Source organism: Balaenoptera musculus, chromosome 1 (assembly GCF_009873245.2).
Source record: "Balaenoptera musculus isolate JJ_BM4_2016_0621 chromosome 1, mBalMus1.pri.v3, whole genome shotgun sequence".
NCBI lineage: Eukaryota > Metazoa > Chordata > Mammalia > Artiodactyla > Balaenopteridae > Balaenoptera > Balaenoptera musculus.
The window spans coordinates 897,822-1,020,000 of NC_045785.1; the positions used below are offsets into that span (position 1 = coordinate 897,822).

The 122,179-nt window shown below is 58.2% G+C and overlaps 3 protein-coding genes across 6 annotated transcripts in view; 1 reads left to right on the forward strand and 2 right to left on the reverse strand.

Annotated features, from left to right (window-relative positions):
• Nucleotides 1-6,202: 6,202 nt before the first annotated feature.
• Nucleotides 6,203-106,021, forward strand: PRKCZ (protein kinase C zeta). Of its 2 annotated transcripts, XM_036865144.1 has the most exons (18): nucleotides 6,203-6,443; nucleotides 10,873-10,994; nucleotides 11,955-12,044; nucleotides 13,711-13,761; nucleotides 73,358-73,443; nucleotides 79,059-79,190; nucleotides 79,778-79,859; nucleotides 80,859-80,911; nucleotides 83,542-83,730; nucleotides 86,836-86,933; nucleotides 98,543-98,629; nucleotides 100,073-100,208; nucleotides 100,395-100,482; nucleotides 101,464-101,583; nucleotides 102,235-102,314; nucleotides 102,724-102,813; nucleotides 105,243-105,358; nucleotides 105,625-106,016. In XM_036865144.1, the coding sequence occupies exons 1-18, from the start codon at nucleotides 6,373-6,375 to the stop codon at nucleotides 105,710-105,712; spliced, it is 1,779 nt and encodes a 592-aa protein (XP_036721039.1). In that variant the 5' UTR covers nucleotides 6,203-6,372; the 3' UTR covers nucleotides 105,713-106,016. The 2 variants fall into 2 exon arrangements, with proteins under 2 accessions (XP_036721039.1, XP_036721048.1); XM_036865153.1 differs by lacking the exons at nucleotides 6,203-6,443; nucleotides 10,873-10,994; nucleotides 11,955-12,044; nucleotides 13,711-13,761 and adding an exon at nucleotides 29,070-29,380 and having other exon boundaries at nucleotides 105,625-106,021.
• A 1,766-nt stretch (nucleotides 106,022-107,787) lies between these two features.
• FAAP20 (FA core complex associated protein 20) lies at nucleotides 107,788-113,666 on the reverse strand. Of its 3 annotated transcripts, none has more exons than XR_005021453.1 (5): nucleotides 113,577-113,666; nucleotides 113,181-113,316; nucleotides 112,808-113,094; nucleotides 108,752-109,179; nucleotides 107,788-108,705 (listed from the first exon to the last, which is right to left on the reverse strand). XR_005021453.1 is itself a non-coding variant. In XM_036865169.1 (4 exons), the coding sequence occupies exons 1-4, from the start codon at nucleotides 113,636-113,638 to the stop codon at nucleotides 109,107-109,109; spliced, it is 558 nt and encodes a 185-aa protein (XP_036721064.1). In that variant the 5' UTR covers nucleotides 113,639-113,666; the 3' UTR covers nucleotides 107,788-109,106. The 3 variants fall into 3 exon arrangements, 1 of the variants encoding a protein (XP_036721064.1); XR_005021455.1 differs by having other exon boundaries at nucleotides 107,789-108,705; nucleotides 108,890-109,179; XM_036865169.1 differs by having other exon boundaries at nucleotides 107,788-109,179.
• An 8,397-nt stretch (nucleotides 113,667-122,063) lies between these two features.
• LOC118904058 (wiskott-Aldrich syndrome protein family member 1-like) overlaps nucleotides 122,064-122,179 on the reverse strand; it is a 4,916-nt gene continuing 4,800 nt past the window's right edge. The window contains exon 4 of the mRNA XM_036869754.1: nucleotides 122,064-122,179. This exon is cut by the window's right edge and continues 902 nt beyond it. The gene's annotated coding sequence lies outside the window, so the exon portion shown is untranslated.

Consider the following 122,179-nt stretch of genomic DNA (forward strand, 5'->3'; position numbering starts at 1 on the left):
GCAACTTTCCATCTAAAGGTCATGCAGAGCCGGTGGCCAGGCAGGTCACCTCCCACGTTTGAGCCTGCAGCTGCCACGGGGACAGCTGGTTTGCAAACGTTTGCATTTCCAGTCCTTTCCTTAAAGCAGATTCCCAGAAGTGGAATGATTGGACCGAATGATGCAGACGTGTTTTGTGCGCTTGTCTCTGCAAGGTGGCCCCAGCTGCACCTCCCCTGCTGGACGGGGGCCTTCTGCGCGCCCCTCCCCGCCCCAGGCTGGGGTTAAGGACAAGCAGTTTAGAAGCAATGCTGGGCTTCAGGCCACGCCCACCTGGGGCCGCAGCCTCACGCTCTGATGGGCGGGCTCAGCGAGGCGGTGGCACCTCAGCCCGGTGGGTCCTGACGCAGGTGGCCTGGTGTGGACAGGCGAGGATGGGCGAGGAGCTCGGGCGGAGAGTGGGAGACCTTTCTCGGCTCTGCCACCGCGTCTCCCTGTGATGCCTCATGCGGCTAAAATAGCGCTTGCTCCGTATTGCCATGGTGACCGTTCTTTGGGTGCTGCCGGCACGGCAGGCTCGCTTTGGGTTGTAAACACTATCCCAGGCAGACTTGGGGACAGGAAAGCGGGACAGACTCCATTTCCCAGCGGCCACAGGACAGGAAGCGCCCCTCCCTCCACGGTGCTCCGACCTGCTTGTCCTAGGCCCTGCTCTGTGGGCATGCCTGGCCTGAGAGGAGAGATGTGCGCCTGTCCCCATTGGCCTGGGCAGGTCTGGTCCCAGCCCTGAGACCCTGGACGAAGCATTGGGCCACCCGCACCCTCAGTGTCCTCCTCCAGAGAATGGGGCACGTCCTAGGGGGTGATGCCTGGCGCAGGGTCTGACCCTGGGGATGCCTTGCCTCGCGATCCTCACCCGTTCAGTGTGAGGCTCAGCCATGAACGTGTGGGAAGTGCCTGGCTCTGCAGCCTCCAGCCCCTCCCAGCCAAGCAGTCAGGTTCCCGCCAGCCCCTCTCCAGCCCTGGACACAGCAACCCCCGTCCCTGCTTCCTGCCTCTGCGGACGCGGCCTCTCCCAGCACCTCCTCTGGCACACGCACACGGAGACTGTCTGTCTGGGTCTAACCCGCAGACAAGCCTCGCCGTGCTTTGAAACAGGGACCATCAGTGTAACTGACGGTTAAGCTGAGAACGCGCCACTGCAGGGGGAAGACAGGGCTGAGGCCCTCGGAGGGGTGACCTTGGAGCGGCCCCTCTCGGGCTGGACTCCGGCCCCGCCCAGGACCCCGCGAGCTGCTCCGCGCCTCCGGCCGTGTCCCCGCCGCGCCCTCTGCCGGGACCGCGCAGCACTGCGCCCGCGGGAAGGCGCCTGCTGGGGGGGGGCTCCGATGCGCTCCACACCCCGCAAGGCAGCGGCCCCGCCGCCGCGACGCACCTGCTCCAAATGCCGGCAGTGCCAGGGGAGAAACCGTCACCCTCTCCTGAAGGAAGCCCTTCGGGTACACACAGGCCCCCCCACCCCCGGGGTCTGCCCCACGCCGCAGGCCGTCCTGCTCCCGGGGCCCCCAGGGCCTTTCTCAGGCCGCCCGGACCCCTCTGCTCCTGCCCCACCCCTCCCGCCCTCAGGCCCCACAGCCAGCCTCCCTTCCGGGGCCCTAGGCAGACCTCGCTCTCTCCGACCAAGCTGCCAGGTCTGTGACCTGTCCCCCGCCAGGGTGCAGCGCCCAGTCGGCCCGCAGTCGACCTCCCTTGAATAAATGAAGGAGCAGGTGAAACGAATGTTGACATCAAACCAGTTTCTCCAAATCCCAAGATCCGAGACGAAGAAAGGAAACATCTGCGGCCCATCCTTCCCACAGCTGCGCGTGCCAGGCGCCTGTCCGCGGGCGTCCCGGGCTCTCCCGTGACCTGTGTGCTCCTCGCCAGGCCCCGCCCGGGTCAGTGTCACACCTGGTGGGATGACCAAACACCCACCCTCACCCCACGGGCCCAAGCAGATGCTGGCTCCGGCAGTCCCCTCTTCCTGGGCAGCCCCAAGTGTTGAGTCGGCACAGGTGCCGCCTGTGAGCTTTGATGAGGAAGGTCCCCAGGCAGGGTTCTGAGAAGGACCCCTCAGGAGGGACCACCGACCCCCACGGGAGACCTCTGCTTCTGTCTGATGAGGCTCACCGAGCATAAACTCCACCTGCCTTTCACCTTTCACCTAGAGGAGCTCAAAGTTGTTGAAAGTACTCATAAAGAACATTTAACAAAGAAAATCAGGGGGCGAGCCACACGCTGGGGCCCCACTCTGCCCTCTGCAGGCCCTGCCCACCTCCTCCCCACGGTCCCACAGCGGGTGGGATGCACAGGTTGCAGCCCCACCCTGGGTCCCAGATGACAGGTGACAGGAGGGGCAGAAGGCCCGGCTGGGTTTGGGGGGGCCGGGCAGGGGGAAGGTCTCCTCTCCCTGCACCTGCCGTGCTGTCGGAGCTCTACGGTGAGCCATTGTCACTTTTCTAATCAGCTAATAACAACACACATTTGTACTTTTCACTTTGGAAATAATAGGTGTTTGTGATCATGAACGTATATGAGATCTTTGTGGAAAACTGGGAAATACAGAAACTGCCCAGAGTGAAAAGGACCAGCCCGCAGCTGCCAGGCCCCTTGCGGGTCGGTCCCACCTGCGCCTCCGTCCAAGGGTCACTGCCGCTCCGCCCCAGGTGACATCATGCTGCAGTCTGCCGACGGGTGGGCCCCAGAACAGGTCCGGGGTCCTTGGAGGACGACTGGTCCCAGCATTTGAGGGGTCTTCACCCATTCGTTCATGAATTCATTCATTCCAGGTGTGCCAGATGCCTGACGCAGTGGGGATACAGCAGTGACCCAGGCTGATGGGGTCCCAACCCCGTCAACTACCCAAACACCCCATGCCCGTGGCCCGGATGCAGGGCAAGAAGTGGATGCCAGGCAGGCACAGCTGCCTGTCGCTCAGTCGGGACCAAGCCCTCTGTCCTCGAGGCCCTGAGAGGGATGGCTCAGTGGCCCTGCCCTCTGGAGGGGGTCTGCTGGCCTGGGCAGCAGGTCGTCGTTTTGCAGAACTTGTTGGTGGGGGGAGGGTCCTTCACCCTCCCCCCTCCAGCGGCCTCAGGGAAGTGTTCTGGGCACCACAGGCAACCCATGTGCCCTCAACCGGGCCTGGGGCTAGACATGGTCAGGGACACCCTCCCCTCCTGGAATACGCCTTTCTCCTCCCCCAACCCCCATGGGGAACAGAGGCCCCACCCTCCAAACCCACCTGACCCTGAGCAGGCAGCTACCGGTGCCCCCTCGGACTTCCTCACCAGTACTGGGTGACCCAGCTTCCAGGACAGAGGGTCCCATGTGGCACTCAGGTCTGCAGGCGGAGGCCAGTACCCACGGGGCCACCTGGGATGCCCAGAGCTCCTACCCTGACCAGGGCTTCCCTGGTTAGAAAGGGCTCTTGTGTCTGGTGGGGCCTTGGATGGGGCATGTCCAGGAGATGGTGCCCAGAGAAGGGACCCTCGCTAGCCTGTGCTACCAGCAGGGGGAAGAGGGCATCAAGGACTGGACCCCCTGGCCCCTCCTCCTCTGCCCTCACCACGCTCTGAGGCAGGAAGTCAGAATGGGTGCGGGGACGGGGGGCGGGGGTGGTGCTGTGGGATGTCTTGCTCTTCTCCGCCCGTCAGGATGTGCCCAAGGCCGTGTGCCAGGCTGGGCTCCCGGTGGCCCAGGGGACACAGCCACAGTGCTGGCCATGGGGCCAGGTGAGGGGCTGGCACAGGGCGCTGCATCCCACACGCTCACCTCTGGGCTGCAGGCTCCTGCTCCCTCCTGTGAGCGCCATGCTGCTCCCCTCACGTGACAAACCCTCGGACCCCTCCCCTTTCACATGCACCTGACAGCCAGGGAGCTCGGTGCCCATGCCAGCGCGTGGAGGAGTGCCCACGGGGTGGGGTCGGGAGCAGACTAACACGGGTGTCAGGGATGTTGAGACTCAAGGGAAGCGAGGGTCTGGGCAAAGGTGCCACAGCACATGTGAAGGCCCTGAGCCAGGAGGGAGCCAGGGGGCCAGTGTGGAAAGAGCCACAGTGAGGCTGGCGGGAGACCGGGCAGAAAGGCCTGGGGTCCCTGAGGACGATGCAGACCACTGCAGGTCTTGAACACCAGAGAGATGGACACAGATGGACTTAGGTTTTAGGGAAATTGGAGGCTTGGACCAGGTGGCAGCAGTGGAGGTGGTCGACACGGCAGGAATCTGGAGCTGCCAGGATCTGCAGATGGTGGTGGGCTGGGTGTAAGAGGGAGAGGAAGCAAAGGAAAGCCCAGGAGTTTTGAGGTGAGAATGAGGAAAGAAGGGGTGGGCGCCCTGAGGTGGAGGATGGCATGTCAGGGAGCTCTGGTGGGATGAGAGGTGCAATGGTGGGGGAATCAGCCCAGCGGGGCCATCTGAGCTTGGGATGGTACTTCGAGCCCTAAGTGGACACGAGCAGCTCAAGGGCTTGAGAAGCACCCATGACTGAGGCGGGGGCGGTGGGGACGCATTTAGAGGCTGACGAGGAAGTGGCAGAGGCACAAGGAAGAGACAGCAGCGTCCTAGGGTGAGGACACTGCCAAGGGTCAATTCAGAAAAAGCTGACAATTGGCCACTGTACTTAAAACACAGGAGATGGTAGTGACAGTGGCCTCAGAGAAAGTGGCAGGAAAGATAAAGTAGAGATAAGGGCGGCAGAAAGCTCTGGGCAGGAGTTTGTTGTAGAGAAGAGCAGAGAAATGGGCAGGTGGCCGGACGGCTGTAGGGTGCAGAGGACTTTGTTTTTTATTAGGACGGAGAGTTCACAGCACCCTAAGTAGGTGGGAGGTGGGCTGTCAACAGGTTTCTCTGTGCCCATCTCTAGGGAGAATATGGTTCTCCAGGGACACCCAGCACCCTGTACTAGGAGGCGCCAGGAAGCTCTGTGGAATGAAAGAGTGAATGAGAAATCCTTACAATTGTCCAGGTGAAGAGTGGTGAAGGCTTAGCCGGGACTGGAGTTGGGGGGGGGGGTGGTCAGAGGTTGCCAACGGGCTGGGGTGGGATGGGGAAGGGGAGGGAGGCAACAGGGGTGTGGCCCAGAGTAGGACAGGCCTTGGCAGGGGCGGCAGGGATGAGGGGTCTGTAGATCTCTGAGCCCGGGGTGCGCACCTAGTGCCCAGCTGAGGTCCCACAGACTGCAGATTTGGGCCCCTGTGGATGCAACCAGTAAGGGACGGGCCCAGGATGCAGGCACCTGGTGGGTGGGGGCGTGGATAGTATTCCAAGGCGACAGTCCGGAACAAACGCACGGTGTTAATAAGACCCAGAGAGGATGTGGATTCAGAAGTGAAGGTCACGGGCGAGCTGGACAAACGCGGCCTCCTAGTCCCGAACCGAGGAGTGAACTGGGGCAGAGGGAGCAGGCTAGCGAGTGTAGACAAACCCGCAGAAGGAGGAGGGCGGCTGCGGCCGGGAGAACCCACTGAGCCCGGACCTGCCGGCCGTGACCTTCGCTGGGTTCTCTGCTCCTCGCAGTCTGTCTCCGCAGTTGTAAGCTGGCCGGACGCGGGTCACTCGGTCCGAGCGCGGTTCGGAATCCAGGGTCTGAGCGGCGGGCCGCACTCGTCACGGGCGACCCGTTCCCGCTGTCCCCTAGCCCAGCGGCTCGCAGACTCGCGCTCATCCGATTTACCCGGGCTTGTTAGCACAGACTGCTGGAGTTTCGATTCAGCGAGTTTGGGCTGGGCCGAAGGCTTGAATTTCCAACAAGTTCCCGGGGCGCGCAGCGCAGGGGCCCCGCCTGGGAACCGCGGCCCCGCGAGCCCACTTCACCGAGGGATCAGTGCGCGGCGCAGACAGGTGTCGTCGGTTGCCGGGCAGAGCCGGGCCGCGCGCGCCGCCATTGGCCCCAGGTGGGGCCGTGCCCCGCCCGACAGGTAGTCCGCCCCGCGCCGCGCCATTGGGCTGCGGCCGTGGGGTCCCCCGAGGATTGGCCCAGGTGGCGGCCCCGCCTCGACCTCATTGGCCGCAGGTGCCACCGCCTCCGCCCCGGGACCGCCCGCCCCGCCGATTGGCCGCCGGCTGGGCCTCGGGTCGGCCATGTTCGGACACCCCCCCCGCCCCCCGCGAGGCCTGACGCCGGGCTCCGTGCGCGCCCCCACTGGCGCGCGCGCGCCGGCCGCGCCCCCGCCCCGCCCCGCCTGCAGCCAAGTTCCGCGGAGTTAGCCGGACCGGCGCTCCTCGGTCCCCGCGCCGCGCGCTCCCTTCCGCTTTCCGCCGTCTGCCTCACCTGCGCCCCGGCCCGGCCGCTGGGGCCCCGCGCCATGGCCCGAGCGTCCGGGGCGCGGCGCTGACGGCGGCCGGCGGAGCGCGCCATGCCCAGCAGGACCGGCCGCAAGATGGACGGGAGCGGCGGCCGCGTCCGCCTGAAGGCGCACTACAGCGGGTGAGCGCGAGCGCCCGACGGCAGGGCCCGGCCGGGGCGGGGGGCGTGTGCGCCGAGGCGGCGGGGCCGAGGGCAGAGCCGGGCGCGGGGAGCGGCCCCCGACAGCGCCGGCCGTCGGCGACCGTGTCGTCGCAGCTTCGGGAGGCCGAGGGCTGGGGGCAGCCGGCCGTGGCGCGGGAGGGAGGGGACAGCGAGGCCCCTCCGGGCCCAGGAGCGTCCCGGGAGGTCCGGAGGCGCCAGCGCCTAGAGGCGGCCCCGGGCGAGGCGGGCGCTCCGGGCGCACTTGAACGTCATCGGCGGGAAAGCTCGCGGGCAGGGTGGGGTTGGCCTGGCCCCCGGCGCTCTAGCTCGGGGTCGCCGGGCCCAGCTCGGAGCGCGCGGCCACGCGGGTCTCTCCCCGCCCCGACGAGATTTTCCTGGGCTGGGACTTGTCCGGAGGGGAGGCGGGCGTCTGGCACGCCCCGCAGTCCCGGGCCCTGTGTTGACACTCTCCCTGGAAAGTTGGCCGAAACATTCAGGCCACAACCTGTAAGGACGAAAGTTTTTGTCAAATTGTGAAGACTGCCGGCAGGTTTTAAAAACCGAGGTTTTCCTAAACTTTTTCCAACGTACCCGACCAGGTCTCAGTTTCAGAAGCGTTTCATGATCGGGTGAAGGGCAGGTGCGGTGAGCCGGCTGGTCGCGCGAATGGAGGGCCCCTGGAAGGGCTGGGGCCCTGCGTCCGCGCTCGGCGCCCTGGATTCGACCTGCCTCCCTGTGAAATGGGGCGAGCCGGCGCCCACAGGGGTCAGTGACCGGAGCGCCTGGCCCGGCCCAGAGAGCGCTCGCTGGATTCTCGGCCGCGTCGGGACAGCCCTGGTGGGGGGGAGGGGCTGCGCCCAGAGGCCGGGACCGCGCTGCGCGCTCAGTGCAGGCTGAGGTCGGAGGAGAACTAGGAGCCTTTGCTGCTGCTTCTTTCCACTGGTGTTGGTCTCCGGGAGCCCCCAGATTGGACTTGGCTGCTCGCAGGGTCGCCTCTGCCGGGGAGTGGGGAGGGGAGCGGACCTTGGCCCCGCAGATGAACTTGGTGGTCCCGGCTGCAGTGGCACCGGAGGAGGGGCTTCGGGCTCTTGAGCTGGTGAGCGCACCTTGTTGGGATGTCTATCAGGCCTCTCCTGCCCTCTGTGCTGTCCTCAGCCTGACCCCCTGGGAACGCAGTGGAGGGGGCAGTGAGGGGAATTGGTGGCAGTGCCCCAGAAGAAGGATTTCTGGGGGGGAATGACTGGCCAGCCCACCTGAAGAGGCTGACGGGGTCTTGTCTTTTGGCTGGCAGGGTGGGCTGCAGACTGAAGCTGGTGAGCTGTCAGCCAGGTCCTGGGCCTCGGCTGGTCCAAGGGTCTTGGCTCGCTGAGGTTAAGGAATGGCTGTCATACATCAGAGACAGTCCTTTTCTCTGCCTGGAACCATGGAATTGAGCAACAAGTGACTGAAAATCAGAGTTGATCCTTAGTGAGAGGAAGTCCACACCCGGAGAGGCCAGGGGGCAGGTGGGAACCAGACCCCCAGCCTTCCCCCAGGACGAGTTCAAGTAGGCACTGCGCCAGGGCTGGAAGGCAGACCAGGCAGTTGTCGTGGGCAGAGTTCAGGAGCCCCAGGCAGTTCTGGCTGAGCTGCCTGTCCGTCCCCTCCCCGGGCTTGGGCCCCTGGAGAGTGCTTTGGTTACCGGGGGAAATGTGACCTGTTGAGTCTGGTTTCCCGGCCGATGAGGCCACACCCTATACCCTTTCCTCTACTTTCCCTTCCCAATCTCCCCTCCTTCCTCTCCCCTCCCCTCCCTCTCTCCTCCCCTCCCTCTCTCCTCCCCTTTCCTCTGCCCCTTCTCCGTCCCCTCCCCTCCTCCCTTCCTCTCCCTGCTGCGGCTTCCTCCCCTCCTTCTCCCACTCTTCCTTCTCTCCCTCCCACCCTCCTCATTTCTGCCCCAGGCTGACTGTTCCTCCTCGATCCCAGCTCCTCACGCCTCCCGATGCTTTCCCGAAAGTGCTCCGCACTGGCGCCTCTTCCTGGGATGAGAGAGTCTGGCGTCTGAGTTGGGAGACGGTCCTCAGCGGGCGTTGACCTGATGCTGGCTCTGGAAAGTGTCCGCTGAGCTCCGCGCGCTCACTTATCCAAACCCCGTGGGTCCAAGTGAAATTCCGTCCCTGTGCTGCCACTGCAGGTTATTTTTAAGCAGCAGGGCCGGGAGCTGAGGGTCAGATACATTGGAGACACTATTCTTAAAAATAGGGGGTCGTCAGCCGCCCCCACTGGGGATGCCTTCTCCCTGTCGCCCTTTCCCATCCCCTCCCCTCCCCGCCCCAGGCCCACCAGAGGCTTGAGATCACGGTCTCCCCCTCGCCAGCTGGGCCTTTGGAGGGTGTGCAGTCACCGGACTCTGAGGGTGGGTCTGGGGGTCCGGCAGCTTCTGTGTTTTCAGGGGGTTTCCAGGTGATGCATGCTGGGTTTGGAGACCCTGCTCTGCGCGCTTTTCTGAGATCACAGGAACAACTTGGCTGGATCTTCCTTCTCTGCAGCTCAAGCTTGTCTTCCAGAACTCTTATTGAGGGCCTGCTGTGTGCAAAGCCCGGGCCTGGGTGCATGGCTTGGGCAGACCCAGGAGTCCCGGGAGGGGCCCTCCAGCAGGCTGTTGCCCCAGCCTGGGGCTCTGTCTTGGCGCCCTGAGCTGGCAGCCTCAGGATCCCTTTTGCTCAGAGATGCTGCTTCATTCGGGTTTGGGATGACATTAAGGGTGGTGGTCAGGGGTCTGGCCAGGGGTTGGGACAGTCCCTCCCTACTGGTGCCAAGGTCATGCGTTGGAGGGAAGAGCTGCAGTGCTGTCACTGGGTGATGAGCTTGGGGCCCAGGGGTGCCTCCAAACCACTGGGGAGCTGCCCACCTGAACTCCAGGCCCTGAAATGCTGGGGGGTGGGGACTAGCTGCCACCTGGGGGCAGAACTGCGGGGAGGGTCATGGGGCAGGGAGAGGTCAAAGGTGAAGGGATGGCAGACTGACTTCCAGAGTTCCCTGCGGCAGGGGGACTGGTGGATGCTGGGTCATTGGCGAGTGTGGGCAGCGTGGGTACCAAGTCTGGGTGACCCCAGGATGATGGGGTGGGTGCGATGGGGGCTTGGTCTCTGGGGCCCCCACTGATGAGCCATGTGAGCCCTCTGTGCCTTGGTTTGCCAAGACGTCGCAGGCTGTGGTGAGCTCGGGGCCCCGGGGGCAGGTGCTGTGGGTCTGTGAGCAGATGGGGCCAGTTCCAACGAGAAGGGGTGGGCGGCTGGGGGCCATATCCCCCCACCCACTAGGGTGAGTGACCCGTGGGCCGGGCCCCAGCTGTGGTGGGCGCCCAGCAGACAGGTCTTGGTGGCCCTGGATGTTACCTGGTGGACAGAGACTCTTTATAAACACACGTTTGATAGAATTCAGCAGCCAGCAGTGTTAACGCCAAGCAGATCCTGCATTTCTCTTGTATGGGATGTTTCAGATCTTTCTTCATACGCTCCACGCCCTTGTGTCAGTTGTTGGCAAAATTTCCCCAAAACTTGAGCGTATTCTAAAGTGGTTCTTGCTCAGAGTCTCAATAAGCATACCCGAGTCAGTGCCATCCCTGCTTTGGGTGGTGGGTGATGGGAGGGGACAGTGCATGGGGGGGATACCCCTCCCTCCCTATCCTGGGGGGGTCGAGCGTTTCCCTCGTGCTGACTTGCCTCCCCCCCGAAGGGCCAGCCCTCAAAGGCTGACCGTGAATCCCTGAGCTGTCGCCAATGATCCAGCTTCCACTTCCCTATTTTGGATGAAAAGATAAAAGGTAGTGACATTCTGGGACTGGCTTTTCCAAAAAACCGAACCTGGAATTGTGTTGTGGCCGCACCAAAGGCAGTCGAATGGTCCCTCCAGGGTTTCAAGAAGCTGCGGCCTTGGATTAATAAGTTACTGCCTTCTGCCCGCACCCCCCCAGTTCCCTCCCGTCTTCTGAAGGTATATGACGTGGCCCTGTTGGCGCCATGGAGGTTGGGGGACGGTGTAATGAGGCCGGTGGGCTTGAGATGAACGGGCTGTGTCCAGCCGCCCCACCCTTCTTGGGTGACCGTTCTGACAGCCTCACTCCTGGTGTCCAAGCAGGTCTGCCCGGCCTCCACGGGGGGGTGGGCGGTGCTTTCTGCCGTGCCCACCCTGGTCCTTCCGCCCCACTGAGGCACACCCAGGCACCCAGATAGATCTTTCTGCACAAGGGCACTCATGGTGGTAACTTCATAGACTGCGGGCAGTGGTTCTGGGAGAGGCTGTAATATTCTCTTTGGGGACAACATCGCTTCATTTATTTGATCAGTAACTTGGTTAATCAATCATCAGTACTTCATGTGGCTTAGATATGCTCCATGGTGAGACCTGTGCATCCTTTCTGCCCCAGGGACATCCTGATCACCAGCCTGGACTCCGCCACCACCTTTGACGAGCTCTGTGAGGAGGTGCGGGAGATGTGCCACCTGCACCAGGGCCACCCGCTCACCCTCAAGTGGGTGGACAGTGAAGGTAGCGCCTGGGCGCGTGTTGGTCGGTCGGGTTGTGCACCTCTGAGTCTGTGCGCAGCCCCTTCTGGGGGGAGATGGACAACCCTGGAATTAAACTGGTTAAATTTAACAAGCTTCCCCACTGGGGTCGTTGGAAGCTGTTTCCTGGGAAGAGGCTGCGACAGGTGCGTGGACAAACTGGGTGGGGGGGGTGGGGGGTGAGCTGCCCCTCTGGGGGGGCCAGCCACCCCGCAAGGCCAGCTCTGGGCTGCAGGGTCTCCTCCACGCCTTGCACGGCTCCTTACCCTCCTTACGTGACCTTCCTTCCTCATATCCTGGGTTTTTCTGGTGGGTGATTTGGAAGCTGAGCTCTTCATTTTCTCGGGGAAGTGGGGAGGGTAAGGGTGGCCGGGGCCCCAGGGTCCATCTCTCCTTCCCTCTCCCTCCCTCCTCTCTCTCCCTCCCTCCTTCCTTCTTTCCTGCTGCCGGACACACTTAGGAGAAAGCGGAGGGTTTGGGAGACCGTCCAGGAGAGACTGGCAGCTCTCAGCCTGGACAAGGGGCAGGTAGACCTCTAGCCGCGCCCCTTCCCACTGGAACCTGGCCGCGTGGGGCGCTGGCTGTCTGTGGATCTGTGCCCCTGTCCAGCCGCAGCGGGCAAGGAGCCCTTCCCTCCGCTCTAGGACTGGCTAAGAGTGTGCTTACTCTCACCCTGGCTGGGAAACCTAGGGCGCCTTAGCTCCCCGCGTGGCCTTCTCGGGCTGCGGGTGAACTCATTGCCCTTCTGGGCTTGACTGGTTCTGATGTCGGGCCCTGGCTGGGGTGACCTGCTGGTCAGGCTGGCCGCTCTGGGACCGGTCAGCTCTGCTCTGGGCAGCTGGTCACAAGCAGTGGGACTACCCTCCCAAACTCGGGTTCCCGCCACCGTGAACCCCTCTGCCTTGGGCCTGCGGTGGCCTCATCCATGTCTCTTGTCCACCAGGTGACCCCTGCACTGTGTCCTCCCAGATGGAGCTGGAGGAGGCCTTCCGCCTGTCCTGTCAGCGCAAGGACGAAGGGCTCATCCTTCACGGTCAGTGCCGGCCAGAGGGCCGTCTGGGGAGGTGGGGGGGGACGGGGGGGCGTGGGCGCTTTGTCGGACCAGGAGCCACATGGAGGATCGCAGTTTAAGATCTTAGGATGCCCGAGAATGTAAGGATGTGGAATAGGATGCAATGGGGGTTTTTTCTCTTACATTTTATTATCCAGATAAAATTGCTCTTGTAAGGAGAAGCCCGGGTCCTGGAGGTGGTTAGCCCTCACTGCCCTCGTTTCCTGGGGGCGGCATCGCTCACCTGCCCCCACCTTTTCGGGAGCTCCGAGGGCCCGGGGCCCATGCGCCTGTGGGCAGAGCAGGGACAGTGCCGCAGCCCTGCCCCAGGGTGGACGAGACCCTCCCCGTGGCTTTCTGCAGGCTCACAGCCTTCCTCCGCCGGTTAAGCTCAGCGCGGGGTAGAAATTGAGTAGCGGGAAGTGTTCCTTGCTACCGTGTCAGTATCGTCTTTAAATCGCAGGTTTTCAGACTGTGCCCCCCAGCACTTTGGGGTTCTGCAGGGTGTCTGCAGAGAGAGCATAGTTCTGGCAGCTGTGGCCGCCCTGCCACATCTGCATCCGCTTCTGGTGCAGCTTATACTCTGGCGGGGGCCACGGACGGCTGAGCCCAAGAGCCAGGACCAGCGCATGAAACCATCTACAGTGTTCTTTTTTTAAAAAATTTAATTAATTTATTTTTGGCTGCGTCGGGTCTTTGTTGCTGCGTGCAGGCTTTCTCTAGTTGCGGCGAACGGGGGCTACTCTTCATTGCGGTGCACAGACTTCTCGTTGCAGTGGCTTCTCTTGCTGTGGAGCATGGGCTCTAGGCATGTGGGCTTCAGTAGTTGTGGCTTGTGGGCTCTAGAGCGCGGACTCAGTAGTTGTGGCGCACGGGCTTAGCTGCTCCGTGGCATGTGGGACCTTCCTGGACCAGGGCTCGAACCCGTGTCCCCTGCATTGGCAGGCGGATTCTTAACCACTACCACCAGGGAAGACCCCGTCCACGGTTTTCTGTTGGACCATCGTTCTCTCTGACGCTGGACTAGTGGTTGGTTAAAATACCTAGTTCTTGTAGCCCTTTGTATGAATGCGGATTAAATGTCAAACCTACTCTCGTCCACTGCATGGTGGTCGTTAGCACGTCTGTGTTGACTCGACAGTGAAAGGTTTGGTACTTTCAAAATTCACTCTATTTTCTAGATTAAGAAAGAGGTCATTTTAGCTAGGTTTTAATACGTTTAACTTTCTTTTCTAGTAACTTATTGTGGAAGCCCAGGGTATATTTTAACATGCCTAATTTTGAACTCCATTTTGAGTGTAAAGAAGTGGAACGAAATGTGCTTTCAAAAGTCAGTTTTCAAGGGAATTTCGGTTTTCCCATTTCCATATGGACTTAGTACACATCAGGAGTCCTTCTGGGACGGCTCTGCTCTCGGGACCCCTCTGGTTGCTTTTTCCCCTGGATTTTTCCGTGCAGCTCCGTGTCTCATCACAGGGAGTTTGGCACACATCGATGTGCTGGGTTTCCAAGGTCTTGCCTTAATGAGCATCTCCCAAGAGCAGGCCCTCATCGCAGCGGGGGCTTTGCGGGCAGCCTGACTCCAAGCAGGGCTTGTGACGAGGCCGCAGTGGGCACTGACACGCTCTCTCTCTCTCTCTCTGTGCAGTTTTCCCCAGCATCCCCGAGGAGCCAGGCATGCCCTGTCCGGGAGAAGACAGTGAGTACCGCCTCTCCCATGACGTGTGTCACGGTGATGGGTTGACGTGTCTGCTCTGCAAGGCGCGGAGGATGGAGCTTGGCGGCCCGAGGCTTAGGTGCTCCTCGCGAAGTGTCTGAAAGCAGAGTGGGCAGCTGGTGTGGCCTCGTGTGGGGTTTTCACTGGTGTCCTCGCGCTTGGCTAGGGATGTGTCCACCATCCGACAGGGCACCGGCTTGGTCAGTGGTGCCATGAGGTAAAGCCCAGGAGAAGCCCTGATGTCCCCGGCGGGAAGGGCCCTGGCTGGGATGGCTGGACACTGCTCCCGTGTGTCTGTCCCCGCTGCGGCCACCCCCAGACCTGGGCATCGGCCCCTCCCAGTCCTTCCTGGGCCCCCCAGGGAGGCACCCGTTCCTCCTCCACTGCAGGTCTGTTGGTTGGAGATGGAGTCCCAGGGGCCGTGGGTCAGAGGAGAGCTTCTGACCACGCCCCGGAGGCCCCCGACCCTGAACAGTGTGCCTGCCTCGTCTTTCCGGGCAGGGCCCCCACTGGGTGGGGCATAGAGAAACTTGACACCCATCGCCAGACCCTTCTCGGGCCCTGGCCTGGTGCGGAGGGGCTCTGGACCACGGTGGCCGCTTGTCCAGTTAGGGGGACTTGGCTCAGCCTCCTGCCAGCCGGGGTCCCAGGGCGGGCTCCGGATCAGGTCCCTGGGCCCGGCCTCTGGGTGCCAGCAGCGTCCTGTGTGGGGTGGGAGCGGATTTGAGCAGAGGCCGGACTGTCTGTGGTCTGTCAGACCCAGTGAAGCTGTTCAGTGGGCACTTGGGTGCGTGAGTCTTGCATTTCGGGGAGCAGTCGGGGCTGAGGAGAGATTTGGGAACCCTTAGCGTAGAGAAGGCTGTTGAGGCCACGGAGGGTGTGGCCAGTGATGAGGGCCGGGCCCTGGGGTCTCCCAAAGGGAACAGGGGACCCTGGAGGAGCAGTCAGCAAGGCCATGGAGACATCCCGATCTCGGAGTCCCGGCGGGAGCGGAGCAGGCAGCCTGAAGAGGCCGCAGCAGCCCAGGGGCCGGCGGGAGGTGCTGCCCCAGGGGGCGGACGTGAGGGGCAGGTGTGGGAAGGCTGCGGGGGGAGTGAGGAGTCCCAGCACGTCCTGGCTGGGAGGCAGATGTCCGCCGGGGGTAGATAAAGCCAGAGGTGGGGGGGCGAGCCTGGAGCTTCTGAGACCTGGAAGCCGCCCTGAGAAGGCGGGTGGGGGGGAGTCAGTCCCACGGGTAAGACTTTCTGGCCGCCGCCCGCCCCGTCCAGGACAGCAGGCTCCTGTGCGCGTGTGCGGTTTCGCTGCGAGCGGCCCTTGGACCTGCCGGGACGTGGGTCAAGGCAGGACACTGAGGGGATGGGGAGTGCGGCCAGCTGGGAGCAGACCCCACGCGCAGAAGCCCACCCGCAGGAGCCCCAGGTGGCCAGAGAGGAGCTCGTCGGTGGGGGGCTCGGAGGCGGGTGGGCCTCCCAGGGGTCCTCATCCCCCGCGGGGCTGCCCCTCCCCGTGACCCCCCCGCCCCGGGGTACCCACGTCTCACGGAAGGGGCACACTTTTGATAGTTCACGTTGTCTTTTCAGACATAAAAGGACAAAATAAGGTAGACCTTCCTGCTGGAAGGAGGGTCCCCTCCACCGTGCTCTGTACCAGGCGTCCCCCAGCTCGTTCCTGTGCCCCCTTGATGGCTCTCAACCACCGTGACAGGCTGTCTGTCCGTCTGCCCAGAGCCGTCGCCAGCAGCCCGTGCTGGCCCGCGGTGCGGGGGTCGCCCAAGCATCTCTGCATCTTGGTCTCCGGCTGCCCAGCCATCAGCTCAGGCCAGGGCCCCGGCAGCGCCGCCCCGAGGGCCTCGGGCCTGTCCACTCTGTCCCCGACTCGGTGCCCTCCTGGCTTCATCCCCGCGTGGGCGCCGCCCTGTCTGGGGCCTCATGTAGGGGATGGTGATGGGGGTCGGCACAGCCGATGCGGTGCCCTCCTGGGGTCGTGGGGGTCATGGAGTCTCTGCCGGAGGGTGACGTGGGCTGACGCGTGGGCAGGGGCTGCATCACCGCGGGGGAATGCGGAGAATGTGGGGCCATCCCCACTCGCAAGCAGGTCCTTGAGATGCTCACCAGGGGCGGCTCCGAGCTCCGGGCCACTCGCTTTTGTTGGAACATTCCAGCAGCCTCTCCGCGGCCGGCCGGTGGAGGGTGGGGTGGACGGAGGGTGGGGGTGTCGTCCCCTCCCCGGCTCTGCTCGTCCGGCTCGATTGTGACGCTGACCTTGGACAGTTAGGACGGCCCTGCGCTGGTCCCCCCGATGGCCCGGGTGCAGGCGTGATCCTGGCACCTGCGTGGGCGTTGGTGTTCACTGCCAAGGCCGGGTGAGTGAGAAGGGTCAGGCTGGTGGGACAAGTGGCACCCTTGACCCAGGTCAGGACCGCATGCAGATGCTGGCGGGTCTGATGGGCAGTAGCCAGACAGGGACACACGGCAGAGATGCAGCCTCGAGGTCATGCCTGGGCATGTCCGGCCGGGCCTGTGTTCGTGGCAGCAAAGCCCCTTCCAGCACCTTCTGTGCGGGTTGTCACCCTGAATTTAATCGGTTCTATAGGGTTTTTAAAAAGTGGTGTAAAGTACACCTAACATAAGATGTGCTATTTTAACCACTTTAAACTGAACAATTCAGTGGCATTTAGTAGGTTCACCACCTCTGCCGTTTCTGAAACATGTTCAGGAAGAAAACCTCGTGCCCACGAGCCGTCACAGGTCCTCTGCTCAGCGCCCAACGGCCACCAAACTGCGCCACCTCTACGGAGTTACCCGGTGTAGACATTTCATGTAAATGCAATATATGATGTGTGGTCTTCTGTAACTGGCTTCTTAGCGTGATGTTTGTGAACTTCATCCGTGTTGTAACGTGTATCAGAACTTCAATCCTTTTTTTTTTTTCCCCCAATTTTTTTATCACGGTGAAATACACATAAAATAAATTTATCATCGTAACCATTTTTAAGTGTATAGTTCATTGATATAAACTGAATTCATATTGTTGTGCAGCCATCATCACCATCCGTCTCCAGAACTTTCTCATCTTCCCAAACCGACGCTCTGCCCTGCCCGCCTGAGACACTCACTCCCCACCCCTCCCCCAGCCCCGGGCCCCACCCTCCTACTTTCTGTCTCTGTGAGTGTGGCTCCTCCAGGGACCTCACAGAAGCGGGATCACACAGAATGTGTCCTTTTCTGTCTGGCTTATTTCACTCGGCATCGTGTCCTCAGGGTCCATCCACGTTGGAGCAGGTGTCAGAATTTCCTTCCTTTCTAAGTTTGAATAATATTCCGTTGTATGGATGGACCACGTTTTGTTTATCCGTCATCTGACAATGGACACTTGGGTCGCTTCTGTGTTTTAGCTACTCTGAATAATGCTGCTATGAACATGGGTGTAGGAATATCTCTGAGACCCTACTTTCAATTCTTTTGGGTATGCATGCAATAATGGAATTGCTGGGTCATATGGTAGTTCTATTTTTAATTTTTTGAGCAACTGCCATACTGTTTTCTACAGTGGCAGCACCATTTTACGTTCTCACCAGCAGTGCACAGTGGTTTTAATTTCGCCATATTTTTACCAATGCTTGTTGTTTTCTGGTTTTTTGATAGTAGCCATCCTGGTGGGTGTGAGGTGACATCTCACTGTGGTTTTGATTTTCATTTCCCTAATGATTAGCGATGTTGAGCCTCTTTTCATGTGCTTGTTGGCCACGTGTATGTCTTCTTCGGAGAAATGTCTACTCAAGTTCTTTGCCCATTTTGAATTGGGTTGTTTGTTTTGTTGCTGTTGAGTTTTAGGAATTCTCTACATATTCTGATATTAACCCCATATCAGATATATGATTTGCAAACATTTTCCCCCATTCTGTGAGGTTTTTTTTTTTTTTTTTTAAAGAGGAAATTGACAGTAACACAATCATAGTGGGGAACTTTAAATATATTTATTTATTTATTTATTTTGGCTGTGTTGGGTCTTCGTTTCTGTGCGAGGGCTTTCTCCAGTTGCGGCGAGCGGGGGCCACTCTTAATCGCGGTGCGCGGGCCTCTCACTGTCGCGGCCTCTCCCATTGCAGAGCACAGGCTCCAGACGCGCAGGCTCAGTAGTTGTGGCTCACGGGCCTAGCCGCTCCGCAGCATGTGGGATCTTCCCGGACCGGGACACGAACCCGTGTCCCCTGCACTGGCAGGCGGACTCCCAACCACTGCGCCACCAGGGAAGCCCTGTGAGGTTTTTTTTTGTTTGTTTAACTTTGTTTATGGTGTCTTTTGGTGCACAAAATTATAAAATTTTCATGAAGTGCAATTTGTCTATTTATTCTTTTGTTGCCTGTGCCTTGGTGTCATATCCAAGAAATCATTGCCAAATCCCATGTTGGGAAGCTTTTGTCCTTTGTTTTCTTCTAAGAGTTGTATAGTTTTAGATCTTACGTTTAGGGTCTTTGCTGCATTTTAAGTTAACTTTTGCATATGATGTTAGATGAGGGTCCAACTCTGTTCTTTTGCATGTGAATATCCAGTTTTCCCAACACCATTTGTTGAAAAGACTGTCGTTTCCCGGTTGAATGGTCTTGGCACCCTTGCTGGAAATCATTTGACCATATGTGTGAGGGTTTATTTCTGGGCTCTCTATTCTATCCCATTGGTCTATATGTCTGTCTTTATGCCAGTACCACAGTTTTGATTACTGTAGCTTTGCAGTAAGTTTTGAAATCAGGGAGTGTGAGTCCTCCAGCTTTGTTCTTTTTCAAGATTGTTTTGGCTATTCTGGGTCCCTTGAGATTCCATAAGAATTTTAGGATGTTTTTCTGCAAAAAAACATCATTGGGATTTTGGTAGTGATTGCACTGACTCTTCAGATCACTTTGGGTAGTATTGATATCTTAACAATATTAAGATATTAATATTTTTTTGGAAAAGTTGTAGAAGAATTGGTGTTAGTCCTAATCCATAGACATGAGATGTCATTCTACTTATTTATGTCTTGTTTAATTTCTTTCAGCACTGTTTTATAGTTTTCAGTGTACAATCTGTCACTTCCTTGTTAGATATATTCTTAAGTATTTTATTCTTGATGCTAATATAAATGGAACTGTGTTTTTAATTTCCTTTTTGGGTTGTTCATTGTGAGGATATAGAAATGCAACTGATTTTTATGTGTTGACTTGGTACCCTGCTATCTTGCTGAATTTGTTTGTTCTAACAACGTTTTTGTGGAATCAGTTTTCTATGTCATCTGTGAACAGAGATAATTTATTTATTCCTTTTCAATTTATATGCTTTTTATTTCTTTTTCTTGCCTGAATGCTCTGGTTAGAACCTCTAGTACTCTGTTGAATAGAAATGGTGATGGTGGGCATCCTTGTCTGTTCTTGATCTTGAAGGAAAAGCTTTCAGTCTTTCACCATTGAGTGTGATGTTTGCTGTGAGTTTTTCGTGTATGGTTTTTCTTGTATTGAGGTGGTTTCCTGGTTTCCTTCTAGCGTATGAGAAATGTATGTGGTCCTTGTCCCTAGTTTACAGCGAGGAGCTCCTAAAACCCTTGGAATTTCCTGAGTGATAGGAGTGTCTTGTCATTCATTAGGAGGTGATTTAGGGTGGGGGCCCTGATAGCCTCAGGATGGGGCTGGTCACTGGAAAGACTAAGAGATTAGAGGCTTGGAACTTTCAGTCCCACCCCCTGACCTCCAGGGATGGGTGAGGGGCAGGAGGTTGAACTAATCTCCAACGGCCACCAATGATTTAATCAATTGTGCCTACGCAGTGAAGCCTCCATAAAACCCCAAAAGGATGGGGTTCAGAGAGCTCTCAGGTCAGATTTGGGGGGAGTGGCTCCTGGAGAGCGTGGAAGCTCCGCGCCCCTTCCCCGTGTCTCGCCCCGTGCATCTTCCTTCTGGCTGTTCCTGAATTAATCTGGGAAGTTAAATGTTTCTCTGAGTTCTGTGAGCTGCTCTAGCAAATTAATCGAATTGAGGAGTGGGTGGTGAGCCTCCCACCTATAGCCGTGGGTCAGAAGCACAGGTGTCAACCTGGACTGGCAATTGGCATCTGAAGTGGGGTGGTGGGCAGTCTTGCAGGACTGAGCCCTTAACCTGTGGGATCTGACGCTACCTGCAGGGAGATGGTGTCAGAATTGAGTTAATAGCTTGGTAGTATGGGAAAAAACATACCAGGTACCTCCTATTCCTAGTTTGTTGAATGTATTTATGGTGAAAGGATTTTCTACTTTGTCAAGTGCCTTTTCTGCATCCATTGATATGATCCCATGTTTTTCTTTTGTTCTGTTAATGTGATTCATCACATTGATTGTTCATCTTTTTATTCCAAGAATAAATCCCACTTGGTCATGGTGCATAATCCTTTTAATATGCTGCTGAATTTGGTTTGCTAGTATTTTGTTGAGGATATTCGTGTCAGTATTCTTAGGGGACATTGGTCCTTCGTCGTTTTTTCTTGTAGTCTCTTTGCCTTGCTTTGGTGTTAGGGTAAGTTGACCTCCTAGAATGAGTTAGGAAATGTTCCCTCCTCTTCAGTTTTTTGGAAAAGTTGGAGAAGAATTGGTGTTAGTTCTTCTTTATATATTTGGTAGAATTCACCAGTGAAGCTGTCAGGTCCAGGACTGTTCTTTGTCGGGGAGCTTTTTTTTTTTTTTTTTTATTACTGATTTACTCTCCTTACCAGTTATAGGTCTATTCAGATTCTCTGTTTCTTAGTGATTTAGTCTTGGTAGATTCTGTGTTTCTAGGAATTTGTGCATTTCATCTAGGTTATCCAGTTTGTTGGTGTACAGTTGTTTATAGTACTCTCTTACTGACTTCTGTGAAATCAGTAGTAATGTTCCTACTTTCATTTCTGATTTTAGTAATTTGAGCCTTTCTTTTTTTTTCTTAGTCCATCTAGCTAAAAGTTTGTCAATTTTGTTGATCTTGTCAACAAAAATGGTTTCACTGATTATTCTCTGTTTTGTTTATCTCTGCTTTAATCTTTATTATTTCCTTCTAGCTTTGGGTTTAATTTGTTTTTCTAGTTTCTTAAGTTGTATAGTTAGGCTGTTGGTTTGAGATCTTTCTTACTTTTTTAAAAAAGTTTATTTAATTAATTAATTTATTTTTGTCTGCGTTGGGTCTTTGTTGTTGAGCGCGGGCTTTCTCTAGTTGCGGCGAGCGGGGGCTACTCTTCGTTGTGGTATGCGGGCTTCTCATTGCGGTGGCTTCTCTTGTTGTGGAGCACGGGCTCTAGGTGCGCGGGCTTCAGTAGTTGAGACACGTGGGCTCAGTAGTTGTGGCGCACGGGCTTAGCTGCTCCACAGCATGTGGAATCTTGCCGGGCAAGAGCTAGAATCCGTGTCCCCTGCGTTGGCAGGCAGATTCTTAACCACTGCACCACCAGGGGAGCCCCAAAATCTTTCTTACTTTTTAAGGAAAGCATTTATAGCTGTAAATTTCTCCCTTAGCTTCGCTTTCTCTGCATCCCTGAGGTCTGGGTATGTTGTGTTTTTGTTTTCATTTGTCTTTAAGTATTTTCTAATTTACAATGTGATTTCTTCTTTAATCCATTGTTTAAGAGTGTGTCGTTTAATTTCCACACATTTGTGAATTTTCCAGTTTTCCTCCTCTTGTTAATTTCTAACTTGATCCTGCTGTGGTCGGAGAAGATATTTTGTATGATATCTGTCCTTTAAAATCGATTGAGACTTACCATGTGGCCTGACGGTTGGGAGGGCAGAGTCTTAACCACTGCGCCACCAGGGAAGTCCCCCTCTTGGGTGTTTTGTCACATCTTATGTATCCATTCACCTGTTGTTGGACATCGGGTTGTTTCTGCGTCTTGGCTATTGTGGACATTCATGCACAGATTATAGGTTTTTAAGATACTGAATTGGTCATTTTGTTCTGGCCACAGCATAAAGAATTTTTCGAGTCTGTGTATGTTGAAGCATCATCAGAATAAACTGTCAGCAGGGCCCGGGAGACGCCCCACCTTAAAGGGTTCTGGCTTCTGTCCGGTTCCGCGTCCTGCGCAAGCAGAGCTTGGTTGCCCTGCATTGCCCGCGAGGTGCAGGCGACAGAGGTGAATGTGCCGTCGGCTCAGCTGGGAGGCCGCGCTCCCTGCTGTCGGTAACAGGGGCCTGATGGCAGCTGGGAGACCCGGGAGGCTCCCTCCCACCAAACGGAAGCACCCTTCCAGGGCCTTCCGGGGCGCTGTGGGGAGAGCTGGGCTGGCTGGTGACGTCCCCGGGGCAGGCGGGACCTGCAGGTGGTGGCCGGTGGTGGCTCTGGGTGGCTTACTGGAGTCCAGGAATGACGTGGCAGCACTGGGGCCTGAGGGAGGGCCACCTGCTGGCTCTGGGCAAGGGCGCCAGGCAGCCCAGGGCCAAGCACGGGGCGGTGGCAGCACAGAGGGGCTCTGTGACCTCACGGGACTCCCTCTGTGCCTTGTCCATCCTGCTGGGGGTCCTCCTCTGTCACTGTCCTGCCTCTGCTCACACGGAAGCGTTCATGTTTGATTTTTGTGCATTCAAACCTGTTTCACATTTTCCTTTCTGGCTCCCCCAAATGGAAGAAATATTTCATTTCTTGCATTCTGGTCTTTGATCCGTCTAGAATGTATGGCTGTGTCCCAGGTGGTGTCGGCCTGGGTGTCTGGCTGGACGCGTCTCCTCTCTCACCACATGAGTGGCCAAAGCTCTCGGACTCGAGATGCAGCAAACCCAGGTCTCTGCTCTGCCCCTCGGGCAGCGGGACCCGGGGAGCCTGTGAGATGCAGCAGATGTCGTACCTGGGGGGCGGCGGGGACGTGGAGAATGCGCCGCACACGGGCCTGGGCCGCGGCTCCTCCAGAGCAGACAGTCACGGTGACAGACAGCAGGCCGGTCCCCGCCGGGATTGCCACAATGGGCATCAGGGTCACACCCGTGCGCTGTGCGGGGATCCCGTTAGGGACCCTCCTCGCCTCCCCTTTGCCGTCCCACCCCCATCAGGAAGGGCGGGCGCAGGGCCAGCAGGCGGCCGGCCCCTTCCGGGCAGGGTCACTGAGTGCCCACTGGACGGCCTGCTCTAGACTCTGCTGGGCCACTTGTCCTCGCAGCCCTGAGGCCCGACAGGAGGGAGAGGCCTGGCGCAGGGCAGTGGGGACTTGGGGGTGTGCGGTGCTGCTGGGCGTGTTAGGTCCTGGGGCTGTGCGACCTGGTACCCCGAGCTCAGAACAGCAGGAGACGGAGTCTGCAGTGGGAGCTACGGGGGAGAAAGGTCTGGCTCTTCTGGCCGCCCACTCCTCCCTCCGGCTTCATGGGCACCTCCCCTCTGTGTCCGCCTGTCTTTCCTCCTCTTCTTACAAGGACATGTCAGTGTATTTAGGGCCACCCAGGTAACCCAGGATAATCTCAAGCCCCTTACTTCCTCATGTCTGTGAAGACCCTTTTCTGGGTAAGGTCCCATCTGCAGATTCCAGGGTCTAGGACGTGGACATGTCTCAGGGGCCAGCCCCCAGCCCCCTGCAATCCACTACACTCAGGTCCGATTGCCCAGTCTCCTCGTGGGGCGATGGGTGGTCCGATCCCCCCACTCCCTGTGGGTGTGGTCTGCCCCCGGGAGGTGATCTCTGCACAGGGTCCCTGCGGGCCTCTGGCGTGGAGCTTTGCGGCAGACACTGTGCAGGTTTGCAGGGAGCCCAGGGCCCTTGCAGTGTTTGGGTCGAGGTCCCGTGCGGAGCTCGGAGGGGTGGGACCCTGGGTAGGGCGGTGGGAGGTGGATTCACACCAGCCCCCCTCCTGACACGGGGTCACTGCAAGAAGTGTGGGGGACGGGGACCTGTGGGCTGAAGTTTGTGCTGCGGCCAGGCTGGCGGTCAGGTGCATCGCCTGGGCCGGCTTCTTGCGCACAGATTGTGGGTCTGGGTGGCATGTCCGTGGGTCTTCCCGCAGGGAGCAGGCCCAGCAGGGGCTAAGCGTGGCCAAGACCTTCAGCCCTTCTCCCAAGGACAGTGGGGTCCTGTTGCCCACTGCCCCGTCGGCCCCCTCTGACGGCCGCTGTCCTTAACATCTGGCCGCACTCCCCTCAATGTGACCGGACCCCTGTCGGCCACTCCTGCTGGCCCCTCCTCCGCAGGGGCTCTTCCTAGGGACCTGACTCCGGCCTGGGGGGCTGGGGGTGATTGTCAGCTGGAGCGAGCCCCCAGCAGGGCGGCCGAGGGGTGGAGTGGCCTCCCTGGGAAGGTGCGGGTAGTGACTGTGTGTGGCTGGCTGGGAATCAGGCAGGTGTCCAGGCAGCAGCCGCGGCTCTGCCAGTGGAGCAGACGACAGACCCGTTTAGCTCCTGCCTTTCCTTACCTGGAAAATGCGGTAATGGGACTGTGAATCAGACACTGTTTGTAAAGCGCTGAGGCCATCATGGAGCGAGTGGTTGTTGAGTGTGTTTTAAAGGACAGTTGGGGGCACTTACAGGGCAGGATAAACGCAATAAACGAAGCGCTCTCTGTCACTCGGGAGTGTCCCTGTGGGTGGTGAGTTGGCCCCAGGAGGGCTTCCTGGGGGAGGAGTCTCGTTGGAGGCCCTGTCACACACAGTTAGCCGTGGACACTGCGGGCGCTCGGGTGACCCCCGGGAAGGGGTGTGGGAAGGAGGGCTGCGGCGTCAACACCAGGATCCGGCCGGGGCAGGGCTGGCGGGTCTGGACTCAGCCGGGCTTCTCAGTCCTTAAAGGCCTCGGAGAAAATGCAAATCTGGGGGTTTGGTGCTGGATCCCGTCTTAAAAGCCAGCGGTGTCCTGCGAGGTCCTGGGGACCTGACGCTGGCAGCCTGTGTGCTTCGTGTCATCGGTCCTGGCCTGTCCACACGCTCAAGCGACAGAGGCGTCCCTGGACTGTTGGGTGGGCTGGCTGGTGTAGGAACCCCCCTCCAGCCCGCTCCCAGGGAGAGGCGCCCCACGTTCTGGGGGGCAGGCGGTGCTGCAGAGGACCCTGCTTGTCACCTGGGTGGCCCTTGTGTGGCTCTGGGGCCAAGCCTGGCACCCAGGGCAGGACCGCCAGGGTCGGGGAGATTGTATCTGGGCCAGGAGCCTGTCCAGCCTCACCCCTCAGGTCTAGGAGGGTGCTTGACTGCTGGCTTTGTCTGCAGCTGTGCCCCGTGCCGGCCCCTGTGGGCTGGGCCAGGCCTCCTCACCTGTCAGGAGCCCCGGGCCTTTGGGGGCTTTCGAAGCCCTCTTACTCCCAATCAGTGGCAGCGGGGTGGGGATGACAGCCTGGCGCTGCTCTCCCCGAAGCTGGGCCCCAGGCCATTTCCTCTTCTGTTCTGGGGCAAGAAAGCTTTCACAGCCTGAGGTGTTAAAGGCAAGTACCTGGATACATGCGAGTCAGCCTGTGGGGGAGTGAGCGGAAGGGAGACTCACCTGGGCTCTCACCTGGGCACGTACGTCCAGAAGCCCAGAGGAGTGGTGACCGCGGAGTGGGGCCGGGTTGGGGCTGGTGGGGACAGCCACGGGCTGCAGGGGCCACGGTGGGTTGCAGAGGAAGGGGGCATCCCTGCCAGGGGCTGTGGGAGGGGAGGGGGCTCAGGCTGGGCCCCCTGCCCACCCGCCTCTCTTGTTCACGCTCCCACCCGGTGTGCCCGGAGCTGCTGTCCCGCCTGTTCTCTGGCTCTGAAGCTTCGCGTGCTTCCCGGACACACGCTGGGCGACCGCCCAGAAGCAGAGCTGGTCCTGGAGCGGCCTTGGCTGGGGCACGTCTCCCGCAGCCACGACCCACCCAGGGAAACCAGGGGTCGCTCCGTGCGGCGGTGGCGGCTCCTGAACGCGCGTGTGTTTGTGAGAGCCCAGAGGGCGGTGCTGCTGGGTCCAAACCCCGGCTCCGGGCAGGTGGGGCAGCTTCCTGTGCCTCGGTTTCCCCTGCTGTGAAAGGGGTCTGGAGTGACCGCCCTCTTGGGTGCTGTGTGGGCACTAGCAGAGCTAGAAGGGCTCCGGGAACAGGCTGAGTACCCAGCTCGCCGCCTCCCCTGCCCCCGCTGGTGGATCAAGGGCGGGGAAGTTGCCCCCGTCGTGCGCTCAGGGCCACCCAGCGTCCTCAGAGTGAGAGGACGAGAACGAGGCCCAGCGTGGGTGGGGGGCTGGGGGTGGGCCGGGTGGTCGAGCAGGCGTGGGTGGCCCGGTGACCACCGAATCCTTCCAGGAGAACGGACGCCTGTTATCCCCTGGTGTTTATAGGTGTGTGTACTGCTTTATTAAAAATCCAGTTTCAGGAAATTCCGTGGCGGTCCAGTGGTTAGGACTCTGCTGGGGCCCGGATTTGATCCCTGGTCGGGGAACTAGGATCCAGCAAGCCCCGCAGAGTGACCAAAAAAGAAAAAAGAAAAAAATCCAGTTTTGTTCAGCTTTGTCTCAAATTATTTGCAATAACCTGGAACAGCTACTTTTCCACCTAAAATGGACTTCCAGTAAAATGAACAGTCTCCCGGTTCAGCTTGGGGTTTCTAGAGTTCTGCAAAGCTGGATGTTTGGAATGACTGGAGGAGAGATGGCTGGAGGGCAGCAGCTGTGACACCAAGCTCATCTTATGCGGGTTTTCCCCTTGGACTCAGGATAAATTTGCATTTCCCATCGAAGCCCACTGTAGATGTGATGGTTCCGCGATTTTATGATTTTATAGTCTTAGGGTTATGCCAGCTTTTCCCGTAAAAGCCAAACGATAAATATTTTGGGCTCTTTGGGCCATTTAGCCTTTGTCTTGGGCTCTCAGCTGCCGTGTGGTGTGAAAGCAGCCCCATTGCGGCAACGGGGGAGCAGGGCGGTGCTACCACGAGGTGTTATCGATGGATACTTTCACGGCTTCTGGGAACCTTCTACGCCAGTGGCGCTTCTGGAGTTGTACTGAGTTTCAAACACTCTCGCACGGCCACTCGACGCCGGGTCAGAGAAGCTCCAAGGTGACTTCAGGCCGGAGCAAGGGAAGGAGCTGGAGTCCAGACCCAGAGCTTTGGCGCGGACTCTGTGTCGGGAACACGGGTAAGCGCGGACTCTGTCGGGAACATGGGTAAGCGCGGACTCTGTGGGGAACACGGGTAAGCGCGGACTCTGTGTCGGGAACACGGGTAAGCGCGGACTCTGTGTCGGGAACACGGGTAAGCGCGGACTCTGTGTCGGGAACACGGGTAAGCGCGGACTCTGTGTCGGGAACACGGGTAAGCGCGGACTCTGTGTCGGGAACACGGGTAAGCGCGGACTCTGTGTCGGGAACACGGGTAAGCGCGGACTCTGTGTCGGGAACACGGGTAAGCGCGGACTCTGTGTCGGGAACACGGGTAAGCGCGGACTCTGTGTCGGGAACACGGGTAAGCGCGGACTCTGTGTCGGGAACACGGGTAAGCGCGGACTCTGTGTCGGGAACACGGGTAAGCGCGGACTCTGTGTCGGGAACACGGGTAAGCGCGGACTCTGTCGGGAACACGGGTAAGCGCGGAGTCTGTGTCGGGAACACGGGTAAGCGCGGAGTCTGTGTCGGGAACACGGGTAAGCGCGGAGTCTGTGTCGGGAACACGGGTAAGCGCGGACTCTGTGTCGGGAACACGGGTAAGCGCGGAGTCTGTGTCGGGAACACGGGTAAGCGCGGAGTCTGTGTCGGGAACACGGGTAAGCGCGGACTCTGTGTCGGGAACACGGGTAAGCGCGGAGTCTGTGTCGGGAACACGGGTAAGCGCGGAGTCTGTGTCGGGAACACGGGTAAGCGCAGACTCTGTGGGGAACACGGGTAAGCGCAGACTCCTGAGCCGGCTGCCTGCCTAGAACCGATCAGAGGAGGGAAGCCGGGGCCGGGGCCGCTCGCCTCCCCAGCACACGTGCCGGCCTGAGGGTGGGGGAGAGAAGTTTCCAGCATCTTCCGTGCCCCCAGCGTGAAGCCTGGCCACGCAGGCTCAGCACAAGCACTGGGGGCTCCAGGGAGGTGGGCCGAGTCCCCTCGTGATTTTGGAATTGGAGGGAGAAGCCGGCCAGGGCTGGATGCCAGGTGTGGTGGGGCCTGGGGCGGGTGTCGGAGGTCCGGGGTCCACTCTGACCGCGGCCGGCATGACACAGGCCGCGTGGGGGGGGCCACCTCCCACCTCAGGCTGGAGCAGGTGCGGTTCCAGGCTGGTCACCCCGATACTCGCCTCCTTGGGAGCTCGGTTCCCCCATTTTTGCCCTTCCCGCTGGCCCCCCCCAACCCCCCCAGAGTAGCAGCAGCACCAAGACACACCTCCTGACCTGGGTTCGCTGCCTCATTGACCGGAGCCAGGCCTTCTCTCCTTCCCCTCCCGCCGGGCCACGGTGCCCAGGGCTTGGGACCCGTGAGCATCTACGCTGGACCCATTCTTGGCCTCAGCGATGCAGGTCGGAGGTCACCCGCACTCTGGTGGCCGCTGCGTCCCCGCATCCCGGCCGGTGAGCCTGATGTGGCGGCCCCAGGCCCCGCCGGGCTCTGTTCCCCACGGACGGACGCTGCATTTGAGCAGCTCCGGGAGGCCGAGCCGCTGCCCCGGGCTCCCTTCAGGTCCATTTCAGTGCAGAGATGCTTGTGGTCCTGTGACGTCAGCTCCTCGACATCCAGGCCGTGTTTTAGCTGGTGCCTCAGCTGCCGGCTCCAGCTTCCCAGGGGAGCCGGGTACCACCCGGGCCTGGAGACATGAGGAGGCAGGGATGTGAGAGGCGGGGGACAGGCCGGCCAGCCTTCCTTTAAATATCTGCCCTGGTGTGTGAGCCCCCCTTGCCTATTGTCGGGTCCAAGGGGAGCAGGGGGGCAGCGTCGGCGCGTTCAGGGAAGGAGGATGCCTCCTTTCATGCCCGCTGCTCCGTAGAGCATAAAGGATCCGGCCGAGGAGGCAGGGGAAGAAAGCCCGGTAAGTGATGCGCATCTCCCGGCGGGGCAGCCGCGATGGTCCGCGTCTCGGCCGTGTGGCGCCCGGCCTGCAGCCTCCCTGCCGCACCGATGCTCCAAACACAGGCGCGCCGGTGCCACCGGCCCCGGGCAGGGACGTGGCCGCAGCAGCTCCGAGTGCGCAGGGGGAGCAGCGCCGAGGGGTGACAGGTTTTAGAAAAACAAGCCCCAGGGGAGCGTGCCCAGCGAGGGATGCGGCTGACGTGGGGGGAGGGGTGGGTGGGGAGGAAACCTGCCCCTGAAATCGGACGGTACGTGACCGAGGCCCGGCCGCGCGGCTGGTTGGCTCTGGGAGCAGCCTCGTTTTCATGTGGCAGCCTGGCCGGGGGCCCTGCTCTCTCCCTGGGAGTTCTGCTGCCGGGGCTTAGCGGCGGAGGGTCTGGAGCGAGCGTGCATGTGTGTTGCCTGCTCTCCGCTCCGCGTTGCTGCCGCCTGCGTGTGGGCAGCGCCACGATGGGGCCGCCCGGGGCCCCCGGCTGCCCAGGCTGCCCGCGGCCGGCACCTGTTTCCCAGCCCTGAGCCCCATGCGCAGAGCGGCTGTGCTCCCGCAGCCCCGGCGGTCCTGGCTCCGGCTCCGGCTCCGCGTTGAGGGCAGGCCGGTCGTGTCGGCGTCTGGCTTCTCCGCCCGGGCCTGGGAGGTCGCCGGCCGGGTCCCTGTTCTGACATGGCTGGAGGTAGACTCGGACGCCCCGGGGCTGCACGTAGCTCGCGGGGAGGTGGGGATGTGGGTGCTTTTCTGACGTCCATTTTGCAAAAGGTGTTTTTGTAAAAACCAAAAACACCAGCAGGCAGCCCCCGCCCACCCAGGCTGGTGGGGAGCAGGGCGGGTGGGCTGCTGGGGGGTGGGTTCCCCACCGTGTGGCCGGTGCTGGGGTGACGGGGAGGCTGCTCTGGCAGAGCCGCCCCTCCCCCAGGAGCAGGACTGTTGAAATACCGGCCACCCTGCAGCCAGCCCGGGACGCGGGGGTGACTCATTTGTTTTGGATCCTAGAATCACAGAACGTAGGGTGCATTGGAGGGGTGCACGGGAAGGGGAGATGGAGCGGGTGTTGGCACACACGTGTACCGGCCAAGGAGCAGAAATTAGCTGTGTCATAGTTTCTTCGGGATGTCTTGGCCTCTTTCCTTTCACGCGATCACACGCTGCCCGTGCAGGGCTGGTGGGACCCTCAGGGCAGACACGCTGCCCGAAGACCCAGGACGTGGCTTCCGGGCCTCGGGGTCTCGGCTGGGTTTAGTCAAAGCCGTGAATGGGGGACAGGTGGGAGGAGTGAACGCCCCCAAAGCCACAGCCATCCTGTGTTGGTGCTGCCAGGTGGGGCAGTGGCAGGGCCCACCTGTATCCGTGTGGCTTCACCACTCTCCTGTCTCTGCTGCGTCAGCCACGACGGGCCGCCTTCACAAAGTTCAGAGCTGCTGGCAGTTACGTAAGGAGTGTGAGCTCCGTAACCTTCCAGACTTTACTGCCAGGGCTGCCTATTCATCAGTCGGTCACACGGAGCGGCCGGGAGCCCCTCCGGGCGGATGTCACCCTCCGCCCCCCTCGCTGGGCACCGACCTGGGGGGGGCCCCGTCAGGGTCGTCTGTGGTCCCTGCGGAGACGTCCTGCTTCAGAAGCTCCCCGTGTTCCCGTCTTGTTCCCTTTAACATTTGAGCAGTTGGGGGGGGGCTGCGTTTACCCCCCAGGACGGAGCGGATCCCATGGCAGTCCAACCCTCGGGAGGCCCATCCTCCTTGGAGCTCCGGTCGGCGAGCGCCTGGCTCAGGCTCCAGACCCCACTGAGCATCCGAAGGCCTGGGGAGCAGTTGTTTCCTGCCGTCGTCGTGGGGCTGTCACGGGGCTGCCGTGGGGGGAGGAGGACGCCCTGAGCGCTGCCCGTCAGAGCCAGGGCCCAGCGACTCCCAGCCCCGCGGAGGACCAGCCCTCTTTCCGGGTGTCGTGTCTCTGTTTACATCAAAGAACAGAGAACGATTCTTTTCCATGTTTCCCTGCCTCGCTCTCTGGGAAAGACGCGTTTGGGGGCCGGCGGGTCTGGCCGCCCCCCCTTGGTGGATCCCTGCTGCCGCTGGACCTTTGCTCGTCTTTTCCCTCCACTCTTGCAGGGCAAGTGGCACTTGGGGCTACGGCTCCACAAGGGTCGGATGGGCATTTCATGCTCTCGTGGGGTCCCCGGCTCCCAGCCCAGGGGTGGGCACCAAGCAGGCTCTCTGTCCATAAAAGCTCGTTGCTTTGTGGGAGGGGCAGGAAAAGCTTTGTCCAAAATCAGCCGTCTGAACCAGTTACTTGCCCAGTGTTTGAGTTGTTTTGGTCACGAAATCATGGCTGACATCATCCGTTCAGGAGGTGGCACCGCAAAATCCCCGCCGTGTATCTGGACGTGGCGGTTTATTTTTAGGATCATCCTAAAACGTAGAGTAGGCACCTCGTTCATGCCTGGCTGCTTTTCCTCCGTGTCTCTGAGGCCTCCACCCAGGCCCAGCCGGATTCTGATCCCCCCCCAGGTAGCCGAACCATGAGCTGGTGGGTCCCCGTTTCCTCCAAGAGAGGTTCCAGATCAGGAGAGGCAAGGATGCCGAGTTGACAACTAACGAGCCTTTCTCGGTAGTTATTTCAAAGGTGCCGAACCGTGGTCTGACAGCTGTGGAGGCTGTTTCAGCTTCATTTCAGTCCATGATCATTTATTGGGTGAACAGGAGATTGTACACACGACGCTGGGGAGGGGTGGGGTGGAGGGGACCCTGAATTTGCGTTTGATTGTTTAATTCGGTAGTTTGCATGTGTCTGGTCTTTTTTTTTTTTTTAATTAATTAATTAATTTATTTATTTATTTATTTTTGGCTGCATTGAGTCTTCATTGCTGTACGTGGGCTCTCTCTAGTTGCGGCGAGTGGGGGCTACTCTTAATGGGGGTGCGTGGGCTTTTCATTGCAGTGGCTTCTCTTGTTGCAGAACATGGCCTCTAGGTGCGTGGGCTTCAGTAGTTGTGGCGTGTGGGGTCAGTAGTTGTGGCTTGTGGGCTCTAGAGCACAGGCTCAGTAGTTGTGGTGCACGGGATTAGTTGCTCCGCGGCATGTGGGGTCTTTCCCGACCAGGGCTCGAACCCGTGTGCCCAGCATTGGCAGGCGGATTCTTAACCACTGCACCACCAGGGAAGCCCTCCCTGGTCTTTTCAAAGTTTGCTTTTTTGCCTGTCTCTTCTGTGGGAAGTTTAAGAGAAGTTGATTTGTGGCAGTGGGGAGCATCTCAGTGTGTGGGTGCGGCGAAGAGCGCCTGGGAGGGAGAGATGGGGTCAGCATCCCAGGGCTGCCCTGGTCAAGTGGCCCTGTGGCCCGCTGCCCTGCGCCTGTTTCCTTATCTGTGATGTGGGCTTGTTGGGAGGATGGGACAAGGTTGTGTCAGACATGGAGGGGCTGGGCATCCCGTCCTGGTCAGGAGGTGCACATGTGTACAGTTTGCGTTGTATATTGTTTTCATACCTTGGATTTAATTTTGAGTTTTATGTGTTTCTATTTTAAGGTGTTGAATAGTCCATGTGGTTTAAAGAGAGAGAACAGGTGTCACCACCCCTCCGCCACACTTGGCATGTATTTCCAGATTTCCGGATCACACTTTTCCGTTGGGGGCATTACTTGTTCCGCTCTGCCTCTGGACACGTCAGCTCAGCTCTCCCTCCCTCCCTCCCTCTGCCCCCAGTAGGGTTGCTTTGTCATTGACTGTTTATATCTCGTGGTCATGAGCCACCAGCGTTAGATTTCCTGTCTTGTACAACTTGTAGTTTTTCTTGCTGTTAATACTTGTCTTGATTTTCATCCTTGGAGTTTTCTAGAAGTCCTGCCTCATATTTGCCCGTTATCTTCCCAGCACAGGGACAGCCCTCCCGGGGCCCCCCAGGCCCTGAGCAGCATGCCCAGGACCTCCCTTTGCCTTCATCCCACGATCTCCTGCCGTTCTGCTCTGCCCGCCGCCTCCATCCCTGGCTCCGCCGTTCCCTTTCTTGGCTTCATCTCTGGTTAAGATGTCCTCCAGAGACGTTCTGAAAGAGGGGCCCCGGGGTTGGGGGTGGGAGGTAAGTCTTTTGAGACCTGGAGTGGAAGTGCTTTTACTTGAGCGGAACATGGGTGATAGTTTAGCTGGGTATGGAAGCCTGTTAGAATCGCCCCCCTTGGCACCTTGAAGGAACCGACTGTGGTCCACTAGTTTCTGGTCTGATCGCAAAGTCAGAGGCCATTTTGATTGTTGTGGGGTTTTTTTTTTCTTTTTTTTTTTTTCTGCTGAAAGTTTCTAGGAACTTTTGTCTTCCATATTCTCAGGTTTCACGATGATGTGCCTGGATGTGGACCTTTTTGTCTCTTGTGCTGGAACTTTCAACGTGGAAACTCAAGGCATTCCTGATGGGAAGGTTCTGTTCAGTTATTTCTTTGATGGTTCACTTTTGACGGTTCTGTTACTTTCTCTTCCCACTGATGGTTTGTTGGGACTCCTGGACTGGTCCTCTGATTTTTATTTTCCACTTCTTCTATTTTATTTTCTAGGCGATATCTTTAATTTTTCTTGTCCAAACCATCTACTAAGTGTGTTGTCTTGTCCTTGTTTTTTAACTTCCAAGAGCTGTTTTGTTTTGTTTTGTTCTGTTTTGTTCTCTGAAGGTTCCTTTCTAGAATAGACTGTCCTGCTCTTGTTTCAGAGCTGGACGATCACAGTGTTTCTTTGAGGTTATTAATTGTGGCAAGAGGCCCCATCATGTAAAGTGACTACGTGAGTCACTGAGCACTCCTCTGGCTTTAAGGCTTCGCAGGCATGAATCCTTTAATCGTCACGCTGCCCTATGGGTACCTGCTATTATTGTTTGTGTTCCGTGGAGAGAACGCCACCCAAGGCACAGAGAGGTCAGGTCATTTTCCCAAAGCACACAGCTGTGCCTGGTGGAGCTGGGGTCCATCCCCCGCAGGCTGGGCCCAAGTCCAGGTTCTCTGGCAAGGGTCAGGCCCCTGCTCAGACCCTCGTAAACGGAGTGTGATTGTGGGTGAGAGTCCCCGCCACTTCGAGAATCAGGTGCGTGAATGAGGCGCTGGCACCCGCGGCCAGGTCCGAGCAGAGCAGGGCAGGTGCAGGAGGAGCTGGTGTCTTCCTTCTAAACGTGTTCTTCTGCCCTTCCCACTGCGTGTCCACCCAGGTGCTTTTTCTTGGCTTGTTTTGCTAGGAGGTTTCCCCCGGTCCCGGTGACCCATGGTCACCTGCCCGTGGGGATGACTGGTGCAGCGTCCTGGCTGGGCTGCCCCTGGGAGGCTGGGGGTCTCAAGCTGGGTGACCAGGCTGCCGTCATCCCCCCCAGGCCGGGCCCTCATTCTGCCCGCCGCCAGGGTGAGGCCAGGGGTCTCCTCCTCAGAGACCAGGAGCCTCTGAGTTGCGGCCTCGGGGGGCTCCGCCCTGCCCCATCTCCTGTGACCCCCGGCCGGCCGCCCGTCTCCCAGGGTGCCACGTGGCGCCCCTCCTCCCACGCCCCCACCCCCGCTCCTCTTTGCTGTGACGGGTTTATCGGTGGTTTTCTTCCTTCGACTGTGGTCTTGGGAGGGAACGTAGGAAAATGATTGTGTTCCTGCTGCTGTGTTTACCTGGATACCACGTAGGTGATTCTTTCCCGAGGCTAAATTATGCAGGAGAACCAGCACTGGGACAGGCCTTCGCAGGTGGATGTGGGCGAGCGTGGGCATCTGGAATCAGCCTGTCCGAGGGCCCGAGTGACCGTGGGACGGAGGATGTGGGGCTGACGACGGGGTGGGGTCGGGTGGCCCCCGGCGAGGGGCAGCTGGAGGTGGCAGGGCTGGCGCGTCGCGGGTGCTTCCCAGCAGTGGTCTGTGCGTGTGAGTTGATAGACTTTATGTTTTAGAACAGGCTTGGGTTTAGGGAGAATTGGGACGGTGGCACGGGATCCGGTAGCACCAGTGTGCACGTCAGTCACAGCTAATGATCCCACGTAGGCACGTGTCCACGAGCTCGAGCCCCACCTCACTCGGGTTTCCTCAGTTTCCCCTCGTGTCCTCTTCCCACCCGGGACCCCACATGACATTCAGTCGTCGTGTGTCCTCGGGCTCCTCTGGCTGCGACAGGCCTCAGATGCCCTTTGTTTTTGTGACCTTGGCCGTGCGCAGGAGTGCTGGCCAGGTGTTGGTCGACGGCCCCTCTGTTGGGGTTTGTCTGATGTTTTTCTCACGCTTAGACTGGGGTCAGGGGCTTGGGGAGGACCCGCGGAGGCGCCGCCCTTCTCATCACGTCACGTCGGGACACCTGCTCTCACATCACCAGGTGACAGGGCCTCGCTCACCCGGCTGAGGTGTGTCTGCCAGGTGTCCCCCTGCAGAATCCCTCTTTCTCCCTTGCATCCTCTCCTCTGAGGAAGGCTGTCAGCACAGCCCGTCAGGAGGGAAGGGGCGTCCGCGTGGATTATCTGGACTCCTCCGCCTGGGGTGTTTGATGTCCCTTCCGTTTCTTTCTTTATATCCGTCTGGACTCACAGATGGTAGTTTTGTACCCGGGATTCTCATCCAATATGACTTTCTTCTTTTGTTGCCCACATTGTTCCAGCTTCGGCCACTGGGAGCTCCTCAGGTGGGTCTGGGGAGCGTGAGGGCCAGACCGCCCCCCAAGAGGGTGGTGCTGGGGGCTCAGAGGTGTGAGGTGGACCTGGAGCCCCCGTGGGCGGTGAGGCAGGGGGATCTCTGACCCCCACAGGTGGGGACACAGGCTTTCCCTCCGTCCCTTCACCCAGGAGAGACGGTGAGGGCAGGAGGGCACGAAGGGCAGCGCGATGGTCGGCCTCTTACGGCGGCTCAGCTCCCGCCGTCGGACGCGGGATCTTCCCGGCGAGCATGGTCGGTTCTCTTCCGTCCTGTCCTTCCGTAAAGCAGTGATGGTGACACAGGCCCAGCCCCAGCCATCGCGGCCCCAGGTGAGGCCCCAGGACGGACGCCGCGGCAGTGCTGCCCTGGGAAAGCCCAGGCGTGTTTCTGGCTGCTGACCCGTCGGGCCTGACCCGGAGCAGCTGGAAGTGGCTCCAGTCAACCTTGGTGGCCGCGCCCCCCGCTCTGGCGCTGTTTGGGGAGGGGCCCCCGTGCGGGTGACCATGCGGGGGGGCTGGGGCTGCCGAGCGGCCGTTCAGGACGGACCCGGCAGATGGCACCTCTCCAGGAGCAGGTCCGCCGGTGCCGTGTGTACCTTGGCCGCTGCGGAAGGTGGCTTCACATGGAGACTGTAACTAACCGACCCGTGTGTGTGAGGTTCGCTGGTTGAGCGTCCAGTGACTGTTTTGTGATGTCAGCAGCCGAGCGCTGGGAAAGGCCACGTTCACGCTGGTGTCCCTTCTGCCAGTCTCCCTGGTGTCAATGCTCCCATCGCGGCCAACCCCCAGCCTCCCAGTGACCCGACCGCAGGCAGAGCTGGGGGAGACACGCGGTCATCGGAGAAGGTCAGCGGGGTGACACGGACACCGGGTCCCAGCTGGTTGATGACCGCAGCTCAGAAAGTGCCACCTGTCCCCGGGCTCCGGGCCAGCCTCCTTCAGAGTGGCACCCATGGCCTTTGATGGTCGGCGGGGGAGCCAAGTAGCGAGCGGCTCCCGGGAGCGGCCCCACGGACAGCGGGCAGGGGCAGCACGCCGACCATGGTGACAGGACCGAATGTGAAGCCGCGGTGAGGGTTGGCACACTGTGGACACTGGTCTTAAGCACCTCCTTCCCGGGTTAGCGTTTCACGTCTCACCTGAAAGCGTTTGGGTCTCAGAACGGACCCCCGGACCACACACACCCTCGCCTCTCGCCAAACTGTGCTCTCGTTGATCACATTTTTTCCAAATCCTTTGTCATCGGAGCTGCCTCTCCGAGCCAGTGCCGCCCACCAGCGGTCCTGCTTCCAGCACGGGCGCCTCTCAGGTCCACGGAACGAGGGTAGGTCCGCGGTGGAGCCTGTGGCCCGTGTCCCCCCACGTGGTGTCGGCGTCCGTGGGAGGGTTGTTGCTGTCGTGGAGCTCCCGTGGCCATTTTCTCTTTCCATCACTCCCTCTACCGATATCAGTTGGCATTTTATGCTGTAAGGAAGAGCCGTCCTGCTCCCCTTCCTGTTTAAAAACAGCGTCGTACCCGCATGGGGTATGACATTGAGGGGTTTTCTAGATCGTGAGTTTATTAAAATTCATTTCTTTTTTTAAAAAATTATTTATTTATTAATTTATGGCTGTGTTGGGTCTTCGTTTCTGTGCGAGGGCTTTCTCTAGTTGTGGCAGGTGGAGGCCACTCTTCATCGCGGTGCGTGGGCCTCTCACTATCGTGGCCTCTCCCGTTGCGGAGCACAGGCTCCAGAGCACAGGCTCAGTAGTTGTGGCTCACGGGCCTAGTAGCTCCGCGGCATGTGGGATCTTCCCAGACCAGGGCTCGAACCCGTGTCCCCTGCATTACCAGGCAGATTCTCAACCACTGCGCCACCAGGGAAGCCCTAAAATTCATTTCTGTCATTCCTTTTGAGGCTCTAGTTGGCCGGCAGAGCCTGGGGAAGCGGCTCCCGCCGGCTTGGGGCGCGTTCCCACCAGCGTTTGAGGGCGTCCCCACTTTCTGGCACGGTCACCTCTGGGGTCAGCGAGCACGGTCCCGCTTCCAGCCCGGAGCTGCTGTTGTCCTGAGGACCTGGCCTCCCCGGGGTGGGGGAGGGCCTTTAGAAGCAGGGCTGGGCTCCGTGCGCCCCTCACTCCCGGGAGTGGGACCCGAGCTCGCACTCTGACCCTCGCGCTCCCACCGGGGCTGGAGCTGCAGCGGCTCCGCCCGCCTCCGTGCCTCTCGGGCTCACTGCCCACGCACCGGCCCGGTTCCCTGGCAGCCTTGGTCCTTGGCCTCTGCTCCCCCGACGCTGGTTCAGTTCGAGCGCGGCTCCCAGGCGTTCACCTAGGTTCCGTTGTCATCGTCCCCACAGCTGTGCCGATGTAGTAGTCAGTCGGGTTTATTTATTCTTGTCTGCACTCAGTTTTAGGGTGTGTTCCTCATCCTTATTTGTTTATTTTATAGAAGGGTTGTGTAACACGTGAACATGATTCAAAAATAAAAACTGTGTGCAAAGATTCCTGTTCACGTACCTTCGACCCATGTGCACCCAATTTCATTAATTTTTTTGGCTTATTCTTCCTGTGTTTCGTTTTGTAAAAATAGGTGTGTGTGTGTGTGTGTTATTTACCCTTTTTTGTTGCATAAAGAGTAACCTAGTACACGTATTCTTCTCTGCTCGTACTTTCTTACTCTTGTCTGCTTTTATACATACACGGGTATATGTATTTAGAATGAGAATAGAAATATAAATAAATGATAACTTCTAAAATACTGACAGCATCCCAAAATCTAGAAAAATCACTAATTAGACTCACCATTAAATATCTGCTTGGCATGGTTCTATAATACGTTTCTCCCAATATGTTCTAGCTGCAAACATTTTGATTGCCTTCTCAAATGACAATTTTGCAATATTTCCTATAGAGAAACCTCAAAGATAATTACCTCCGTCTTTCCTGTCATATAGTTGACAAAATTTTACTTTTTGGCCATTTAGAAAATCTTCTTTTTGGCCTCACAAATTATTATTGGAAACATCACGTCAATTTTTAGGATTGTTTTCAAATTTGGGAAAAACCTCAGCTTCTTTCATTTAAGATCTGTAAGACTTCAGAACAGTTCAAATTTTCTTGTACAGTGACTCATCTTACAGATTCTTCGAGATGATAATCACGCATTTACCATTTTGCTGTCCAGGTCCTCGCTGTAGACACACATTGTATGAATTTTGTGTAATCTTCATTCATGTTGTAGTTTTTAGAGATGCTTGAAACGTGTGACTTGACTCAGTATTTCTGTAAATGCGTGAAGCACAGCGCGTCACCCAGAACTGCCAGCAGCCCCTAGTCCTGCTGCAGGTTTGTACCCACAAACGTGATGATGCTTTAAAGCTCTGACGGGGGCGCTGGTCATCGCCCTGCGGAGCATCTGGGACCGGTCAGACTCCTGAGCGTCAGACACCCCGCGTCCACCCACGTCCCTGATACATCTTCAGTTAGCCGTGGCCAAATAACACATGGTATAAAAATTACCATCTCAACCCTCTCTCTGATTCTCTTTATTAAGATTTTATGTTCTAGAGCAGTTCTAGGTTCACAGCAAAATTGAGAGGAAGACACAGAGAGTTGCCATACCCGCCCCGCCCCCAAGCACACCCCGCCCCCAAGCACCCACCAGAGGGTACACTTGTTACAACCCACGAACCTACGTCGTCACCCGGAGCCCGTGATTTACACTGGGGGTCACTCGTGGTGGTGTGCGTTCTGTGTGTCTGGACAAATGTATGATGACGTGTACCCACCATTACAGTATCATACAGAGTAGTTTCACTGCCCTAAAAATCCTCTGTGCTCCCCCCGTTTACCTCTCCCTCCCCCTAACCTCTGGCAACCACTGATCCTTTTACTGTCTCCATAGTTTTGCCTTTTCCAGAATATCTTATTGTGGGAATCATGTAACATGTAGCCCTTTCAGATTGGCTTCTCTTCTTGAGTAATATGCATTTAAGATTCCTCCATGTCTTGGGGCTTCCCTGCTGGTCCGGTGGTTAAGATAGCATGCTTCCAATGCAGGGGGCACGGGTTCGATCCCTGGCTGGGGGACTAAGATCCCACATGCCACGTGGCATGGCCAAAGTAAATAATTAATTAATTTTAAAAAAAGATTCCTCCATGTATTTTCATGACTTGATAGTTCATTTCTTTTTAGTGCTGAATAAAATTCCATTGTCTGGAAGGACCACAGTTTATTTATCCATCACCTGCTGAAGAACATCTTGGTTGCTTTCAAGTTTTGACAGTTATGAATAAAGCTGCCATAAACGTCTGTGTGCAGGTTTTTGTGTGAACATAGTTTTCAGCTCCTTTGGGTAAATACCAAGGAGCATGATTGCTGGATTGTCCGGTAAGACTATGTTTAATTTTGTAAGAAATCACCAAGCTGTCTTCCAGGGTGGCTGGTCTGTTTTGAACTCCCACCAGCAACGAATGAGAGTCCCTATTGCTCCACATTCTCACCAGGTTTGGTGATGTCGTGTTCTGGATTTTGGTCATCCTAATAGGGGCGTCTTAACCGTTTTTAGCGTGTGGTTCAGAAGTGTTAACCGTATTCTTGTGTTCTACAACGGATCTTGAGAACTCTCTCATCTTCTCTTCTGCTTTTAAACGAAGAATTCTGTGAGAAACAGGAAATAAAAGATAGGTTTGGAGCATGATGGCTTATAGGGTTAAGGCTTTGTCGTGGGCTAACCGTGTCCACAGCTGGGAAGGGCCCCACGACCAAGAGAGCAGTGACGTTAGCACCTTTGGACAGTGGCCTGAAATGCCAGGTGGTCCTTGCAGCTTACATGCCACTGATAAGACCTTTGCTCGGAAGGATTTGAATGATTCCCTTATTTTTGCATAGTTGTTGTTTGTTCATTTTGTTCTGTTTTGGTCTCATCATCCAGAAAACATTGGTGTCGTTACCAAAGGACTATGAAAAGATATCCGAGCAATACGTGTATTATGTCATCAAACAGATTTACTGTGGGCAGAGTGAGTAACTCAGAGGTGGTTTTTCCTCTGAAGCTGGCATTTTGTGGGGTCGGGGGTACCATCTTTCTGCTCCTGTGTGTGGGGAGGGCGTGGCTGCTGGAAGTGACCTGCCACGGAAGAGCGTCTGACCTAACGGGCTGGGCACCCGTCCCGTCCGGCCGCCGAGGAGCTGGCACTGGTGGGGAGGCGGTGAGGGCAGCGTCTGGGCGGCCGCAGCAGCGGGCGGTCCGGCCTCAAGGTGGGGCTGCGGGGACAGCGGTGAGGGGCGGGCTGCTTGGTGGCTGGCACGTGCTGGCCGCCTGGACACGTGGCTTGAAGGCGCCCTTTGTTCTGATGGGGCGGAGCCAGTGCTGAATAGCGGCTTTCTCTGCGGCGGGCGCAGTGGGGACTCTGCCACCCGCTTCCAATTCCAGTTCTGCTGCTTCCCTCCTGTGTGGCCTTAGGAAGGTTGCAGCCTTTCCTTACCGACCTGGCCCCGGCTCCGCCTCCCTCACCTGGCTGACCCTGGCCCCTGCAGGCGGAGGGGCCCTGTAAATGGGGTCTCACTGGGCCGTAACCCCCGTCACCACCCCACCCCATCTAGCCGGGCCGAGGGGGCCCTTGCTGCGGGAGCCCCACCTCCCTCTGCAAAGGCAGCTCACGTCAGGAGGGCTGCAGGCCTCCGCCCTCCCACCCCCGTCTCCCTCCCCATCCCATTGCACACCATCCTTCCCTCCACCCTCCACGAAGACTCACACCGGCACCCCCCCCCCCGTTTGTCCTCTCCCCCAGCACCCAGGCTTTTCTGCTGCCCCCCACCCAACCACCAGGGTGTGGCCTCTGTGAGGGTGGGGTCCGCCTGCTTCCACCTCAGGTGTGTCCTCCCTGGGCATTCACTGAACGGACTCCCACGAAGATGTCCCCTCCTTACACCAGAGGTCCCCAGACCCTGGGACCGGTCAGCGATGGGCTGCACAGCGCTGCCCGCTGCCCGGGAGGACTGTCAGCCCCCCTACGTGGGTCAGGCCGCCGGAGCCTCGAGCCAGCCCGGGGCCGGGTCACGTGTGCCGCTCGGCGTCTCGGGAGGGTCGCTGGTGACCGTGAGTGGACGGGAAGGCAGCACCGGAAAGACAGGACTGTCCACTTTGTATTTGAAACAGCATTTCTGGTTGAAAAGCAGCACATGTTGAGTACAGAAAATTTGAGACACGCAATGAAATGGAAGGGGAAAAATTTGAATTGCCCCTTATGTCGCTCCCTGGTGAGCGTACCATTTTAGATTCTATTCTAGCCTCGCGTGCTTACTAATATTAAAGAAATACAGAGGCGTCAGGTTAGTTAAAATTCCTCCCTGTCTTCAGCTCACGGTTCGGGACTTGGCCGTGGGTGGGCAGGCGCTGGGTTCGGGCTGTGCATGCGGTGGCCCCGGGGGCGGCGGGTTCCCCTCGGCCGCTGTGCTGCGCCGGCCCCTCTGGTCCACCCTTGGTTTCCTTGGTGCAGAATCCCAGATGAGCAATCACGCCGTCAAAGCCTGTAAACACGTTTTTATCATTTAAAGTCTCGTAAACTGGCGACTTCCCTCGCGGTCCGGTGGTTAAGACTTCGCCTTGCAATGCAGGGGTGCGGGTTGGATCCCTGGTCGGGGAGCTGGGGTCCCACGTGCCTCGGGGCCAGAGAACCAACACATCAAACAGGAGCAATACGGTAACAAATTCAATATAGACTTTAAAAATGGTCCACACCAAAAAAAAAAATCTTTAGACATAAGTAAATAAAAACCTCGTGAGCCGCTGGCGCCTGTCGCGGTGCGTTTGGGTGCGCTGTCACCTGAGCGCTGGCATCCGCCTCTCGGCTTGGGAGGTGGGACGCAGCGACGGTGGTCCCCGGGTGCCACCCCCCACATTACCTTTTCAGTTTTTATTCCCTTCCTGAACTTTCTGCGTGTCGAGGAGTTGACTCTCCAGCCGGACAGTTGGAGAGTCCATCACGCGTCGGCGTCCTCATGTGGGTGAGGGGCTGGGCGGGTGTCTGCGCCTCTGTGCTGCCGTCCATCATCTGACCGATCCCCGGGGACTGTCCTGTTGCAGGGGCCTTCGAGCCGCAGCCTGGCCGGGGGAGGCCAGTGCTCCCCTTTTGTCCCGCGCCTGCCCCGGCCAGGGGAGGAATTTAGCCACTTGGTCCCGACCTTTCTGAGACGTGGCTTCTACATGTAAACTGCGTGTGGACCCTGGGACTCACGGGTGTGTGTGGGAGGGGGCGAGGGGCAGGTGGTGGGAAGAGGACCCACATCGCCGAGTTCATTATGTGAGACCCTGTTTCAGCCCTGTGGGGAGAGGGGCCGGGGAGGCTGAGGGCGAGTCTAGGGATTTGGGGCCTGTCTCCGTCAGCTCAGCTGCTGTAACAAACATACCCCAGGCTGGGCGACTCAAGCAACAGGAATTCCTCACGTTTCCGGAGGCTGGGCGTCGGAGACCTGGGTCAGTTCCCGGCAAGGTCCTGCTTCCCGGGCTCCCGCTGTGTCCTCACGGGCCGAGAGGGCTAACTGGTGAATCTTCCTCGAGTTTTAAGGGTGCTGATCCCATCATGGGCCCCACCCTCATGACCTCATCTCACCCTAATCGCCTCCCAAAGGCCGCACCTCCAAATACCACTGCACTGGGGTCGGGGCCCTACAGATGGATTTGGGGGACACGGACATTCTGCTTATGGCAGGCGTCCAACCCAAAGGCACCGGGAGGGTGTGGGGGGTCCAGGCGGCATGTCTCCAAGGAGCAGGGATGGGAGGGAGGGGCCTTGGAGAGCAGAGCGGTCACCAGGACACGCGCTCAGAGGGGCTGCGTTTTTTTTTTTTTTTTTAATTTTTTAATTTATTTATTTATGGCTGTGTTGGGTCTTCGTTTCCGTGCGAGGGCTTTCTCTAGTTGCAGCAAGTGGGGGCCACTCTTCATCGCGGTGCGCGGGTCTCTCACTATCGCGGCCTCTCTTGTTGCGGAGCACAGGCTCCAGACGCGCAGGCTCAGTAGGTGTGGCTCACGGGCCTAGATGCTCCGCAGCGTGTGGGATCTTCCCAGACCAGGGCTCGAACCCGTGTCCCCTGCACTGGCAGGCAGATTCTCAACCACTGCGCCACGAGGGAAGCCCGGGGCTGCGTTTTGCGCGGTGTTGGAATGAGGATGTGAGTGTGCGGATGCCCAGGGGCTGAGGTCAGCCGTGGAGACTCCAGGCTCCGGGGGTTGCCTCCCGTCCTGCAGCCCCTCCCCCGTCAGGGTCTGCTTCCTGTTCCCCCGCTGCTGGGGCAGGGCGACTTAAGCCACCCGAGTTTATTCTCTCTCAGTCTAGAGCCCGGTGTGGGCAGGCTGGGTCCCTCTGAGGCTGAGGGAGGGCCCATCTGGACCCTCCTGGGCTTGGAGACATCGTCACGCTCACACGGTGAGCTCCCCCTGCGCCTGTGTCTGAATTTGCCCTTTTTATAAAACCACCAGTCGTTTTGAGTCAGAGGGCACCCTGTGACCTCATTCTAACTTCAGACATCTGCAATGACCCTATTTCCAAATAAGGGCACATTCTGAGGTGCTGGGGGGTCAGGACTTAGCACTTGGATTTGGGGGGACACAATTCGGCCTGAACAGTCCCCGCAGAGGTTGAATCCTGGGGTCCCCATAGGCTCACAGCCTGGCAGGTCTGCAGTCTTCATGGCCAGCTGCTTTTAGTGTCCTCTCCTAGTTGGGAACCAGAAGACCGCCTGAGGATTTATAGTGGACGGTTCGTGACCAACCATAGGACCCCGCTGACCAGGGCCCCAAGCGCAGTGTCCCCACAGGGTCCATCACACCACCCGGAGGACACGGCTTGGCTGTGACATCCTCCCCTGCGGCCACCCCTTCCCGGACAGGAGGCCCTGGTCACTGGGCAGTCCTGAGCTCACATGGTCTTGAAGAAACACCCAGTGCTTCTCCAAGGAGGCCCTTGCACATGTAGGAATGAAGCTTCCAGCCCCGTTTCCTGTGCCCAGTGTGTGGTTTGCTCTCTGGACCTCACACAGCTTAAATGTCCAAGATAGAACCCGCCCAAATATTTCCACGATATTAATTTAACTTTCCGTACGAGTTACAGAACGTCGTTTTTCTTGACGTTATGATCTAAGCAGATTATTGAATATACCTTGTAAATACCGCTTTTAAAGACCACCCAACGTACCATCACATGGATACACTTTAATAAAAGCGTCGGAGAACTATGGGCCACACACCAAATCCAGCCCGCCGCTGTTTTTTGTTGTTTTTTAAAAATTGTGGCAAAGTACACTTAATGTGAAACTTACCGTTTTAACCATTTCTAAGTGTACGGTTCAGTAGCGCATTCACACTGTCGTGTAACCATCACCACCATCTGTCTCCAGAACTTTTTCATCTTCCCAAACTGACACTCTGCCTGCATTAAACACTCTTCAGCCCCTCTCCCAGCCCCTGGCCCCCACCCTTCTGGCAGCCACCGTGTGAATCTGAGTCCTCTGGGTCCTCGAGAAGTGAGATCATACAGTACATGTCCCTCCGTGTCTGGCTTGTTTCAGCATTATGTCCTCAAGGCTCATCCACATTGCAGCAGGTGTCGGAATTTCCTCCTTTTTAAGGCTGAATAATAGTCCATCCTATGGATGGACCACATTTCACTTAACCATCATCCACTGTTGGACACTTGGGTTGCGTCCATCTTTTGACTGCTGTGAATAATGCTGCTCTGAAAATGGGTGTACAGATACCTTTTCGAGTCCCTGTTTTCAATTCTTTTGGGAATATATGCACACGTGGAATTGCTGGATTGTATGGTAATTCTGTTTTTAAGTTTTTGAGGAACCACCAGACCATTTTCCGCAGGAGCTGCATGCACCATTTTACATTCCCACCAGCACATACAGGGTTCCAGCTTCTTCACATCCCCACCAACACTTGCTATTTTCTGGTTTTGTTTGATAGGAGCCACCCTATTGGGTGTGAGGTGGTGTCTCGCTTTGGTTTTGACTTGCGTTTCCCTGGTGATCAGTGACGTTGAGCATCTTTCCTCGGGTTCATCGGCCATCGGTCTACTGTATCCTCTTCGGAGACACGTCTGTGCAAGTCCTTTGCCCATTTTAGAATTGGGTTGTTTGCCTGTGTGGCGTTGGGTCGTCCTGGTCAGTGTGTAATGACAGACCACATGCGTGCACATTGGGCTCAGCCTTCTCCAGTTTAACCCGATGGTCACCACGTCACCAGAGCAGAGCAGGGACGATCCAAGGCATTGGCTTCAGGGTGGAGAGCAGATGTGCGTCTGCGATGTCAGCGCGAAGGTGGACTGTTGTTTTCTTTCTCTTTTACGTCTTCTGATATTTTCCAAGTCTTTCATCAGCTTATTTTTATAGCATACAAATTCATTAAGAAGGAAAAAGACTTTTGTGTGGAGGAGGAGCTCTTGAATCAGAAGGCACTGGAGGGGCTGTGAGTCACTCCATCCCCACGAGGACGAGGGTCTGGGGCAGCACGTCTGCAGTGAGACGTTTCCCCGCTGCCCCCGACCCTCGTCCTCCCGCGGGGTCCGCCCGGTGGCGGCTGCACCTCCCCGGATGCTGCGTCATTCAGCACTCCCGCGCCCCCAGCATGTTTTCCTACGTGCGGCGACTCCTGGGAGAACAGAACGGGATGGAGCAAGCCGGGGGCTCTGGGCCGTCTGTGGGGTGATGGGGGAGCCTGGGGGCGTTGCTCAGCTGCGAGGAAGGCAGGCAGGCAGCGGGGTCCCACTTCGGGGCCGGCCCGGGGGAGCGGAGCACGGGGCGGCCGGCACCTCTCTCTGCTCCCGGCCTCCCTGGGAGCGCCTGCTGGTAAGTGCAAACCACCTTCTCCGCTTTGGGGCCTTAGGAAGCACTGGGGTCCCGTGCACCTGAAGGTCACGGGCTCGTTTAGGACGGAAACTTCCCTGAGCTCCACGCTGATGTTCTTGGAAGTGAACAGAACAAGCATAAATTATTCACGGGTTTTAGCTGATCTGTTTTTGTACAAAGGGAGCTTTTAAGTTTAATTATTTTTAAGCACTAAAGGATGGTTTAGCTGGAGGCCCGGTTTTCAAGGTGAGCGGAGGGCGAGGGCGGGGGGGTGGGGGGGGGTGTCGCGGGCCTGGGGTCCAGGCCTCTGTGCTCAGGAAGGAGGGGCCGGGCGGGCTGGCGGAGTCGGGCGGTGGCTCTGAGTGTCAGTCCCAGCCGAGACTTTGAAACTCAGCTCCAGTATCATAAACCTAGCTAGCCTCAGATGCACGTGCTTCCCACATGGGTGGGGGAAACACCCGCTGCTCTCATTTCCGAGCGTGAGAACCAGGCGCTGCCCTGCTGCTCCCGGTACAGACCCGGCCCAGGATACACAGGGGTGCCGTGCGACGGATCATCGGAGACAGACGCACAGAGAAGTTGCAGCGCCTGCGACGGGTCTCCTGCTCTGAGGGAGGCTGCAGCTCGAGGCCCGGGACCCCCGGCCGGTGGGGCGGAGACGGATGGCCCATGGGCTGAGCTGGCAGCAGCTGTTCCCTTGAAAAGTGTCTCCTCCTGGTTATGGACAGGCACGGGCGGGTGTGGACACGTGTGGACATGGCGTGGTCGGGCCTGGATGCTGTGTAGACAGGTGTGGGTGGGTGTGGACACACTGTGGATGTGGATAGACAGATGTGGACACCGTGGACAGAGGGACCTGTGGCACTTGGGGCCCCCTGTTCCGGAGACCTCCCCGCACTCAGAACTGCACTGGGCACGGCAGCCTTGGCGGGGGTGGGGGGTGCCAGGTAACCGCAGGTGTGGACACATGCTCACCTGCAGGCAGGGCTGTGGGCACGAGGTAGAGAGGCCTCGGTGCTGGGTCCAGGTCCACGTGTCCCTCTCCCAGTCTGACCTTGGGGGCCACATCTCCTGCTGGACACCTCTTTGTCCCCACCCCCTCGGGTGACCTCCCAGCTTGTCACATCGGTGCAGCCACGTTCCCTGGGAGCCCACGCGTCCTCCGGAATGTTCCCTCCGATGTGCGGTGTTGGGGTTCTCCTTTGCCGTCACCTCCCCCACCCCCAGGGGCAGCACCTGTCTCTGTCTCTGTCTCTGGACCCCGTCTTTGGCAAGAGACGGAAGAAACCTGGTTCCAGTCTGAGCTGCGCGTCCCAGGCCCGTGGCCTCGTCCTTGTGTGTGAAGGTGCAGGCCCACGGCGTGGACAGCAGTCACCGTGGGGTATCGGGTCTTTTCTGAGGCTCCTGCCGCGGCCTCCTTTCCCACCCTTGGCCCCTGTCTCCCGTCTCGGCTGTTCTTGGCCTTGAATTAATTTCTTGCTTTCCAGTCATTTTTCTGAAAGCTCGGTTTTGAGCTCTTTCACCCTCCTGTCTATAACAAGCTCTGCCCGGATCCTCCTGGGCCCCCCACCCGTTTGCATGGTCTCCCCAGGCCACCACTGAGCAGGGCCAGGGACCCCGGCCGTCAGCATCTGACTCCCTGATGGTGGCCGTGGAGAAGCGGCTCCCTTTGTTCCTTCGAGCCTGGGACTTCATCCCTCTGATGGGGCAGGGTTTCCGTGTGCCCGGGACGCTCACGCCAAGATCATAGGTTCCTCAGGGTCAGGGCAGCGCCAGAGGCCCAACCGCCAGGAGGCCCAGAGCGCGGGCCTTGGCATCCAGCAGCCCCTACTTCCCACTCTGGTCTTGGGCGAGTCACCTCTTCTCTGGGCCTCCGTTTCATCTCCAGGTGGCAGATGCGGACACAAGGAACTGAATCACGTGGATTTTGTGGGGATTAAATGCAACAGTGTGTAAACATACTTGGCACCAAGCTTGTCTTCAGTAGGTGCTGGAGCCAGTGTGCTAATGTTGATGTATTTCTGAGTGGTAGGTGACAGTTCTGGAGGAAGCGGCTTCGGTGCGCTGCCGCCGTGGTGGTTCCACGGGAATCAGAACGGTCCTGGGCTGTAAGTCGCGAGTCAGGGAACCTGGGGCAGCATCCACTGCGGACGTCAGGTTTGCCCCTGACTCATGGCTTCTCGCAGACACCCAGGGGTCCACTCTGACCTCAGTCTCTGCTGAATCCTCAGCCGGAGTGTCAGCGCGCGCGCGCACACACGCACGCGCGCGCACGCACGCACGCACCGGGGTCCTCACACAGATGGGCTTCCTTCCTTCCACGTACCTGAGCAGCGGCCCCCGGATGCCAGGTCGGGCAGATGCTGGGAAAACCAGTGACCTGGAGGATACACTCCCAGTCTCTCCTGGTTAATGAGCAGATGTGCAAAACCAGATAATTTAAAGTTCCAGGTTGTAATTAATGTAAGTGGCACCAAGACGGAAACACTGGGTAGTGGGGCTGGTGCCGGGGGCTCAGGAAGGCCTGTGGGGCGAAGGAGGTGCCGGGGCGGGGCGTGGTGTGATGCCGACATGGCCGTGGGGCGGGGGTTCCTGGTGGGGGGGGGCGGGCGGGGACCACGGCTGGTCAGAGGAACCGGGAGGACCTGCTGGCGGAACCGCCCAGAGAGGCGAGGGTGAGGGTGGGGGCCACACAGGAGTCTCCGGTCACCCCTTAGTTGTGCATTTTGTGAGCCTGTAAGGCGTTTGTTCAACAAAACTGCATCCTGGGTGTGACCAGTTTGCTGTTCCAGTTAAGCTGGACGTCACTTGTCCACATCCAGCTAGATCAGATGACTTGCAAGGAGCAGAAAGACCTTGAATTGCATTTTCGCAGTAATGAAAGTGAGATGAGGACGCTCGCTGTGGGAGGAGACAGCCCTCGGATTCCGCACCCTGGTGGCAGCGAGCTGCGTGCTCTGCGTGCTCTGCACCAGCTGGTTCAGACCCCGAGTCCTTTCTTGTCTTCGCGAAGCGCGTAGGTACCCCCAGGGCCTTCCTGAGCCCGTGATCATGGCCCAAGGGCAAAGGAGGAGCCGGTCTCGGCCCAACTGCAGTCTTTTCTGTGGTTTAATTTTATTTTGCAGTGGTAGAAGCTGTTTTGCTACAAGTATTTCAAAATCTGCCACCTGGAAAAACACGTCCATCAGGGGGACCATCTGCAGGACCCAGGATTCCACAGAGGCTGCAACTTTTGTGCTGGCATCTAGCTTTGTCATCCTGTTCGCCCGAAGGTCACCAGCTGCCACCAGGACCTCTCCTCTGTCCCCACCCCCGTGGCCCTGAGCTGCCCTTTCCTGCTGGTTGCCTCCCTGGTTTCCGAGCTCTGAGGTTTGCTCCCAGGCCTCTGCCCCTGGATCCGAAGGCTGTGTCCCACCCTCTCCGTGGACAACCTCGTGTGGTCTCTGTCGCGAGGGTCAGCTCCTGTGGACGAGGATATCTTTGTGTCATGTTTTGGCAATTCTCACAATATTTCAAACTTCATTATTCCTGCATTAGTCATGGTGATCTGTGATCAGTGATCTGTGTAATTGTTTTGGGGGCACCACGAACCACACCCTTAGAAGATGGTGAACTTAATCCATGAATGTTGTGTGTGTTCTTACTGCTCCAGTAAGAACCGGAACCAGCCGTTCCCCCTTCTCCCTCCCGCTCCTCGGGTCCCCGTATTCCCTGACACGACGATATTGAAATTAGGCCAGTTAATAACCCTGCAGTGGCCTCTAAATATTCAAGTAAAAGGAAGAGTTGCACGTCTCTCACTTTAAATCGAAAGCTAGAAATGATTAAGCTTAATGAGGAAAGCATGTCAGAAGTTGAGATAGGCCGAAAGCTAGGCCTCTTGCACCAAACAGCCGAGTTGTGAATGCAAAGGAAAAGTTCTTGAAGGAAATTAAAACTGCCGCTCCAGTGAACACATGAATGATAAGAAAGCAAAACAGCCTTATTGCTGATATGGAAAAAGTTTTTTTTTTCTTTGTTTTGGGGTTTTTTTTTTTTTTGCCTGTGCCGTGCGGCATGTGGGATCTTAGTTCCCCAACCAGGGATGGAACCCATGCCCCCTGCATTGGGAGCGTGGAGTCTTAACCACTGGACAGCTAGGGAAGTTCCTGATATGGAAAATGTTTGAGTGGTCTGGATATAAGATCAAACCAGCCACAATATTCTTTTAGGCCAAAGTCTAATCCAGAGCAAAGTCCTAACCCTCTTCAATTCTGTGAAGGCCGCGAGAGGTGATGAAGCTGCAGGAGAAAAGTTTGAAGCTGACAGAGGCTGGTTCATGAGGTTTAAGGAAAGAAGCTGTGTCTCCATAACAACATCAAAGTGCAAGGGGAAGAAGCAACAAGTGCTGATGTAGAAGCTGCAGCAAGTTATTCAAGAGATCTAGCTCAGATAGTTCACCGAGGTGGCTACACTACACAACAGATTTTCAATATAGATGAAATGGCCTTATATTAGGAGAAAATGCCATCTAGGGCTTTCATAGCTAGAGAGGAGAAGCCAATGCCTGGCTTCAAAGGACAGGCTGACTTTCTTCTTAGGGGCTAATGCAGCTGGTGACTTAAAGTCGAAGCCAATGCTCTGAAAATCCTAGAGTGCTTAAGAATTTGGCTAAGTCTACTCTGCCTGTGCTCTGTAAATGGAACAACAAAGCCTGGATGACAGCACGACTGTTTACAACAGGGTTTACTGAATATTTTAAGTCCACTGTTGAGACGTATTGCTCAAAAAAAAAAAAAATTCCTTTCAAAATACTACTGCTCATTGACAATGTACCTGGTCACCTCAGAGCTCTGATGGAGATGTGCAACGAGATTAATGTTGTTTCCATGCCTGCTAACACAACTTCCATTCTGCAGCCTGTGGATCAAGGAGGAATTTCAACTTGCAAGTCTTACTATTTAAGAAATACATTTTGATCAACTATACTTCAATAAAAGTAATTTTTACAAAAATCAACTATACTTCAATTTAAAAAAAAATTAAAAAAAACAAGAAACACATTTTGTGGGGCTTCCCTGGTGGCACAGGGGTTGAGAATCCGCCTGCCAATGCAGGGGACATGGGTTCGAGCCCTGGTCTGGGAAGATCCCACATGAGGCGGAGCAACTAAGCCCGTGCGCCACAACTACTGAGCCTGCGCTCTAGAGCCCACAAGCCACAACTACTGAGCCCGTGTGCCACAACTACTGAGACTGCACTCTAGAGCCCACGAGCCACAAGTACTGAAGCCCACACACCTAGAGCCCGCGCACCACAACGAAGAGCAGCCCCCGCTCGCCGCAACCAGAGAAAGCCCGTGTGCAGCAATGAAGACCCAAAGCGGCCAAAAATAAATAAATTTTAAAAAAGAAAGAAATCGCTGCAGCCGCCCCAGCCTTCAGCAACCACCACCCTGATCAGTCAGCAGCTGTCGACATCAAGGCAAGACCCTCCACCAGCAGTAAATAAACAAATAGGGCTTCCCTGGTGGCGCAGTGGTTGAGAATCTGCCTGCCAATGCAGGGGACACGGGTTCGAGCCCTGGTCTGGGAAGATCCCACGTGCCGCGGAGCAACTAAGCCCGTGCGCCACAACTACTGAGCCTGCGCGTCTGGAGCCTGTGCTCTGCAACAAGAGAGGCCGCGATAGTGAGAGGCCCGCGCACCGCGATGAAGAGTGGCCCCCGCTTGCCGCAACTAGAGAAAGCCCTAACACAGAAACGAAGACCCAACACAGCCAAAAATAAAAATAAATAAATAAATTTAAAAAATAAATAAATAAATAAAAATAAATAAACAAATAATAAAATAAAAAGATTTGCTGAAGGCTCAGATGATGGTTAGCATTTTTTAGCAATAAAGTAGTTTTTACTTAAGGTATGTACATTTTTTAAGACATAGGCTATTGCACGCTTAATACACTACAGTCTAGTGTAAACATTATATGCACTGAGAAACCAAAAAATTCGTGTGACTCGCTTTATTGCGATATTTGCTTTATATTTGCTGGAACCAAACCCACAGTATCCCTGAGGTGTGCCTGTACTGGTATGTAATCTTCACTCCATGCTTTCCTGGGGGGCTGTCCTGCGATGCCGTCCCACCCCCTGGAGGCCTAGGGCTCCTGACTTCCTTGTGTCCGACTTTCTAAGATGAAAGGGACAATGAGGAGATAGTTACTTTTAGTAACTAGTAAAAAGACATTGAAAGATTCTCCCTTGTGGAGGGATCCCGAGGGGGCTTCTCTGGTGCTGGCCCTGCCCCCCTCTTTCTCGACCTTCGAGTCCTCCTCTCCATATGTAAATCCTGCATCAGAATTCAGCTGTGACAACGTGGGCTTTCCCCCCAGTAAATTCTTAAAGCCTTTGAAAAGCTTAATCTCAAGGAGAATCAGGCCCTTTTGTGTGTTTAATTACCAAAGCAGTTTTGAATCTCAAACATGATTGAAGAGACCTAAGAAACTGCACCAGCTGAGTCCTCCACCTGCCAGGAGGCCGGTGGGCATCCCCCTCCCCCACTTCTCGGGGTGGCCCTGGTCGTGAAACCCCAGGGACAACCTCCAGTGGGGGTCTGAGGCTGATCTCCTTGTTCTCTCTTCAGCTTGTGTGTTTCTTTCATTCATTCATTCAGCCCAGCTCAACTGTCACGACCACGAGCCAGGCACCTTGGGCTGAGCTTGGCCCGTGTCACCACTGGCTGCGGGACCCAGGACAAGGCTCCCCATCCTCAGTTTCCCTTCTTGTAAAATGGGGGGCAGGCGTGGCTGCCTTGCAGGGCTGGTATGCGGGTCCAGCACCTGCGGCCGTGCTTGAAAGCTCCTTTCCCTGCTCTTTGCCATTCTTCCCCAGCCGTGGTCACAACTCCCCGACTGTTTATCCCTCACCCACTAGAACGGGGCGCTGGGACGAGAGCTGTGCACGGGAATGCAGGCCTCGGCCAGGTTCGTGGGACTTCTGCCATGAGCGTGTGTTTTCCTATCCACTTTGTGGCCCTCATGTCTGTTGCTGTGTTACTTGGGGGTTTAGGATCAGAAGCTTTGGAAATACTGAAGCGACGTGCAGTCCGGATGCTGCCTTGTAGGCCTGCCTGTGAAACGGAGAGGTCAATGCCTGCCTCTAGGAGGCCTGTGAGGGGACAGGATTCAGCGTGTCCTCGGCCTGGACCAGCATCTGATACAGAGTGGACACGGGGTGGATATGTGGTGGACATGTCCTATATTATGTGTAGCAGAGACAACAGGTTACACCATAGACACTTAGTAGATACGGAGCAGATATATCACAGGTATGTAATAGATACATAATAGATACAGAACAGATACACAGGAGAAATTCACATGTGACAGACAAGTAATGGGTACACCATAGCATCAACACTTGCTAATAATGGTGTATCAAGAGTGTCCTACCTGGGGTTCACTTCGCTGTCTGTGGGATCCTTTTCACAAGGGAGGACTGTTATGGGGGTTTGGAAAAACAGTCCAATTTTCTTTCCCTCTCTCCCCCTTTTCCTTTTTTACCAGACACAGCAGAGCAGCGTTTCCTGTCTGGTGGGTGGAGGAGTGTCCTTCTGGGTTGGGCCCTAAGGAGGGCGACGGGCTGGGGGAGGGGGTGGGAGGGTGGTCCTGGAGCCAGTCCCCCCAACCCCTTGCTCTGCCCCAGGAATCTTTTGAATTTATATTTTTTCCTCAGAGTCCGGTGTGGGCTTTTCGAGGTCTGCTTACAAGTTTTTGTTCTGTTTTTGTTGGTTTGTTTCTAGACTCCTAGAAATTTCTTGTATTTTGTTCTCTTCTTTATGACAACGTTGCAGAAGTCTAAAGATCCCCCCCCCCGCCACCGCCTCACTAAAGGGTCCCAAAGCAAAGGCGTGCAGTCAACTGCGAGGCACGACCCCACCCTCACTTTTTCTTTTCCTGTTTTTCTCATAATTAGGCCTCTCTCTCTGGGGAAGGGGCAGTGCTTCTCTTGAGGGAGGGTGGGATACACTGCTGAGATGTGGAGGAGAAGCAGGTGTATCTGCGGGGCCTTGGAGATGCTCTCAGACCCACTGGGGGAGGCCCCCCCTCGGCCCCAGCCTCACTTTTCTGCCCCTCCCCCCATGCGCGAGGCCGTTACGAACACGTGGCCCCTGCACTCTTTCTAACCATCTCTAATCGATTCATATCAGCGTGACAAATCTTTAATATCATGAAAAAGTCGAATAAGTCGTTTTCTCTGGGAAGCCTTCCCCATCGGGTGGGGCTGCAGTTTGCTTCTTAGTCCCTCTTAGAATGGGGCGGGGGGGGGGTAGTATGGGTACTTGAACATCAGCCGCTTTGTCCGTTTAGCCGTTGCTCTGTGAGACCCACCGTGAAGAGATGTGAATATGGCCTTCTGTGTGCAAGGCCCCTGGTGACCGTGTCTGGTTCAGGGGCTGGGATGGCGCCACCTGTCCGCGTGGAGTTCGTGCTCTAGAGGGAGGGAAGTCACAGGCGCGTGGCGGGACGGGCCCTGGGAGGGCTGCTTCCACGAGGAGACGCTGTTTCAGCCGAGGTAAGGGGTAGGGGATCTGGCTCTGCCCAGACGGGAGGGCGCGGGGGTGGGACCGGCCTGGGCCCTGGTGTGGACGGAGCTCGGACGCTGAGGGACCTGGCATGGCTGGAGGTGGGGGGAGGAGAGGGAGGCTGGGGCCCGTCCTGGAGCCGTTGTGAGGTGGGAGCTGCGGGGTCAGAGCGGACCAGGCCGGCGCTCCATGCTGAGTGGGGTGGGTCAGGGCCAGCAGGCCTGTGCAGCGCGCTGCTGCCCACAGGGCCAAAGACACGGCGGCAGGGGGTCAGGGAAAGGGGGCAGGGGTCCAGCGCTGGGGGAGGTTTGGCAGGACCTGGAAGGACCAGGAAAGGGGGAACTGGAGGGTGGGTCCCACGCGACGCACGTGGGCAGCTGAGCGCAGAGAGATGAGTGTGGACGGGGACACAGGCAGGTTAACACGGTTGTGGGCAGGGGGACGCGGGTAGGTGCACGGACACCATCTTCCGAGTGAGGGGAGCAGCCTTCAGGATCCGAAGTGTTTACTGTCCACTGAGTCTCCGCTCGTGGTCAGACACGTCCAGGTACTTAATCGGCCAAGGAGGCCGACAGCTGCTCGGCCGACCCCGGGTTTACTGCTGTTCATCCGCGCGGCCGTGGTGGGCATCATGGTGCTATTTCGGCTGGGATGCTGAGGGCACGGAGGACACAGCGCTCGTGGGAAGGTGGGCGCATCACGGTGCCAGCCTCTCAGGCACTGAGGCCACGTCCTGTCGCGTGGCTGCAGAGCGCGTGCAGTTGTGTGTCGTGGCCTCGCTGCCCCTCTCCCAGGTCTGGCGCTTCGATCCCAGAAAGGAGGCGGCGCTCTGGCCTTGTGCTCGCAGACGACCAGGAGCTGGCTTGTCCCTGGCCAGGAGAAGCGGCCCGCAGGCTGCTTGCAGACGTGGACCCGGAAGGAGCTGAGGGGCGGTGGGGGGGAGCCGTGGGCGTGCCCGGGGCTTGTGGTCGATAGGACGGGGATTGTGCTGGTGTGTGCGGGTCTCGCTCAACGGCCGTCTGAGCAGGATGGATTTGGGACGAGGTGATCACGTGGCTGAGAGCCGCGAGGAGGAGCTGGCGGCTGCTTTGAGACGTGGTGTGGGGACAGGAATCCTTCCTCCAGGGTGGGCAGGGCTGTCCACGAGGACTGGGATGAGTCCAGGGCAGGGGGAGGGCCCTGCCCGGTCCCCAGCGTGGTCCCAGGACAACAGCAGGATGAGGGAAGGGAGGCCCCGCCTTAGTCATCTCTCTGTCTCTCTCTGTGTCTGTGTCTCTCTGTCTCTGTCTCTCTGAGAGGCCTCCCTCTCGTTCCTTGTTGGACCAAACACGGTTGGGGCAGGCGAGCCGCTGGGGGCCGGGCTGAGTGAGAGGCACACCTGAGGGCTTCCGTCATCACATCTTCCCTCTGACTCTGACCCTCCTGCGTCCCCTTCACGAGGACCTCGTGATGACACTGGCCCCCAGATAATCCAGGATCATCCCCTCCCAGGGTCCTTACCTTAATCGCGCCAGCGGAGTCCCTGTTGCCGTGTAAGGTGACACAGGCACAGGCTCGGGGATTAGGACGGGTCATCTCTGGGGGTGGATACTCAGCCGACCACAGGGGCTCCCTGGCCCCCTCCAGAGGGATTCCTGGAGTGAGAGCGAGACCCAGACGGAAGGCGCTGGCGGGCACACTGGGGGTGGGGCGGGGGCAGCCTGGGCGCCCCCTCCAGCTCTCTCCGGGACCCCTGGCCTTGGATGGCCTCAGTTTGCTCATCTGTGAAGTGGAGTCCACGGTAGCTGCCCCTTTCTCCTCTGATGATCAGAGGTTGTAACGGGTATTAAAACACCCTAATCACAACCGCTGAACTGAGCTTCATCAGGGTGCCCGTGGAGCGGGCCGGGCGTGGGGCAGGGAGAGGGAGCTGGCAGCAGCTGTGACGCAGGGGCTGATAGCGGCTCGGCCTCTCGGCAGCCCTGTTCACAGACCTTCGTACAGAGCCGCCCGAGGAGGCAGGGGGAGCCCAGATCACGGCCTGCGGGTCGTGTGTGTCCCTGAGATTTGATCGTGTCGGTGTTGAGAGCCACACAGGAAAGGTGGTGGCCTTCCCAGGGCCTGGGCTGGGGACGGGGCAGGGAGGCTGTGGCCAGGCGCAGACAGGAGGCGTGGGGAGAGTCCAGCCTCGGCCAGAGGCAGAATTGGTGGACTTGGTCGCTGGCTGGGCATTGAGGGAGCGCAGGTTTCTGCCAGGGGGGCCCCGGGAGGGGGAAGAGCCGGACAGGAGGGGGCGTTTCCTAAGGGCTTCTGTGAGTGACCAAGAACTGAAAACAGATTCTCTAAAACTGAGGCAGGAGACCCAACAGCCAGGGCTGACCCCGGCTCATCCTCAGGCAGCCGGACCTGCTTCTCTCTCTACAGTGCTTGTTTCCTCAGAGGGGCTTACCCTCCGTCAGGCGCCTCGTCAGGGTGCCCGGCTGCTGGGTCACACCGCCGCCTCATGCCCTTGGTCACTCGCCCACCTTCAAATCATCACTGGTGGAAAGCCCTGCACGTGGCCTGGCCTGGGCTGGTGGGCGTGGAGCCCTGCGGGGGGAGGTGTAAGGAGAGGGACCCCACCCCCACCCCCGCCCCAGCCTCTTTCATCTGGTTTCCGATCTGCTCCTAAGGGCTGGTTTATCCAAGAGAGCCACCCTCCCCGCCGCTCGCTGCTGCCACTGTGGGTGGCCACTGGCCTGCATTTGGGGACACTCACTCTTGAGCGCTGCCCCCGGTGCCCACCAGCTCACCACTTGGACCTCAGCCCTGCCTGGGACGAGTCCCACCCCCGCCAGAGCCTCTCTGAGCTCCTGCTTCGGAGGGTCCAGATCCTTTCCCCAGTCCTCGTTCCTTATGATCTGATCGTGAAACTCAGGATTTACAAGAATTTGGCACGTGTGTGTGTCCAGCCTCCTGTCCAACCATCTGTCCATCGAGGCTCCCAGATTTCCACCCGAGTGGAAGAGATCAGCGCAGGGTGAAGGGCAGGCTGGCTTCCTTTCAGGAAGGCCGGGAGCCTCCCCGCACACACCGCGTTCCGTCAGTTCTAGGACGAGCCTCCCGCTTCCTAAGGTGGCTGAAATCGGGGTGCATGGGGCAGGTCTGGGTGTCCCCGTTTAGCCGGCAACGTTTTCTTTCTTTCTGGTGCATAAGATCACGGTGTTTCTGTCAGTTGATGGCCTCTTAGGTTGGATGAGGAATGTCACAGAGGTGGGCTGGCGTCAGGCAGAGGGAAGGTTGGGTGCGGGCACGGACGCAGGCCTGCAGGTGGGCGATCCTGAGGGAGGTAGGTCTGCGGTGTTGATGAGGACAGGGAAGGTTAAGGTCACTGGTGTTGAGCTAAAGCGATGGGGACCTGTGGCTCAAATCTTTGAGGGCGGGGGAGATGGTGTTGAAGTGTGGAGAGAGGGGAGGGAAATGGCTGGGGGGGCAGCCCACCTCCCATCCCTCTCCCCTCCCCAGAGGGCGGGTGTAGGGCCGAAAGTTCCAGCCCTCTAATTATGCCTTGGACCGTGACGACAGCCCCCAACCTGAAGCCAATCTCATCAGCTTACGGAAGACACTCAGGACTCCTAGGGTTTTAGGAGGCGTGTGCCAGGAGCACAGTTGTGATAACTGCATTTCCACCCTCTTCTCGGGCTGTAGGGGTCCCGCTCACACGTCCTCCAGCACACGGCCTTGTCAGAAGCTCTTTGCAAGCAGAGCACGTGTGAATGGTCCCACATCGTGGCCTTGGTCTGATCTCCTCTTTACCCCTGAGGCTAAGTAAGCATCTTCTCACTAACGGGCTGTTTAGGACCCGCTGCTGTTGGGTGCCCGTCCAAGTCTTTTGCTTAGTTTCAAAATCAGGTTGTTTAAAAACAACTTAATCAGCTGTGCATCTGTTTTCCTGCTTTGCAGGAGCTCTTTGTGTGTTGTGGATGTGACACTGCCAACATCTGCCCGCACTCAGCGGCTTGCCTTTCCACTCTTGATGAACAAAAACTGGACGCTCACTCTACAATTAGTGCTTTTTGTATGCTGTTAAAGAAATATTCCCTTAACCCCAGGTCCTGAGTATTTTCTCTCCTGCCCAAATTGCAACTTTTCATTAGTCCTACATCACCTGGGAGTGAGTTTTGTGTATGGGGTGAGGTCGGGGCTGAGGTTATCCGCCCCCTCCCGACCCCTGCCATCGTGATAACCAGTTGGTCCAGGACCACTTATAGCAAAACCCATCCTTTTCTCACCACGATTCAGTGACATCCTTATCATACATTGTCGGGGGTGGGGGTGGGCTGTTTCTGGACTTGTTCTGTCCTGTTGGCCTTTTACACCAGTATCACACAGTTTTAACTCAGCTTTTTTTTTTTTTTAATTAATTTGTGTACTTATTTTAATTTTTTTTTGGCTGTGTTGGGTCTTCATTGCTGTGTGCAGGCTTTCTCTAGTTGCGGCGAGCAGGGGCTACTCGTCATTGCGGTGCATGGGCTTCTCATGCAGTGGCTTCTCTTGTGGCGGAGCACAGGCTCTAGGCACACAGGCATCAGTAGTTGCAGCACATGGGCTCAGTAGTTGTGGCTCGCGGCACAGGCTCGGTAGTTGTGGCACACAGGCTCAGTTGCTCCGTGGCATGTGGGATCTTCCCGGACCAGGGATCGAACCCGTGTTCCCTGCATTAGCAGGCGATTCTTAACCGCTGTGCCACCAGGGAAGTCCCCTAACTCAGCGTTATAATAACTCTTAATATCATTGTGTTTTAAGTCCTGCAATTTTGTTTTTCTTCAAGAGTATCTTGGTTGTTTTTTGCTTTTTCCATTTCTATACGAATTTTACAGTTGGTTATAAGTTTCCCAAAACCCAGTGAGATTTTTTATTTGGATTACATTTGAGTTCATAGATCAACATGGGAGAATTGACATCTTTACAGCATTGAGGTTTCCAATCCATGAAAATAGATTTAACTTTTCTTTAAATTCTTTCAGTAACATTTGTAGTCTTCTGTGTAGCAGTCCTGCACAATTTTTGTTAGATCACTTCACTGCCGTTTACTTTTTTATTTGTTAAAGAATTTATTAGTGTTTGTTTGCTTCTGGGTGATTTTTAAAATTATTATTATTTATCTATTTTATTTTATTTTTGGCTGCATCGGGTCTTAGTTGCCCCGCGGCATGTGGGATCTTAGTTCCCCAAACAGGGATCGACCCTGCGTCCCCTGCATTGGAAGGCAGAGTCTTAACCACTGGACCACCAGGGAAGTCTCTGCCATTTACTTTTTAAAGCTGCTTTAAGTGGTGTTCCTTTTATAATTTTGTTTTCTATTTGTTTGCTTATAAAAATGTATGGAGAAATGCAGTTGATTGTTGATATTGAACTCTTGTGCAGCAACCTTGTTAATTCACATATTAATCCTAGTATTTTGGGACTTCCCTGGTGGCACAGTGGTTAAGAATCCACCTGCCAATGCAGGGGACACAGATTTGATTCCTGGTCCAGGAAGATCCCACATGCCGTGGAGCAACTAAGCCCTTGCGCCACAACTACTGAGCCTGTGCTTTAGAGCCCGCGAGCCACAACTACTGAGCCCGCATGCTACAACTACTGAAGCCTGCGTGCCTAGAGCCCGTGCTCCACAACAAGAGAAGCCACCACAATGAGAAGCCCCCGTGCACTGCAACGAAGAGTAGCCCCCGCTCTCCGCAACTAGAGAAAGCCCGTGTGCCACAACGAAGACCCAACGCAGCCAAAAATAAATAAAATAAAATAAATTTAAAAAAATAATCATATTAAATATGAAAACCAGCTTTTAAAATTTATCTCCACGGTGTATTTTGTGACAATGGCGACTCAACGAACCCAACGCAGCAAGCAAGCAAGCAATAAATAAATAAATAAATAAATAAATAAATATATATATATATATATATATATATATATATATTCTAGTATTTTATCTGCAGGTCCCTTTGGGTTTCCTATATACACTGCCATTTCGCCAGTGAGTTTTATTTCTGTTTCCAAACCTTCAGCTGTTGCCTTGTGGCACTGGCACTGTTTATCTTTCCAAAACATTGAGCCTGTGTCCAAAACATTGTGGAACAGAAATGCTGACAACCGGCATCCTCTCGTTCTAGATTTCAGTGGAAAATTTTCAAAATTTTACCATTAAGGATGTTGTTCACTGAATGACTTTTCTTTCTTCTGTAAATTCCCATCATCAAATTAAGGAGGTTCTATTTTATTCCTAGTTGAGGGTTTTTATCCTGAATGACATAGAATTTTACCAGATGGATTTTTTTTTCATCTGTTGACATAATTTTCTCTTTTATTCTGTTAATAAAGTGAATTGCATTATTTGGCTTTGAATGTTAAACCAACCTTGCATTCACTTAGTTCACCCTGTTTGGCTATAATGTGTTATCCTTTCTATATTTTGCTGGATTCAGTTTGCAAATGTTTGTTTGGTATTTTTGCAACTATGTTTATGAGAGAAATTGACCTATAATTTTCTTTTTTTGTAATGTCAGAGTTAAACATGGAGGTATATTGCCCTTAAAAAATTAATTGAGCTTTTTAAAAAAATATTTATGTATCTATTTTGTGTATTTTGGCTGTGCCAGGTCTTAGTTGCAGCTCACGGGCTCTTCGTTGCGGCGTGCGAACTCTTAGTTGCGCCATGCATGTGGATCTAGTTCCCCGACCACGATCAAACCTGGGCCCCATGCATTGGAAGGCAGATTCTTAACCACTGAACCACCAGGGAAGTCCCTGAGCTTTCTTTTAATTCTTGGGAAGATTTACATTAAGACTGATGTTATTTCTAAATTAATTATTTGGAAGAATTTATAGCAAAGCTCCACGAGCCTGGAGTTTTCCTTGTGGGAACGTTTTAAATTCTAGGTTTAATTTTTAAAATACAAATTAACTATTCAGACTTTGTATTTCTTCTTTTGTCACCTTTAGTAAGTTGTGTTTTTAAGGATATTTTAAAGTCTAAATCATACTTATTGACATAGTACATATCTTTGTTATCCTTTAAAATATCTTTAATATTTATAGGTGTTAAATTATTGGAAATTTGACTTCTTCCTTTTGTTTTCCTTCATGTATTTTGTGCTATATTAGGTGCATACAGATTTAGGATCATTATATCTTCCTTTTGAATTGACACTTTTATCATCATGAAGTGTTGCTCTTTTAGATGAAAAATATTATTAGCATTTATGTCTCCTTTGTCTGACATTAGTATAACTATGACTCTGTGTGTTGGGGGGGAACGGGGGGATCTTACTGTTTATGTGGTATATTTTTTCCATCTTTATACTCTCAACTTTTCTGTATCATATTTTGGAAACAGCTCTTATAAGCAGAAGTTAGTTGTTGTTTTTGACCTAGTGTGAAATCCATGTCTTTTACTGAAGCATTTAGTTCATTTACATTTAATGTCATACTGATAAGTTACAGTTTAAATCAATCATCTTACTATTTATTTTGTAATTGACCTATGTGTTCTTTCTTTTGGCCTTCCTTTCCTGCCTTCTTTTGGTTTAATCAAGTGTTATTTTTCTATCACCCCACTCCGCCTTTTATTAGCTTTGTTAAGTAATACTTTTAAAAAATATATTTAAAAAAATATTCTAGGGACTTCCCTGGTGGCACAGTGGTTAAGAATCCACCTGCCAATACAGGGGACACGGGTTCGAGCCCTGGTCCGGGAAGATCCCACATGCTGCAGAGTAACTAAGCCCGTGTGTCACAACTACTGAGCCTGCACTCAAGAGCCTGTGAGCCACAACTACTGAGCCCATGTGCTGCAGCTACTGAAGCCCATGCACCTAGAGCCCGTGCTCTGCAACAAGAGAAGCCACGACAATGAGAAGCCCACACACCACAACAAAGGGAAGCCCCTGCTCGCCAAAACTAGAGAAAGCCTGCGTGCAGCAATGAAGACCCAATGCAACCAAAAAAAAAAAAATTCTAGCGGGACTTCCCTGGTGGTCCAGTGGTTGAGACTCCGCCTTCCAATGCCGGGGACACGGGTTCGAGCCCTGGTTGGGGAACTAAGATCCCACATGCCATGGGGCAACTAAGCCTACGTGCCGCAACTACTGAGCATGCAGGCCACAACTAGAGCGGCCATGTGCCACAGCTACAGAGCCCACACGCTTTGGAGCCTGCGTGCCACAACTAGAGAGAAGCCTGCACGCCGCAGTGGAGGATCCTGCGTGCGCAACTAAGACCCAACACAGCCAAAAATAAAATAAATAAATAAATATTTTTTAAAATAATAGGGACTTCCCTGGTGGCGCAGTGGTTAAGAATCCGCCTGCCAATGCAGGTGACACGGGTTCGAGCCCTGGTCGAGGAAGATCCCACATGCCGCGGAGCAACTAAGCCCGTGTGCCACAACTACTGAAGCCCGTGTGCCTAGAGCCCGTGCTCCACAACAAGAGAAGCCACCGCAACAAGAAGCCCGCGCACCACAATGAAGAGTAGCCCCCGCTCCCCGCAACTAGAGAAAGCCCGCGCAGCAACAAAGACCCAACACAGCCAAAAATAAATAATAAATAAATTATTTTAAAAAAATAATAATAAATAAAATAAAATAAAAAATATTCTGGCTACCTTAGGGATTTTAAGAAACATCGTTGGAATGCACCTTAAGTTACTACTTTTACTATTTCCAGGTAAGGCAAGAACCTTACTACGCTTTAGTCTTATTTATCCCCTTATCAATTTTTATGCTATTGTTGTCATGTGTGTAAATTTTACTTATATTTTAAACTCCACAATCATTGTTAGTGCTGTTTTAAGTAGTGTTCATTCAGATTCCCCTTCCGACGCACACATTTCTTCCTGCAGCATTGTGCTTACGTCCGAGACCATCTTCCTTCCCGAAAAACTCCCTTTAGTATTTCTTCTAGCAGAGGTTTGCTGACAGCTAATCGGTTTGTGTTTCTGCGCACACATCTTTCTGTCTCCTTCGTTTCTGAGGCCATTTTCTCTGGGTGTGGGGCCCAGGTGGGCGGTGACGCTCTCCCAGCACGTCTGCTGCGTCATCTGGCCTCAGCCGTTTCTCTCGGAGACTCGCCTGTCCCCCCGTTATTCCCTTGGATGCTTCTCCTTCTTCTCTGGCTGCCTTAGAAATGGTCTTTGTTCTTCTGTTTTAGCAGCCTTGCAAAAGAGGGGGAATATTGCATTTATCCTGAGGTTTGTAGAGTTTTTCGGATCTGGGGCACAGTGTCTTCTGTCTCCGCTGTAATATATCAGCCGTGTCCTTTCAGGTGGTGCCCGTCCCCTGTCCCTTCGTCCCCCAGGCTCCACATCCATGTCTTTTCACCATGTCCCATATGCCCTCTTGCTCTTTTCTGCACTTCCTTCCGTCCTGGTTTTCCGCCCACTGTGTTGCAATCTGGACCTTTTCTGCTACTATCTCTTATTTTGTCTACCCTGCTCTTAAATCTGTCTCCTGAATTATTCACTTCAATTACTGTATTCTCACTTTGAGAATTTCTAAAATGCTCGGGTTTTTAGAATTTGATTCCTTTTTTAATAGATCCAGTTCACAGGTGAAATTCTCTCATTTTACCTGTCTTTTTCAATATATGCTGAATATCTGAATCTCCTGGGAGTCCATTTTTATTGACTGGTCAAATGCTCCTATTTCTTGGCCTTCCTGGTAACTTTTTACTGAATATCAGATACTGTGTTTGAAAAATTGTAGGAGCTCTGAGTGATGTTATTTTCCTCGTGAAAGGATTTGACTTTATCCCAGCAGATGGAGTGTGGGTGAGTCACCTTGATTCTGTTGAGGCTGGTCTGTTTCTCATTTTCCTTTAATATCTTTTAGTAATTGCAGCTGGAAAAGTTTGGGGGGGGGGTCACCAGGACCCCAATCTCCAGCTTTTGTCTCCCCAGCACTGTGAGTCAGCCAAAAATCTCCACCGAGCTTTTTTTTTTTTTTTTTTAACCTTTTAGCAGCTGCTTTCTGCTTGATTTCTTGGCCTTTTGCCCCGGACTTCTGCTTGATTTCTTGGCCTTTTGCCCCGGACTTGTGCAGCGTAGGACTCAGCAAATGCCTTGAAGGGCAGCCTGGATTTTTGGTTCATGTCTCCACATTCCCCTTTCCTCTGGGACTTTGAGAGAGCCTCGTAGCGGGGGTCACCCCGCCACTCCAGTGAGGCTGGAGGGCAGAACATGAAACCAAAGAGGTTATTCTTGAGCCTTAAAAGATCTGGCAAATTTGTCTGGCCACGTTTGGGGCTTGCTGGGGACCTGTTGCTTTCGCTCCTTTTCTGTTTCTCCTTTTGGAGTGGAACTGACCATCCTATGCCTATCCCAACATTGCATTTTGTTTTTGTTTTTGTTTTTGTTTTTGTTTTTGGCTGCTCCATGTGGCTTGCGGGATCTTAGTTCCCCGACCAGGGATTGAACCTGCACCCTCGGCAGTGAGAGCGCCGAGTCCTAACCACTGGACCGCCAGGGAAGCCCCCCAACATTGCATTTTGGAAACACACAACTTTCCCAGGCCCAGGCCGGGGGCGGTTTTCTTGAGGACAAATTGCCCCTTGAGTGTCACCCCCCTGGTTTAGATGATGTTTCAATGAGACTTTGGACGTCAGTGTTGCTGCAGGAGTGAAGGCTTCGGGGCTGTTGATGGAGTGGGTGTGTTTTGCGTGTGAGAGGGGCATGAATCTGGGGGGACCAGGAGCAGATTGTTTTGGACCAAACGTGCCCCCCAAATTCCTGTGTGGAGGCCCCGACCCCAGGTGTATGTGGCGATGAGGCCCTTTGGGAGGTAATAGATGGGGTCTTGGGGAGGGGTGCTTGTGCCACAGGAGAAGAGACCCCGGGAGCCCCTCTGCCGAGTGAGCTGGGAGAGGCCGTCGCCAGAACCCGGGCCTCCAGCCCCCAGACTCTGCTGCAGCCTGTCTGTGGGTCTGTCGTGGAGTCCCGGGAGGACCCAGGCGGCCCCTGGGGCTGGCTTGTCTCGGCTGCCCTGAACCCCAGTTTTCACCTGCAGTTGGATCTCCGCTTGGCCTCCCGGGAACCAGCCTTGTCTCCCATTCTGACCCGCACGTCTGGCCGTGATGCCGGCCCGTCCTTGTTGTGGTCCAGCCGCCACTGGCTGTCTTCGGAGGGGCTGCGTCCTCAGTCCCCTCCCATCGTTTCCCCTGGCACACTCGGGGTGCCCGTGTTCCCGGCCCGAGGTCTTCTCCCGTGGGCCTGGCCCTGTGCTCCGGGCCGCAGGTGCAGCGGGCCTGGGGGGAACGCGGGCCCCTGCGGCACAGGTGGGCTCTGAGCGGCCCCAGGACTCGTGCTGTTTATAAGAAGTGAGTCCATAAAGGAAGACGTCTGCATGGAGGGGAGGTGGCTCGGCGGAACCCACTTGCAACAGATCGCTTGCAAGTTGGTGTACGTTTTTCCAGAGAATCTTTCTGAAAACATTGGTCAGACATTTCATCAAAACCCAACTCATTTCATGACAAATTTGTATCTTTGTGATAAAAGCTGTGAGAAAGTTGAACTGTTATAATATCCCCCCTCCCTCTCAAAACACCTCTTAGGGTTGGGTTTCTTAACTGATGGTGTTTGGTGACAAAGGGGCAGCTCTGAGGAGACCTGGGAGGCCTCCCTTGCTGGGAACCCCTAGGGTGTGGCCCTGGGAGGCCTGCCCTTTCTGGGAACCCCTAGGGTGTGGCCCTGGGAGGCCTGCCCTTTCTGGGAACCCCTAGGGTGTGGCCCTGGCCTTGCACCCCCTGTGCCTCTTCGAGGTCTGTTCCTTAATGGGGTGTCTGGGGCCCTGTGACAGCAGCCCGAGCCAACAGGGATGGGCCCTCGGGTCTGGATGGCTTGGTCGCCCTGAACCCCGGTGTTGGGTGCTGGCCGGGCCCCTGCTGTACACGGAGGACGCCGTCCGGTCCTCACAGCTCCTGTCCTGGGAAGCAGAAGACCTTTCTTTACTTAAGCATTTCTCTTTACAAAAATCAGGAACCTGGTCCTTCGCTGGATCTCTTGCACGGGGCTGCCCCCATCCCTCGGAGCCTTTGTGAGAGTGAATCCGCCACTCGGGGCTCCAGCGCTGGGTCAGGGTGCCTTTCCCCTCCCCACCCCCCGCGGCTGCTCCGTGGCTCCTGTGGCCGCTCTCCTGTCCACGGAGCCCAGCGTCCTGACCTTCAGCCACTGTGTCCTCACGGGCACGACTCAGATGTCCCTCTTGGCCACCAGGGAGGGTGTCCAGCAGGTGGACTTCTGCAAGCGTCGCTGAGCCCCAGGGGACGTGTGTCTGCCCCGCCGCTTTGTACACAGCGCGTCGCATTGGGGGGACCCTCGCACCTCTTCTCCCTGCCACGCATGAGGCTCAGGGAAGTGAACCGCAGGCTGGCCCCGGTCCCCAGCTTCCTCTCCGCGGGAGGCCCCGCCGGTGCTGCCGGGCCACGGCGCTGGCAGGTGCTCCAGACAGCTGTGGCCACAGCTGATGGGCAGTCCCCCCAAGGGACATCCCCGCAGCACGTGTCCAGAGGCGACAGTGTGGGGTGGGTCCAGCCGAGCCTGGCCCTCTGGTCACTCTGTCTTCCCGTGGCCATACCCTGGGGCTGGCCCCACCTCGTCCACGCAGCCAACCATGCCCGGGCCCCGTATCCCTGCTCCACTGCCCAGGGAGGGGCGACCTGGCCTCGGAGGGAAGCCCCTCTCTGCAGCCTGATTGGGTGGTTTCATCACGTGACGGCCCTGGACCCATGACATCCCTGGGGTTGCCCTTCTTGGATTGCTTTAGACCCAGATGAGGTCAGCACCGCGCCAGCGATGCCAAGGCTTGGGGGCCACGTCGGGACCACGTGAGGAAGACAGGCTTCTGTGGGAGCCGGGCCCGCCGACAGGACCAAACTGCCGCCGTCCCCGCGTGGCTGGCTTCCTGCCAGGGTGGCTCTGAGACCGGTCCCAGGTCTGCGTCTGTAGCCTCAGGCCCCTTCACCCGCTTCTCAGAGCAGCGGGTTCTAAGTCCCGTCTTCTGCTGGGACACAGATCAGCGAGGAGCAGGAAGCCACGAGGGAGAGGGCCCTGGAGGGCGCGACCCCCCCAGCCCAGCTGCGCCCTGCTCGCCGCTGCCCCGCCTCCAGCGTGGCCCGCAGAGCGCAGGAGGACATGGGTCTGGGTCACACGGCTCTGGGGGCAGCGCCCGGTCCCTCCTGAGACACAGCGACCACCTGTTGTGCATAGCAGCGGGCCGCCGGATCCACGGTCGGGTGACACCAGCCGCTGGGAAATGCAGGCAAGCTGTGTGGCTCCGTGGGCTTCCTGGGACTGTTTGTCCACACTGGCCACCGTCCCTTGGGACCCCCAGCCTGTGCGGCCACCAGGCTTCTCAGCAGCACCAGATACGTGGCCCATGGCCAGGCCAGCGTCCCACGTAAACCCCAGACTCCTGTTTCTAGGTGGTCACGTGCAGCCTGCAGTAGGAGCCTTTCGGTGGAATGTGTGGTCGGTGAGGGCAGGGCGGCCTGAGCGAGTGCGCTGCGCACTGGACACGGGCCCCGCCCTCCTGGGCGTGGACCCCAGGGGACGCCACTCGCCCGGAGGGGGCCAGGCCTGGGGGCAGCAGCGCGAGCTCTGCTGAGGACCCCACCCCGGGCCCGAGGGACGAGGGCCCCTCACCAGCTCCCTGGCCTTGCCTCGGGCTGGTCACCAACCCGGAACCACCAGGAAGGCGTTCAGCTGACCCACATGCCCCGTCGCCGGAGCGCTCCCGCCACAGTTTCGAGGTGCTCCAGGGCTGTCCGGGGGTTGTGCTGGGCTGGTCACCTGGGCGGTGGGTCCATGTCCAGCAAACAGAGAGGCTTCCAATAGCATCATGATCTGCCCTGAAAATTCGGAGCACCCCATGCTCCCCCCCAAATCTGGGGGCTGCCTGGTTTGTTTCAAGGTCTGTTGCTCTAAGCTCCCTTTTTAAAGTGTATTTTCTTCGCCTTGTCAGAGCCCTCAAGATGCTCCATTGCCATAGAAACTGAGCTCATTAAAGTTCCCTGTAGCCGTCCTAATTATAGAATGCCAAAGACAAGCAGAGAGCTTCTTTGAGGGTGTCGTTCAGGCTGAGAGAAGGTGCAGGAGCGGCTGAGCAGACGGGGCCACGAGGACCCACTGTCGTTCCCGCTCTGTGTCCAGAGCACGGGCACCATGGAGGCGACCGGACACCTCCAGGTGCCCAGCAGGCTCTGACTTCGAGCAGCTCTGACTCCGAAGTCGGCCTTGACATGGTGACCGAGATGGAGCCTCCTGACCCACCAGGACACCGGGCGGAGCAGCTGCGGGGTCAGCCGGAGCCGCCCACCAGGGCCCGCTTCCCATGGAGGCCTTGCCAGCCCACCCGGCTGGGCTTCAGGACCGTGTACCACTGAGATCAGCCGAATGGGAAGGTGGAGATGCAGGGCCCGCGGTGGGTGCAGCGGGTGGGTCATCCCCAGAGCGCCCGCCCCGGGAAGCACTCTGCTTCTCTGAGAAGTTCTCTGAGAACACATGTCCTTTTCTTTTTCACACTGTGTCGGAGCAATGCTAACCGAGGGGAAACTGCAGGCAGGTTATACAGGAGCTCTCTGAACTGTCTTTGCAACTTTCTGTACATCTGAAATTACTTCAAAACAAAAAGTGTATATTTTTTTAAAAATGTAGGATGCCCTGCTGTCTCTTGTGGTTCCTGGTAAGTCACCTGGGCACTGCTTTCCAGGTGGCAACATGGGTGTGGATTGGACACCACAGGGGCTCCCCCGCCTCTGCCGGAAGTGATGCCAGGGTGTGGAGCCGGGGTCTGCCCTGCCAGGGTCTCTGGCAGCACCTTCCTGTCTCTGCCTGGGGTGGGGAGTAATGGAAAGTACCACCCGAGAGTCCACGTGAGTCAGTTCTCCAGAGAAGCAGGATAAACAGGACGTGTGTGTAGAGAGAGTATTCACTGTAAGGGATTTGTTCACATGGTCACGGAGGCCGCGGGCTGGAAGCAGGGAGAGCCGCTGCCGAAGTTCAGGTCCGAAGTCCATCTGCTGCAGGACTTCCTCTCGCTGGGGGATGTCAGCCTTTGGGTCTCTTCAGACCTTCGCCTGATCGGATGAGGCCCACCCTCGTTATGGAGGGCAATCTGCTTCACTCAGAGGCCATTGGTTTAAACGTTCATTTCTTCCAGAAACACCCTCACAGAAACATCCAGAATAATGTTTGACCACAGATCTGGGCACCGTGGCCCAGCGCAGCTGACACATGAAATTAACCACCACATTCCCCTCCTTGCCAAGAGGCACCTCCTGAAACCATGCTCAGTCTCTAGTTAAAGACAACAGCACGGTCACACCTCTGTCCGACATTGCACGGCGGTCCTGTGTGCGCAGGACACGCACTGACCCCTCCTCCAGGAGGGCTGGTCGTCGGGAGGGGCCTGGAGGATGTGGCCCCCTCCTGCCTGCTCACCACTTTACTCCCTGGTTCCCCTCCCTTAACTCGCACATCTGCAACTTCTGTCGCCTGGGAGCAGTGTCACATCAGTGCCGTGGCTCCCTGAGGCAGCCCTGCTGGTCCGTGTCCTGCCTTGGGTGTGAAGCGCATGTCCACAGGCGCTGCTCCCCGCTGGTCAGGGTGCGAGCCGGTGGGGGAGTGGATGTGGGCCCCTACGGCGGGATCGCATGCAGCGGCCGGGGCCTTTCTGTGCAGACTCAGAGCTCTGTGTTTCTATTAAAATCTGAAACTAGTTTATAACCACGTCGTTGTTGCTGCCTCTGGCCCCTCCCTCTGTGTTTTTACAATTCTGATTGTATATTGTTTACTGCAGCAGTCGAGGCACTTCAAGAGCATGGGACTCACGTGTGTTACACAACATACAATGGAGTGGACACGCGTGCCCTTAGCAGCCGACCCGCCCAGCGCTGACCCACTGCCCCTGGTCTTCCACTTACTAGAAGGATTTCATCTCATAACTGCGCATGCTGAAACAACACATTGTCCGTTTGGTTTATTTTTTAGTGTGATAACAAGGGCATCATTTCACAGAGCCCACTTTATGGACGTCAGTATGTCACTTTATATTGATTTTTTACTTGGTTTGATTTTGGAAGATGCGTCTGTGCTGCGGAGCGTAGCTCAAGTCAGGTTATGGCCGCCGGGTCCTCCTGAACAGTCACGCCCGCAGGTCACGTGTCCTCTTGCCGATGGGCCTGGGCATCCGCAAACACCCTTTGCCGGCTGCGAGCCCACGTGTGAGGTCCCTCGGGCCTTGGTCTCGGAGCAGTGCAATTGCTGGGTCCCGGGGAAGCACGCATCCTCTCGACAATCAATTTTGGCCCCGGTTTAGCCCCTGTCTCGGAGGACAGGCAACTTCCAATTGCTCTGGTCCTTGACGGTATTTGACGTTGCGGAGACTTGTCTTTTGTTGACACTTCTGTTGCTTTTTCCTCGCTGATTTGTGGAAGTGCCTCTCGCATCCTGAATCATTAACCCGTCTCTTGCGTGCGGCTGATAATTGGGACGGGGGCTTGTCTGCCTCTCGGGTGGCCTCTGGATGGACGTGCGTCCTCCCCTCACGGTACTCAGGTGTGTTCCTCTCCTCTTTGGGCTGGTGCTTTTGTGTTTTCAGAATTTTTCTCCCCCTTGGATTGTTAAGATTGTCCACATTTCCTTCTAAAATTTGCCGCTTTGCCTCTCGTGTTTAAGTCCTTATCTTTTGAGGCGACGGCTTGTGTGTGGAGTGAGGCAGGCGTCCGGTCTGCGTGGGCTGCCCTCCCAATACCCTGGATGGGGGCAGAGACCACGGGAGCTTACTTCCCAGGGTCTGGAGGCTGGACGGCTGAGGTCCAGGTGCCAACAGGGTCGGTGCCTGGTGAGGACACTTGGCTCACTCGTCACCTCTCCGGTGTCCTCCCGCCCTGGAGACAGAGCTCGGGGGTGTCCTTCTCTTCTTCTGAGGATGCTAATCCCATCAGGGGCCCTACGCTATGACCACTAACCTCCATCGCTTCCTTAGGGGCCCCACCTCCAAATACAGTCACGTGGGGGCTGGGGGTAGGGCTTCCCCGTGTGATCTGGGAGGACACAGAGCAGCTGGGGTCCAGGCTTTTCTCTCTGTGGACAGCGGGACATCGCCCGGCTTTTCTCTCTGTGGACAGCGGGACATCGCCCGGCTTTTCTCTCTGTGGACAGCGGGACATCGCCCGGCTTCCCTCAGTCCTGCTCCACACCCAGGCGTCGTGCAGGGCTCCGTCCTGTCCCCTCGCTGAGCTTTCCGGCCTGCTGGGGGCTCCCTAATACCCCGTGGCCTCTGCTAGGACATCTTTGAGTCTCTTATTTCGGGGGGCTTTGCTCAGATTTGAAGGGTATCCGGTGGGCTGCATTTTCAGGCTTTCACACGGCACGTGTGTGAGCACAGGAAAGAGCCAGAGTCTCGTGCCACCGCGTCCCCGGCTGAGAGCCCAGCTCCCTCTGTGTCCCTGTGTCACTCGGTGCCTCATTCCTCCGTCCGCTGGGACAGCCGGGGGGTGTGTACGCCACACGCGGGGCAGTCAGGCCTGTGGACGTTAGCGGGAACCTGCCGGGGGCCAGGCTTCCCCCAAAGCAGGCCAGGAGGGCCACACCCTGTCATCCGGGCAGGGGTCCTGGGGCATCACCAGGGACCCCTTGGAGCCCAGGGCGGATGGGCTGGGGGGTGAGGATGCTACCTCTGGCCGGCCCTGTTCTGTCTGGGTGTCGGCGTCTCGGTTTCCCACTTCGTCTCCCATTTAACGGGAGAGAAGCCGGTTTTGCAGTCACCGTGACCTGGTTTCGGCAGGTTCCAGCCAGAGCTGGTAATTTGCTTGTTTTAAAAACATTCTGTTGCAGTTTCCACGTCAGTATATTCCTGGCACTTCCCTGACTCTCATGAAAGTCGCCTTCACTACAGAGCTTTGTAAAAGCACAAAGCTTCCCGTTGTATCCTGAGTATTTTGTTTTCACATACTTTCAAAGTGTTTTGAAGGAGCAAAGTTGGAAACGTTTTTGAGGAAGAATAAAGCCAACAGTTCTGCTTATACATTTAGCTCCGCGTTTTTAACGAGCGGCCTCCTTCCTCAGGAGTTTGAATTACTGAATGCAGGTTGTGAAAGCGACGGTTTTGGTAACTTTCAATTCAACATAAGTGTCCAGTTGGTTTGGCTTTACTTCTGTCCCTAGATTTGCTCTTCAAACGGGAGCCCGGGACGGAGGAGACGGGATCGTGCTGGCTGGACAGACGCCCGTCTCGGGCTGACCGTGGACTCCCCGGTGGCCAGGGTCCCTCTGAGGACGGTCGGGTGTGCACGTCCAGGGGGCCCTCGGCCTGTCGGAGCCTGTCCCTGTGTGGAGAGGGGCCTGGTTTTCATGCCCGGAGGGAAGGGGGTGGAAAGGAAACACGTGGGAGGACACACAGGCCCCGATGTCGTCACAGCCTGACCCTCTGCGGAGGGCAGCTCTCGCGGCACATCCAGGGGCATCGAGGGGTGGTCGATCCCGGGATCGCGTGAGGAGTGGCTGTGGGGACGCAGGCGTGTCAGCTCGGCGGGCGGCCTGTCCCCACCGCACCGCACGTGGCGGAGCTGGGCTCGTGGGCCACTAGGCCGTTTCTTTACCCCTTTTTGCTGTTCTTTCCAGAATCCATCTACCGCCGCGGAGCCAGAAGATGGCGGAAACTGTACCGCGCCAACGGCCACCTCTTCCAAGCCAAGCGCTTTAACAGGGTGAGTTGCTGTCGAGGCCGCCGAGATGCCCCCCCGCCCCCCAGAGGCGGTGCCGGGCTCTGCTCTGTGCACAGGCGAGGCCTGTGAGCCGCTTTCACAGCCGCTGTCCCTGGGTGACAACGAGCCCTTTACGAGGCTCCCTGAGCCCGGGAAGGTGCCAGCTCGGGTCTTTTCTGATGAACTCGGCCTGTGTGTCCCTGCTACGGGATCCCCGTCCAGGCGCTGTGGCTCCATGGTCCCGCCTGCCTGCGCGCATTCAGAAGGGACGCAGATTTGTCCCATAACCAGGATGCGTGTGCTACCCCACAGTGTCCCCTGTTGGTCCCAAGGGTGTCCTGCGAAGCCCAGAGCCTGAGACAGCCCTCCAGCCCCCGGCCCGCTGGCCCCACTGTCCGGCCCGCTCCGAAGGCGCTTTAGCGGAGCATCTGGTGTTTCTCCTCGTGCTGCCCTGTGTCCTGTAGAAACCACGGGGTTCGCGTGGCTGTGTAGCCGTCCCGTTGCTGGCGGGCATCTGCAGGTGCCCCCACGGCCGGCGACCACGTGCCCCGGGGCTGCCGGCACAAAGCACCACAAACTGGGTGCTTCGCCGTTCGTTCTCTCACAGTCTGGAGTCCAAACCAAGGTGGGGCGGGGCCGCTCCCCCTCCCGCTGCCCTGGGAGGGTCCTGCTTGCCTCTGTGTAGCTTCTGGGCTTGCTGGCGGTCCTCAGAGCGCCTGGGCTGGGAGCACAGCCCTCCAGCCTCTGCCGCCTGCTCTCTGTCTCTGCTCCCCAAGGACACCCGTCATGGTGTTAGGACCCAGTCTGACCTCATTTTAACTTAACTAACTGCACCTACAAAGATACTTTTTCCACTTAAGGTTCTGGGTGGACCTGAGTCTGGGGGGACACCACGGAGTCCAGTACAGCAGCCAAGCGCCTGCTGACCTGGGGACCCCCGCATGCGCTGAGCGCTCTGCCCACCCGCCCCCCCCCCCACGTGGTGCACCTTCTCCGTGCCCCTCACAGCCCCGTGTGTGCCACCTCCCTCCGGGCACAGCACTCTGCCCTGAAGGTTGTGCCCGCACCTGGCACACAGGAGGCGCACACGACACAGTGATTTATCGTTTACTGTAATGGATGATTGGGGTAGAGTCAGCGGGGGAGCCCTGAGTGCTATGTTGGATGTAAAGAAGGGATACGGCATGTCTGTTGGGAATGAGAAGGGCCTTGGGAGCCTTGGCGACGTTGGGAGGGCACGGGGTCTTTGGGACATCGGATGCCGTGGGGAGGTCGGGCGTCGCCGAGTGGGGGCAGAGGGCCTGGGGTGCAGGAGTGATGGGCCTGGCCGACGGGTGTGGACGTGAGACTTTCCGGTGAACCACCCAGACGGACCGGGTGAAGCCTGGAGAAATGGAAACGTCCAGCCCCCATGACGCGAGGCCCCCACTGCCCACCCTCCCGTGTTTATTTAAAAAACGGACGACCAGCCAGCTTGCGGCCGGTGGCTTCTCTTCCTGTGCATCTGGGCACCGGCTTGGTTCTGCCAGAGAGGGTCTCAGGCAGACGGGATGGGCCACCCTTCAGGACATCAGAGAACTGCTCGTTCCCTTCATGACAGATTGACTCACAGGCCCACGACGAAGCCCACCCACCCGGCAAGGCCGCCCGGAGGGGCCTGGCCTCCCCCTCCCTGCAGGTTCTCGGAGGAAAACCCGTTTCTCTGATGGCAGAGCCTGGCACTCCTCCTGCCGCCCCCTCCCCAAAATCTGTGGGCAAAGGCTTCTCCTCCTCAAGGAGGAGGGGAACTCGGCGGTGGGGGGGTACCCACTCCAGCCCCGTCCCCACCCGCTCTCCCCGAGCGCCAAGCGGCTTTTCACAAACACCAGGAGGCCAAGGAGGGAGCCGACCCCGAGACCCCCGACAACGTTTAACCAGCCCCGCCATTCACACATGGGGAGGCGGGCGTGTCGCCGTTTGTCACCAGGCACAGTTCCCACCAGGGTCCTTGGGCTCCACGTCTGAGGCCGCGCCATCCACCAGTGTTAACTGCGGGGCTGCGAGGTCACCCCACGTGTCTCGGGAGCTACGCGCCTGGCTCTGCGGGATCCGCCAGACTCACAGGGACAAGCCCACAACGGAGGTCACTGCTCTCCTTCTTTGCCGTTGACCCAAGGATGGAAGCGAGGGCTGTCGGCCTCACTGGCCCAAGCTCCCTGCCTGGAGCTTTCTCTGCACTGGACGCAACTGAGCTTCTCGAGCAGAGAGGAAGGCTCAGCTGGGGACTCACGGTGGGGTGGGGGCGGCGTCCAGCCCACAGCGGGAGCACTGAGGTCCTCAGCCCCAGGGCTGTGGTCTGGGCAGCTGGAACGGGGCTGAGCAAGCATCCCCTCCCAGGGGCAGAGAGTAGGCGTTTCAGGCTTTGTGGCCCATGCGGTCTCTGTCACAACTGCCGGACCCTGACTCTGCTGTTACTGTTGCCGTGTGAAAGCAGCCCCAGACGTCAGTGACTGAAAACATGAGCAACGAACCACTTTGGCAGCACGTAAGAGACTTAAAAATATTTGCACCCATTAATCTATTAAGTCACGTGATTTTTCTGAGAAATGAAGCTTGGGGTTTTTTTAAAGTATTTATTTATTTATTTATGGCTGTGTTGGGTCTTCGTTTCTGTGCGAGGGCTTTCTCTAGTTGTGGCAAGCGGGGGCCACTCTTCATCGCGGTGCGCGGGCCTCTCACTGTCGTGGCCTCTCTTGTTGCGGAGCACAGGCTCCAGACGCACAGGCTCAGTAGTTGTGGCTCACGGGCCCAGCTGTTCCGCGGCATGTGGGATCTTCCCAGACCAGGGCTCGAACCCGTGTCCCCTGCATTGACAGGCAGATTCTCAACCACTGTGCCACCAGGGAAGCCCGAAGCTTGGGTTTTTTTTTTTTTTTTTTTTATATTACTTCTCTCACTTTTTTTTTTTAAATTTATTATTTATTTATTATTTTTATTTTTGGCTGTGTTGGGTCTTCGTTTCTGGGCGAGGGCTTTCTCCAGTTGCGGCAAGTGGGGGCCACTCTTCATCGCGGCGCGCGGGCCTCTCACTATCGCGGCCTCTCTTGTTGCGGAGCACAGGCTCCAGATGCGCAGGCTCAGTAGTTGTGGCTCACGGGCCCAGTTGCTCCGCGGCATGTGGGATCTTCCCAGACCAGGGCTCGAACCCGTGTCCCCTGCATTGGCAGGCAGATTCTCAACCACTGCGCCACCAGGGAAGCCCCGAAGCTTGGGTTTTAAGTTTTATTTATTATTGTTATTTTTTGGCCACAGCTTGCGGGATCTTCGTTCCCCAACCAGGGATTGAACCCAGGCCATGGCAGTAAAAGCGCCACGTCCTAACCACTGGACCGCCAGGGAATTCCCTAAGTTTTATTATTTAGTGGCACATTTCTTGAAATGTTGATAATTCAAATCTAGTTTTGAAATAAAGAGCCTTGTGGGGCTTCCCTGGTGGCGCAGTGGTTGAGAATCTGCTTGCCAATGCAGGGGACACGGGTTCGAGCCCTGGTCTGGGAAGATTCCACATGCCGCGGAACAGCTGGGCCCGTGAGCCACAGTTACTGAGCCTGCGCGTCTGGAGCCTGTGCTCCGCAACAAGAGAGGCCGCGACAGTGAGAGGCCCACGCACCACGATGAAGAGTGGCCCCCGCTTGCCACAACTAGAGAAAGCCCTTGCACAGAAACGAAGACCCAACACAGCCATAAATTAATTAATTAATTAATTAATTAAAAAAAAAAAAACTAGCTGTTTATCCTCAAGCAACTGCTCTCTTTAAAAAAAAAAAAGAATTCCAAGCCTCACAAGCAGGCCAAAGCAGGGCTTGCCTATTAACAACAAATAATTATTAAAAAAAAAAAGAGCCTCGTGGCTGCCTCTTCTGGGGAGATGTCTGCACATGGCCTCGATGCGACTGACGGGTGCCGGAACCCGGCACACCACGCTGCCCTTGATCACCCGTTGTCCTGGCCTGGGCCCTGGTGAGGGTGGCTCTGTAGGAAAAGGGATCTTCGTTAATTCGTGAAGACACCAGGTGGCTGTGGGTTTGCCCCTAAATATGATGCAGGCATTGTTGAATGGTGTTCTGGAGAACGCTGAACACGTTTAGCACGTTGTATAAAAAGACGTGAAGTTTTGTAATGGTTCCACGAATGCTGAGCGGTCCTCAGAGATGACGCCCCTTCCCTGAACCCCGAGTTTACTCACCAGCACTCACCCTCCTCGGGCGGGGATGCCAAGGCCGGCGTTAAACTGGATTGGCCCGAGTCGGAGGTCTGGGGGGGTGGCCCTCTGTCCAGCCCTCTGTCTGGCCCTTGCTGCCGTCCGCTGCATCTCAGGCCGTTCCCAGAGGGAGTCCCACAGCCCGTGTTGGCCTCCTTGTGGGAGGGATGGTTCCGGCAACGTGGGGGACTTGGGTACATCCTTCTCTTTCCTTTTACCGAAGTTGAAAGCAGTGGGGCGCACGGGCGCACGCGTGTGAACTTGTCTTCAGCAAACCTTTATTGGGCACCCACTGTGTGCTGGGCACTGTGCCAGGTGCTGACCACATGGCCGTGACTGAGACGTACGCGCTCTGTGTATGGGGAGGGGGCTCCTTCCTGGTGGGAAATCGGCTTCTCGGCGCCCGCTGGTGGCCAGCAGCCCGTCCTGCACCTCAGGCCCACACCTCGTGAGGGTTCGCTCTGTTTCCTAAATGAGCTCCATTGCGCGGCTGGTACTGTGTATCCTTTCTGTTCTCCAGGAGTAATTTGAGACTCTCTCAAAAGAAAGAAATTTGTTAAAAAATAGGCAAAAGAGGGTAAAACACGAAAACGAGTTACGGCTGGAAAAAAAACTAAATGGGGAACCTGTCGACGTGCGGACACCACGTAACTGCGAAGATGACTTTGGACGCCGAGTGGTGGGCGGGTGACCAGACTTCTGGACACGCTCACCTCCACGCATTTTGTGACATTCCAAAATTACGAAAACTTCTCCAAACAAGCCAGAAATGATCATGAATTTCAAGTGTTTAGAACCAAGAAGAATAAAGAGTGACCATTTAAAATCTTTTAAAACGCTGAGAAAAATACCAAGATGATTGCATGGAGCCCCAGAGCAGCTCAGAACCCTGACGCGGCCAGACGCCAGGCAGGGTCGCTTCTGTGCTCGTCGTGTAGGCGGGTGTTTGGACGAGGGTCAGGCAGCCGGCTCTCCTACCCGCTTCTCACCTGGGTCACTCCACCCACAAGGGGCCCCTCGGCTGTTCTGAGCGCAGCCTGGTAGGAGCTACGACTCCCACTCCAGGCCCTGCAATCCAGTCCCTGCAAGCAGGAGGGGGCGCTGCCCGTGGAGGGGTCTCATCACCCCTGCCCGCCGGGGCCTCCCCTTTTCCCTCACAAGGAGCAGAGCCCCAGCGCCCTCCTTGGGGCCTCGGTTCCCCCAACCTTGGGACGGAGCTGCCGAGCCTGGGCGGGGGCCTGGTGCCAGGGGTGACGAGGCGACAGGGCCACCTCCCACCCCAGCTGCGCGTCGTGACGGTGCAGCATGTCCGCGCGGCGTGGCGGGGCCCCCGGGCGCACCGGGCCCGGCTGACAGCGGCTGTTCTCGTCCCGCGCAGAGAGCGTACTGCGGCCAGTGCAGTGAAAGGATATGGGGCCTTGCCAGGCAGGGCTACAGGTGCATCAACTGCAAACTGCTGGTCCATAAGCGCTGCCACGTCCTTGTCCCGCTGACCTGCAACAGGCATATGGTGAGTGGGGGCCGGGTGCAGCCTGGGGGGTGTCCACACTGCCCCAGGGACCCTCAGCCTCCTTCTGTCCAAGTGGGGGGGCCCTGACACCGTCCCTGCCACCCGCGAGAGAGAGGAGGGGGCTCCCGTGGGCTGCAGGGTGACGGCCCAGGCCAGCGGTCCGGGTCGGGCCCTCTTCCTGAACCCCGGGAGCCCCCGGCACTCTTGGGGGCCGCAGGGTCCACCAGTAGGGAGCCTCCTGGATTGTGACGTCAGCCGTGGACCCCGGAGCTGGGGCCTGACTGCAGGCGACGCGAGATGGGGGCTGGGGGCGGGAGAGAGGAGTCAGCGTCAGCGTGTAAATACACGCGCTTTCTAAAGCACCTGCCGAGAAGGTCGCGGCCCGAGGGGCTGAGCGGTCACCTCGGCCTGTGGACTCACAGGTGACCTCAGCGCTCCTCTTCCCGTGTTCAGTGCGATGATGTAACAGTTGAATGATACGTGTCATGACGTGTGTTACAGTGTGTGTTACACAACAGGTGACTTACAAGTCTCCAGAAGCTCCGTCGTGGCGCCCGCCGGGTCACTGTGTTGCCGTCTCTCTGCAGGATTCTGTCATGCCTTCCCAGGAGCCTGCAGTGGACGACAAGAGTGACGACGTGGACCTCCCTTCCGAGGAGACGGATGGAAGTAGGGGCTGCTCGCCCCGCCCCCCCGGGAACACCCGTCCGCCTCCCCTTCCCCCCGGGCATCCTTTTAGATCCTCTCCTCTCTCCAGGGGCCAGTACCTGGGAGCATGCCCCGTGCTCGCCGCAGGACCGGGGAGGGCTCTCAGGGCCCCCCTCATCCGGGTCAGAGGTGGGCGGGGTGGCCTTCCCTGGGCGCCCACGTCTCTGTGTGCTGCCGCCTGGGGAGCCCGGGGCGGGGTTGCCCTCTGTGCCGACTTCGGACGTTCTAAGAGGCACGTAGTGCAGCGACCACCGTGGATACCCATCTCTGTGGAAAGGCCTGCTGTGCGCGCGGCAGGCTGCTGTGTAGTTCTTGAGTTTTAGTGGATTTTTTTTCTTTTTTCTTTCTTCTTTCTTTCTTTTTTTTTTTCGTTGGGGAGAGACTTTTTTTAATGCTAAGAAGCATTCAGAGAGTGATTTTGAGTACCAGTTGGACTGATGGCCCAGCTCTGAGCTTCTGCAGTTCTGTGCGCTGTTACAAGGGTGTGCAAGGGCCCTAGCCCTCGTGTGATAAATATGAGCTCCATCCCCTGGGATGGCAGGAGGCCACGGAGCACAAAACCCTTAGCACAGCACCTCATGTAAAGGAGACCCTTAACAAGTACCCATCCACCCAGCCCCCCGTCTGCATACCGTAAGAACAGAGACTGGAAGGCTAGACACCAAAATCCTATGATCCGTCGCTTCCAGAAGAATCACTAGGGAAGCTTGTCACAAAGGCAGGTTCCCAGCCCCAGAAGTTCAGAGTCAGCAGGTCTGGGTGGGGCCCAGGAAGCTGCATTTTCTTAAGTCTCTAGTTGAGTCAGAAGTGGCTGCTCCAGGCCTTCACCCTGAGCACCGGCTGGCCTGGCGGCCTGGCCTGGGCTACTGTGTCTCCACAGAGGGGCAAGGGCCGTGGGGGTCTCAGGCCACGTCCCTGACAACGCCTGTAACACCCCTTTTTTCTTCCTCTCTTCACTAGTTGCTTATATTTCTTCAACCCGGAAACATGATAACATTGAAGATGAACCTGAGGTGAGTATAGCAGACGGCTCATCAGTATTTTCAGTGTCCTGTTTATAGGTGCATTAGCTCATTTCTGGGGCAGTCGTGGAAACTCGAATATGAACGAGGAGGGTTGGGGGGAGCACGGCCTTGCAGACATCGGGGATCGTGCACACTGAGGCTTCCAGGGCAGAGGTCTGTGAGGTCTTCCAGACATTTAGCACAGAGGTGCTCTCTGTACAGCCGAATGGGCAGAGAGCGAGTGAACGTGGCAGCACGTGAGCCGTTGCTTAATCTCAGAGGTGAGGATATGGTGCTCATTGTACGTACTCTTTCACCGATGCAGAACTGGGCGTGGTGGGTCATTGGCTGAGTCTGTGTGCCCAAGCTTCAGGCCTGGTCTGAGCCTGGGTCAGAGGACCCCTCTGACCTCAGGATCCTCTTCTGTCAAGGGTGGATGATGATTGCACCTTTCCGTGAGGGTAAACTGAGAGCATTTGTATAAACACTTAGCACCATGCCCGGCACACGGAAGCTTTCCATGGCACTGACTGCCGGCGTGGCCATTTCCACATCAGTACAGGTGGCTCAGGCCATCACGGTGGACCACAAGGGGCACACATGACCTCCACAAAGGAAACCCTGTGCTCTTGTGCTTTGAGAGAAAGTGGGAAGGCTGGCCGCTCGGGGGTGGGCTCACTCTGACCTGGCTGTCACGCTCACTCCAGCACCCAGGTTCTTACATTTTCCGCGGCCGCCACCCTCCCCCGTGGCAGGTGTCCCCGTCTCTGGGACTCAGTGCCTTGTGTGGCAGGGACGTTGGCGCCCACAGGCAGCTCTCACGGGCCCTCTGGTTTGGGGGGATGGGGTGTCCGGGTGGGGGAGTCGGCCTGTTGGGCGGCAGTGAAGCGGGGTGGCAAGGTGGGGGGGAGATGACAGTGGGGAGATGACAGCTCCGGGAACAGGCCCTGCCGCCTTCACAGCTGGGTCTCAGCAGGGGCACATCCTTTATGAAGCCCCAGAGGCTGCTGCCCCAAAGGTTCATGGGGGCCCAATCCTGGCACCGTCTTCTGCTGCGGGTGAGGCCTTCCCACATCCTCTCCACCCAGACCGCACAGCGGGTCCAGGGCTGACTCCTGAGCTGCAGTTTTTGTCAAATTTTATTTGCATAAAAGCCTGCCTTTATTTTCCGTGTGTGCTTTCCACACTACCAAGCAGCTCTGCAATTCTCAGCAGACACTGAGTGTCCTACAGTGTAACCCAGCTCTGACACCATCAACTGGGGGACAGATCCCCCAGGTCGGGGGCTCAGTCCCACAAGACGGACCCCTCCTCCCACTTTAGATGCCAGTTGCAAGTCCAGGTTGTCACCTGTGCTTGTGAGCGACTGGCTACAGATTGGAGGGTCCCACGACCCCCTCCTCAGGTTCAATTAATTTGTGCGAATGGCCCACAGGACTCAGAGAAACGTTTTACTCACCAGATCACTGGGTTATTTTAAAGGGTTGTAACTCGGGAACAGCCAGCTGTAGGAGGCGCACAGGGTAAGGTGTGGGGAAGGGGCGAGGGCTTCCATGGTCTCTCTGAGCGAGCGCCACTCCCAAATCTCCACGTATTCACCAACCCAGAAGCTCTCCAAACCTGTCCTCTTGGGGGTTTACGGAGGCTTCATTACACAGGCGTGATGATTAAGTCATTGGCCACTGGCGTTGGAGTCAACCTGTAGCCCCTCCCCCCTCCTGGGAGGTCAGGGGATGGGACTCACCCTCTAATCCCAGGGTTGGTTCCCCTGGCAACCAGCTGCATCCTTAGGTAGCCTAGGGGCTTCCCTGTAGTTGCCTCGTTAACATAACAAAACACACCTTGCTGGCTCTCAGCACTTAGGAAACCCCCACCAGGTTTTAGGAGCTGTGTGCCCGGAATGGGGCCCTAGAACAGATAGGAACTTGGTGTTACAAATCACAGCATCACAGCTGGACTCTGGGTGATAAATGAGGCTCAGGAAGTTGTGGTTCTGAGCAAGGACAGTCCCAGCTGGGGCTCAACCTCTGTGCACAGGACCTCAGGGAACAGCAGCACCTTGAGAGGCCACACCTTTCCCAGGGTCAGTGTCCCCGCCTGGACGTCTAGATCTTTCTACCTGGTCACTCTGTGTCTGGAGTGAGTCAGGAGCACTTCATTACCCTCCCTCCGCCAGAGATAATTCTCAGGAGGGGAGCTTGTGCTCTTAACCACATTGCCTTTCTCTGTCATCGTATATTGTTTCTAGTGGTACTTGCTTTGGCAGGTCTTTCCAGACATTAGCGAGTTATGCTTTGCAACTCCCCAGGGAGGGCCAGGTGGCCTTCCGGCCGCTGCACCGATGGCCCTGGGGTGTGTGAGCCTGCACGGCCTATCCAGGCGGGGCTGGCCCCGAGCATGCCTCCTCGCTTGCCGAGGGCCCACCGGTGGCTGATGACGGCTCTCGGATTTCCGGCCCCTTCCACCAGAAGCTCTTGGGGTTTGCTCGTGGGTGGCGCTGGGGTGGCGGCCTTTGGGACGGAGAGTCAGGACTTGTGAGCAGGACGGGGCTCTGGGTTCCGGGGCGCAGACGCCACGTCTTCCCCCATCGCGCACGAGTCCCCTTCCCGCTTCCTCCCGTTTTGTCCTCCCTCCCTCAGGACCTCAAGCCGGTTATCGATGGGATGGACGGGATCAAAATATCTCAGGGGCTCGGGCTGCAGGACTTCGACCTGCTCAGGGTCATCGGGCGCGGGAGCTATGCCAAGGTCCTGCTGGTACGGCTGAAGAAGAACGATCAGGTCTACGCCATGAAGGTGGTGAAGAAGGAGCTGGTCCACGACGACGAGGTGAGCGCCCGCCTACTCGCTCCTTCAGATGGAAGTCAGCGCACGTAACCGAGTTTGCCACTTGACCGCTTTCAAGTGCACAGTTCAGTGGCGTTTAGCGCATTCACGGTGTCGGGCCACCCTCGCCACCACCCCGCTCCACACCCACTCATCCCCCAAAGGCCGCCCCGGCCCCCTCCCCGGCCCCTACGGCCGCCCACTGTCTCCGTGGATTTGCCTGTTGTGGACACTCTGTGTAAGTGGAACCGTGCGTTATGGGACCTTCTGTGTCCAGCTTCTCTCACGGAGCGTTGTGTTCTCAAGGTCCATCCACGTGGTAGCAGGTGTCTGCGCGTCCTTCCTTCCTTTTTAAGCCTCGGCCATGTTGCGTTTTACGGATCAACCCCGTCGGGCTTCTCTGTTCACCTGCTGACGGGCACTGGGTTTGTCTCTGCTTCCGCTGCTTGAGTCGCGCTGCCGTGAACGGCTCCGTGTGGTTATTTGCTTGAGTCCCTGTTTCCACTCCTCCTGGGTGTTTACCCAGGAGGGGAACTGCTGGGTCATAGGGTAATTCTATGTTTACCTTTCTGAGGAACAGCTAAACTGTTTTCACGGCAGCTGTGCCATTTTACATTCCCAACAGCAACGCGTGAGGTTCCCAACTTTTGCGCATTCTTGCCGATGCTTGCCGTTTTCTGTTTTTTGACCATCGCTGTCCTAGTGGGTATGAAGTGGCTTTGATTGGCATTCCCATAGTGACAACGTATTGAGCTCCTTTTCACGGGCATCTTGCCTTGATGTACTTTTGACCTGTTTCTTTGACCCCTGAACGGGGGTGACGTCCCTAAGAAGCAGAGAACTGACTTCACAGGGAGCGGTCACTCTGTTACGGTGCAGCCGCCGCTGACCCCTGAGGCCACTTGGCGCCCGTGGAGCGGGGGTCACGGGAGGGCTCCCCGGCCCAGGCTCGCAGTCCAGAGGGCAGAGCGGGGCTGCACCAAGTCCCCGCCTGTCCCCCGCCTGTCCCCCCGCCTGTCCCCCCGCCTGTCCCCCCGCCTGTCCCCCCGCCTGTGTCCCCCCGCCTGTCCCCCCCCGCCTGTCCCCGCCTGTCCCCCGCCTGTCCCCCCGCCTGTCCCCCCGCCTGTCCCCCCAGCAAGCGCGTTTGTGCAGTGCTCCCACCGCCCAGCTGGCCCCTCAGCCCTGGGTGCTGCGCTTACAAGTGAGTTGGGGCGTCCGTGCCTCACAGCTGAGGAAGCGGAGGCCCCGGGAAGTGCGGGGTCCGGCTGGCGTCTTCACTGCCGGTTGCAGCCCCGCAAGAGGATTCCAAGCCCCTTCCCAGCCTGCGGCCGGCTGGAGGGTTGATGGTGTGTGAGGGCTGGTTTCTAGAACGCTGAGAGGAGAGGCCTCCAGAGAGCGTTACTGCTCTGGTCGCTCTCGGCGTCTTCGCACGTGGCCGTGACTGGAGCTCGGACTCAGAGGTGGTCTCAGGGGAGCGAGACCCCAGGATCTGGCGCGCGGGCCAACTGTGCGTTTGTGAGAGGCCCTGCCGTCCCGTGGCCCCCGTCCCAATCCCAGGAACCTGGGAACGGGACCTTATTTGGGGAGATGTAATTACAGATCCTGCGGCGGTCATGTTGGATCAGCTGGGGGGCCCTAAGTCCAGTGACGAGTGTCCTTTTAGAGAAAGGCAGGGAAAGATTTGAGACAGGAAGGAGGAAAAACACACACAGAGAAGTCACTGTGAAGACAGGCGGAGAAGGGCCAGAGTCCCCTGGAGGTGCAGGAAGGACCCTCCGCGGGGCCCTGGGCAGGCGCGGGGCCCTGCCCACACCCTGAGCCCGAGGCTTCTGCCTCAGAGCAGCGAGAGGACACAGTTTGGAGGATTTAAGTCCCGAGGTCTGTGGCGCTTTGTTAAAATAGCGTGGGGAGTCCGGCAGGCGGGAGGCAGGTGGACCCGGGGGCGTGGGGGAGGAGGCATCGTGCACCCACCGGCGTTTCCTTCCTGAGCACCCGGGTGGCCAGGTGCCTGGGGGAACAGACGCAGGGACAGTCAAGGGCTCTGTTTGAGGCCGGCTCTGCGCGTGAGACGCTGAGTGGGGACACCAGGTGGCCACTGCACGAGCGAGTGGAGCTGGGGGAGGTGGGGCTGGTCAGACAGAGCCATGCCACCCAGGGCGTCCCCGGGAGCGAGGGGCAGAGGGGTCAGGACCCAGCCCCAGGACGAGGAACCCAGACGGTCTTTGGCCACCAAAGGGCTGCTCACTGAGAGTCGGCTCATTCTTCCAGAAACCTTCACGGGAAGGCAGGCTGCTTTGGACACATCCCGTTCCCGCTCACTTCCCAACCCCTGAGACAAGAGGTTTAACCCGGGGAATTCGGGGAATCTCGTCCCACTCTGCTTTCTGGGGTTGTAATGGAACCACAGCTGAGACTCTCAAGCTGAGTTTTCCGCAAGTTCCAGTGTGGATTGGGAGGGAGATAGCCCTGCCGTGGGAGCTGGTGCTTGGGAGATGGGTGTGGGGTGTTGGAGAAACCTCCACTCTCTGTTTCCTCCTGTCTTAAGTGGAGATGATAATACAGACTTTCCAAGGCTGCCACGGGCAGCACATGGGGCAGTGCGGGAGAGCCTGTAGCCCAGAGGCCAGTGCACAGCTGGTGATGGTGGCTTTGGTGATGGTGGTAGAAACGGTGAGAAATGTTCATGGTGATAGGTGACAGCTAACGATGCTGATGGTGGTGGAGATGGTGATGGTGAGGATGGTGATGATGATGGTGATGATGATGATGGTGATGTTGATGGTGGTGATGATGGTGGTGATGGTGGAGATGGTGATGATGGTGGTGATGATGGTGATGATGATGGTGATGATGATGATGGTGATGTTGATGATGGTGATGGTGGTGATGGTGGAGATGGTGATGATGGTGGAGATGATGAAGGTGAAGGTGGCAGATGGTAATGGGTTACAGTGGTGGGGATGGTGATGGTGGTGGGCAGAATTTCTCAGCGGGCGTTTTCTTTTCCTCTCTGCATTGTCTTCCCTCAAGCAGAGTTGACATTCCTCTCTTGCCTCCCCTTCTCCAGGATGCCTGTGAAGTGTTCACACTCCCTGGCTTCTATTTCAGGATATTGACTGGGTACAGACAGAGAAGCACGTGTTTGAGCAGGCATCCAGCAACCCTTTCCTGGTCGGCTTACACTCCTGCTTCCAGACAACAAGTCGGTAAGAGAAAGGGGGTGCTTCTGGGATTCTGCTGCTTTCTGATCTGAACCGTGTGGAGGCTGTGTTGTCATGAGGTTTCTGCTGTCGTCTGTAGGGTCCTCCTGTTTGCAAGTATGGGAGCTTTTTGGTTCCTCAAACTAGCTTTGTTGTTCTCATTGGCTGGTGTCATATTAAGTAAATTTCATACAGAAGAAGCTAAATTCTTTAATTCTGTTTACAAATTATTTATTGAACGCATCCCACTGATACAAGCATGGGATCAGGTATTGGGATGTCGCTGTGAATGGGAGGCCTGTCTTTGTGCTTATGGATCTCACTGATGAGTGGAATAAATTAATAAATGCTAAACAGCCTCACTTAGAAGCTTTGTACATATTAGAATTCTGCTTTAAAAAGGGTTGGAACTACTGGTCTAGGACGTTCAACGTATACTCGGTTTGGAATTTTTTTGGCCAGATGACTTGAACTCACACAGTTTGTTTACTTGAGAAGTTACTATGTTCTGGGTCGGGGTGCTCAGGGCCCACCCCCAGGTTCGGTGACTTAGGAGAACTTGCAGGACACGGCACATCGTCAAACTCAAGGCTAAGGCTTGCTGCTGTGAAAGGATGTAAAGGGAAACGATGCACGGGGTAAAGTCGGGAGGAAACCAGGCATGAGCCGCCCGGAGTCCCTCCCTGTGGAGTACCACAGGACACCCTGAATTCCTCCACAGGGATTTGTGAAACTCGGGGTTTATTGTGGGCGGGTCACGTAGGCACCTCTACCTAACACGTGCCAAAGTCCCAGACTCCCGGCGAGCAGCAGGTGTTCAGTGTAAACCGTGTTGTTTGTGCAGTGTGATCACGGTGAGGCACGCTTATCGCTTGGGGAAGTTTTATGTCAGCACAGGGAGCCGGTGACCAAGCGAGGGCCCGACTCTGCTAGGGCCCAGCGTGCAGACAAGCCTCTCTGCACGACGGTCTCGGTCCTTCTCTGCTCATTCTCTGCTCGGGGCTTTGTTGTGATCCCAGCAGTGACTCACCCCCCGACACCCCCTGCATCCACCCCCACCTCTCCCCATCTTCAGTCCCCTGTTCCCACCGGAACTGGCGTTGCCCCCTCCCCAGAGCTCAGTGATTCTGCCTCCTGAGTGGGTCTCAGACCCTCCCTTTCCCCCTGAGCCCCGGCTGCAGCCTCCTCGGGGCGTCCGGTCCCTGGGGCGCCAGGCTGTCAGTTCCCCCACGTTGGAACTGAGCCATGTTTGGAGAACACAGATCTGAAGTATCCATCACCTGCTTCAGAGCCCCCCGACCACTTTCCCAGTTGCTTCTGGGAGACAGTCCAGGCTCCTAGGCGTGTGGACGAGGCCCCTGCAACCAGACTGCCCCTGGGTCCCTCTGTCCATCTTTGCTGCCCTGCCTGCCAGGCCCCTTTCCTCGCCTCCTCTTCCCCCGCCCGGGGCTCCGGGAGGGCCCAGCAGTAGTGTCCAGTGCACTTTCCTCACCTCTCTTTGGCTCTGACCAGTCTCTTGGGATTATGGGGCACGCCCGAGGGAGGGTGTCCCCCCAAACCCACGCTTCCTAAACGTATTGTGAAACGAGGCTTGCTGTGTTTTTCAGTTAACTTTACTGTATGAACTTCTAGGGTGTGGATGTACAAGGGTCAGATATTTCAGCCTCACTTCCAGCTCTGTTGCCCGCCGGCTCACGTGTTCCCAGGTGCGTTAAGGTTAGAACTGGAAAAAAAAAATCATCCCGTAGGTGTTTCTGTGTGAGCCCCACGACGCAGGCGCGCACTGTAGCGCCTTTCCAAACTGACGTGAGGAGCTGTGTTCCGGCCTTCACATTCACGGCCGGGAGGCATCTCAGGAATCAGTAGCATCCGTGTCTAGTTCCTTTGCCTCCCCCTTTTATGGAATCCGTCAGTGACGTCTAGAAGCACCTGAGACCTGGTTAGTCAGGATAGGGTGTCTTTCCGGGCTGTTTCCACGTGCCTGCTTTGACGCCGGGTTACGATGTATGCCTGTCCCCCACCACCCATGGTGTGAACTCCCTAAGAGCAGGGCCGGTGGGGGGTGTTTTTGTGCTTCCAGCAGTTGGTTCATACCTGGCACCTCGTAGGCAGTTGTGGTGCTAAAGGATAGTTTTTTTAAGGTACCGTCATGTCCTTGGTACCGATATAAAGTGAGCGTGTGTCAGCGTTTATGTGACTCACTGATTAATGAGGGACTCGTCAGAGGTTACAGCCCGCTCACAGGAGAATTCAAGATCCCGCACACGTCGGGTGACGGGGACCCTGGGACTGGCCGATGCCTGGTGCCGAGCCGGCTGGGAGGCCGGGAGGGGCCCCACCAGGCAGACTTCCTTTGCGAGTCTGTGGATGGCATTGTTGGTACAGAACCCACCCGGTTGGAAAGTGGCTCAGAGACGGAGGGAGACCCCGGAAGCCGTGCCCTGGGAGGGTGGTGCCAGCAGAGCCTGGTTCCTCCAGAGACCCCATCCTCATTTCAGTCTTTCAAAGCCTTTTGTGGTTCTCCTGACAGCGGTACCAGCAGAGGCTTGGAGCCGACAGCTGGGCTTCAAGTGCCAGCCCCCCCTTACTGTCCGGGCGACCTTGCACAGGGCACCCTCTCTGGGCCCCATCTCAGCCCTGGGACAGGGAATGGCAGGGATGCCCACCTCAGGGGCTGGCTGTGGGTCCATCAGTTAAACGTTTACAGCCAGAAAGGCCCCGCTGCCGGGGAACTGTGAATAATGTGAGCTTCGGCTGAAAGGGCCTTTCTTCCTGGGGGCGCTGGGCCTTGGAACAAACAGACGCAACCTCGTGTCTGAGCCCCCGAGGACACAGGAACCAGCAGCTGCCCTGCCCCACGTGGGGCGGCTGTCAGCACCGCGCCCACTGCTGCTGGTGAGTGAGGAGCGTGGCCACTAGGACCCCCGGGCGGACCGGAGACGGGAACTGGGAGGCTGGGTGGGCAGGGTGGCGGCGGGGACGGGCGTGCGGGCCACCTCGACCCTTCCTGTGGGCTCCTCGCCGCGCCGCTGCCCCGAGGGCCTGCCGTGGTGCCAGGAGCCGGCGCAGCCCTTGCAGCGCCACCAAACACAGCGGACACCCGCTCCACTCCGGAGCTGTGCCCGCGGGCCGCCACCAGCAAAAATCTGGTAAATAAGACGCAGTTTCTCACAAGCAGTTATCAGAAGGGGGTCTCTGAATGGGAAGAAAATAAGCATTTCTTTTTTCTCCCCAAATCCAGTAGTGCCATCCGGCTCTGCCGTGTTCCGTGTTCACTCGTGGACGTGGAATCCGGAACGTTACAGTCGTCATTAATGTCGCCACGTGTATACACAGGGTACAGAGCACCACGTGTGTGCAAATGTATGCAGATGGTACAGTGGGGGTTTATTTTTAATTTTTTTATAAATGTATTTATTTATGTATGTGTTTATTTATTTTTGGCTGCTTTGGGTCTTCGTTGCTGCGCCTGGGCTTTCTCTAGTTGTGGCGAGCTGGGGCTACTCTTCGTTGCTGTGCACGGGCTTCTCATTGCGGTGGCTTCTCTTGTTGCGGAGCACGGGCTCCAGGCGTGCGGGCTTCAGTAGTTGTGGCGCATGGGCTCAGTAGTTGTGGCTCGCAGGCTCTAGAGCACAGGCTCAGTAGTTGTGGCGCACGGGCTTAGTTGCTCTGCGGCATGTGGGATCTTCCCGGAACAGGGCTCAAACCCATGACCCCTGCATTGGCAGGTGGATTCCTAACCACTGCGCCACCAGGGAAGTCCCACAGTGGGGTTTTAGTATAAAATAAACATCTGTGTTACGGAAAAACCATCATTCATATCCACACAGCCCATCTTTTCTAAACAACAGCCAAAATTAACTACGAAATGGCCAAAACAGGGGAAACTGCTTCAGTTTAAGCTATCGTGGGGAAAACGGGTGATCGAGAGACGGTAGCTGAAAATCTGTTTCTCCCTCCCCCCAACCCCCCACTTTAGATTGTAGTTTGGGGACCTTTTTCTCGCTTCTGCGTGATCTCAGATCACAGATGAGCAAGCCACCAGTAAAATATTTACAGTCAACCTGCTGTTCTAAAATAAAACCTTTTAACCGTTGGCCCAATTGGTTATCTATGTTCATCTACGGACGCAGATGCTTCTTCCCCTTTAAAGAAGAACAAAGCAGTTGTGCCTTGTTTGCAGCTCCCACTTGGATGCTAAACTCAGTTCTTCCTGGTTCCTGGTGGCTTCGAGATGTGAAACGCCTTGTGTGTTAGGCTTTGTAAATCGCACCTGAGGACTTACCTGCAGCTCTGGAGAGACCTCAGCCTGGATGGGGTCCCGGGGCCCCATACAGGGAGGCTACAGCGTGCACGTGCACCCTGGGAACGCCGTCAGGGTGGGGTGGGGGCAGAGCCCACGAGGGATGGTCACACGGGTGTGTCCCAGGGGAGGCGGCTGTGCCGGGGAAGGATGAGGAAGGGCTTGCCGATGGGACGGCCTCCGAAAGCACCACGATCCTCAGCCGGGGACGCAGGACCTGCTGGGCGAGGAGGCCTGAGGGAGGCCTAGAGGGAGACGAGGACGGTGAGTTCGCCCAATGGCAGGGAGAGTGTGGCAGGACTGACGAACGCTGGGCGCTGCTGGGGCGGCAGGCGGGGTCCGACGTGGAGAGCTGGGGGCGCGGGGCGAGCACGTGTCCAGTGCGGACATGGGGCTGGGAAGCGGGAGCCGAGGGGGAGCCGGGGCCACGTGTGTTGTCACCATGGTGAGAAGCAGGTAGGCCTGCGGTGAGCAGACCCAGGGCCCAGTCTGACCTCCGCCCGCTCCTGATGGAGGGTCAGGGAGATCCGGTTCCCGGGGGCCCTGGTGATGGTCACGGGACACCTGTGACCGCTGCGCGAGGATGCACCCACGGGGCCGTGCACGCGGCAGGAATCATCCGCGACCTTGAGGGGCAGGTGCTCCCTCCTTGGGAACGTGAGTCACTGTACTTTCCAAAGGCAGTAAATTTGTTCCAGTCATAATTTAAACCCAGAATAGAAAGCGCGGCGCTGAGTGACAGTGGGCGTGGGCGGAGCCACGTCAGCCTCTGTTCTCCACCTGGATCCCCTGCATCCCCTAAAATGGTCCAAATGCAGCCCTGACCCCTCAGGCTACCAAGCAGGACCCCTCGGGCTAGACTGCCCGGCACGAGGGCGCACGTGGGGAGAAGGGACCCCCCGTTGGAAGTGAGTCGAGACTCACCGGAACACTCTGGAGGTTTCAGGACCTCGCAGTATTTTTCCATCGTGTGGGGGGACCGCACTCTCTCTGGGAACACTGTGGCAGCCATGTGGATCACCCCACGGCCCCGGACAGTGAGGGACCCTTGGGGCGTGGCCTGTGTCCGCCTAGCCCAGGGGCCTGAGTCCTCCTGCTGCTGTGCCCACACACAGCCTTCACTGAGTGTGGTTCCTTCCTTCTTCCTAATCTGGAGACGACTGGCTGCTTTCAGACCAGGGCCAGTGGGCGGCGGGGCCGTGTTATTGCCGTGTGCGTGGGGACGGACGTGCACGGGCGGGGGACACGCTCTCCATGAGCTGGCGTCCTTGGACCATCCCGTTAGGATGCGGCGACCCCGGTGCCCCATGCAGCCACTGCCTGACTGATATGACGCCCTGTGCAGCTGCATGCCTCCCCTGGACAGGGCCTCGCTAGAGCCGGGAATGGGGGCTCCTTCTGTCGAAGTAACTGTCAGGACCAGACCTGAAATTGTGCTTTTGCCGACTATTAGATGACATCAGAAACCACGTAAAAGGGTAGCTCCTTTTTTTTTAAAGAAAACTTGTCGCAATTTTAAAACGCTGGAAAGTGAAAGGAGGAAGTAACTTCTGTGCACGCTCCCTGGTCTTACCATTGACACGTTTTGCTGCTTGTTTTTCCTTTTTTGCTGTTTATTTCTCCATGTGGACCTTGGAATCAACCTGTCCAGCTCCGGAAGGGAAGACAGGGCATCCTTAGGGTGCAGGCGCTTCCTACTCAGTCACGTGGTTTCCCTTTTCGTCTGCTCTTTCGGGAGATCTTAAAGTTTTTCTTCATGCAGGGTTTTCAGTTCCTCGCTTAATTTTTGTCCTGAGTGTTTCTCTCTTCTGTTTCTACTATAAGTGAGGTCTTTTCTTCCATTGAAGCAACAAGCAACGTAATGTGGTTTCTGCACATTGATTTCGGGCCCTTTGCCTCATGATTCTCTTTCTCCAGTAAATTTCAGGTGGTTTTCTTGCATTTCCGGATGTGCAGTGATAACATCTGCAGACGATGCTGTTACCCTCTCCTTCCCAATTCGTGCCCCTGTTCATTTCTGTCTCTAATGACATCAGCCAGTACCTACCGCATTTGGGGACTGGTGGTGGTGGGCAAACCTGTCCCCTTCCTGACCCCAAGGGAACGCGTCTGGTGTTGGCACTGAGAGCCCAGCGCCAGCTGCTGTGAGCCAGTGGGGTGTCAGGAACGCAGAACCAGACCGCGCTGGCATTCCAGTCAAATGTGTTGGCGTTTGCTACAGCAAGGGGCCCGGGGGCATTGGGGGAGGGAGGGAGCAGCAGGGACCAGGGTCTCCACCTGCGGCCATCGCCCTGGGTTCTGGGTCCACAGGGGCCCCGTCTGACAAGGCTGGAGGCTAAGGAGGTGCTGCCCCTGTCTGGCTTTTGCGAACAGGATCACCCCCTACGGACTCCTGGACCCCATCACCTCATCTCCCCCAGAGCCTCAGAAACGCAGCTCAAAGACTCCCAGACCCAGCAGTGGGGAGGTTACAGACATGCCAATAACCGGCATGGAGTTATAGTTTGTCTGAAGGAAGTTTACACCTCTTTTTATTTTATTGGCAAGAAAGAATATGGAATTTTTCCAAAGGTCTTCTCACCATTTCTGGAGGTGATTGTCATGATTTTTACTCCTCGGGGCCTCCTAAAATGATGAATTGTATCATTATAGCATATTTCCCAGGGTTGAACTCTCCTTGAATTCCTGGGGAAACGCATGCCTGGTCTTAGTGTACAATTCTGTTAATGTGCTTTTGAATTCAGTTTTCTGATCTTATTTAGGAGTTTTTCATTGATGTTGATATTGATGTCTGATCCATCTATAGTTAGTTCCCCTTATACAATCTTTATTAGATTTTTGCATTTTCCTTATTTTTTTACTCTCTGGAACATTCTAAATCTCATTGAAATGATCTCTTGGCAGGATTCCCTGAATCTGCTGGGGCCTAGGGTGTTTCAGAGGGCAGCTTCCCTCTCTCCACCACCCAATTGTGTTTGCTGTAATTTTTATATTTTTTAGGTGTGCCATCCTCATGCTGGTCCTTCTGTAGCTGCTTCGCTGTCTTGGTCTCTCCTGCTTTGCTCGATTTCATCATGAGGCATGACTCCCGAGTTGGGGAAGCGCTAGGGTTCACGTTCCGTGCGTCCTTCACATGTGAGAGCGTGAGCCAGGCTCAGCTAGGTCCCCTTGCCCTCGAACACAGATGGGTGCTTGGTGGTGTGTCCGTCCAGCACTCGTCGTCCATGGGGAGATGGAGACAAGCTGTGCGTCCCCCCGCTCCAGGAGGAGGTTTTTCTGGGCCTGGAGTCGCCAGCTTCCCTTTTCTGTTGGCAGCCGTCCCAGAGCCGTGGGCTCTGCTTTGCACGCGCACCGTGATCGCTGTGAGCATCCTTCCGAGTCAGGGTTTGGGTTCTGACCATGTCTGTCCTGGGGCTCGCCTTGCGTTTCTGATTTGTGTTTTCATTCGGGAATGAGGGTGGTCTCTCCTGAGATGCTCCCTTTGGCCCTCAGCCTCCTTTCCTGTCTGTCGTTCATTGTCAGGAGCCCAGGTGCTTGTCTGCTTCCTCTTTTCCTTTCTTCTGTCCCTGAGCTCCTCTGGGGGGCGGCCACCCCTGCGATGGGGGGTCGGTAACTGGAGGTGGGGCTCCAGACGTGGGTTCTGGATTCATCCAAATCACCCGGTATCAGATCTTATTAGACAGTAACTGTGTGATCCTGGGAAAGTTATTTCACCTCCCAGTGCCTCAGTGTTCCTGTCTGTAAAATAGGGAAACTCCTAGAACCTACTGCACGGTTCTCAGGTTAAGTTTTATACACAGATGTGCTTGGAACAGTGCCTGACGTTTTGTGAGGGCTGTAAAAGCTGCCGTTCTTGTTATTTTTTACACCAGGGGTCGACACTTTTTTTCAAAAGACCAGATAGTAAGTATTTTCACCTTTGAGGGCCACACGGTCTCTGTGACAGCTACTCACTGGGGTTCGGACAGACAAAGACAGTGTTCCGATAAAGCTTTATTGACAGACATGGGTGGGGGGCCAGATGCAGCCAGCTGCTGGTGTCCATGTGGCATTACCTCTTGATCTCAGCACACTGTCCCATGCCATCGGTGTCACCTCTGAGCGAGGTATGGGGCTGGTGTTTTTTTTTACATATGTATATATAAATTTGTTTATTTATTTTTGGCTGCATTGGGTCTTTGTTGCTGCACGTGGGCTTTCTCTAGTTGCAGCGAGCGGGGGCTACTCTTCATTGTGGTGCACGGGCTTCTCATTGCAGTGGCTTCTCTTTTTGCGGAGCACGGGCTCTAGGTGCACGGGCTTCAGTAGTTGTGGCACACAGGCTCAGTAGTTGTGGCACGTGGGCTCAATAGTTGTGGTGCACGCAGCATGTGGGATCTTACTGGACCAGGGCTTGAACCCACGTCCCCTGAATTGGCAGGCGGATTCTTAACCACTGCACCACCAGGGAAGCCCGGGGCTGGTGTTTTATCCCATGGGGGCTGTGGGGAGGTAGGGGCCTGGCCTGACTTATCCCCGAGCTGAGGAGAGCATCTCCCATGCAGACGGGGCCACGGTCCCCTCTTCCCCTGCCCCCCGGCGCCCTCAGCCATCGGACAGGCCCCACATCCCAGGTTTTCCTCAGGTGATGGGGGACAGGCACGTAGGACCGGCCTCTGGCCTCTGCTCCTGCCCTGGTCCCAGCCTGTGAGTTGACTGTGGTGTTTACTCCCCTTTCTGTCTCCAGCTCTTGATGAATCCTGTTTTGCGAGGTTTTACTATATTTTGCACATTTTGTTAAGTACCGAGGAAACGTAAGCTGCTGTCTCGGCCCCAGGGGTGGCTTCTTTCCCATCCTGGCATCACACACGTGCCAACTGTGGCTGCGCCCCAGGGGCTCACGTGCAGGGACGCGGGAGGCCCGACATGGCAGAGCCCCGGGCGTGAAGCCCAGAGACGGCCTTCAGCTGCGCTTGGCCATGGACATCGGGGCGTTTTGTCACAGCAGCCAGCTCGTCTGAGTCACACAAAGCATTGTCATCAGAGCGAATCAGCCCCTGACGGCTCTGGTGGGGTTTTGCTCTAAAGAAATGTTGAAAGTAGTACACCTGAAAGTAACACAACATTGTAAATCCAGTATACTCCTGTAAAAATTAAAAAGGAAAAAGAAAAAGTGAAATGTTGGGAGTAGTATTAAGATTTATTTGTAGAATGAAAAAAATCTTTAGATATACAGTTGCTTTAAGAAAAAAAAACTCCCTGCTCTGTTCTTGTAGCTGATCAGTTTCACAAATTAAATAAATTCCTTGATCAGCAAGTTACCTGAGACCCGGGGCCCCAGGCGACAGCCACAGACCAGCTGAACGTGTCCCCGCGTCCACGCGTAGAGATGTGGCTTCTCTTGAAACTCCCTTGACGGGCTTTCCCCTGGATACAGAAAGGAAACTACCATTGCTTCTTCTTCTCTGGGTTCTTAAATGTCCCCTTAGATTTCTTCTGCTCCCTAAGCCATCGTGTCGGTGTCTGTCTCTAGCATTGGCGTGTTTCTTTCTTTTCTCTGGAATGGCGTTGCTTTCTGTCCCTGTGTGGGCAGCCACATCCGTTTCCTGGGGAGCACCCACGTTGGGGTGAACACACCTCCTGGGGCTGCATGATTCTGGGTCCTGGGGGCAAATACCGTCCTGTGCTTTGATGTCACGGAGTTGTTAGTAAATGCTTTTTTTAAAAACTGTGCGGTCTTAGGCCTCTCAGCAGGGGTCGAGGACCTGCACAGCACTTCCCTCAGGGTAGCTGCCAGGATTAGACGTGCACACGTGTTGGAATAGTGCCCAACGGTCAGCGGGGGCTGTACAGCTGTCGTTTGTCCTTGCTGTCTGTAGCGGGTCGGCAAGCTTTTTCCGTCTCTCACCTCTGTTGTAGTGTGAAAGCAGCCACAGGCAAAATGTGCGTGAGTACAATCTGCCTGCAAAACGGGCGGACCCGTGTCAGGGCCAGGGTTCCTGGACCCTTTCCGAGAGCATCCTTTGGAGGCAGGGGAGCCGCCCCGCCCCCACAGAGGAGCTGGGTTTTCTCCAGGATGACAGGGAAGGCTCTGGCTACCCACCCAGTGGTCAGGCTTTTGTCTCCATTTCTGCTATTTATGTATTTAGGAGTTGTTTCTAGTCTAAATATGTAATCAGAGACTTGGAAGGCGATTTGCAGCTCGTTCACTTGCTCCGTGTTAAAGGACGTCATCACTGAATCAGGGATGCAGACAGGCTGGGGGGCCGGCGGGTTTGCTCCGCTCCCTCTGTGCTCCCAACTCTCCAAAAGCACCCAGAGGAGCCGTTGACCTAAAAATCCACGCGCTGCCCTCAGCAGGGTATTTCTGGAAAATCGTGTGTGAATTTAATTTTGAAAATGGAACCTTATTAAATGCGAGAAGGATCTTATCAGAAAAGAAACCACATGGTAAATGGTAAATTGTTTGGAGACTTGAAGGGCCCTGCCTGCATCCAGAGGACGGATCTGTCAGTCACAGGGATCCTCCCGCCGGAGGCCCCGACCCCGCTGCCCCCAGCCCCCCTCCTGGAGGGCAGCTGGCATCGCCGACTCCCTGTGGCCAGGTCAGCGAGCCTGACCCTCCCCCTTGGGACCTGCTGTTCAGGGAGGGGGAGGGGGGGAGGGGGGGAGGGTCCCACCCACTCCTTCCCCTCCTGGCTGCCCAGCCCACTGGCGATCTTGTGGCCTCTGCCTCAGGCCCTCCTGGCCAGCGCACCTGTGCTCTCACCTGGGCACCTCCTCCCCCTCCGCCTGCCCTTCCCCCCTCCCTGGGGTCCATCCAGACAGCAGCCAGAGGGTCATTCGCATCACCTGGCTTGTGCACCTGCCCTTCTGGCTTCTCCTGCCGAGCCGGGCCCCTTGGCCTACAGGGTGGTCCCTCAGCTCTCTGCCCTCCCCCGTGGCCCCTCCCCGTCCCCCCACCCTCCGGGCTTCTGCTCCCTGGGGAGGCCTTCTGCGGCCACCCAGCCACGTAGTGCCCTCCCTGCCCCAGTGGGCCTCCGGCCACCAGCCCTGCCTTATTTTTACCTTTTTTAACCAAAGGCAGGCCTGGCACCCCTGGGAGAACAAATAACTGCGTTGGATGCAGCGAGTGGTGAACAAGAGTTTCTCTCCTGAGTTTTACTGCATCGGGGTCAGAGCTGAGCGGCTTCCCCCTGACCCCAGAGTGGGGCGGGCAGCCCCGGTCACCGCCTTCCCTGGGCCTCTCAGGAGGGTGACCGGCCAGAGAGGGGGACCCCTGGGGGTCCCGGCCGTGCTTGTGACCCTGGCCTCGCCGCCATGTGTCCCGCAGGTTGTTCCTGGTCATCGAGTACGTCAACGGGGGTGACCTCATGTTCCACATGCAGAGGCAGAGAAAGCTGCCCGAGGAGCACGCCAGGTGGGTGCAGCCGGGGGCGGGGCGGGGAACCTGGGGGGGCGGGGGGGAAGTGGATTTGGGGAAGGGGCACAGGGGGTCACTGCCTCCTGCCAGGGGCCAGGCCAGAGCCGGGAGGGTCCTGGGAGTGGCCGACCGCCCCGGAGCACTGCGTGTGCGACGGCACTGTGCTTTTTCCCTGTTTCTGAAACGGGGTGAACGTCCCGACTATCAGCTTAGCCGCCTGGACGGCAAGGCCGCTCCCCACCATCTGCACGATGTACAGCAGGGGCTTGCCTGGAAGAGGAAGACAATCTCCGTTTCTTTTTAAATGACTCTCAGGGACACTGACCCCATCACCGCCACGCAGCCTTGGCCTCACGGGCGGGTGGGGCGTTTATTTCCACCCCGTACGTAGCTCTTTCCTGTTTTCCATATTTTTCTCTTTTCCTCATTTCCTCACTGGAAAATAATTCCACACGGCATTATGAGTCACCATAGATCCTTTTTGGGGGGAGGCGGGTAATCAGTCAAGAACAGCGAGCCCCACACGCTCATGTCCTCTTTTTCTAATTGTGGTAAAATACACATGAAATTACTGTCTCAGCCATTTGTAAGTGCACAGCTCAGGGGCGTTAAGCACATTCACGGTGTTGTACAGCCATCACCACCGTCATCTCCAGAACTTTCTCATCTTCCCAAACCGACACTCTGGCCCCATGAGACACTCACTGCCCACCCCTCCCCAGCCCCGGCCCCACCCTCCTACTTTCTGTCTCTATGAATCTCCTCCAGGGACGTCACAGAAGCGGGATCATGTAGGATGTGTCCTTTCATGCCTGGCTTATTTCACTCAGCATAGTGGCCTCAAGGTCCACCCACGCTGGAGCAGGTGTCAGAATCTCCTCCCTTTTTAAGGCTGAATATTACTGCCTTGTATGAATGGACCACATTTTGTTTATCCATCATCTGACAATGGACACTTGTGTTGCTTCTGTGTTTTAGCTACGGTGAATAGTGCTGCTGTGAACATGGGGGTACAAATACCCATTCGAGTCCCTGTTTTCAATTCTTTTGGGTATATACGCAGAAGTAGTATTGCTGGGTCACGTGGTAATTCTAATTTTTAATTTTTTTGAGGAACCTCCATACTGTTTTCCACAGCAGCCGCACCATTTTACATTCCCACCAGCAGTGCACAAGGGTTCCAGTTTCTCCACTTCCTCACCAGCGCTTGTTCTTTTCTGTCTGGGGGGTTTGGATAGTGACTGTCCTGGTGGGCGCGAGGTGATGTCTCACGGTGGGTTTGGTTTGCGTCTCCCTGACCACTAGGACGCTGCGTGCCTTGCCCTGTCCTGTCGGCCCACGCGCTCTTCAGCGGAGGATGCGGGACGTCTGTCTGCTTGCGCCCCCGTCCCGGTTCCTGGTTGGGTTCTCTGCTGATGACGGGTCTCACCCCCTCCCCAGGTTCTACGCTGCTGAGATTTGTATCGCGCTCAACTTTCTACACGAGAGAGGGATTATTTATCGGGACCTGAAGCTGGACAACGTTCTCCTCGACGCCGACGGCCACATCAAGCTGACGGACTACGGCATGTGCAAGGTGGGCTCCCGGCCCGCTGCCCCCACCTGCCTCTGGGGGGTCCCGGGCAGCCCAGCGTCTGCTCCGTCTTGTCCTGGCTGCCGGGCTCCGGCCGCCCCCACATCGCCGGTCCTCTGTGGGTTCTCTCACCGGCGGGGGTGTGTCTGGCGGGCCCCTCCCTCCTGGTAACTGGCTTTATCCCTACAGGAAGGCCTGGGCCCCGGTGACACAACGAGCACTTTCTGCGGAACCCCGAACTACATCGCCCCGGAAATCCTGCGGGGAGAGGAGTACGGTGAGCGCGGGCGGGGCACTAGGGCGCTGGGCTCAGAGGAGGCGGGAGAGCATGACCGAAGCCCTGGGAGTTTCCTCTCCCTGGGGACTCGGCCACGGAGCAGAGAGGGAGGTGGGCCTGCCTGGGGCCAACCCTGCCGGGGGTCCCAACCAGGGGCTCCAGGGCCCTGGCCCAGCAGCCGGGGAGAGGGGTCTTCCTAACCAAACTACACTAAAACGCACACCCTTACCTCGTCCCAGCCCCAGGTCACTACCTGGCCTCAGTCCCCAGCTGTTGTCCTCTGTGTCCACCTGAGTGTCCCCTGGCGAGGTCACTGGACAGGATCCCTCCGGTCAAGGAGCCCGAAGGGCTTGGGAAGGAGAAGACAAAGCAAAGACAGAGCCGAGGCGGGTGTCCCGAGTCAGTGGGTGCCGCCCACCGGAGGGGGTTCCCCAGAGCCACTAGAGCCACGCACAGCCCCCGTGGACACTGGAGCTTGTCCACCCCTTCCTTGGGTTCTGCTGTTTTCACATCACAAATATACCGTCAGATATTTCCACACATTTTCCTTGCTGTTAAAAGTGGGGGCGTAGGCAGGGTGGGCAGGTTCTCGCACCCTCAGATACCTGGGCACCCAGGAGGCTGATAGGATTGAAGTCACTTAGTAGCCAGAGAAGGACAGGCGGCAGCTGTGGACCAGAGCAGGGAGTCTAGAGCCTGGCCCGGGACGGGGATCCCGTGTGCAATGGAGGTGGACGGCCCCAGACCCTGGGAGCAGCTGGCCGTCCGTGGACGGCCTTGATGTGAAGACAGCGTTGCAGCTAGTAAGGAGGAGCCGAGCGTCCCGGGACAGTGGACGCAGGGGAGGCCAGGCTGCCTGGGAGACGCCGGGGACACACATCTTCAGCTGTGGGCCAGGAGACGCCCACTGTCACGACTGTCGGCCCGTGACGGGACGGCACAGCCGCAGAGGCCCGGCCTGACAGCCCCGCGCTCCCGCAGGGTTCAGCGTGGACTGGTGGGCCCTGGGCGTGCTGATGTTCGAGATGATGGCTGGCCGCTCCCCCTTCGACATCATCACCGACAACCCCGACATGAACACCGAGGACTACCTTTTCCAAGGTGCGCGGCCCGGGCGTCCCGCTGCCTCCACACCCCGCGGGTTGTCCCCTTTCAGAGGTGCAGGTCCCCAGGCTGGTCCCCGCGGCTGCCACAGACTAGGTGGGGCCGCCTGTCCACGACCGGCTCTCAGGGAGCACAGCCCCCGTGGAACGGGGGCGGACACGGCACTGTCACGCCCACGGGAAAGAGAGTCTGTCCTGATTTAGCCCAAACTCCCTTCCGCCCACGCCAGGTGTGCACATCAGACTCCCGGGCAGGGGCTGTGCTCAGCCCCAGTGCCGCCCCCTTCCAGCCACGGCTCCTCGCCATCTGGGCCCCGGGATGCTGGGGCTCAGGACTGAGGCTGTCCCCACGGTGCCCTCTGGCACCCGTGGACATGGGGACGCAGGGCCAGCTGAGCCACCGTTGGTTCCTATGTGATCGTGAGCACACGTGACCATGGGCACTAGGGCCCTTTGAGGCCTCGAGGCCCTGCTGGGGTGTAAGACGGGGCCCAGGGCACCACGAGCGCCCCGAGCCTCCTGCTCAGAAAGGGTTCCCAGCGCCCTGCAGGCCGCCGGCTCCCTGGCTGCTGGGCAGAGCTGACGTGGCGGGCGGGGGCCGGGCACGGAGAAGGGACTGGCTCTCACCTCCCGGTCCCGGCTGTTGCAGTCATCCTGGAGAAGCCCATCCGGATCCCCCGGTTCCTCTCGGTCAAGGCCTCCCACGTGTTGAAAGGATTTTTAAACAAGGTACGCTCGTGGCCACCGTGGCGGCCGAGCCGGCCATGGCTGCGGCCCTTTCTCAGTTACTGGGGCCACGGCTCCACCAGCTGGTTGGCATTTTTAGTGTCGGGTGTGGGTGTGACTCTCTGCGTCCTTCCTTGAATGTCCTATGGATGCTTGTTCACACTTGACAAAATGTAACGACGAGAAGTGATGCCAAAGAGGAACTTCCCGGAGGAGCTTAACCTGTTGGGAGGAAGCGTTTCTAATGAAGGGAACGTCTGGCCTTCACCTGGGTGCTGGGCCGGTGCGGGGTGGTCTGCTAAAGGTCTCTAAGTCCCGGGGAGGGCAGGCCCGTTCCCCTGCTGGGCACGGGGGAGATCAGGGTCTGCCTTGCTCTGTGCTGACTTGTCCTCATTTGAACTCTGACCCCCAGGACCCTAAGGAGAGGCTCGGCTGCCGGCCGCAAACTGGATTTTCCGACATCAAGTCTCACGCTTTCTTCCGTAGCATAGACTGGGACCTGGTAAAGCAGCACGGAATCTGATAAGGCCCCCCGCCCCGTGTGGTGGGCGGCCCTGGAGGGGGGCGGGATGGATGGAAACGGGCGGGGAGCCATCTGGAAACTCACATGAAGAACAAGGAGGGGGCCTGACAAGCCCCTGGGGGGTGGGGGGCTGCTTCTTGAAGGGCCTGGGAGCAGCCTTGCCTGGGCGGCCATGCCATGCCGGGGGTCCCGTGGCGGGGTGCCCGGTCTGTGACCGCTGCCGTCCGCCTGAGTTGATTCAGCTCCCGGACGTTTCCACTTGGCCGGCTAGCTAGTTCCAATAGGACATCCCGGTGCACCGTGGCCTCTCCCCCCTGCAGTGGACCTTGACCCACCCAGTCCTCGGGGACTCAACCTCCAGGGTCTGGACCTTCTCCCACCCCCACTGCGGCCACCTGGGTCTGAGCCACCCTCATCCGGGCTGGTCCCCTGCTTCCCGCCTGGCCCCTAGCAGCAGCGGCCTCCCCCACTGGGGCTTCGTGATGCCCTCGACGCCCCGACATAGCAGGTCCGCTCCTGTCTTTGCACAGCTGTGCCCCTCCCCGACCTCCACCCCTCCCTCACCTCTTTCAGGCCTTGTGATTGCAGTGTGTACACGGGTGTGCAGACACATGCACGCACACAAACACTGGTGACCCCGCTCTGCCTGTGGGTCGGCCCGTTCCCTCTGCTCCTGCACCCCTGGGTGACAGAGACAGGCGTTCCTCTGCCCAGTGGCCTGGCCATGGATGCTGCTGGGGCCCCGGCAGGTGTACTGGCCGCAGCCCTGACACTTGGGCGTTACTGGGAAGGATTCGTCTATTTCTGTGACATCCTCATTTCATGCACCAACTTCGCCAGCAGAACCTGTGCTCATCCCTCCCACGTCCCCACAACTTATGGAATGTGTTTCAACATTCCAGGCCCAGTTTGTTTCTCTTGTTATAACTGGAGTTCCTCATGGCTCTGGGCCTCACAGTGCAAAGGGAGTGGGAGCTGAGGTGGGCTGGGGGCTTATTTTTGACTCGGCTGTCGCTCTCTCCCCACACGGAGCCTTGGGACAGTTCCACATCTTGGACGGGGTCCCGTGGAGGCCCCACTAAGGTGGAGGTTTCCAGGCTCAGCGCTCACTCAGACCCTCCAAGGGAAGGGGGCAGCCAGTCCCGAAAGGCTTGGGTCATCCTTTTCCTGAATCAAGCTGCTCCGGGCCTCGAGAGCTGAGGGGTCCGGGCTGGAGGGCTGGCTGCCGGCTCACACGTGGCTGGCGTGGGCGCGAGCAGACCCCACGGGGCAAGGACCTTATCTCTCACTTACGGCTCGATCTGAGTTCTTAGGAGCACGCCTGGCCCAGCACAAGTGCGCAGCACACACCTGGGCGGGGGGTGGGAGGGTGGGTTATGTCACCGAGTGAGTGAACGTGGGGGCCACTCCATCCTCGCCGTCCTCCATCCTCACTGTGAGCGGTGCGGCGCTGAGTTGCTCCGCCCCAGCGCACGACTCGCCCTCTCCAGGCATGAGCGTGTCTCATCCTCCTAAATGTCGAGTAGGAAGCAGAGTCTGGGTCCTGAGACACCCCATTTCCCGCCTGACAAGCGTTTTACTGCTGTGCATCCCTTTGGGATTAGAAATACATAGAGGGCTTCCCTGGTGGCGCAGTGGTTAAGAATCCGCCTGCCAATGCAGGGGACACGGGTTTCAGCCCTGGTCCGGGAAGATCCCACGTGCTGCGGAGCAACTAAGCCCGTGCGCCACAACTACTGAGCCTGCGCTCTAGAGTCCGCGAGCCACGACTACTGAGCCCACGTGCCATGACTACTGAAGCCTGTGCTCCGCAGCAAGAGAAGTCACCGCAATGAGAAGCCTGCACACCGCCAACGAGGCGTAGCCCCCACTCGCCACAACTAGAGAAAGCCCTTGCACGGCAACGAAGACCCAATGCAGCCAAAAATAAACATATATAAAAAAGAAAACATAGAAATGGCCACTTAAGGCTTTTTTGGGAGAAGGGGTTCCAGTGTGGGCAGGGGTGTCCCTGCCAGGTCCCAGCTCCTTTATGACCTGGGTTCCCAGATTAAGAAAGGAAGAAACTTCCCAAACCAGCCTCCTTTGGTTTAAGTGGTGGGGCTGCCGAGGGGGGGTGCAGACCCCAGATGGCGTGGGGTCTCGCGTGGGTGGTCGGACCTTGCGCTGCATCCCAGGTACGTCCTGTGCGGCCTGCGCTGCTGGCATTTTTCAGCTCAAGTAGGGTTTTTATGACTTTGGAAAATTTTCCTGCTGGACTTTGTTTTAAGAGAAAAATAATCGGTCTTTAAACATGAGGCATATTTAAAGGCGGTCTCTTCCTGTTCAATTCCGTGGTTTGTGTTTGTGCAAACACCAAGCGGGCGCTGAGCCGGCGCGCGTGGGTCTGACCGCGTGTCTTCTTGCAGCTGGGGAAGAAGCAGGCCCTGCCGCCCTTCCAGCCGCAGATAACGGACGACTACGGCCTGGACAACTTCGACACGCAGTTCACCAGCGAGCCGGTGCAGCTGACCCCAGACGACGAGTAAGACCTGCCGGACGGGCGGGGCATCCTGAGCTGCGGGGGCGTGGACGGGCGGGGGGTGGGGTCTCGCGTGGGGGGCGGGGTGCTGTGGGCAAGGGGGAGGAGTCCCATGTGGGAGTCAGGGGCGGGGCGTCCTGAGCTGCGGGGGCGTGGACTGCGGCGGGGGGGGGGGGCTCGCGTGGGGGCGGGGCGTTCCGAGCTGCGGGCCGGGACGGGGGCGGGGTCTCGCGCGGGCCCGTCGAGCCTGCCCTGTCCGGTGCCCGCAGGGACGTCCTCAAGAGGATCGACCAGTCGGAGTTTGAAGGGTTTGAATACACCCACCCGCTGCTGCTGTCCGCCGAGGAGTCCGCGTGAGGCGCCGCGTTCTCGTCGTGGACGCGGGCAGAGGGTGCGGGCCTGTCCCCGACCACCGCGCATGCATGCCGGGCTGGGCGCCGGGGCCCGGGCAGAACAGCCCCTCCATCCGGCCCGCGGCCGCCTGCACCGGAGGAACTTGCTTCTTGTGCCTGCGCCGCGGAGGCCGCGGTGCCCGTGTCCGAGGGAGAAAGTGTCCCCGACTTCGAAGGTGCACACTTTCCACAGAAACAGAACTGACCTGCTCCGCCGGGAGAGTTAGCCTGTAACGTCCTGAGGAATAAAGTGTCCCGATGATGTTGAAGCTTCCCTCTGATGCCTTTTTTTCGCGGGTGGCACCCGCCCGGTGTCGCAGGCACGGCCCCACCCGGAGGAGGCGCGGGCCGGGGACGGGAGCGTAAGTGCCTGCGGGGATCCACTGCAATGGAGCATTTTTACAAATTCGGAACATTTTCTAAATCCTGGTAAGTTCCTGTTGTTAATATTTAACAAGTATTTTCATACCGAGCATGTCAGTAGCCCCTGTGGTCTGACGCCCAGGTCCCCCGTTCACCAGGTGGGCACCGCTGGTCCCGACCCAGGCATTAGACTGACCAGGAAAATTGGATCATAGAGGTTCTAAAACACGGCTCACCAAAGCACCCGTAGACCAAAAAACAAAAAAAAGAAAATTGAAACTAAATCCGCACAAAATATATTTCTGGAAACACTAAGCAGTGCCTACATGATGTCTCGTGTTATGTATCAGATTTTTGGAAAATATTTTTATCAGGAATAATGACGCTCAGAATTAGAAATTTTAAGAACATATATGTATGATGGGTCCTAGCCTTAAAGTGAAACAATAAATCTAGAATACCCTCACACATGCATCTCTGGGCACGGCTCACCCCCTACTTCCCATAATCTGCAAAGGGGGCACGTGTCACTCGGCCACCCTCTTAAGTGAAAAGCCAAACCCAAGGTTTTCTAGAAAGAGGTAAATCATGTGGGTTTGTAAGTCCCTGACATGTCAGGTGTAGCTCAGGGACAGGCAGAGTGTGTGTGTGGTGGGGGGGAGGCAGGGGCCTTGCCCACCCTCGGGGACAGCAGTCCCCGGATGTCCCACATCGCCACAAACCCCTAGGCCTTGCTTCTCTCCATGTGTCTGCGGCCTTGGGCAGATCACGGTAAGAAAAGGATAACAGAGAAGCCGCTGCCTCACCGCGACCCTCCGCAGACACGCCAGCCTCCCTAGGCCCCTGGCCCCGGTGGCAGTGTCCGTGGAACGTGGAGACTTGTTCCAACCAGCCCCCCAGTTGTGACCAGAAGGACCCACCTCCAGAGACGGAAATGAGGGACCACGGAGCAGAGTCAGAGCTGCCTGGGCCTGAGGGCGTGGCAGCCCCGCGGTGATGTCGTCCTGGAGCCGCATGTGAGGGCTGCGAGGTCGCCTGGGGAGGGAGACCCCGCTGTGCCCAGGACAGGGTCACAGACGGCCTCAGGAGCCCCCTTCCTCCCAACAGGGGTCGCGTGCTGCATCGGGTATGGTGACATCTTTGCTCAGACAGCACAGGGGCCACGGATCTGTTGAAACTTAAGGCATTTACATCAAGGTTGCGGTGTTGCCAAATAGCTTCCCGGTCACCAGTGCGGCTGCTCGTGTACCAGACGTGTGCGTGACCTGTGCTCCTGGTGAGGGGAGGTTTTGTGCACAGTCACTTGTTTTTATAAATTAAAGAAGGTGAAGGATGTGCTGAGGTGGGGTTTGGAAACAAATCGTTAACATTTTCCCGCGGCTCCAGTCACGATACGGTGTGTCCTTTTGATACGGTTCTTGGAAACTGGTGCCGTCAGAACTGTAAAGAGGTAAACGCGTCCCTGTGGTTTTGTACAGTGAATGGCGGAGCACGTGGCCTTGGCTTTCCTTCTGCAGAGGGGGTGCCCACCAAGGCCACACCCGCTCGTGTCTTGCACATTATTAAAGACGTTAATGACAATGCGTGCTGTTGTCATTTTCATTAAAAGTAGGTGTCTCCAGGAGCAAAGGCTTCTGAAGCCATCTTTTAAAGACATTTTATTTTTCAGAGCAGTTTTAGGTTCGCAGCAAAAGTGAGGGTAAGGTACAGAGAGTTCCCATGTGCCCCCCCCCCCGCCTCCCTCTCCCAGCATCCCTGTAGAGGGTGCATTTGCTACAAAAGAAGAACCTGCTCTGCTGCATCAGCTGGCAGTGTCGCCTGGGAGCGGTACATTCTGTGGGTTTGGACCCAGGCTTGATACGTGTATTGCGTATCCACCCTTGTAGTTCAGAGTATTTTCCTGCCCTAACAATCCTCTGTGCTCTGCCTATTTATGCCCCCTCCCCATTAACCCCTGGTGACCACTGATCTTTTTACCGTCTCCATGGCTTTTGCCTGTCCTAGAATGTCCTAGAGTTGGAATCACACAACGTGTAGCCTTTTCACATTGGTGTCTTTCACTGAGAAATGTGCACTGAACCTTCCTCTGTGTCTTTTCATGGCTCGTCTGAAGCCATTTTTGAAAGGAAAATACCAACTTCTGGGAGTTAACCTTTGACTTCCGCATCCTACCCCCCGCCCCCCGCCAGTGCTGCCGCCGCCGTGGCTGTGCTGGAGACGAGGCTCTTCCAGGACCTGTGGGCCAACAGCACCGGAAGGAAAACTACCTGCACACGCTCTCTGGCCCTGCTTCCCACGGGCACTGAGAGCCTGAACAAGACACAGCTCACACAGGATGTCGGCAGGCGGGCCTGGTCCCTCCCCGTGAACTCACGACTTGAGGGGAGCTGCTCTGAACCCCTGCGGGTGATGACAGGCACCAGCGACAGTGTCTTCCCTGCTGGCAGTAACCTGCAGCTGCGGAAGGAGCAGGTTCCCCAGGGGGGTTCAAACACTGTCGTGAAATGTGAGCCGAGTCCGAGGGGTGAGCAAAAGTTCTGTTCTTGTGCCAACTCAGGTACAAATAGCCAAACTGCTGGTGACTGTCTCTGTCACCTGCCTGGGGCTGCTGTCTGCTAAGCGGTGGCACTGTCTCTGTCACCTGCCTGGGGCTGCTGTCTGCCGAGCGGTGGCACTGTCTCTGTCACCTGCCTGGGGCTGCTGTCTGCCGAGCGGTGGCACTGTCTCTGTCACCTGCCTGGGGCTGCTGTCTGCTGAGCGGTGGCACTGTCTCTGTCACCTGCCTGGGGCTGCTGTCTGCCGAGTGGCCCTGTCCACTTCAGTCATCACGCTGCTCGGCATCAGCCAAAAAGGAAAAAGGACCCAGTGTTCTGGCCTCAACACAAAGAGATGGGACGTGAACACCTCCCACTGACGCGCTTTAATATACAGCTTTGGGGGTGCAGAGCAGAGGGGAGGCGGCCCAGCCGGTGGAGGGGAAGCGTGGGCCTCGCTGCTCACCACACCGCGTCGTCCGCGCTCTCCGCCAGGCACCGGGCCAGGTGGCTGTCAACGTCCAGCTGGGTCAGCCTGCGAGGAGAGGGTGACGGGCAGTGAGGGCGCCCCGGCCGGAGCACGCAGCACCCGCCTTCACGCCCTTCCTGGGTGCTCACCACGCACCAAAGCACAGCCGGAGAGAAACCGGGGACGGTGCCCTAGGCTGGCAGAGCTAAGGAGGGGCCCCCCCCAACCAGAAAGGGCCTTTCCAAATCCTGCTCCTGGGCCCAAGGTCCTCAGGGCACCCAGAAGGCTTGTTGGATGCCCGTTCCCAGGCTCACCCGGCACCTGCGTCTGAGACTGAGGGGCACCCTGTGTCGGAAAGCCCCGAGTAAAGGGCGTGGGCAAGACACGGGGCCCCCCCAGGTGGAGGGCGGGGTCCCCACCCCCCATGGCGGGGGCTCTGTCTCATCAGTCAGACAAACCCACCAGGTGTGTCCACACCGACAAATGCCCCATGCGTCCCTTCCCTCCTTCGAAAACCACCCGCTTGGCAACCAGAAAAGGCGTGAGCGCTGGTGCCCAGGAGGGCGGTCACTACGAAGGTGGGTATGCACCTCAGACCTGAGAATTTGTCTTCTTCACTCAAGGACTCGGCCCCTCTGGGGAAGAGGACTTAGCGGGGCTCCGAGGCCCACGGGTCAGCCCCTCGGTATTGGGTGGGGGAGGGGAGAGTGGACGCGGGTCACAGCGGGCACCTCCCATCCCTGAACTCGTCTGATGCCATCACGGAGGAAAGGCCGGGAGTGACCCTACCTCGCGTGCTGGTGGCCTGTGGACGGTCAGCTCGCAGCCACGGTGCCCAGAGGGCGGCAGAGCCGGGCGTTCAGCAGACCAAGCTGGTCACCTGGCCAGAGTGGACAGGCCCTTCCCTGCACCACTACGTCCCGGCGCCGAGCCCGAAACGACCTCCTTCCAGCGCGTGGCTCGGCGAGCCCGAGGGCCACGGCCTCTCCCCCGATGCACGCCCATGGCGGCCTCTGCTGCTCGCGGGAGCCCCTGCCATCGGGTGGCCTTCTGCCCCCTCCTGGGGATTTGAGGCCCCCGGTCAGTGCCTCCTCGAGTGCCTAGAGGCCCCTCGGCCCGTCCTGGGAAGCAGCCCCTCCAGGTGCCTTCTCCGAGGCCACCAAAAGACCCTAAGATCTGGACCAGGTCACCTCGTCTGGGGGCTGCCCGGCACTGTGCCTCGTGGGGGGGGGCACGGTCTGGGATTCCCTCACACCCCCCAACAGGAGCCTCGTGGCGGGTCCACCTTGCACACTGAGCTTCCGCCTCTGTCTCCCACTCGTGCCCGGTGCGTGGACGGGAGGCCCAGCACAGGAGGGGACTCTGCTCCAACCCTCCAGGGGCCTCGGAGCGCGTGAGACCCCACGGGCTGGCCTGGGTCCCATCACGAGGACACAGTGCCTGTCTGGTTTCCCGTCCTCACGTCAGGGGGCAGGTGGGAGCCAATCTCCCGAACCAGCCCCGAGCTCACGGACCCGGAGGGGCTTTCACACACACGCGGTACACGACGGCCCTCAGGTCAGAGAAGCAGCTCAGAGGACAAACGGTTCTGAGTGACCCGGAAAGCACGAGGCTCCGAGAAAGACGAGCACCATCTCACTGCTGCCCGATGTGCCCAGGCCGCCCGCACCTCCTGCGGACCAGCAGCCCACCCCTCTGCTCGGAGGCGTGGCAGGGCTTCCATCTCTGCCCAAAAACAGTCCCCAAAATCACTGAAAGCAGGCGTGTTTCTAGGGACAGTCCCGTTTCTGCCCCCTAACGGCCTGACCTGTCCCCTTGCCCGAGGGGCAGGGGGGCAGGGGGAGCTTTCCACTGTCACCCTGCAGGCTCGGGGTGTGGCCCGGCAAGGGCCCGCTCTCTCCTTCTTAATCAAAGGGAAGAACGTGCTAGAAGCATTCCAGACACGCGGAGACCTGGACCCAACTGCGCTGACACCTACTCTGCAATCCCGAGGCACTCTGCCCAGCCTCAATCTAACTGCTTAAAGAGCTCAGACTGGAACTTTCTTTCTAACATATCTAGGAGTCCTTTTTTTAGACTGTGAAGAAAAACAAGTAATCCAAAAACAAAAGCCACCCCTAGACCAGGCCGGAGGTGCTGGGCTGCACATCTGCTGCCAAGAAGACGAATTTCTCTCCAGGGCTCCGACGGTACTTCCGTCCCTGGGTTTCCTTCGACGGGCAGGAGTCAAGAGGGCTTCGTATTTTAAAAAGCGCTCATGGCTTCATCAGGACTGGTGGGGCGGGGGGGGGGGGGGGGGGACTTCCCTGGTGGCGCAGTGGTTAAGAATCCTCCTTCCAACGCTAGGGACACGGGTTCGAGCCCTGGTCGGGGAACTACGATCCCACATGCCGCCGGGCAACTGAGCCCATGCGCTGCAAAGAAAAATCCCATGTGCCGCAACTAAGACCCGACGCGGCCAAATATAAATAAATAAATGTTTAAAAAAAAAAAGCAAACTGGTGAGGGAGCTGGTGTCTGCAGCCCACAACTGTTCTGAAGCATCAGTACAGGCAAGAGGCATGTCTGGTGAGACACTGGGTCTGGGAAAAATTCTCCAGCGCTACGAGGAGCACGGGCATCTCAGCGCGGCTGCCACACCCGCTGCACCCCCCGCCATGCCAGACCTGTGCCGGCTGGGGGGCCTCGCCCACAGGCCCCCCTGGGGACAGCCACCTCCTCGCCCTCACTCCCCCCACCCCGAGCCGTCCAGGCCCCCAAAGGCTTGGCTCCAGTGAAGTGTCGCCACTGAAGGAGCCTGGATATTTGACTGCAGACCTGTGCGGTTTTGTGCCGCACATTTTGATCGCTGGTTTGATGACTTTTGTCTGTCACCAGCTGCTAGTTCTACAAGCCACTCCCTTCACTCCCCTCAGGGCTGGTTTTACTTCTGGAAAACCAGAGACAAAGCACATAACTGAACCCACTCTCCAGGCCACAGGACACGCAGAGCACGTCCAGCTACCGAAACCGGCCATCCACCCCCTTCATCCGACCAAGCTCCTTCCCGCCGTCCTGACCCCCATGACCCCCACACCTGTGTCCTCGGCTTTGTGACACGTGGTCCACAAGCTGGGCAGCTGGGACTTCTTAGCAAAGTCCAATTCCATCACCCTTACTTTTAAAAAGGTATAAAAATATACGTTGGACTTTTAAAAAGAAAAAAGCATCTCTGGACACAGAAATGAAGTCTTGTTTTTAAAACTGGCAATCCACCCACGGGGGAAGGTGCCCGAGGGGCTGTAACAGAAAACTGCTCAGTGACCCACAGCCTGGACTGGCTCTGGAGGCAGTCCACCCGGGGATGCCAGTCGCCACCCGGTTCCCGGATGTCAGGGTGGACCCGGTTAGAGCCAGAGCCTCCCTGCCCTCGTGCTGCAGAGTCCCAGGGGCCCCGTCCAGGAGACTGCAGCCTGTCAGCAGGGCCCCAGGCCGGTGGACCAGCAAGTACACCCCCAGACCTGCACCCCTGTGCCCTCCGGCTGATCAGCACCGTCTCTGGGCTTTGCCAACTTTTTCTGCATGAAATATCACTTTAGAAGGCCAAAGTCGAGCTCAGTTACCCCAGCTTTCTGAAACTGCCTGTGGTTTCCAAACAGGGAAGGGGGCACCGGGTGGCAGCAGAGGGGAGGGAAGGCCCAGGGGGGCCACTCACCTGGGGGCGAAGTCGGCCTGGCACATGGGGCAGCTCTGCAGTGTCGGCGACCCCTCCACGGACGGCTGCTCCTCGGCGCTGGAGGTCCCGCGGGGCTCGGGCGCGGAGTGTCGTTGGGGGGACCAGGCGGAGGACCCCGTGCGCCCCAGGGCCTCGCGGAGCACCCGGTCGGAGTGGCTCGGGTCCCCGCCTCGCCGCGGGGCCGGCGGGAAGGGCGTCCAGGAGAAGGTCTCTGTTCCCACGGTGAAGCTTTCCGGGGGCGCCCGCTCAGGGCTGCGCCTGGGCTCCTACAAAACGGGGTCGTCGGACCGCGCCCGCCCCGCCCCGCTCCAGCCCGAGACCCGGGGCCACGCGGGGACCACTGCACACGCACCTGGCCGGGGAACGCGGGCAGCGGCGGCGGCTCGCCGTCCACGTTCAGGTCCGCACTCGCGGCGCGCAGCACCTCAGCCCACGGCCGCGCACACTCGCCGCCGTCCGGAGGGGAACCGGGGGGGTTGCTCGGGGACCTGGGGCGGCGGGGCGGTGAGAACTCAGCCGGGGGGGAGGGCACAAGAGGGAGGACTCAGCGTGGGGGGACAGGTGTGCAGCTCGGCGTGGGGAGGTGAGAATTCCGCGGGGGGGGGGGGTCGAGCGGGAAGAGCTGGGGGGGCGGGACAGGACCGAGGCGGGCTCGGGGAAGCACGTGGGGACGTGACCACCCGGCCACTGCTCGGCCGGGGACACTAGGCTCCCCATTCCCCCCGCTGCCCCCAGCCCCCGGCCTCACCCGACCCCCGAGGGCGGCCTCCGGCGGCTCAGGCTCAGCCGCGACCTCCGCGCCGCCTCCATCTGCCCGGAGCCAGCGCGTCCGGCGGAAATGAGCGGCTCGCGCGCCGGACCCCGCCCCCAGCACAGACCCCGCCCCCGGCACAGACCCCGCCCCGGGCACTCCCGGCGCGCCGGGACGGAACCCAACCCAGGACCCCCTCCTCAATCCCCGCGCGGCCAGACGTGAGCTGTGGACCCCAACTCCCACCCCCACGTGGGCGCTTGACCGGATCCTGGGGACCCCACGACCTGCTCCGCAGGCCATGAGGTGACCTCCCCTTTGTGGCACTATCAGAGGGAGGTGTCCTGACCCCAACCTTTGGGGAGACGGAGGCCAGGGTTCCTCCCTCCACCGCGGAGGCGGCACTGAAGTCGGGAGGCTGCCTTGCCCTGAGGGAGTCATTTTCCAGCTGAGCCGGGGGATGCCGCCCTCACCCCTTAGGCCTGGGGTCTGCAGCGGCTTCTAGGAGGAGGAACTGCGCGGGAAGACAGCTGGGGGTCCTGGCGTCCCCACCCGCCGCCTCCAGGCCTGATCTGGCTCTGCCATCTCCCTCTGCATCGGCAGCCCTGAGCCTGGGTGTCCAGCTCTGGCGACCCGGGCGATCCTTCCCCGTTTCCTTACAAAAGGGAGAAGCTTAGTTTCCTTAATTAAGAAATAGAGGGACTTCCCTGGTGGTCCAGTGGTTAAGACTCCGCGCTCCCAATGCGGGGGGCAGGGAGGAGGGGGCGGGGCCTGGGTTCGATCCCTGGTCAGGGAACTAGAGCCCGCGTGCCGCAACTAAGACCCAGTGCAGCCAAATAAGTAAATAAATACAAAGAAATGTGAGACGACCAAGTGCAGGGCCAGGAGTCCTGGGCCAGGGGCGGGGGCCTGGAGGTGGAGGGCCTTTGAGGGGGCTTCTGTGACACCCCGGGCGCCAGGCACTCTTGTCCGGTGACCTTGCAATCCGCCACGTGGTGGCAGCAGACGCCCAGGCACCCTCGGCCACTCCTGCCGGTGCAGAGTTTGTGCCCTGGGGGCCCCAGGATGGGACTGAGGTGTGCAGGGCGTGCTGGGTGGGGGGGGGGTTCCCAGACACGGCGCCACTGGCTCTGGCTTCCGCCTCCACTGTTTCAGAGCCTCTCCTGGAAGTGTCACCGCGCCTCTGAGCGCCAGCCGTGGGCACTTCCAGGAGGAACGCCAGGGCTCCCTAAGGCAGACGGGGCCCCAGCAGGCCTCGACGGCCGGCGCGGGCCCGGCTCTCGGGCCGTTCTGGGAAGCCGCGTGGGGACGTCTGTGTGAGCAGCTGCTCCTCCCCAGCAGGGCTCTGGGAAGTGAGCCCTGGGGTCTTCAGCGTCCCGGCCTCTGCCTATACAGACCTCACACAGCCCACTCCCCAACCCAAGACAGGCAGCTGGAGGCAGGAGCAGGGAGGGTCTCAGGTGGACCCAGGTGCCCCGAGGAGGTGCAGGCCCCGGTGGCTGTCAGGGCCTGGCTGAGCCTGGCTCTGGCCTTCAGCACAGGGGGTGGGGGGCACTCATGCTCCTTTGGCCTTAACCACGCCAATGGGCCTCATTTACCCTGGGCTGCAGGGGGTGCATGGGATCTAGACCCCAGGCCAGGCAGAACAGAGGCCCTCGGGGGCCGTGCTCTGGGGATGGCAGAGCCAGAGCAACGTGTCAAAGCTGTCTCCCGGGGGCTTCTCCTCTCTGGTTTCATCCAGCTGCTGGGGATTAACTCCCCCATTGCCGCTGAGACCTACAGCCGGGGATACTTCCACCGAGAACAGAGCCGGGGTGACCCGTATGCCAGCACGCGGCAGGTGCCGGCACCCGGCAGGAGCCCCGTCCCCTTGGCCGCCGCTTTCCCGACAGCTGCCCGCCGCCTGCCCAGCCTGCATGGGGACCTTCTGGAGGTGGAAGGGGACCCACCTTGTCCCAGCTGTCCTGGCGTTATCAGCAAGACTCGGTGGTGGTGGTGGGGGTGGGGGGTTGGAGGAAGTTTAAAAGTTGAACTTGATTAAAAGGCTCCCGTTTTCTGAGCCACCTGCTGCAGTGACAGGCCGCGGGCTTGACTGGAGAATAATTTCTGATCAGGACTGAGGCTGGCACTGCCGGACGAGATTTTTACAAACCAAGTTTATGTTTACAGAGAATATTTCACGTTCTGGAGGAGGCAGCCCTCCAGCGAAGCAGAAAGGGCACCAGTGGGCAGGGATGGCGGCCCCACCAGCTGTGAGGCCACCTCCCTCCGCGCTCTCTGGCTTTGTCCACGATGGCGAGCCAGGTACGCCCTCCCCTCCCAGAATCAGGGTAACGTCTGCGGCCAGCTGGTCGGGGGCCCAGCCCTCCCCAGCACCTTCCGATACCTCTGGGCTCCTGGTGTCCTTAGAGCCAGGGTGACTGTGCTCTGTCCTCCCCCCCGACGGAGCGGAGTTTGCCGCTGACCGACTGGTGCCGATGCCGCTACTCCACAGCGGGCCGGCCAGGCAAGACCTGTCAGCTGGACCCCGGCCCAGGGCCGGCTGGCGAGGTCCGAGCCCCACTTGGCTTCCCCACACCCTCCTTTGGGGCCAGCTCTGCCATCGGGGCAGCCAAGACGGCACAGGCGGGCAGAGCAGGGCCTGAGGCTGGTGGGCACGACCAGCCCCAGAAAGCACCGCAGCCTCCAATTTCCAAGTGGAACAGGGCGCCGGGGGCACGTGCTCCGTGTGGGTGCCCTGTCGGTGCCCATGCCGGCCAGGATGGCCTCAAGCGCTGGGCCGCCCACTCCCTGGAGCCTGGCCTTCTGACGCGGCCACACCTGCTTGGCCTGTGGGTGCCAAGCGGGCAAGCCTGCCTGGAGCCGGGCAGTGCATTCGTGGGCACGCAGAGCGCCAGGCAGACAGGCTGGATTGAAACAGCTGCCTGGGAAACATCGCAGGATCCGTCGGGCAGCAGAGCGCGCGCAGGGCCCACTCACCGGTGTGGGAGTTAGGGTGCCCTCGGCCTCCTCAGGGCCCCTCGTCACGACTGCAGAGGGGTGGGCGTCCATGGCCGGGACCTGCCACGGTCAGCGGGCCAAAGCCAAGGGCCGGCTCGGCCTCCAGCCTTCACTTCAAGAGCCTGAAAGCCACGGGGCAGCCGGGGACCCTTCCATCGAGAACAGAGCCGGGGTGACCCGGCGTGGCAGAGACGGCAGCCTGTGGCCAAGCACCCATCCTGGCCACCACCTCTCCCCTGGACAGCCACCCTCTCCCAGCATGCATGGCGAACCTTGTCGCTCCCTTGAGGTCCCCACTGTTCCCGCCCCCAACCCCCTCCTCTGCTGCCGCCCTGCGTGCAGCCGCACCGGTTCTGCCTCTGTCCCCATGTCTCCACTCCTGCCAACCCCTGGGCTCTCCTCTGGGGTCCCTCCACAGAGAAGCCCTCTGGACTCTCCCTGCCCCTGTCGCCTGCCTGGGTTTTCCTGCCATCCCCCCCCCCCCAGCAGTGGGACTTGTAGGGCTAGGGTGCTGTGTGCCTTCCCGGGTAGGCAAGCCTGCACTCTGCCCCCACGGTGTCCCTGGAGCCGCGGGGGTGCCGGACCCTGAGGATGAGTGAGGCTGGCGAGGGGGTGCCATCTCAGCTCTCCTGTGGGGAACGGAAGTCCAGCAGAGACCAAGCTTTGAGGATATTGGGCGGCTGAACAGTGTCCCCTGGGAACCTGTGAGTGTGACCTTGTTTGGAAATAGGGTCTTTGCAGCTAGAATCGAGTTAAGATGATGCCATACTGGGTCAGGGTGGGCCCTGAATCCAGCATGACTGGTGTCCTCACAAGAAGTGGGGTGTTTGGACACAGCCACACAGGGACAAGCCACATGACGGCAGAGGCAGCGATTGGAGGGATGTGGCCACGAGCCCCGGAGCACCTGGAACCCCAGGAGGCCAGAAGAGGCGGGAAGGAGTCTACCCCGGCACCTCCAGAGGGTGTGGGGCCCTACGACACCTTGAGTGTGGACTCCTGGCCTCCAGACTGTGAGAGAGTGGATCCCGTTGTTTGAAGCCCCCAGGTGGGTCATTTGTGCAGTAGCCACAGGACACTGACACAGAGACTCGGGCCTCTCCAAGCTGTCGGCACCACGTGCAGCTGGAAGACCCCAAGCACGGTTTGGTTGGGGGCAGCTGGGCATCCTCTTCTCACCTCTGGGTCCCGTCACCATCCCCAGAGCAGGGGAAGCTCCTGCCACCATAGCTGGGACCATGGCCCCAAGGAGAGCCAGCTCCACATGTGTCCTGGAAAGAACCCAGGATGGGCGGCACTGGGAGGGCTGCCCCCCCTCCCCTCCCCTCCCCTCCCTCCCCTCCCTCTCCTACCTCCCCCTCCCTCTCCATCCCCCTCTCCCTCCCTCCCTCCCTTCCTTCCTCCCCCCTCCCTCCCTTCCTCCCTCCCCCCCCTCCCCCCCCCCCCCCCTCCCCCCCCCCCCCCCCCCCCCCCTTCCCCCCCCCTCCCCCCCCTCTCCCCTTCTCCCCTCTCTTCTCCCTCCCCCTCCCCCTCCTCCCCTCCCCCTCCCCTCCCTCCCCTCCCCTCCCTCCCCTCCCCCTCCCCTCCCCCTCCCCCTCCCTCCCTCCCCTCCTCTCCCCTCCCTCCCCTCCCCATCCCCCTCCCTCCCTCCCCTCCCCTCCTCTCTCCCCTCCCCTCCCCCTCTCCCCTCCCTCCTCTCCCCTCCCCTCCCCCTCCCTCCTCCCCTCCCTCCCCTCCCCCTCCCCCCCCCCCCCCCCCCTCCCCCACCCTCCCCCCCCCTCCCCTCCCCCCTCTCCCTCCCTCCCCCCCCTCCCCCCCCCCCTCCCCCCCCCCATCCCCTCTCCCCTCCCCCCTCCCCTCTCCCCTCCCCCTCTCCCATCCCCTCCCTCTTCCCCTCCCCTCCCTCCCCCCCCCTCCCCCTCCCTCCCCTCCCCTCCCCTCCCCCTCCCTCCCTCCCCTCCCCCCCTCCCTCCCCTCCCCTCTCCTCTCCTCCCCTCTCCTCCCCTCCCCTCTCCTCCCCTCCCCCTCCCCCTCTCCTCTCCCCCTCCCCCTCCCTCCTCTCCCCCTCCCCTCCCCTTCCCTTCCCCTCCCCTCCCTCCTCTCCCCTCCCCTCCCTCCCCCCTCCCTCCCCCTCCCTCCTCTCCCCTCCCTCTCTGGGTGGAGAGGGTGGGCCAGCACTGCTTGTTGTCCCACTCGGGCCAGCTCCTCGCTCCAGCTCCTCGCTCCAGTGGCCTCTTGCCTGCTTACAGCAGATCTGCTGGCTGGAGGCTGGCCTTCTAGGCCCCCACCATGTCACCCCCATTTCTGTGTGAGCCATTTCTGACCACCTGCTGTGAGGGAGGCCTGACACAGAAAGCTCTGACCCCCTCCCTGGGGACCTCCTCGGGCAGGGACTGTCCTCAGGCTGGCCTGGGTGTCCCGGTGTGGCTCACGGGGCAGGCATCCCCATCAGAGGTGCTGCTGGGCCTCAGCTGGGTCCTCCCCCTGCTCCCCCTCCCCCTCCCCCTCGTTGTCCTCCTCCTCCCTTTCCCTCCCCCTTCAGCCCCCTCCTCTCTTCACAAGGGCACAAAGGCTTTAGCCCCTCCTCGTATGGACACAGAGGCTCAGTCAGGGCTTAGCAGATGGTTGTCTGACCTCCCTGCAAGAACGAGTAGGGGTCTGTTGGGGCAGGGGTGGTGGGCACAGGCAGGAAGCTGCTTCCTCCCTCCCACCCCCGCCCCCAGGGGCCATGTACCTGGAGTTATTTTACCTGAGTCTTCCTGGGACCCAGAACTTTGGCCACCAGAGGTCCCAGCAGCAACCACAGGTCACGGGGCGTCAGCCTGAGACTGCTCGAGGGACGCCAGCCCCTGGCAGAGGGCCTGTGTCTCCTTTCCACTGCCACGTTTGGGGCAGCAGCTGGTCAGGGCACAGCTGTCTGTTGTCTGGCCCAGGGGGGCAGGAGGGGGCCGGGCCACCTCTCTGACGTGAGACCCCTTGGCTTCACCATCCAAGAGGCAGGAGCAGCAGGAACCCCACCCCCCCAGGCCCCACCCACTCTCGTTGCCCTGGGTGCTGAGCTGTTTCTGCCTTGGCTGTCGCAGGGTCCTCAGGGGCCTGGCAACCCCCCAGGCTAGAGGGCAGCCCCGGGTCCTGAGTGTCCCCTTTGAGGCCTGCAGGGGACTGTCCGGCCAGTGGGGCCTCTGGCCCCGTGTAATCACTTCTCTGAACTGGCCTTACTCCCGTCTGTAGCCCAGCTTCCTGCCTGTGTCCACCACCCCTGCCCCAACAGACCCCTACCCGTTCTTGCAGGGAGGTCAAACAACCATCTGCTGAGCCCTGACCGAGCCTCTGTGTCCATACGGGGCGGGCTAAAGCCAAGCTGGGGCCAAGCAGGACGTGGCTGGAAGCAGGCCAGGTGGCCGGTAGGTATCCACTCAGCCCCCTGGGGCCACTGAGGCCAGCCTGCCCTCCACTCCTGCCGCCTCCGCCTCCCCTCCTCCTCCTCCTCGGGCCTCACCCCCTGGGCCACTCCGCAGGCCCGGGCTGGGATGCTGGCAGGAGGGCGGGAGGGCCCTGGCTGGGGCAACAGCCCAGGGAGAGAGCTGGCCTCTCACCGTCCGGAGGCGCCTTCTGGCCCATCTGGCTGCTCAGAAGGAGAAGGGTGGCGGAGGGGCGGCGGAGGGGGAGAGTGCGGGAACTTAGGGACCACCCCCCAGGTGAGGGAGGGGCGGCGGAGGGGGAGAGTGCAGGAACTTAGGGACCACCCCCAGGTGAGGGGGGGCGGCGGAGGGGGAGAGTGCGGGAACTTAGGGACCACCCCCAGGTGAGGGAGGGGCGGCGGAAGGGGAGAGTGCAGGAACTTAGGGACCACCCCCCAGGTGAGGGAGGGGCGGCGGAGGGGGAGAGTGCAGGAACTTAGGGACCACCCCCCAGGTGAGGGAGGGGCGGCGGAGGGGGAGAGTGCGGGAACTTAGGGACCACCCCCCAGGTGAGGGGGGGCGGGAAGAGGACCAGGAGTCAGGGACACGGGACCTGTTTGGGGTCATTCTCAGGCAGTGGGCACCTCCCAGAGCTGCTGCCGCCCACCTGCCAAGACAGCGGCACCCGGGCCCTGACACGACTGAGCCCCAGTCGGGCCGTCGAGGGCCTCTGAGCGGCGCAGCAGGCCCCAGAGAAGGGGCGCAGCCCGGCTCCTCCCCCGCTGCTTCCTCCCTCTCCCTCGGGAGTGCCTGGGGCCCGTCCGTGGCCAAGCCCCCCTGACCACGTTGCCGGTCACCCCACCCAGGCCAGGCCCAGCTGAGCCGGCCTTCCTGGCAGCCCCCACGCACAGGGGTCTCCCTCGCTGAGGCCAGCTGAGCCCACGCGGTCCTCCTCCCAGCTCAGCCCCGCGTGGACTGTCACCCGTCCAGGAGGGGGTGGCGGGCGGCTCTGAGGCCGAGGTGGGGCAGGTCCCTGACGATCAGAGCCGTGCTGAGGCTGCACCAGGGCCTGGGCGGTGGAGCTGCCAGGATGGGCTCCCTGAGCTGCTTCCCCGTGCCTGGCCCACGCGGGGCTCACTTCCGGGCACCAGCCCCGCGTCGGAGGACAGACGGGCCGTCCAGCCTGTCATCGGCTGCGTGACAGTGAGCTCTGAGCAGGGACTTGAACCCAGGTCTCCTGTGCTGCTGCCTGGCTGGTGGACTTCCCGACTTAGTGGCACTGAGTGGCCTTGAGGGGGCAGTTGGGGTCAGGGGGTGAAGGTGGTGCTGGAGCTCCAAGTCCTGGGGTGGGGACGAGGGGCAGCGTCTCTGGCCTGGGAGACCCAGGCCTGGCCTAGGCAGCCGGTGGGGCCAGCTCCTCCCCTCTTGGGTGCCCACGTGCCCCACGGGCTGCTCCTGGGCTGGGGAGGGGCCCCCGAGACCCTCCCTCAGGGAGAGGACTATCCCCCCGACTCTGCACCCACACCCAGCGACCGCAGCCGCCCGGGGTCTGCTGTCCTGCGGCTGGTGAGTGTGGCCAATGTCCCTCTGGTGTCCCCAGGCCTGGGCGCCCGGCCTGCCCCTCGACTGGTAAAGACTGCCCCAAATCTCCTGGACCGCAGCCTCCTTTGAGGGAGCCGTCCGCTGCTGGGTGCCCCGGGGTGGCCGGTCCCCCCGAATAGCAGCCTCTCTTCCCCACGTGATGAGAGCGGCTGGCCAGCCGGGCAGGGAGGACGCTGCCGAGGCCCGGTGCCGCACAGGGCTTCGGGCAACTGTGGGCGATGGGCCTTCGCGAAGCTGCCCGAGGACGCCCTGCAGCAGGGGGTCCTGGGAACCGACCAGAGCCGCAGGGCCCTCGCCAGCCTCCAGGGAGAGACCCTCCCAGTGCTGCCCCGGGTCTGCGGTCGGCTGTCCCCGCCACGCCCTCCTCCGACCTGCCCTCACCCTCCCAGCCTTTGTCCGTCTGCCTGCCCCTCCGCTCGGGTCATTCAGAATGTACAGTAGCCACCTCTGAAAAGGTGAAAGAGGCAGGTGCAGTTAATCGTAAAAATATATTTCATTTCAACCCAGCATATCTAAAATATTACATTTCACCGTGGAATCGTATGTAAATTATTAGCACGTTTCCACACATTCTTCTCTTCAGGCTGGGCCTCTGCA

Coding starts and splice junctions, on each gene's coding strand:
- PRKCZ (XM_036865144.1), top strand. CDS start 6,373: ATGCCCAGCAGGACCGGCCGCAAGATGGACGGGAGCGGCGGCCGCGTC. Junction 13,762..73,357: donor GCCCTGTCCGGGAGAAGACA/GTGAGTACCGCC, acceptor TGTTCTTTCCAG/AATCCATCTACCGCCGCGGA. Junction 105,359..105,624: donor CAGCTGACCCCAGACGACGA/GTAAGACCTGCC, acceptor CGGTGCCCGCAG/GGACGTCCTCAAGAGGATCG.
- FAAP20 (XM_036865169.1), bottom strand. CDS start 113,638: ATGGAGGCGGCGCGGAGGTCGCGGCTGAGCCTGAGCCGCCGGAGGCCG. Junction 113,095..113,180: donor TGCCCGCGTTCCCCGGCCAG/GTGCGTGTGCAG, acceptor CCCGTTTTGTAG/GAGCCCAGGCGCAGCCCTGA. Junction 109,180..112,807: donor CAGGCCGACTTCGCCCCCAG/GTGAGTGGCCCC, acceptor CTCTCCTCGCAG/GCTGACCCAGCTGGACGTTG.